This window comes from Scomber japonicus, chromosome 17 (genome assembly GCF_027409825.1).
Source record: "Scomber japonicus isolate fScoJap1 chromosome 17, fScoJap1.pri, whole genome shotgun sequence".
NCBI classification, from domain to species: domain Eukaryota; kingdom Metazoa; phylum Chordata; class Actinopteri; order Scombriformes; family Scombridae; genus Scomber; species Scomber japonicus.
Genome location: NC_070594.1, coordinates 15,534,751 through 15,665,701, shown reverse-complemented (window position 1 = coordinate 15,665,701; position 130,951 = coordinate 15,534,751). Strand labels below are relative to the sequence as shown.

The window sequence follows — 130,951 nt, the reverse complement described above, 5'->3', positions numbered from 1 at the left end:
AGTCTTGGAAGCGTGTATGCTCAGTGAGTGAGTGTGTGTATGTCCTCTTATCTGTCCGTCCTTGAGCCTAAGCCCGCCAGACAAACCCGGGTAAGCCTGCAAACAGCAAGCAGAGCCAATCATGCTTTTTCAAATAGGAAATTTGAAGCATATCCTTGATATTTCTCACACCTATATCCAGGTAAAATCCACTACTATATTATGACCTCATAACTGAGTGAAGTTGCCATGCAGTAGTTGCTTATTTGTGTTGTACACAGCAGACATTAACAACATAACTAAATGAGCCTCAAAAAGCCCCTTTTCCTTGCAACTTCATTGTTTAATCCTGAAATCATCCAGAAATCATTAAAAAAAGGTTTGCAAACCCAACACAAAAATCAGACTGTTGCTTTAATTCAATTCTCAGTGTCTAAATACACAGACATTTCAGTTATTATGTTTTGATTGTGCAATAGTTCTTCAGTTTCATGCTTGAGTCTTTTTAACTTCTCACCAACAATGAACGTCAATCAACTAATGACTAACAGGTGCACCAGTTGGCCAGAAGACGTGACTTCAGTGTTGCCTTACTGAACATTTCACAGGGCCCTTTCCCAACATAAAATCTCAACTTATCGACTGAAACAAAAATGTACATAGAGTACATTCACAAAACTACATACAGTATATATGAACACCATTGTTACTAAAGATATTCCCTCATTTGGTGTTTTGATGGTGGTGGTGGATAGCGTTGTCTAACATGTCGGTCCATAATCTCTCAAAGGTGTTTAATTTTATTGAGATCTGATGACTGTGAAGGCCGTTTTCATACTCATCAAACCATTCAGTGAACCCTCATGCCCTCATGCCCTATAGTAGGGGGCATTGTCATCCTGGATGAGGCTGGAAATGTTTCATCATAGGATTATGGTTATCATTCAAAACAACTTTGATTTGCAGTGACACTTTCTTCTAAGGGAACAAGTGGACTCAAACCATGCCAGCAAAATGCCACCCACAGCATAACAGAGCCACCGGATCCCCTCACTGTAGGGGCCAAGCATTCAGGCCTGTACCATTCTCTTGAGGTACAAAACACATGCTCTCACCCGCTTGTCAAGAATATGCTGAAGCGTGACTCATCTAACCATATCACTTTTTTCCACATGTCTGTAGAGCAGTGCCTATGGCTTTTGGCACCACTGAACTCTCAAATATGCATTCATTTTTGTAATGAGGGGTTTATACACTGCCACCCTACCATAACATCCCTCCCTATGTAATTGTCCATGGACTGTTCTTGCTGACACAGCCTTATCATGTCCTGCATTGACATTCTCAGTCACCTGAGGAAGAGTTGCTCTTCTATTTTTCCATACATATTGCACTCATGCATGAACATCACAGTCATCAATTGTGTGCTGTCAACCACAATTTCTGACCCTATTTACAGATGGATAGATAGATATAATAGATCTAAATGCAGATATCACTTTAGTCACTGTTCCTATTGAAACGCCAGCCAGTTGAGCAGTTTTTGTGACTGAATCTCCTGCCATCTGTACCCCACCAATAAACCCTCAATTAGATCTTTTCCTCTTGTCATCTTGATACAAAATCTGAATTTACTGGGCCTGCTCAGCATTTTTATACATGCCACAGAGAATGATTGGATGTTAATTGAAAAAGCTTTTTTTTTTCAAAAGTTGAACGACTTATTGGCACTAAACCACTATTTTGATGTCTTCCAGTCAGGATTTTGACCACAGTACTGAGAAAGCTGTTGTTAATGTCTTCGGTGACATACACTTAAACACAGACAGTGGCAGAATTTCACTTTTAGTATTACTGGATCTTAGTGTTGCATTCGATATGGTCGGCCACAACATATTACTAGGCTAACTGGAAAACTGGGTGGGACTTTCTGGCACAGTGCTAAACTGGTTTGAATCCTACTTAAATGACAGGGACTTCATAGTGTCTATAGGTAATTACACATCTGAGTGGACAAAAATGACAGACAGAGTTCCTCAAGGCTCCATTCAGGGGCCTCTTCTATTCAACATCGACATGCTTCCACTGGCTCGGATTATGGAAAACAACAAAATATGTTACCATAATTATGCAGAGGATACACAAATTTACATAACCATTTCAACTATGGTCCAGTATAAGCGCTGATTGAGTGCATTGAACAAATACATTTTTCTTCAGTTAGCCAAAGATAAAACTTATATTGTTATTGTTTTTGGAACCAAGGAAGAACGATTAATAGACAGTGACCAGCTTCACGTGTTAAAAAGCCAGAAATCTCAGTGTTATTTCAACAGCTACATTAAGACAATTTCAAAGTCAACCTACTGTCGTTTTAAGACTATATCAAGGATTAAAGGATTTATGTCTCAGCAGGATATGGAAAAACTTGTCCATGAATTTATCAATAGACTTGACTACTGTAATGGTGTCAGGTCTGCCTAAAAATCGATTAGATAGCTGGAGCTAATTCAGAAAGTTGATGCCCATCCTCACTAAGACCAAGAAAGTGGATCATATCACTCCAGTTCTCAGATCTTTACACTAGCTTCATGTCTGTCAAATAATTGGGTTTAAAATACTGCTGTTGGTTTATAAAGCATTGAATGGTTTAGGGTCAAATACATTTCTGATCTGCTGCTACATTTTGAACCATCTTGACCTCTCTGGTTGTCTGGGACAAGTCTGCTTTCTGTTCCCAGAATCATAACTAAACACGGAGAAGAGGCATTCAGTTTCATCTGGAACAAACTCCCAGAAAACTGTAGGTCTGCTGCAGCTCTCCTTTTTCTTTTAAATCAAGACTGAAGACATTTATGTTTCATGCTGCCTTTAATTAAATAAAATTTGAGGCTTTTGATTTATGTCTTGTGCTGCACTGCACATTTATTATTGTATTTTCTGTCTTATTCTATTTTAGTATATTTTAATTTGCTATTTTTTCATTTTCTTATTTTAATAACTGTTTGATTGTATTTAAATGCCCTTTTATAATGTGCATCTTTTGCACTTTGTCTTAATGCTTTAAATGATTTATGTAAAGAACTTTGAATTGTTGTTGAAATGTTCTATACAAATAAACTTGCCTTGCCTTAATTGCTTAATTGTACCATGCTGTGCACCTGTGTGGAAGCATCAGTATTCATTATGTTTCTCCACTTATTAAGTCAGACTTTAATTTTTCAACCGTCTGTATAGATTATACATGCAAACAGATGAATATGTTGACGTGACCCATATGGTTTCTAATTCATTTAGACAAAAATAAACAAATCAATGTCATGAACAGATTTGTCCTTGGTACACTACAATGAAAATGATGAATTTTACTGTTTAAATAAGGTCTATAAATTTGCAGGTTACCCTGGCAACAGAGCACGTGCTGCATGACAGGTATTCAGTGAACACTCTGTGGTAAAACAGACTCAGTCCAATCTGTGATGCAACAGTTCACTCTATGATGAAACATTGTTCCCATGCTGCAACTGTTTATTCAGCAACACAGCACAGCTATTTGTCCCATGATGCAGCAGTTCATACTGTGCAATCAGTTTTTGCTGTGATTGTTGCAGATTGATGTACCTTGCATTCTGACGCACTTCATATTGGAAAGCAGCAGAGGGCCTTCTGATGGAGGTGTAAGCTTACACGTTCGCACAGCTTTGATTGACAGGCGGCTAGATTTCCTCATGGATTTGGCTGCAGCTATCAATCCATGTACGTGAAAATCCTTAAACATGGCACAGTAAGAAGATTACACCTAATCCACTTAGGGTTTTAGATTATTACCCTAATGTATAGGCAATATACTGTATGATCACAACATGGAGACATAATGCGACAAGGTCACACATATGTGTGAGTCGAATTACGAAACAAGAAATCTTGTGTTCATTACACTTAGAGTGGTTTTCATCTTGTGTTTAATGCATGTTTAAGGATGCAAGCTATCACATTGCGGTCACTTTGTGTGTTCTGTGGGGACATACAAAGGGAATAAGTAACTATAACCTGAGATGCCAAACAAGGACAGTTAAATACATACATACAACATAGTGAGCATATCAACATTTCATTTCAACACTTAGGTACATGTCCAACACGTTGACAAGAAAAGACCACCAATAAAGTTTAGCACGCACATACACTTTGCTCTAGGTCATTTTCGGGGACATTACATAGACTTAATTCATTTCCTGGAACTCTACCCTAACACTAATCATAACCACTAATTTGACCCTTATCCTTACACTTACTGACCCAAAAATTTGCATTTTCCCAATTGGGGACATGGTTTTTGCCCCCAATTGCAGCCTTCCCTAGCCAATAGGTCTTGAGTCTGAAATTTGTCCCCGAATGTAGCCTATTACAGAAATACACACACACACACACACACACACACACACACACACACACACACAAACAGGCATCAAATTACTGACTATTGGGGTCACACTAAAAATATCCTCAGACCAGATGTTACATTTGGACATTAACGAGAATGCCGTATTTCATTAGACAGTGTAATCACCTCTATGAGACATTTGACCACATTCATTAAAATCCCCATTCCTCATCCCTTAACGTGCTGTTTGATAGGCTAGCACGGCTCAGAGAAGCAAAAGTAATCACATGTAAATGATTTAAGTGGTCAGAAATAGGCCGATTTCACAGAGAACATGCAGGGAATGTCTTAATCTCACCTTTTAGTGGCCCCTCAAACTGCTAATCTCTCAGAAATATCTGCTGCTCCTGGACATGGTGTCTCTGGTTACTAACAATTAGCTACGGCTAATTAGCGGCACCGCCAGCCAGCCTGAACAATAAAACATCGAGGCATGGCTTACATTGCTTCTACCTGTTGCACACATTATAATGTCTAACATTTTTAAAAGCAGCCATTAATCATGTATAACTAGCATAGCTGTACTTGTCCAAAGCTGGAGCCTGACTTTATGGCTCATATCATTTTGCAAATGCCTTTATGTGCATAGATGTGTGTATCACACAGAGCGGTAGGCTCCTCTCCATGGTGCCATGTAGGTTATATATTTCTAATCACAAGAAACGGAATACCATCATAGTAAGTTGATCAAAATAGTCCAATGCCATTCATCAAAGTCAATCATCTCACTCTGAATAAATTTAACTTAAACTAACTTAAGTTAATTTAAACTAAATGTAACTTTCTAATTTGCTAGCCCAGTGGTTCCCAACCTTTTTGTATCAGATGATACCTCATATCTGTCATGTTCTAAATGTGTTCACTGATTTCAGAGTGGATGTTGTATTATACAGAAGTGGATATGGTAAAAATCTATATTTTTATTACAATTAATGACACCTTTTGGTTTGCATTTTACTGTTAGTTTAAATGTTTAATCATCACTTTAGCTGACCTGCTTACTTTCAGCTAAGGACTTCAACACTTTATCAATTTTATTTTATTTTTTTGTCCACAACTTTAAACTAACGATTTTAACTGTTTACTATTTCAACTTTCCATCCACTTAACTTTATTTAAACTGTTACTCTGTAATTTTAAGATTTTAACTGTTAGTCCATAACTTTTACCAAGCAATTTAGATTTTTGATCAATTACTTTTAGCTAATGATTTCAACTGTTAGCTAAATATTTTGACTATTTATCCATTACTTTTTGCCATTTCAACTACTTACTCATACTTTTAGTGAACTATTACTATTATAATTACTTTTAGTTAATGATTTCAACCATTTATGCTTTACTTTTAGCTATTTCAGCTGTTAATAAGTCACTTTTAGCTAACTTATTCAACAATTTATCCATTTTTGCAAACTTTCAACTACTCTGATCGCTTGCTAACCAGGTTTTACTCTCAATGATAACAGATTAATCATCGTCATACTGTAATCACAATAATTTGTAATCTAATTTGGTTGCTTATTTTTTGGCTTACACAAATATGGGTTGTTTTTTTTATTTGTATTTCAAAGTTAGCAGAGTCACTGTACAATCTTTACTACTGAGCTGTTGCTGAAATGTTAAACAGTCAGAACAGTATGCGGTCAGATGGGCAGAGTTAGGTTCATTATGGGAAAAGTCAAGAAGACGCTGCACAGCATGTTTTATTGTCTTGGGCAGCTGATGCCAGTGAAATGTTCTGGTCAAAGTTTGTTGTGGTCATTCAGAACAGAAAAACAGGGAGTGAGGTCAGATGAGTAAGTCATAGAGGAGGGACGGAAAAAGAAAGATGTGGGGTATATAAAAAAACATATATATAAATAAAAGGAGGGAGAGGTTGACAAAGAGAAGGCATCAACTTTGACCCAACGACTCCAGATAAAAAAAAGAAAATCTCCACTCTTATGACCTAATCACAACACAACAAAACAAAAAATCTAGAAAATGTTTACCTCTTTTAAGAGTTACCTTTAGAACAGATGACAGAGTTAATAGGGATAGCATAATCTAAGTGGAAGATAAGACACACATTACATCATTTATGATTTCTATGCTTCAATAAATCACCCTGTGAAGGGGTTGAGATATAGTTCAAATGTTACAGAGGGAATATAAGATTTAGTGTAAGTGGGAGACAGAGCAAAATGTTTACACTGTGGAGGAGTCTGTACTGTAGAACTGGGGGTGTATTTATACAGGGCTGTTATGTACATTTTCTTTTTTTAAACTAAGTCAAGCAAACTGTTATTTATAGTAGAATAATCTTCATACTTCAAAAATGAGAAAACACAATGAAACAGAAGGATATATAAGTAGTTGTGGAATGTAACTAAATACATTGAGTCAACCACTGTAAGTAAGTACAATTTTGAAGTACTTAATTATTCAAGTTTTTCCATTTTATGCTATTTCGCACTTATGCTCCACTACAATTCAGAGGGAAATATTGTATTTTTTATTCCTGTATTTTTGGATTTTTTAAAAACATAAAATAATATATAATAAGCTCATGAAATACAAAAGATTGTTAAACATTAAGTTGCCAAACTTTTGGCTTGTAACCCCCGTGTTTACTTGTGGCTGTTTGTTATGTTACATGTTTTCTTTTATTTCTTTATTCTTTCATTTTTATTTTATTTTACCTAATATTGTTTTTTGTGTTGCTGTGTTGTTGTTTCTCGACACCATTGTAAATGAGGATTCCTCTTCAAATTTCTTTCAAGGTAAAATACAAGGTAAAAATTATACATGTTGTGTACCACCAAATCAAGAATTGTTTTAGGCCCATAGAGGTAAAACATTGCAATATTTGACAGAAATGCAAAGTTAAGAGAAAAATCTGATAAATGAATCAGCCACAGTCACGCAACAAGAGAACTGCTCAATTTGATTGATAATAATTAAACTATCTAGGATCTGAAATGCATTTCGTATTGTATTTTAGGACTATAACATGAATCATTCTATGACGCATCTATTACTAAACACATGGCACTGGGAGGCTGTCAATAAATGATCTTTATATGCCTCTTACAACTTCAATTATAAGAAGTCAAATAATACTTGCATGCAGGCACATGTACAGTCAGATCTCCCTTTTGGACATTAGGATTATAAGAGTCACACTTCAGGAGGAGATAATTCAAGCAGCCATCTTGAACAAAATAATCCAAATTTAGAATTGTTTCTGTCCCTTTAATTACTGATTTTCTTTTTGGTGAATGAAAGAGTAAATCAGTGTTGTTCTTAGTCTTAATCCTAAAATTTCATGCTTTTTCAAGTCAGCTTCCTTGCCTGTTTTCTGAGCGATTTGTAGTTGATCAGGAGTTGGATGGTTGAGCCAAATTTTAACACTGAGCCCTTGTGGGTTCTCTAACAAGGCTGGGCCTGTCTAATACAAGAACACAACATAAATCCAGCTCTTTCCTGCTTGATCTGCTGTAATTCCCTTAGCTCACATCACTTCCTCATTTGCAGATTCAGCAGACATACTGTACAGTGAAATTATTTTTAACTGCAGTGCCTTCAAAATATTAAAACCATTGAAAAGTGGGATTTTAGGGTGAACCCACAGTTAGATGATCTGGATACAGGCAAACTTGGCTAGCAAGCATTTGTGCTGCTGTATTCTTAAGAATGACAAATAATCCCTGTGTTGATCCTGTGTTTGAATTATTTGAACAAGAGGAAAATGAAAATAAAAATCCACAAGGAGACTGAGAAAATATCCCAATTGTTGGAGTCTCTTACTGTATGTGTTACCAAATCTTACTCGAATAGTTTGACATTTTGGGACATATGCTTATTTTGTTTCTTGCTGAGAGGATTGATACCACTGACTCTTAAAAGAAAGTGAGTTTGTGCATTGATTTAAAAAAAGGCCTAGTGCACATACATATCATAGTTTTGGTAATATTCAATCAGTAACATCATGTTTGAGAGAGAAACTTTTCAAGAGATTGTATATATGATGGAAAGACAGAGAAAGAGACAAAATTAAGGTGAAAAAGAAGATTTTCAAACTAATTACTAAACTCTACTGTACACACATTAACACATAAATGCACACACACGGAGAAAAGCACATGCAGACACACTCTCAGATATGCCTGGTGAATGGTAATGCTGTGGTAATGAGTGTAAGCTGGACTATGCCCATGTGAGGGGTGAGTGGGTGCAGCCAGAACGGCAAAGCCACAGTCACCATCTTGACCAGCTGAGAGTTTGCTACAGAAATGTTGTACAGACACAGAATGTAGAAAGTTTAAAACTTCTGTGATGTGTAAATTAAGTTTTAAAGCAGCTTTGAACATGAGTGAGAAACTGTTTAATTTTTTTTTATCACTGCTTCTATAGATAAACAGATTAAGGAGGAGATTCACCCTCAGCTCTCCACCTCTCTCCTTTCCTCCACCTTATTTCTTCTCTATCATGCTCTCCTCCATCCAATTGTTATCCTCTTTTCTCCCCTTCCCTACCCCCTTTAGCTCAATTAGTCTCTTTTCCAACCCGCTCCACTGATCCCTCTTTAAACTGATTTCACTCTTATTCCTATTCCCTCCCTCTCCAGTTCCCAGCCTCATGACTCATAGAGAGTATTTTTCAGTGTCACAATCAGTTGGAAATGTGGGTAAATATAGATCAGAAGCCTTAAAGACGTAGTACGTGTGAGTGAGCACATATCACGCCTGACTATCCTGTAGACACGCCTTGAGAGAGGGAGGGGTTTTTGCCGCGTCTTGGTTTCTTCTCCTTTTACATCAGCAGCGTCGGGTTAATTTACCTGCTTGGGAGCACGTCGCATGCCTCAGGTCTTAAAGCTGGTGGGATCTTTACTTAAACACGCCTTCATTGTTCCACATTTTCACATCATCCTTTCTTGCTCTTCAATCTGATCTCTGTCCTCTGTAACTTTGGACCTGAAGTCCATTTGTGAGTCAGAGAGACATTGTGTCAATTCTTCACATGTCAGGATATGAACATGAAGTACATTGCCTTGAATTTTGCATTGCAACTTGTGACTTGACTATAATAAAAAACACCACCTTTCCCCCATCAATTGTATGGTATTCTTTGTGTGTTTTTAAAGAAGATGTTGTACTATTTTTTATTTTAACAATGAACCAAGTAACTACATTTCATGTTTTGATTCTCTGTGTTTTTAGCTGAAAAGCTCTCTAAAAGCCTACCTTGTTTTCAGACATTAATGACCAACTGGTGACCAACGTGGAACATTTAGCAGTTAAAGAACTAAATATTTCCCTCCAGAAGCATGATGAGCAAATAAACGTTAAAGGTAGAATATGTAGAATGAGCAAAACAACGCCATCTAATGTCTCGAGATCGTAGTCGCAACAACCAAAAAGTAATTCCAGCAGTCGGGTTGCCAGGTCCGGTGCCGGATTTTATTTTAGCTCTAACTCTGTAAATATACCACTTTATCCACATGTCTAACCTTTTTAGGCGAGAAAGTAGCCCTTTAGATCCACAATGTGACGCTAATTTGTCCAAATAACATCTGCTTAAAGTTTTGTTCCTGCGAATTCGGAGCCACTCAAGTTAGCCGTAGCGAGTAACGCACTTCCGGTCATTTTCACAAAATAAAACACCCGTTGCCTTTTATTATTAAGAAAACCATAACGATAGAGTTGGTGCTTTTATTTTGAAAACAGGAAGTGAACATACCCTCGCTGTAACTGACTTGAAACCACCGAGGTACATTACATTGTAACGCCAGTGGGAGTAGCAGCAATGTCTCTGCATGTACTGCCTAATCCTAAACACCGATTGGCTTGTGTGTGGTGTCGTCAGAAGCAGAAGAGGCTCACGGTCGTAAACATCTAGTCACGTGTAGTCTGAGATGGACGCGCAGGTCAGGAAATGACGTAAACGGACCGTATATGGTTTGTTATTTGCGTTATTACATTACGAGTTGGACTAAATACATGGACATATTGAGGAAAATATTCCGGTTTTATGAAAACGGATTTCATATTTCACAAGAATGGATACTTGGCGAGCTGTACAGAAAGTCCTGAGTCATAAGATGATCGTTGTGGATAAAGGGAAGACTTTGAAGGTATGTAGGCATTATAGCTTTTCTCACTTAGCTGAGTGGCTAGCCGAGCTAATCGGTAATACTATTACGGCTGTGAGCAACCATATAAGTCGTGAGTGGTCTTGAATGAATCAGAACAATCTAAGCTTTCCAACAATGTACGGCATGAGTATATATGTTTAAGGGTTGGTGTTTAAAACATTCAGAAGACCGTGTGGCTACCTCCTAACATCCGTCCCGTCCCGTGACCGGAACAGCGTGTGTTAAGAGGTTAATGATCAAATATCAAAATCCGAATAGCGTCAGAAAGTCAACCCACTCTTCACATTTCCATTGCTACCGTTTTGATACTTCATGGTACACAAACAAATAGCATCTCATATGAAAGCTAAGACCCTGGCGAGTTCAACAGTACCACTATTATTGCGCTAAAAACTCAGTGAACCAGCAGCCAAAGAATACAAAGGTAAACAACCACTTATTTACAGTGACTAACAGATATTCTGTCTTACCTTCGAAGTTTTGTGATGAAAAGTTGTACTTGAGAGCAAAAAACGCTGGTTTTAGTGAGTCCAACACGGCCGTGTTTGTTTACAACTCCATTTCACCCAGTGCCAGCCTACAGTAGCTGCACCGGAACAACAGACAACCCTGGCAACCCGCAATTCCGGCCGTTAATTGGCTGGTACAATGTACACAGAACGTGTCAGAACGTCATTGAACCCGTCAAAAAATTTTAAAACTATTAATTCAGACTAAATTTTTTTTTTTTATGGAAAAGCAATACTTTCATTCTGTACCCCTCAAAACGCCCCGTGGCTGTATTATTTAAAAAAAAATATAGCTTTTAATAAATATTCTACATATTCAACCTTTAATGTTTTTCTGTATCTGCTCGGTGTGTAAATATGGGTGTTTGCTAAAAGGTTTGCCACGTCATCTTTGTTAGGTGGTAATATGTCAGTGTTGTTTTTGCAGTTTGTTTCTGCTTCCCTCAAGTGGCTAAAGTTAGAAATTCTTTCCAATTTTTTGTCACGAAGACGTCTCAGTAGGCTAGTGTTTAAATATGAACAATGACTAAATTGACGTCTGCATTTAGATCTATGGGAAACACATCAGTATGGTTGTGGTTGACTGTCAATTTGATGAAAGAGGCTTGTCTTTCTCAGGTGACTGAGAATGTCAATGCACGATGTGATAAGGCTGTGTCAGCCAGAAGAATATAATATAATATAATACAATATAGTATAATAGAATAGAATAGAATAGAATAGCATAATATAGCATAGCATAGCATAGAATAGAATATAGAAAGTCTTTATTGTCACTGTACAAAGCACAACAAAATTGAGATGCCGTCTTTAAAGTACAGAAACAAAAATAAATAAAGCGTAAAAGCTGTTGTGTAATCTGTTTGTGTGTACTCTCAATGTTCTGTAGTGTTTGCCTGAGGGCAATTACATAGGGAGGGATATTATAGTAGGGTTGCTGTGTATAAACCCCTCATTACAAAAATGAATGCATATTTAAGAGTTCAGTGGCGCAAAAGCCATAGGCACTGCTCTACAGACATGGAAAAAAGTGATATAGTTAGATGAGTCATCCCAGCATATTCTTGACAAGTGGGTGAGTGCACCACGAGAATGGTACAGGCCTGAATACTTGACCCTTACAGTGAGGGGATCTGATGGCTCTGTTATGCTGTGGGCGGCATTTTGCTTAGGTCCAATGGTCCCCTTTGAGGGACCAGTGGACATCCAGAAGTGTCACTGTAAGTCAATACAAAGTTGTTCTGAATGATTTATCTTATGAGGAAACATTTCTATCCTGATGGGAATGATCTCTTCCAGGAAGACAATGACCCCATCCATAGGGTGTGAGTGTTCACTCAAAGGTTTAATGAGTAAGAAAATAATGTGAATCATATAGGCTAAGATTTTGGACAGACATGTTGGACAGCGCTCTCCACCACCACCATCAAAACACCAAATAAGGGAATATCTTTTGTAAGAATGTTGTTCCTCCAGTAGAGTTCAGGCAATTTTTGAAGTGTCCTACAGTAACCATATGTATCCGGAGGTCATGTTCAAGGTGAATGTTTAAGGGTTTGCACCAAAAATAAATTATGAAGTGCTGAACTTCCTCCAGGTTCAGCTCTCTATATTGGCCTGATAACCTACTTACTCTAACTTGCACTACACTGTGTTGTTGACTTGAGATGGTACATAGCTAGTGCAACTTGAGACCTCGAATCAGCAGACAAGATAGTCTAAATAAAGCTAAGCTATATTTTATATTGAAAAAAGAAGTTGTGTCTTAGTAGCCATTATCAGCACAATGATTAATTTTTTGGAGTAACCGCTGATGAGTGAAATATTATGCTAATCTATAGATAAAATATGACCAAATCTAATAAGATCATATATTTTCCTTCAAGACAAACATGTTTGCTGTGTTGACATTATAACAAATCAAAACCAACTCCAGTGGTTTTTAACTTGTGTTGGCACTCTTTTTCAAGAAAGCAAAGTTACATTATCAGTAAACCACATTTGGTATGACTGCAGATTCAACATTTTCATTTGAACTTTTGCCAGGTAAGAACACATGTACTGATAAATACTGAATCACCTTATTTATTACCCTTTTTAACAACTGTCACATGTGACAAGAAACTGTCTAACGTCCAAATGGGAATAGGAAAGATAAGACCTCTTTATATTGGAAACGCAACAGCCACTGTTGAATCGATATTGCTGATATGAAAGATTTTCTCTCTGTACTCTCAGTGTTTATTGGGTCATAATATGTTTTAGAAGTGATATACCATTAGTTTCACAGAATAACATTCAACAGTTCTCTAGCCTTGTTGAGTTAGATTATTCATTAAGATACCAGAGAATAACAAGGGGACAAAAAACTACAGGGTACAAATTTGTAGATTATTTAAATAAAGCAGGTTGATTTGTTTTTTCCCCCTATGTGTTTATAGTAGTAGTAGTATCAAAAAAGGTATGTATACAATTTAATTAGACTTAATAATTCCTCCTCCTCTTTGCTTTGTCATTAAAATATCCTATTAAATAAACAGTCCAGGCTGACACTCAACCAGTGCAATTAAACCAATGGAAGCTTCCTTGGTTCTGGGTTCCTGGTAAATCACAGATTACGGTTTATGACATTCTTTGGAGTGTTTTGGCCAGTGGAAGGGGCCCCACAATTTACAGGGATTATATGGTGTGCTTTATATTTAGGTATGCACGTAAAGAGCATGAGTCAGGGAGAGCAGAGCTTTTGCACGACCGCATTAGTGCCATGCAGGAGCTAATCCGCAGGAAGCAGTAAGCAATGGGGCTAAGACTGAGCGAGTTTCAAAACAAACATGGCCAAAGATCCAAAAACCTCAACTTAATCTACATTCATAGGGGTTAGATTTGGTCCAGGGGCCTAGAGCTCAGCTACTGCTAAAGTGTCAATGAACAAATCACTAATCCCATGCTCCCTCGAAGCAAAAACTACTCTTTGTCCTCCCTGGTGGATTAAAGGGGGGGGGGGGAGGTGACATGATAATCTAGGAAAGACGAATGGAAAAGCCTGATTACAGATATCAGTGAGTTTGGTCAAAAGTTTGTAAAATACATGCCCAAAGTCTGAAAATGCCCACTGCATGCCCAAAAAGTGATCTGCCAAGGAAGGAACGACTGGAGGAATTACACTTATTGTAATTAAATTGAAAATACGTTCCTGAGACTATGATTTCAATTGATTATTTATGCAATCCTAGCTCCTGAAAAAGTTATTGAGGTGGAAGCAGAAGTAGCGTCATTCGAATCACACAGAGTTAGTCAAGTTGGTCAACTGCAAAATGACTCGATGATGATTTTATAGACACGTGAGATTTAACGCTTGTTCTGGAAGTATTGGTTATTGTCAGGGTTTGTTTAATTTTGTGTTATTTCTGGTACCTGTAAGACAATGAAATACGATCCGGGAAGGCTGGTTATAGTGATACACTGATAAGATTCAAGCGCGTTAGATGCAAGACACTGTACAGTGGTATGCAAAACTATGAGGGAGAATTTTACAGTAGTTCTGGAAAGTCGTCACAGCAATACTCCATTTCGACAATTGTGAGGTTGACATTAGAATAAGCCTGTTCAGGTTACAAATGAATGTGTGTTTGTATGTATTTCACTGACCAATGATCTGGATTTGACTGCATTATATCCTGCAACATGGTTGCAGAGTTTTCAGTGATACAGTTCTGTGTTCTTATGTATCCTACCACGATTCTGGGTAGAGCATTCCTCCTTACAGTTTTGCCCAATCTTTAAAGGATACGGCTAGTCTTTTTCTTACTGTCAAGTCTTATGTGCTGATCCAAACCAACAATGAATTGATCTACAAGTATTGTGTGTGTATCTAAAACCTCATATACCTTATTTCTTTCTATCTATCTTATCAATCTATTGAGGAAAAAAGCTGAATCTCTTCCTAACCTGTTGAGTGTTTCACATGATACATTCATCATTTTTTTGCACTGGAGAAATGTTGTTCACATGTATTAGTGATCCCAACCATTCTCACAAAATTTTGTGTTATTTCATTCAGCATCCCTAAATAGTTGTCTACAGTTAGATTTAACAGATGAAATTACTGCACACTGCTTCAAAGTGCCATTTTATTCGTAAGGCTGAATATCTGTCTGTCTTTCAAGAATTTCTTATTTCTCAGTTCAGTTGTCTTTCTGATTGCATTCTTCCGGGTTTAGATGTGCGAGTATCAACTTGCTGAACACAAACATCGAAAGCTCACGTGCCTAATTAAATCTCTTAAAACACAGCATTCACAACACAGCAACCTTTTCCTTATTTTATATAAAAACAATATAATTTGAAAATAAATATGCTTTACTGTTTTACATAGACAAAAAACATGTTAATAGTGAGGAAGAGACAGAGAACTAATAATGAAAGCTCTAAGACTGATGGCAGAAATTATGCAGATTGTTATCCAAATTTATAATTGTGATGGTGTTGTAGTGTACGCTCAGCTGCTAGCAGTAGTTCATTTTGTATTTGCATTTTGCAGGACCGACAATACTGATCCACTACTCACTTAAATACAACTTATTGACTAACCTACAGACAGATGCGCACATCGGCAAAATGCATGTGAACACACTCATACACACACACATACACAAACACAAACACACAGATAAACAAGTTAAAGTTCTACACAGCACCCACACTGGTACATAAGTGGGGTTGAAAAATCTGGAGGAGTTGTCATCAGTACACATGATCCATTTAAGGGAATGTTAACAAATCATTTTTGATTTTTTTGTTGTTTTTTGTTTCTTGAAAAAGCACAGAGTCTCCATGCTGAGAGTAGCCATCAGTGACGTTACACATAGGGGAGAGATAGGACAGCCACAGGTACATAACACTGCATATATAAATAGACCAAATTAAATATGGGAAGAAGACTGAATACTGAAAAATACTCTATAACATTATAAATTATCTAGGATGGACTATGGCATAAAGGGATAGTAAGTATGTACAAGTTCAGAGAAGAAGATATGCAATCAATAGATTCTGTATTGACTTTAACAGCTAACCAAACTACTTTGAATATTCTCTCTTAAAAAGGAAACAAAAAATAATTTAAAAAGCACTCGAAAGATTTCTCAGTACATGTTGTGAGGCACAGTTTTTCAAATGGAATCAAACTACAGTATAGGATGTTTTCAGTGGTTTTCATGTAGGACATAGCAAAACATTAGATGCTACTATTGATGACCAGTATCCCTTTAAAAGTATATGGCACTGTAATGTCTCTTCTCCTGTAGCTGATCACAATTGTGAAAGCATTGTCCATGTCAGTCCCGCAGCCTCCTTGGAGGAAAAGTAGCAATTTCTTGAAGATACAGAGAGATTTCCATCGGGTCTCCAGCTTCTATAGTCCAAAAGTAAAAGCCAGCCGATGAAAATTCATCCACCTTTTTTGAAAGGAGCTCTTCTGTGTCCTCTTCAGCCACACCCACTGTTTTAGCAGTTAAATATACAGTGCATCCAGAAAGTATTCACACCCCTTCACTTTCCCCACATTTTGTTATGTTACAGCCTTATTCCAAAATGGATTAAATTCCTTTTTTCCTCATCAATCTACACACAATACGCCACAATGACAAAGAGAATGTTTCTTTTAGAAATATTAGCAAATTTATTAAGAATTTAAAAACTGAAATATCGCATGTATGTAAGCATTCACACCCTTTACTCAGTACTTTGTTGAGGCACCCTTGGCAGCAATTACAGCCTCACAAATTCTTTGATATGATGCTACAAGCTTGGCACACCTGTTTTTGGGGTATTTCTTCTCTGCAGATCCTCTCAAGCTCTGTCAGGTTAGGTGGGGAGCATCGCTGCACAGCTATTTTCAGGTCTTTCCAGAGATGTTCAATCAGGTTCAAGTCTGGGCTCTGGCTGGGCCACTCAAGGACATTCACAGACTTGTCCCGAAGCCACTCCTTTGTAGTCTTGGCTGTGTGATTACGGTTGTTGTCCTGTTGGAAGGTAAACCTTTGCCCCGGTCTGAGGTCCTGAGCCCTCAGGAGCAGGTTTTCATCAAGGATCTCTCTGTACTTTGCTCTGTTCATCTTGCAAGAATTTCTAAAAAAAACTTTTTTTGCTTTGTCATTATGGGGTATTGTGTGTAGATTGATGAGAAAAAAGGAATTTAATCAATTTTGGAATAAGGCTGTAACATAACAAAATGTGGGGAAAGTGAACGGGTGTGAATACTTTCCGGATGCACTGTATCTTAGATCAAGAGGTTTTGTACTTTATGACTGACACAAAACCACAGTAGATTCATATCCAGTGAATTAATTGCATACATTGAATTGACAACACAACTACAACTGTATTGCAAGCCTGTTAGAATACAAAACCACATGGCGACTATTTTGCTTTTTCATCAAATGATGGGTTTAGTTTTTTGATTTGTAGCAGCATAACAATTCTGTACTTATTTTTTTTATCATGGTCTATATACACACAGATATACAGTGGGAGGAAACTTCAGTTCAGTTTTTCTTTTTGTTCTGTCAGTCCAAGGGGAATGCTTTCCACAGAAAAGAGCTTACGGTTTAAAGGTCAAAGTGCTGTGCTATGAAATATCTCTAGAATATTCCTTCATCTTGTACATCTGGTGCTACCACCTCTCTCATCTTCTTGGCTTGTCACATCTGAACAAGAACAAAAGAAAAAAAAGAGAGTTATGACCTTTACTATTTTGCCCAGACATGTACACACTTAAACACACAGACAGCTGACGTCACAGTATCACATAGATGACAAATAATTGCGCCTCGCTGGCTAGCTAACGCCCCTGAATGAGTCCGTATATATAATATAAAGTGAGTCAAAAGCCAGGGTTTAATCATGCCCTGAACGCTTAATTTTGAAACATAACAAACACAGATTCTACTTATATGGGCATGAGGCGGAAGTATGGGCGGAGCCAACGGCGGAGCAGGGAGGTTGCGATTGGTCTCGAGGACATTGGTCAATCAACCTGTCAATCACAACCTAGCCACGCCCCAATGCATATCCTGCTTTATCGTCAAATATAAAATCAGGGAGGCCAACATTTCACAAATGAACACCAGACTGCATTGAAGAAGGCTTTAAACTAGCGATTGAGACCATAAACACATTTTGAAAACGTTTACTGAGGTTAGAAATCAAGTGAGAAGTTGGTGAATTCTCCATTGACTTGTATAGAGACGGAAGTCCTTTTGAACACAAAACGGTCACCCCTGGTGGCCTTTTGATAGAATGCAACTCTAAGTTACTTCCGCATTGGCCTCCTTTCAGAGGACCGGAACTCCCCGCCTAGAGGTAACCAATTGGAAGAGTGGGTGGGGGGGCCTTAAAGAGATGGGAGCTAAAACGGCCTGTTTGAGACAGAGGTTGAACTGAGGGGCTGCATAAAGAGCCAGTGTCCGAATTCCAGAATAAAAATATAAGACTTCAAAATGTGCATGAAATGTCCCCTTTAAAATTACAGCCCAATGAAGCCTCGAAGTTGTGCAATATTATTTGCAATATTTAATTATTTTCACATTGTCAAGCCATTCATGAAATACTGATAAAAGGGAGTCATTATATTTACTATTATAATTGACATTATTCATTCAACTTATTGCTCAAATATCTAATATATTTGAATTTTGCAGTACCAGCAGTTTAGAAACGCTAATACAGATGAAAATACACATCTGACTATAGATAATTAGTGTGTAATACTCAATCAAGAAAACTGCTTGCTCTCTAAACCAACACTTACTTGCAGGTCCTCTCATTGAGCTCTAGTTGGCGATCTTTACAGTATTCCGTTGAGTGTTTGCAGGAGCACCGACAGGTCACAGGGTCCTGCACGAACAAACGCTTTCTCCTTTCTGAGCAGTGATCACAACATGGCTCACAAACACTGGACAGAAAGAGACACAGACAGAGATGGAGAGGAAGAGGGAGAGATGTGGATTATCACAGTGTAGTGTTACCATCCATAAAAATTGTCACCCTCAGGTCAAGTCTTTCTTATGCTCCACTTTGCTCTTCCAAGGCACAGCCCGACAAGTTGTACTGCATGTGATAGTTGGGTAGTATTGCAAACAGGTTCCCACAGAGCAGGCAAATATTCAAGCAGTAAAATTACCCGTCCTCACGCCCCCCAAACCTCCCTTGTTGATTGGACCGCTTACAAATGCCTTGTATGTGTTAGATATGCGAAAAGCAAAGCTCTGGACCAGTTCATGCAACACAAAACGACACATATCGGCTTTGAACCGCAGGTCCAAGATAGCACACTTCTCACTCTCACTCTTACAAATCATCAGCTCTTGATAAAGAAGACTCAAGGGCCTGCTTGGAGTTCCGTTAAGAAAGGTTTCATTTTATTGAATGAAAACTGAAGACTACTTTTCCCACAGAGAGACATTAGATTCAGAAGATGTAGATAACAGAGGCTGAAATAGACAGATGAAGGCTCAGATACTTCATTGATACCCTAATATACAAATTACAAATGAACAGACATGTATTAATTCATAGTAAGACCACTGAAGGAACATGAGATCACTTTTTCATGGTTTTTGAATATAATATGGGTGCTTTTGCATTGTTTCAGAGACAAAAGCATGCAAAGACACAAACAGTACTTGTAAAACAATTTACTGGTTTACAAATCGCCCCTACAGCAAAAAAAGAGAAAAAAACAACAACAAACCAATAGATAGCCATAACTCATATCTACACGTTACATAAAAAGGACCAGCATTATGCATGGCTTGGTAAAACCTGTTTGGAAAGATGAAAGGAACAGAGGAGACGGGTACGAGACACAGCAAAGCAGCACAGACTCAACACTGAACACAGGACCATGATTACAACCCTGATGATCCCAGCACAGATACCAGAACAGTACAAGCTGCTCTGTAAAGCCATGCTGGTGGATCTGTTTCAGTAGATGGTTCAAGTTACAGTTAACAGCTGATCTAAGATCTGTTTATTCCATCTTCTTTAAACATATCCTTTATCAGTCATGAAGCCGACTATCTGACAAAATGTTAGGAGCACCTTGTACCTCGTGTTTCTACTGTTTTTCATGATACACAGCTGGACCTCATCCCAACCATGGTTCCAGTCTCAGTCATAGGGAGTGAAGGTCTGGTAAGGTTGGGAGGAGATTAAATGGGATTTTGAGGGCAATGGGTTATGGTGAGCAAGCCTGCCGCACTTCCCTGGTTACCGCTGTTATGTAAAGTTTTGCTAAAGCTACGCTAGCAAAACACGTTAGCACACATGTAGCAATCTGATGATGTAGAACATGAGTGGGCGAGACAATGTTAGGACAAGAGCAACAGTAGCAACATGCTAATTGACGTAGGCAAATTAAATGGTGCAAATTAAAAGGGGCAAATGAGCTCCTCCCAAATGAGCTTAATTATGAGAAGTGCAACACTCAGGTGCAGGTAGGTGGAGAAGGCGGAGCTGACATACGCATCGTGAATTGTTTTGTCACGGTTTTTCTTTCGTTTTCTCTTTTGGCCTTTGCCCTTGCCTTTCCGGGGTTTTCTGGAAGAGAAAGAGGACAACAACGCAGAGAGATGCCTGAGTGACTGAAGAGAGAGTGAATAGACTGCTGTGTAAATTGATGGTTGCTAAAACCAACAGTGATTCATAGTTTTTTTTTAAAATTTGAGTGAATCAATTATCCAAACAATTAGTCATTCATAAAAAGTTATTATTTAACTTGATTTTTGTTACCGATTTACTTGTTTGGATGATAACTGTTATATCATAAGAAAAGTATCAGGCAGTGTTCACATGAGTGTCTGTGATATGTCTAATGTGGACCAGGTCCTATAAACATCAAGAGTGCAGGACAAAAATGCAACCATGTGTTGAAACATTACATTTTTACAAGCTGAAACAATCTGAAATGTGTCCTAAAGTTTGTGAATGTGATGAATATCAAATGCACTATGAGAAAATCACTTTATTGTCCAACTTGGGCTAGAAAGATAATCCTCTTTTTTGTAAAACAGCACAATGACGGCAGAGTGTGTAGTTTGAGGTTTGGCTCGACCGGCTGTTCTAAAATTTCCCAGATGAATTGAGCACAATAAACTTGGACTTCACCAAAACTACAGCTTTAAGCCTATCTGGGTCAACTCTTGAGGGCTGATTCAATTTGTTTCAGACCACAACACAATGAAAACAAGCTTATAAAAGCATACAGGGCTTATAAAGCATACACCTGGTGCTTCACAGGTGCAAGGCCTGTTTTAAACATGCATTAATACCCATCAAAAGGAAGCTGTGCTGACTTAGATTGCAGAAGCTTTTTAGCATGTATAAAGCTTATATCTTTTTATACATGTCAAGTTCTGAAATACTCAGTAGAAATGTGTCACAGAGCGATGTTGCAGTATCAATGCTGCTAATTTAAGAGCCTCTCTAACGATGCTTTAAAAACATTTCAAAATCTTTTTCCATAAAAAAGTTAATTTACCTCATTAATAAGTCTTAAAAATATATATCTACTCAACATTGTATATCCAAAATATATGAATATGCAAATCTTCATATTAAAAGTTTAACTACTAGGAACAAGATGGCTCCTTCACTGAAAAAATCATTCTCAGTCTTTCATCAAAGCTTCAATGATGTCCACATTGCACTTGTAATATTTGCATTTTAGACCATGACTGGCTTATAACCTAGCAGTAAGGTCACAAGATATACTTGGTAGATGCCTTTCATTGAGATTTACGGTGAGCACAGAGAAACTTAAGCAAACCCATGTGAAAACAGCCTTCTAGTGTCACAGTCTACTTCTGCAGGTCAAACATTCAAGGAAAGTATTAATAAGCAAAATGCATTGTTTTAATGGAGGGGACTTAAAAAGCTGAATAAAGCCTAGTAATCATTATATATGCACAACATATCATTTGCTCAGAGCCAGCCTGCATTAGATGACAAATATGATGACCAAATATCCATGGAACAGGCTGAAGCTGATGTGTTGTCAATTCAAAAATGTCCTCTTCTAACCATTACGAAATGACGTCCGTATTCAATCTGGACGACCAAAGTTAACTAGTTTCACAACCACAAGAGGATGAGTCATGCTAGTAGACCGCTCAGTAGCAGGGGGCCAACGCTAAAACTAACACTAAAGTATGAAAGAAGAAGAAGGAGTTGAATGACCCTAAGACCATCACTTTATAACAGCGTGCTAACAAAGTCAGACTCGTAAACAGTAAAGAGAAGGTCGAAGAGGAGGTCTCCAAATCCACTGTTATCTCTACGACATTTGACCTGACATAAAACCAAAATAAAACCAACAACCACCCTGCAATAGAAAGATATTAACAACTGTTCGAAGAAGGAGGATTAAAGAGTTTTAATGACCCTTAGTACACTGACTTCTGTTGCACGGAAAGGGAAGAAAAATTGAGCAAGGACCATAAACACAAAAGTTTAACAGATCTTCAGAAACACTTATCTATATCAGAGCAGCCAGGAACAGGAGAAACATAAGTCAATTGGGATGTAAACAGTAAAGATGAGAAGGGAGGAATGTAAAGATGAGATAGAGGAGGGAGGGAAGGTGTAAAGGACAAGTACAAAGAGGGCAATGAACTCATCAAATGTCACTCATTCACCTGCATTGATTATGCTGGTATTCCCCGTGTTTATCCCCTGAGAACTGCAGCTTGTTTTAATAAAATATTATCATTGTGTGAGGTGTTTTGTGTCTCCCAGCGAATGTTTGTTTGAAGGAGAAAACAGGAAAAAGATCAAATCTCAAGTCCCCATTGTCCCCCCCCTCACCCCTCTGAAAAACTAAATCTCCAAGCAGAAAGAGCGTTGTACTCACTTTTCTCTCTGTTCTTTCACTTCTTTCTTTAACCTGAAAGGCAGGAACAAAACAACATGATATTAGATCAGAGCATGCTGTTGTTTTCAGGTAAACAGATATATATCAAGATCAGTAGCAACAAAGGGACTCAAAGGCTTATTATCAGCATGGGTGGCTTGCATCAATCTCTTCAAATCATGTTACATCATCGTCTTTTACCAGAAACTGTGATGGATCTGCCTTTCACTTTCAAATCTGTGGCTCACTAAATGAACCAGACTTCTTGGGAAATTATTTAACGTTCACTCACGACATGCACTCTTGGACAGACATTCAAATGGGTGTGTTCATTGATGGAAACACACACATTCAAACACCACTACAATAGCAGGTTGTCAGATTTGTTTCACTTCTCTTCCGCGTGACAACTCTTGCCGATAACGGAGTGTGAAGCAACAAATGTGCTGGCACACTCCAGAGCCAACAGTTAGCCAAAAGTGTTAGGAAACAGTGTTTCATTCAAAAAGGTCATGGACAACCAGCCAAGTTTCCATCTGACAGATCGGTACCCTAACTCTACATCAGTATGCTGAATAAGGCATGTAAATGCATATGTGTATGTGTGTGCATATATACAGTAGGGTATATACCTAAAGAAGACTGAAACTTATTAGCCTGTACATATCGTGTGTACTCTTTTTATATTAACTACAACAAATTATCATTGTATATTATTCCAATATTTCAAACTTGTTAGCAGATATTACCATTCATTTGTGCACCCTGCTAATTGATGAATTCAAAGATCCCCTCCTGAAAATATTTTGCTTTGAATAATAATTTGTGTGTAATATTGTCTGCGCACACCAAAAAAAAAGAAAAAAAAAATTCATTACCATGTTAAACTCCTTACAAAATAACATCTACTCCCCCTCATCTCCCTCATTCAAAAATCCAGATTGATGAGTATGCAAATATTTTTCATTTCAAAGTTTTAACTAATGGACACAAGATGTGCCCTACTCTACTGGAGACTTCAAGTTTCCAAATCACAGTTGTGTAAGCTGCATAATGGACCACGATTGGCTAGTTGTGATGTAACAAATCCTCCTTGGTGGCCTTAAACTCAGATTTTCAGAGAGCTCAGAGAAACTTTCCACTTTCACCAAATGATTGCTAAACCAGCCTTCTAGTGTCAAATTCTGCACATCAGAAGAGAGGGGACTTTAAGCCCAATATTCAATCTCTCTTAGTTTTTGGTCTCTGCCAAACTCGTAATAAAAATCTCAGGGTCTTTATTGGCTAAATGCTCCACTCATCTAACTGTTCAGTAGCTAGTTGCATAGTTTGTGTGCTTTTCAGTTCTGGGCAGGTAGAATATAGTTGTTTTTCAGCGCTGTGAGACTGAAACCAAATGGTAAAATTGTGACCCAGAAAACCAAAACAATAAGCAAACAAGTAGTCATGACATCCATTGTTAATATGAGATGTATTTCAATTTTGTCGATGGGTGAGGTGGAACTAATTTTTACTCATTTAAATGCTGTTGAGTAGTTTAACTGAAAAATCAAAAAATAATCCTATAATGGATTGGAGGGAAAAGTATAATATTTGCATAATCTTGTGGAGTAGAAGAAATGTTAACTAGCATATGAAAACAACCTCAAAATTTACTTTTCACCACTGGTTATATGTCATGTTATATGCAATCTGTGCTGTATAGTAAAATCAAATCACAAATTTAGAACAGCACTAAATAGATTGACCACAGTGTCTAAAGGTATGGATAAACTTTATGGCTACCTATACAGTAAATAGTTTTAGAGTGACTCATCATATATACATCAGCAGAAAGCAGCACAGAAATAAGTTCAAATTGTGGTGCTAGAGACAGACTGGGGTTTCTAACATTACATTAAGTAGCTCAGAAAACAGACTAAAAATGACAACATTGCTCAGTGCTCTGCCAACAGTCCTGTCTACAATGTTTATTTGCTTGTTAGATTTTCCAAAAGCGTAGGAGGATGCGGCCTGTCCTCGTTGTGTTGCTGTGTCACAGTTTGCTATTTCATGATACACAGCTCAAAACCCAGCCACCATGATTTGACAAGAGATGACGAAAACAAGGCCCATAGGGAGCAATGGAAAGGTGACTTTAAAATAACAGGTGATTACCCCAAACAGAGATGGATTCATTTGTAGAAGATGATATTTGGAGAATATATGTTTCTATTACGCCAGTCAACCTCAAATGCCAGCAACACAACACTTATCTCTGATTTTTTTATTTACAGGATTTAACACTACCTATCAACATAACAGAAACAGTAAAAACACGTATAAATCTGAAGTCACTCCACCTCAGGCCTAATTAAAGCAAGTCCTTTAAATTACTGTGACTAGAGGGTACAGAAAGGACACACGCTGCTTATCTCGGAGATCAATAACTAAAGCTATCACACCTATGTAGTTCCAAGAATGACCTCTACATGCCACAGAGGGAAAACAAAGGATTAGGCACTTGCACAAATGTATCTCCTTTACTTGAGCAATGTGATGGAATGAGGATAAGCTAAAACAATATGGAGAACGCCGGCTGGGATCTGCTCCAGCCTGCTCAGGTCTTTTTAAGATCACTGAAGTAATAGAAACAAAGATAAGATACAGTATGAATCAACCTGATATGAATCTGTTAAGTGTGTCAGAGGCAAACTGAAAACACTAACTTTATATTACATGTTTATTGACCTCTTGTCTCAGTGGTTAACATTTCAGTGCTTTGTGTATGAGTGTGTGTGTGTTTGAGTGTGTGTTCAGGGTTTCTTACCTACACTCACATGCACTGTGCTCTGTAAAACTCATGAAAATATCATTTTGTTGCCTTTGGGGTTTTATTCTTTTAATCTGCAAAAAAAAGGAAAGAGGTTGTCAGATAATTGAATGAAATATTGAAGTAAAATAAGCAAAAGCTGACAGAAAACTCTGATGCAAGATTCTTTTTTTCATATTAATAGCAGAGGATGATGAGTTTTGGGGTGAAAGGATTACCATCTTAAAGTTTCAACTTGTACAGAATGCAATGGGTAACTTTCAACAGCTCAAAGGCAGAGCTTAATGTCTGAGTACAATCAGGGACAGCAACCAGGAAGAAGAGATGGGATGTTCAAAAATATCTTCACTCACTAGAAATGTTTATTTAAATAAAGAGCAGACAGGTCAGTATGAAGCAGGTTTCCTCTTTGATTTTTCCACCTCTCAGAGATTCAGACTGCTTAAAAATGCAGATCCAGAGGTGTGCACATACTCACTAATGGGAAAGAGTGAAAATGAATGTATGAAGGATAGGGTTCATTTTGGGCCAAAAAGTCACACCAGGGCAGCTCTTCGGCTTACTGTAACGGCACTTGCACTGACCAGAGGGACACTTAGGTGAGCCAGAAGTGCAGTTAACCAGCCTCCTCTGTTGTGACATTTGTGCATCCCAGTTGGGTTAAATTTGAAAAAGTAGGTCTCCCCCACCCCTCTGAAAACCAAGTATTTAAAAAACAATCAAAACAAAGAAAAACCACTGCTTACCTCCATAGTAATGTTATAGGTGGATGTAGGCGTGCACTGCATAATCTCGTCATTGCAGCAGCCGGCGCAGCGCGTCAACACCACGCAGGACGGGATGAATATGTGCTCCACCTCCTCCGGATACTCCTGCAGAATCTCCACCAGCAGCTCCCGAGGCTTACACAAACTCTTGTTGTACACCTCCATTAAAGGGATCACTGAGAGACACATTCACAGAGGATCGGGTTATAAAATGGCAGCAGAGCTCCAGACTAAACCGCTGTCTGTGAGGTTTGACTCTTAAGTACTACTGTGCTGCTGTAACAATAACACACACCTAAAAGGAGACATGATGCTGACATGATCACAGGAGAAGAGTGGATACATACATGCACACACACATTATACTTTCTATTTTTCCATTGAAATGCAGTTTGTAAGCTTATTCTCTGCGTCTCTGCCTTTGTATTCTCTCATCATTTAAGTTTAAAATTTAAATACCTGCAATATCAAACTCTGCTTCTTCCCCATTGTGATTCAGCTCACCTACAGCTATAAAATAATAGCCCGAGGTCTGTTTTTTCACCTTCAGTCTACTTGCCCCCTCACTTAGTCTTTGCAGGAGTTCTGTTCTTGAGAAACATATTAGGACACAGACAGACAACACCTCCAAACTATCACTCAGAGCAGTAGTGAGCCTAAAACAACCCCTGACTGAAAGCCCTCTGGGAGGCCAAACCAAACATACTGGGCCTGAACAATATCATAAAGTTCAGCTTCTGATTGTCCAAATTAGATTGGGCAACAGTAGGATTGTGCAAAATGAAATTGTGGGCCAAGAGGGTGAAATTCCTTTCTATAAATGAGTCTGGCCACCATAACATTTCCCCAGCTTAACCTCAAACAAGAAGGAATGCTGTACAGAATGAAGGCATCCAATAGTCTCAATTTAGTGGTGAAACTGCACTCATTTACTAGAAAGGAGTCTGGCAAGAGGGGGCAGGGGGGTTAAACTACAAAAATGTCCACCAGGAGGCGATAATTTCCCCCATATCATCAAGGTGAACCTCAAACCAGCAGTTTTTGTTTGGCTTTCTGCCAGCCAGGGAGCCCAGGGCAGATTGTATTCCCACGGTGCCCTGTGGGACACCTACCGTCATGTGGACCTCTTTCTGCGTCCTTCGGTATGTGGGCACTCTGCAAGGAGTAAAAAAAAAAGAAAGAAAAAACTTGTTAGTTACAGTAGATTGTGCAAGAGCTCAGAAAATGTGCCCTCTACTTATCCATAGTTGCGCAAAAAATATATATTTACATTTTGACATTTCTGTTGACCACTGCCAGAATATGAAAACCACACTATGTATGTTATCTTGGACTGGCCTATACACAGTGTATGAGGACAATGGGAGTTAAATGTGTAGGACTTCTACAGGCTTTTAAAAAGTTAAATTAAAGAGAATGATCTTTCCTATACTACATCATTTCCTGATTATGTTCATGAGTGTCATATTTTGAATCAAAGGCTAGAAATATACAGTGTGTTTTAACATTTACAGTACTTACAGTACCAGTCAAACGTTTTGAAATACCTTCTCAAATTGTGCAAAACTTTTGACTTGTACTGTATATACTCATATTAAAGGAACTGTAATTCTCATTTATTTCATTATTCATAAGGTTCCTTGTATAACAAGGTAGACTATGTGGTGAATACGTTTATGGTTATATATATATGCAGAGGTACAATGTGCCAAGCATAAAACAGCTGACAACATCAGCTGAACTGTAATGACCTGGAAATAAACGTGTAAATGAACTGGTTGATTTTGTTTCAGTTTCACCAAACATTTATTCTCTCGCCCCCAGGCAACGCGGATTAATAACTGTTGCCATTAAATCTGGCAAGAATTTCAGCCTGTTACTTTCCCTCACAGGGGGTAGTTGTCACCGCACCAGTCGGACCACAAAGAACTTTTGGCAACTTTCCATCACTGCGCGAGCGCGCATTACGCACAGCTTTCTCTCACTGTGGCACACACACACACACACACACGGGCTCAAACCCCTTTTTCTCACATACAGCGCAATATCTCGCCAATATTGCGTGAGACCCATTCCTGTGGCACCGGCTTTTCAGTGGCGTTTCCAGGAATGTGTATTCCACTCCTTAATGAAACGTAGAGAGAAAAAAAGAGACAGTGCGCGCAGCTGTCTCCACCCCTTTTTGGTGGCGTGAGGGGGTCCGACGTTGTGGGCTGAGAGACCCCGGCCCCCAAAACACGATATACTGTATTATTAATGGATGGGTGTCAAGCTGCAAACACTGGCCTTTAAACCGAGTGATGACTGATAATGAGCAGTTGGGGGGCATCCGGATACTATACGGTGTTGATTGGTTAGATTAGGCTGTCAGTAGTTAGTTAAATAAACACTTAACTAGATTCTCGGGGGGATATATCTCATCAGGTTAAAGAAGAGATGCTCGAGAAAATAACTAGTGTGTACTCTAACATATGTCCTCTTCCCTTTAGGTGGCAAACTCCTGTTAGAAGTAATCCTTCAAAGTCCAATCATGTTGCTGGAAAATATGCAACCTCCTACTAAAGTGGTTTGTGTACTAGTGCTGTATTTTTTTTCACCTTGAAACCTTTGCTCAAGCCTTCCTGGACTCACAACGCTTGATTAATGATTATATGGAAAGCGATTTACAGCGCGCTCTCAAACGGCCATTAAAATTCGGAGTCATCTTTATTCCTTTATGAAGCACTGTTGGTTTTATTCCGAAACTGAATGTTATATTTCAGCGTGAAAAGCCAGTGCTTATTCTTATGAAGTGGTAAAACTATGAGACCAGTCTCAGCGCCAGGAGTGAACCTGCTCACATGTCCTAATTCAGAATGGAGCCACTGCGCCTTTAAAGCGTAATAATATCTCCAAGGTGGTTTTAGAGCAGGCCTGAAATCACCCAGCGTCAAACTTCACAACAAACTTTAAAAATCATCACATATGCCACATTTGTTACACGAAAACGCACCACCCACGAGCGTGGGTTCGGTTTATATAGTGCCAGCCTTGCGTAATGGCTGTTTGAATCTCCCCAAAGCCACTAAATATTTCGGATTGTTTAAACACGAGCAATGACCTACCCAGAGGGAAGGCAAGGACGAGCTACACATTAATGACCAGTGACTACATTTCGCATATTGAGGTCATCAATGTTTTGTTCTTTATAGTGCAGTTTGCTCTCTGGATGACTCGACTCACCTTGACAGCTGACAGCGTCAGAAATAATAGTGTCAAACTGTCAATAAAGTTCATGGTGTTGGAAATCCAATCCAATGGCAGGCGACGTTTCAAAATCCAAGAGCCCAGTGTGGCGATTTGTCCACAAGCATGAAGTTTACAACAACAAGTACAACAACAATAACACAAGTGGACCGGCTAAAAATTCTCTAAATAAGGGGCAGGGGGTTTTAAAGGCAAATCCATGTTGGTCCCAGGGTCGGAACATACGATCCTTTGCGCATAACTTCTTCCTTCTCAACTGTTGCCAATGGTTTTCAAGATATCCAGAAAAACGAGAATCCAAGACGCATAACGTCTCACATTGTTCCGCAGCGGACCTTTATTTTCTTGCAAAGGAATAGCAATCCACATTACAAAAATAATCCCATGCTTGTTGCGCCATCCGTCTCCAAGTATCTGTCCATTGGAAACTTGTAGCCTACTCCTCTGTGCAACCTGAAGCCTTGCACCAGGATGACGCTCAGTGAAAAAGAAAACCGGGCAGAGAGATTCGCGTCCCACAAAACTTGCTGCTCTATTTGCTCTGGCTTTTCATTCCGTTTGCACTGTCAGTGCGCACTAAGCAGGTCAGCTCTCTCCGTAAAGACGACGCGTCCACCTCTGTCTCCGTCTCTCAATACTGTGGCTATGGGGTGGCGATAACTGGGAAATGATTGGTGGATTATTAGAAGACGGTAGGTGTGTCCTCTATGGGCTGACAGCATTGCGCGCTCTACTGAAGTCTTTTTAAAAAGTATCCTGATATCGTTGAGATATCTCTGTCAGTTTCTGCTTTTAATTCTTTCCCTAAGTTTCTGCATCCACTGCGTACAAAAAGCCAAAGATGAATATAATGGGGCCATTTACACATTCATTCTTCCAGGGGAAATGACTAATGAATACATTTTATAGGACACATTTTATAGACAATATGATCTGGAACAGGGCGATTTGAAGCAATATTAAATTTATCAAAAATAAAAGGTCAGACTGATTCAGACTAAGGTGAGCGCCACACTTCATTTCCAGATGCCCTGGTCATATTAGGGCAAATACTTTCCAGTCTCGTGGCTACCCGGGGCTGAGCTCAAGCTATGCTGCGTTTCCATGACAGAGAAAACCCAACTTGCCGAAGTAGGGAGAGCTGTGTCTGGACACGTAGCCTATAGCTCTGCGTGCGTGTGCGTGCGCAGTGCAACGTTTCCTCAGCAGGCTGTCGCCGCATCGTGCCGGTCACCGAACGCCAGCTGACGCACAAATAATCATTGGAAAGTCGGAGTATGCGCGTCGTGACTACTTCTCTGACCACAATGTCGGAGAATGGATTTTTTGTGTGTGATTCCGACTCGGATGTGAAGCCACCTGACCGGCCTCTTTTCCCCCCTCCGAGTAAGAGCTGAAATGACACAGCACGGAGAGGAAGAAGAGAAAATGCAGAAAAGAAAGAGGAGTCAGAGAAGATGTCGTGATGGGAAATGTTAATAGATGAAGGAAGCGACTGGTGATGATGATGATGATGATAATGATGACAATGATGGGCTCTAGAAGACTACATCTACAGTCCAGCATTTTAAGTAAAATTACAGAAATATATATATATATGTACTTCAAGTATCAAAAGTGACCTGTTTATTTTGTAGAATGGCCCGTCAGTGTTATGTTATTATAAGATTGAGTCATTATTGTTGTACTTGTATGTAACACTTTTATGTTGTTGCTGGTTGAGGTGGAACAAATTTGAACTGCTTTATAGATTGTCTGATAATGGTTTTAAAAGATGCATACAAATGAATGTACAAATATCTGAAAATTGCACTTATGTATAGTACTTGGGAAAATGTACTTGAACCTTGTGTTAATGAGAGACAAAAAACCTCATTTTATTGTGCTGCTTTTGTCGTTTAGTTGCCTAAAGTCATTTTTCAATTCAATTATTTCCAACATGATAATTAAACATCTTCTAAAGTGGAAACTGATATTCACTTAAATTAGTTTAAATGCTTCCTTTTGTCATCAGACTTAAATACAATAAAAACTGAATGAAAACCTGAATAAAGATTAAAGGCACATATGTCAAATCTGTGTAAGACCTGCATCTTATTGTACATGATGGAACTTTACTGATCCCTGATGTGAAATTCAAAATAGGTCATGTATGTTATAGTTTTAAATAAAACATTTAATTTGAATAGACTTATGTAACAACCTGCTGCTTCAAATGCTCTATTGCTATCTCTGTAATATAGAGTATACATTTATTGGTGCTGGTAAAATCTCCATATAGTGGTGACGCCCTCTGTTGGGCCAGGAAGCCACTGCAGGACAACTAATGTGTTCACATCCAGCACATTGACAGATTGATAGACACAGAGGAAGTAGAGAGAGCTGATAAGTATGCAATGACATTTGTTGGCAGCTATGTGTCTGACATCTCAGGTTTGCCTGCAACAACTCATACCTCACCGGGTATATGGAATGAGGGAAGGATGGAGAAAAAAAGAAGTGGCAGCGAGAGAGACAATGAGACTTTACAGTGGAGAGAATTGAGGCATGATGGAGCAAGAAAGCAGAGAGGCCGAGCGAGTGATACATAAGGAGAAAGGGAGCGTTTATGAAGAGAGGGATCGGGCTGTGGTGTAACTCGAGCAGCCCTGAGAGGAGTTCCTTGGCTCGATACCCATCCATAGTTTAATTGAAGAATAACACTCGGGTTCATTAGCGGTGTCACCAAGTTCCTGTTTCTGCTGACTCAGTATGTGTGTGTGGGCACAGTTACACTAGATACAGTGCATGTGTGTGTGTATTTCTGATTGTGCTGACTACTTACACGGACATACATAAACACACACTTTTAATGAAATGTCCCTTTCCTAGAAGTACAATAAACAGCCTCCTCTGCATCGATCTGCACATTTACGCACATTTGTAAGCGTCACTGTGGTACTGTTTTATCAGAATGATTCCTCCTCTGCACTGATTTCTGGACACAGTCTTGTAATCAATGAAAGCAGGACATTGATAGAGGTGTATAAGCTGGAACTAACCAGACATCTTCTTTTCAACCCCAGATTCACTTCATGTCACATGTTTTTGGTAATTTGTAGGGCTCATTGTGTCAAAATTTAGCTTTAGGATCTTAATCTTAGGGGCCCCACAGTTAATATTTGGCCATGTGCATATAAGCAAATGTTACTCCCAATCCATAATTTTTCCATTATAAATACAACCTCAAAGTCTTAGTAATCACATTTTGTCTCACACAAACACAGGCTTTCCTCTACATAAACACAAGTGAGTGGGTCTGTGTGTGAGGATGAAAGTCACATTGTTTAAATGTGTAATGTAACAGAGGCAATTCTATTACCAAAAGCCCATTGGCTGACTGCCACACTCTTTTATCACCTGGCACCAAATTACACATTCTTCCTCTCATATTACACACATATTAACACATACTCTCTCCTCCTTTCCGCCTTGTACATTCCCTTCTTGTAAGAAGTGAATCTTCCCCCTCTCGGTGCGTACGTGAGAGTGCCACCCGCTGCTGGTAAGTCTGTGGAAAGGAGTGACATGCACAGCAATGTGCTTCTGACCAGGTTATCAGAGTAAACCTCTTCACCAATCTTATATAAATTATACAGGAATTAACCTTCATGGCATGCCCTGATAATGTGTTCTGATAACATTCACTGTTGAACACCATGTGACTGAGCTGCATACGTGTGTGTGCACATTTAAACATAGGTGCATGCCCGAGAAATTAATGAAGTGTATATGTCTGTGTATGTGTGTCTGTGTGTGTGTGTGTGTGTGTGTGTGTGCGTGTGCGTGTGTGTGTGTGTGTATGCGTAAACTCAGGTGTGTGAGGCAGGTTGTTTTTGGCCTGAGCAAGTGTGTGTCATCATGTACATACAAATGTGTTGTCTTTAAGATTGGGGTTTCAGAACAAAAGAAAACATATCTACTACAACTTTCAGGAATAAGGATATGGGAGATTCATTTGACAATGAACATGCTCGGAAGTGTTGTACTCATCCCCCACAAGAATCTACTTCCTATATCTCGTAGAAAAGAAAAAGAGAGTCTGTGTCTTATCAAATCCCAGGGACAAAAACCAACTCTTTCTGTTTTAGTAACCACTTGCCAAATGTCATTCCATTCCTCACAGAAAATGTCTGATGGCTGTTTGGATGTGATGCGGCACAGATGACTTGACTCATTCCTGATAGCAGCGGTATAAATCACCAGCCAATCAGTGTTGCGACCGTCGACCTTGACCAGCTGTGAGGAGTGTGCCGCACAGAGGCAGCGTACGTCCAACCGACCTCCATTACCCTTCCTGCCTCCTCCTCCATCCTGCTCTCTTATTAGGATGAGTAGATAAGTAGAAGCTTTTAGAAGAAGTAAGAGCTAAAGTTCAAGTGCTTTAACAAGCAAGAAAAATGGCTTCCCCTGTTTCTTCTCTTGCGTATTGTTCCTTTACTTTAGAGAGCTGTATAGTCCACCCCTTCATCACTTTTCTTCCTCTCCTCTCTTAAGTTTATCTCCCTCAGGCAAGTTCCAGTAAGTGAGTTGGTTTTTGTGTACTCTCAGTCAAACGGTTCAAAGAGTTCATAAGCCTGTTTGGTCAGCAAAGAAGAAAAATTAAAGGAAAGACACAGACAGGAAAATATACTGTACTTTAACCCAACCAAAGGCTAGTCCTGTCAACATTGATCATATTCCAATATGTTGGGACTCGTAGCGTTCAGGAAGTTGCACAGCAGAAACAGACAAATATGGGAACCTCCTTAAAGGCATTTATACAAACTAGACTTGAGTGCATCAGCTTTGTTACCAGTTGTCTTACATCAGTGGAGCTAAAGAGTAGAGGGCCAGCATAGTATGGGCTAAGGTCAGTCTTCATATGTCAAAAAGTATCCGGATCTGCTTAAACCTTAAAGGCTCCATGATTTATGTGCCTTTAAGCTATGTTGAATGGAGATATGTTGTTCCTTTATTTGTAAAATGTATCCGGCGTATCTAGAGAGACCTGTTGATGCTCTGTTTGCAGTTTAATGCTGTGTATTGAAATTAGCTTATCCTAGCTCAGTCACTCATGTTAACGAACGTTTATATTTAAATTTCTCCCAAAATCCATAGTTGCACAGTGTTTCCTACTCAAATGATAAAGTTAATTTGTCAGAATGTTTTTTCTGATCTAATGGCCCAATGGATTATGTTTTTGTTATATTTTGTAAGTTTGGGCAACAAAAATACTGGGTTAATCCTGCATTTATTTCTTGGCCTGCTAAAGAAAGTGACACATAATCACTTTGTAATGTTAATATAACTTTTGGCCAACCTGGTATATACAAACACAATATTCACACTCTGTTTAGCGCTGCATGATCTCCACCTACTCATGAAGGAAATATTTGATTCTTAAGCTGCTAAATCCTCCACTATGTTTCCAGCTAGTTGCTAACTTTGTTTGTCTGCTGTGGCTAGAAATGAAGTTGATGAAAGCAGTGAGTTTCTAGCTGTAAAACCAAAACAATATGCCCCCCCCCCCACCCTTTATTAATATAAAAATACTAATTAATGCAGCTTTAAAGTTAGGGGAAATTTGCTGCCATGGATAAAGAACACCAATGTTGACTGTTGGTAAGACACAGGAAGCAAATCCTGGTCTCTGTTTGTTTAGCTAAGCCAGGCTAATCTCACTATTTAACATATCTTCAAATTGCATCCAAGAGTTTGACTCCCTCTGTCTAAATAGTACCCACAGAAGTACAATTCTCCATCCGAAAGACTAAGCCAAACCTTTATCCAAACTTAAATGTCAAGCCATTAAATGAATGATATTTGCTGAAGTTGTTTTTATAGCTTTTATCTCTTGTGAGAACATCTCCCAGGTGTGTTTGGGAACTCTCAGTTAAAGTCACTTTCCTTACGCACACACACAGTCTTATCTGTGTGTACGTTCCATTGTGTGCCTGTCACAACTCTCCTGTCCTGGTCTGTTGGTGACCACACAGGCATCTTTACAAACACAAACACACAATCACTTACCTCATTAGGATGCACTTCTCCTCGCAAACACTGGCACAAACACTGTGACCTCAGGTTAATTGGTGCATTGTGAAGCTGAGATAAATGCCAGCTGAATATACCTAAATACACATAGGCTGGTTTAAAACTCTAAATTTAGCAGCTCACAGACACCTCGTCATTTTATCTACGTTCCCTTAAAGCAGGGGTCGGGAACCTTTTTTTCCTGGAGAGCCACTTTTACCTTTTCTTTTTTTTTTAAATCTCAGAAGAGCCACATAAAGAAAAGTTTGGATATTTAACTTACAGTTACTTTTATTCAACAGTTTTTTAATACATTTTCTGCTAGTTTTAAAACTAATGTTACAAGCATACCTGGCCATGATGCTGAGCTGGGCTACGTGGCTAACATCTGTAGACTCGTCGAGGGCTAGAGAAAAATATTCACTTGTTATATTCACTTTATTTGTGTCTCCTCCACCTGATTTGCCATCAAAACCGTGCGGTCATGGACTGTTCTAGCAGAGAGTGGCATGTCTTTAATTCTTTTGATGATCTTGTCTTTGTTGGGAAAGTCATCGAACAGTTCATCAGCCTCGTGCAGAACCCTAAACCTAACCCTAGCAGAGGTCCCCTCTCCCTGGACAGCCCAAGCAGTACCTTTTTCAGAAGCTCTTGGCAGGCCTTGCTTCAACTATCTCCCGCAGGATATTTTGCTACAAATGATACATGGTGGGTGTCGAAGTGGCGTTTAATATTGCATCGTTTCATCTGCGCAATTTTGTCGTTACAACAAACAGGTCGCAGTCCCAGCTCTTTCCACGAACACAAACTCATCTGTCCATCCAGGCTGAAAGTAGCAGATTTTCTCTTTGTTTTTTTTCCTTTTCGACATTTTTCTTAACTGCAACAAGCTCACACATCAACGTTAGCAAGTGTTCTTGTTGACAGAAATGGAGTCTTGTTGACATCAGACCACTCTGTGTATTGATTGGCTGCAAGTTATCTTTCGCTGCACTTTGCCACAAAAAGTTAAACCATTCTCAACTTTTTTTTGGCCGCACTTTGCTGCAGGTTTACATAGAGATTGCATGGCAACTTGCTGCATGCTGCTTTTCGCTACTCTTCAGTGTGTTCCGTAAGCAGAAGAACTTTAAGGTGCAATGCCACAGATGGCCACTAGATGCTCCAAATGGCTCCCATTCAAAAAGCTTTGGAAGGTCCTGGCTCCAAACGGAAAAGATGGCACTGACCGTAGGCTTTAATTCTTGGCTTCAAAATGGCTCCAATGTAAACCAGTGGGTGACATCACACTTTGCCACATCCATCGTTTTATACTGTTTATTATACTTACATTAGTATTAGCTCAAAGCACTGCTTTTCTTTGGTGCAGCCTCATAAGAACTGCTGGCATGGCTGTATAGAAAAAGTTAATCTGTCATTACCACCGATAAAAATGACCACAGTAGCCCTTCATTTTGTCTTACATATAATGATTCATTTACAAAATGAGTTGAACATGAGCCATGTTCTTTAGCACAATTTAGCTATGAGCTGGGTCTGAAAATGTGCATTTTATTCAAATGGTATTTTCCTCTCAGCATGTAATGATGCCTAAAATGATACTGGTCTGTTGCAGAAACCACATGGAGAAAACTGTAAGGCATACCCTCGATGAACTCATACAGCAAGTATTTACTCCCTTGACATCAAAAGGGCCTTACCCATAAAATGCAACACGGTCGAGAATTGCATCATAAACGTCTTAAATCATAAACTGGCTCTGTAAACTTCAGTGTTATGGTGCCCCACCTAAAGCTCTTTAAAAGGCTTTGATTGTTAACCAATTGTGGGATTAATGTGGAATTTCTGTGAGGTGTAAAGCTGTGTATGTTGTTGAAACATGTTTACACTGTATTCTGCGATTTCAATAGGTGGAAGGTGGAATTCCTGATGATGAAAAGAATGGAAATTAACCCACAAGGTAAAAGAGGCGTCGTCTTTCATGTGTTTATAAGTGTAAAAGTGCAAGTAATGACTGTGTGAGTCGTTTTAGTGGTGCGAAGTGACATTCAAGCTGATTGATTGGGGCAGGTACTGACACTCACTGGTGTGGTGGCTTTGTGATCATGGGAGGATTCACATGTAGAAACACACACACACACACACACACACACACACACACACACACACACACACACACACACACACACACACACACACTGCCCTAAACAATCAGTCAGTGATGAAGAGTTACTTTCATGGCTATATGTAAACTGGAAATCCTTCAAATGTTTTTTTTTCTTTCCCATTTTTCTTTCCTACTCAGAATAAATAACCACAGTTCAAGAGTTAAGAGTCATCTACTCTTAATGGGTTGTGAAAATGGTTTTATTTCTACATTTATCTCCATCTCTAATCAGACTTTTCCATCAACACCCACACACTTCTCCAGAAGCCCGCAATTTCCATGGATGACATGTCTGACCTTGTGACCCCTGAGGGAATAATGGACCCACCCAGTAGGTGGGTCACTGATGAGAAAATGATGAAGTTGGGAAAATGGAAGCATTTCAACAGTTCAACATTAACTTTATGGTGCAACCACAGCTTTGAGGTTATGAAAAGTCCCTTTTATTGTTCAAAATCATTGTGTTGATCTCTGGGATTCGTTGCCTTCTACTACGTAATAAATATACTCAAGGCATTTGAACAGTACTGTGTTCTGTAATCTAATTAAAAAGTGATTTCATTCACCAAAATCTACTGATTTCCCCAGACATGACTGAGTAGTAAAGATAATTGACTATTTCTGGAAATAGTTTGAGCTACAAAGCCCAAATCCTGGAAGAGAATTACACCATTTTAAAAAAACACTTTGTCTGGCATAGACACCTGTATTTAGCAGTAGACAGACAACATGGGAGAGAGAGGGGTGTGTGACATGCAGCAAAGGACCTCCGACCAGGATTCGAACTGGGGTCAGCTGCGTATATGGCATGCACTCAAACCACTCGACCACCTGCATGCCATAATTGACATATTATGTCAGTGTCCTATACCTTTTAGTCTTTTATAAGCAAAATTAAGAATTATTCATATAAAGACTGAATGAAGCATTTAACTAATTACAATCATTTCCATTGTACGTGGTCCAACCAAGTAACATCAATGATTAATTCCCCCAGTGTATAAATACATGAAGTGATTTGAGGCCCCTCCTTTTGTTTCCTTAAAGCATGGCAGGTATGGTATGTAAGACAACAAGCTAATATATAACTTAAAAAATGCAGGAATTAAAACAATATGTGAACTGTCTGTCCAGAATAGGCCATTCCATGTGGTATATCAGGGATTGATTTTCACCCCTGTGCCACCTAGATACTCACTATTTTAACAATGTATGAACATTACAACACATTTATATTATCATAAACTGTATAAATATACTCAGGTATAGTTTGGTCTTAGCTGTGTTGTCTTGTTTAAAGGCTAATGTTGCTTTTTCTGATTTATTTTCTTTTTTTTTAGTTTGATCCTGTTTCTATGGGAAATGAAGAAAAGAGGTACACATGATTATTTACTTTATTTATTTACATGTGTATTTGAGTATTCAATGGCCAAACTAAACTAAACTAAACTAAACTAAACTAAACTAAACTAAACTGAACTAAACTAATATTCCATGTTTTACCAACATTTGTGCCCCTGGTATAAATTGAAATCTGTTATATGTTGGTCCAGTCAGCTACATGCTGCATGTTAAGACTTCCCTTATTAAAATCTGATAAGTTCATTGTTAAATTAATAGCAATCATGCTAAATTTACTGACCTACTTACAAGGTTTTGGAAAAAAGGGAGATAAGGAAAAACATGTCAGAAACAGCATTGCAGAGAACATCTTTATTATGCAAGTCAATATGTTTTGGCCTGTGGCCTTCATCAGGTCAGAGGTCAGGATCACCTACTGAAAAATGATGCTGGAGCTGGAAGGCATTGCTCAAGGCCACTTTGGTGGAGCAGATACCTGCTGAGAGAGAAAACTGAAGAAACATTGAGTACTCATAGGTACTGGTGCCCTGAGGACAGGACACATCGGGAGAAATATTGCTCACTTGTTTTTCCAACCTTTTGATAAAGGAGAAACATGTGAGTCAGTTTACTACTGGTGGAAAAAAAAGTAAATCTTGCATTGCTTGAACATTCATTCAACCTGACAAAATGAAACACCACCCATGTCTTTCGGTGTCTCCACTCAGAGTTTGGCAAAGTTCTTGAAATACTTCTTACATTTGTTTTTTTCACCAGAGGCAGTAACTTTGTGCAGAAAAGTGTCCTGGGACTACGGCAGTGTATTGCTTCCACGCCAGGAAAAAAAACTGGATCAGTATCATGTTATAACGTGAAACGTTTCACATTATAACATGATAGTTTCTTGTTATAACATAAAACTTAGTTATAACATGATAACATGTTCACGTTGTGGGAATGAGGAAACGCTGTGTGGAGAACAGATTAATTGAGGAATATGGCTCATTGACAGGATTTGATCAAGTCCTACTTCATGCTTGGGTTGAGACATGGCGAGATTCTGCTGCTATTGAATGCGGTGGATGATATTGTGCGATTTTGTAGACATCTCAACAGTGGGGTATCCGTGTTTTGGGCCATGGTGATTAGGGCTGGGACGATCCGCGATCAAATCGTATATTGGCTATTGGAGGATTGCCAGGTGATTTGCTGTTTATCAAGGCGATTTTTGTGCATTAAGAGATGTTTCTGAAGGAAATACATGACTGTTAGAGAAGCCCCGTTTACAAACAGACCTACAATCCACTTTCTCTCTTCTCTTCTCTTCTCTCAGCGCAGGGTAGACTGTCAGCCAGCCCTGTGCTGACAGTGACAGGGCGCAACTCTTTGATCCGAACCGACACAGCCCGTTTGCTCATGCTTCGGGGTCGTTCAATAGAGTAATTGCAAATAAATATTGTTTTAATGTGTAACTATTGAAATGTTCACACAAAGGCTTTCATAAATTCCTATAGTGTTGCAGGTTAAAATTGATGACAGTGACTTGAAGTGAGGAGGAGCAACACGTCTCTGGCTTGTCAGCGCAGCGGTGTCACTCACTTTTGCATGCATGTGATGCAAAACATTAAAATAACATCATTATAACAAGGACACGTCCCCCACCCCCCTGCCGATTTAATCGTGGATTGGCAATCTAGCGACAATCTACAATTTGAAATTTAGAGGCAATCGCACAGCCCTAATGGTGATGCCGGTTCACTGCAAAAGGCCAAGTGCCAGTTCACAACCTGATTAACCAGGGTCCACCTCCGCTTGAGACCAATTTATCACATAACGTGAAACATTTTATGTTATAACAAGAAACTATCACGTGATACTGATCCGGTTTTTTTTCTGGTGTGGCAGCAATGCACTTCCGTATGGGACAACTTGAGTGTAAACAAATGTGTGTAAATATATTTGTGTAGATATTGTTCAGTAAAAGATCAATCTAAATATGATCCTAGCCCGTATTTGTTAGCGCTGCTTGTTTCACTATGACTGAATCCATAGACTGGCAGTGAAACCCAACACTCACTTGGGGAGAAAAGCCCTTCCCAAAACTCCTGTGTGATTTCTTTACGAGGTGCAGTGTCACACTAGGTGGGCCTGCACACTGGGGAGTCTGCAAAACCTGACACTGAACACGCCAAACGAGCCCACGCCACTTAAAATTTACTCAAAGAAGTTAAGACGCTGTGTTTTTCCAGAACAGGACGCTCGGGTTTTAATTGTGTAGATGTAAATCAAAGGGAGAGAAATGAGAGACAGAGTGAAAGTGGAGTGGATAAGACGAAGTTGACCTCTGCTCTTGAGGGAGGGTTATTTATGTGAAGAAGGTGAGAGATCAAGTTGAGGTTATGGGGAGGTTGATTTCTGGTGTTGACAAGAAACTTTGACTGCATTTTGCTTGTGACTGAGAGTTGTCGTATTTCAGACAGTTGTGGATTCCCAAGTGCATTTTTTGTTGTTCTGGTGTTGTGTTCAACTGATTGACGATGTGGAAACTCTACTGCCATGCATTTTTCAACAGTAGCAACACAATAATATGACATTTTTAAGACATAACATCTCCTTGAATAAAATATACAGTCCTAACTTTTCAATCTACACCTCCTCCACTCCATCCATCTTCTTTACCAGCCTCCCTTTCACCTCTAGCTTTTCACTCTCTTTTTCACCAACCAGTATCAGTGTCTTCCTTGCAAAGCTGCTGGATTTGCAAAATCACAACGTCACATGATAACCGTGAATCCATCTTGTCAGACTTCAAGTTATGCGCTTGTGTAACCGGCTGCCTCACGAGGTGAGACAGCTCAACCAATCACTTGCCAAGTATGTTTTTAAAAGTGCCTGCCCTTTTCCAAACAGTTTCCAAGGACAACTTCACAGATGGTTCTGCGTAACAAATCATCAGGCGCATCAGGTTATATCAGTGCTGCCTATCAACAAAACTTCCTTTTCTCAATATCCTCCTCCTTCCCCTTTATCTACACACCAATTATTTCTCTCTATCCCCTTTAAATCACAATTGTTCTCAGTCTGTTCATGTGTTTGCCAGACATTAAATAATATATGAACTAATGTTCTCTCTCACCCCTCGTCCTCTCACTCCCAGAGGCGGTGGCTATAAATCTGAGCGCACTGCTAACTGTCTTATCTGCTGTGTATATTGGCAGACTCTGGTTTGCCCAGGCAGAGTTTTAATGAGGACACAGACACCCTCACTGGCCCTGTGTGGTCTGCTCACAGACTTAACGATATAACGCTACACACTATAAACCTCAGGAGGCCATGTGAACAGCTATCTGCAGCGTCAGGGAGACAGTTTGGAAGGGATGCTAACAGAGTTTGTGTTATAACACGATGTCAGATACAGCAGCAGAAACAAGTGAATGCATTGGAGTTGGTCCCACTCTTATTACAAAACTGGAGAGAGGGGAAAGCTTTTTTTTTTTTTTTTTTTTTTTTTTTTTTTTACAGGTATGTAACAGTCAGTGTTTCAACCTCACATGTTGAAAGAAACTTGAGGAATTAAGGTTTGCAAGTAAACACCTTTTTCTCTTTCTTAACTGACAACTTTGACAAGCTCTAGAGGCATTTCTAGGAAATGTGGAGTAAAGCGTCCGCGCTTGTGTATGTAAGACCCAAACTGTGGTTTTATTAAAGGATATCATTATGCATGACATCACTTCAGAAACAGAGAAACTGGGAACTGTTGCCTGTCTGCCCATTAAAGACTGTGTAAAGTGAATTCAGACAGTTTCTTCTAAACACATTAAATAGGTCATAAATATATTTCTAAAAAAGGTGTACAAAGCATTTCAACCTTTCAACCAGTTTGTTTGCAAGTGGGCAAATAGACAAACAGTCTGAGATATGCAAACTTGGCCCTCCTACACTTGGAGAAAGAGGAGGAATACACATTTCTAGTCACTCCAAAAGCTATCTTATTTACATGTTGTGTCTTTTTAGCTGATAGCTAAGTATAAGCATTCAGGAATAAGGAGGGCTTTGCTTGGAGTAGGAGGGTGTGTGACTCCTGCACCTATATTGAGGACAAGACTTGTGGATGCTGCATGCAGTTATTTGGGCTAAACTAGCTGATGGTCAGTACGAACCATAGGCTAACTGCTTGATCAAAAGGCTGTTTTTATTTCAACAAGTTAAATAAAGATGCTTGGTGAGTGTGTGTGTGGAGGCAATGGAGTTGTTTAAAGACATTATTTAGCTAGGCTGAGTAACAGACAGTAATTTTGATAATCAATAATAGCTTTCAGTGAGTAATATGTAATGGGTCACTTGCCAACTAATAAGCGACTTACTCAACACTGCATGTATGATGTGATTTTGATGTAATTCAGCTCACACATCCACCCATTACTGCTAACAGTTTCACATATTCAGCATTCCCTCACAAGCAGTAAGAATTGCAACCAACACCATTTTCTGGCTGCACCTGGTGTTGACACTAAATCACATCAAAATAGAGAAAAAGTCACTGTAGCTAATAATGGTAGAAGTCCACATTTTCTTTCCCATAAGCAATAAGTAAAAGTGTTTGTAAGCAAACTTACAGCACCATCCTCCATTTTTAGGGTAGAATGCATGTATAAGATTTGGACTGGGAAGAGATTCTAAACACCTGCAACTTCCTACACATATGGCCATCATGTGCTACAGGGCAATGAAAATTTTATTTAACTGCTCTATTAAATGCATTCATACATTTAGATGATGGGAAAATGTACAGTAAAGTACTTACAGGCAAGAATCAATGGTTTTGTAGTTGATTCCCAGGCTGAAAATAGGTACTGAATGATGGTTAAAAGGAAAAAAACCATGCACAGAATTCATAGTCATAACACAAGATAAGCGTTAGGTATAATAAAACACATATCACTGTGTACTTCACATAAAAGTCTGCTTTTGACTGGTTTTAAGAGAATATGCTTGCATTTAGAAGTTGTCGTGATAAACCACTGACTGTTTTCAGTCCCAGCTTCCCACGTTACTTTTCCAATTGAAGTTTTGAGTTCACCCTACCATGGAAGTTGCTAGTGTTTCATGTCGAAGGCTAATACTTGAACTTCTTTGAAGATGACCCACATTCTACACATGGCTGAGGACACAGCAGGAGAAAGGACCACTTTCTGACCCCACACTACTCTGACCTCTGGGTGACCTCTGCTGAAATAAGGAAGGGATCCCTTCAGTGAACAGCATCAACCAAAACACTGACCATTAAGATGTCAGTCAGTGCTCACTAATCAAAAAGGTGGCTCATGAACAAAGCAAGTGTCAAACAAAGGTAGAACACATATGTTTTAGGTTTGAAATGTTTTTTAATTAAAAGCCAGGTCAAACAACATCATCTGACCTCGATTCCAACTGATATCCTCTCTCTCTTTTATCGAAGAAGCATCCGTGTTAACAAAACATCCTCTGGCTTGGCTATTTCCACCAACGATACTTTAAAAAATGCCCCACTTGTTGCCATGATTAGATCTTCCTGTTTGGGAAAGAAAACATCTTTTGGGCAGGTAAACAATGTGGAAGGAAACAGCGGTCACCTTAACCTCAGACCTCAAATATTCCAGCAAACCACCAGTGGTCTAGGAAGTACCCAAACACAACCAAACCTACAGGCAACCCAGGCAGCTTGATGGATGCCTGTTTTTCTTCTCCTGAGGTAGTTCAGTTAACTCCACCACCAACAGCACACACACGCTTAGAAAAACACGTCACTTCATACCATCATGGTAGACGTCTGAGGTAAACCACAGAAGTTCCTCTCTTCTTGACCCGTTTAAGCTTAACTATGCGAGTGTGTGTGAAATGCCAGGCAGTGTTTAAGTTTGGTTTCTTGTAAAATGCTACGTAAACCATAACTACCACAGAGAGATAATCAATGTTATCCACAAGAAAAAAAACAACAAATAGCCGCTGATAGCAACCAAAAATGTACTTGATTGTTTATTTTGCTAAAATAGCAACCTTTGAAACTCACAATAGCTGCATCATGTGGCATAATAACAAAAAAATGTTAAAATTCCTATTCGGCGTGTCACTGCTCATGCTTCAATAAAAAGCTATGCTATAATCAACAACTAAATTTATTCAGCACACACACTGCATTTGCAACTGCACTGCCTGAGAGACATAAGGCAGGACAAGAATTTCCTTTTAAACCAGGGTTTAGGGACAAAGAAAAATAATCAGCACAAATAATTTTTCAAAGTTTAATTCATAAGTCAATATATTTTATGTAAAATTTGTGCAATATGTGCTATACACATGACAATTTGATTACTAACATCCTACAGTCACTGTGAATTATATTCCAAGGAGGATTTGAATGTTTTCTATAGAGAAATGTCTGACTAATCATGACAGAGGAATAAAATACAATTAAAATATAAGAGTAAAAGGAGGAAAATGTGAATGAAAAGAACAGTCATGGGAAAACCTACAAAAGTGTGTGTGTGTGCGCATGTATGTGTGGATTTGCTTGCCTGCACTTCTAAACAGGTCTGCTGGGGCCAGGTAGGGATGTGAGGAATAGTTGTTGACACTCCCAAGACTGTGCTTTTTGTCACCAAGAGGAAGGCTGCATGCCAAAACTCGTATGCGTTGTAGACAGACCACAGACTTGACAACATCAAGAGCATAAGGCCTGTGTGTATGTGTGTGTGTGTCTGTGTCTGTGTGTGTATTTGTGCGTGTGATTTGTACAATGCACCAGGCCTTAGGAGACAGATTTCTCAGTTTGATTAGTTCTCTTTCTCAGACCTTAGCTCCCCTTCTCTTGCTGTTTGTTACTGTCCTGTTTCTAGTTTACATTACCCATCTATCAGTTTGCAATATGTGCCATATGTAGTTAGATATTTGAATATTTCATAAGATAAGAAGACATCACAGTAAACTTTCATGACGTGCTGGTTGAGAAGCAAAGAACCTGCAACTTCACTCATTCATCCTCAGATATTCTCCAGACTAATGGGAGCTCTCTGAACTTGTACGCTTACGTGAGGCCTTAATGTTTAGGCTTCATGGTTCATGTAATGGATGATCTAGTTGGGGAAGTTGTCAGATCAGTTTTTTTCTGTATGTAAACAAATGGCAAAAAAAATCTTCTGACAGAAGGAAAATCTTTAACAGTGTTGACTTTGTGCAGATGCCAGCAATGTTAAGGCGAGGGGCAACAAAACGAAAAATCAAGCAGAAAGCCCTTTGAGACAACGACATCTCTCTCTCTCTCTCTGGCTGTAGTTTTGTAGAAAGTCAATATTGACTTTCAGTCAGGAGGCATGGTCTTAGATCTAATGTAATTTACTGCATTACAGTAAAACCCTGAGATGTAAGGGAGAGAGCAACCCACCACACACAGACACAGGGTTAGCATGCTCGTAAGGATGATTACATTGAATCTCTGCTATGTTATCTTACGACAAATGTGAAATGGACTTGAGGTAAGGGAGGAGGGAGTTAAGTTTCTAGAGAGATGAGAAGAAGGCTAGGAGAGGCCTGGAGGAGGTGTTAAAGGCTGTGGCCAGAAGGTGAGAGCGTTTAGTGGGGGACAGACAAAAGAAAGGCAAAAAGCTTGAGAGGGCAGTGAAGGGGAAGAAAAAGGGGAGACAGGAGGGGTGAGAGGAGTTTCAGGGTGGCAGTGAAGGCTACTGAAGCTCTGCAGGAGTTTGGGAACCAGTGAACCTTACTCTACCCCTCTACCCCTCCTTTTCTCATCCCCCTCTCCATCAATGTGAGGAAAGCCTCCTGGCGTGCTGGCGATACGTTTCCCATGAGCTTTAACATGCGGCCCATTAACCCTTCTCTGTAACAGCGCTGTTATTATTCTGTGTTCTGAGGAATCTTTATGAAAAACAAAATAATATTTTGCTGAGCACAGAATAACATTTTAGTGATGGTGAGGGTGATCTAGATAAAATGATAGAAGAGGCATTCATAGCTGTGGGTATGATGATGATGATGATTAATACAATAATGATGACATTGGTACATTTTTAGGGTTGGCAATGTTGCTCTGTTGGACTGTCCATCACTTTGGTCCAGGGTAAATCATCTCCATTTGATGGAGGCTAATTTGCACGTCTGCGAATGTTACAGCAACATAACAGACAATGATGGACAATGACCAGAGCTGAGGCTTGTTCTATGAAGCTGGATCAACATACCCGGGATATCTCTCCGTTACCTTGGTTGATTTACCCAGACATTTGCAATCATGATAAGCAGTACTACGAAACTGGTTATCAACTCTGTAATTTAACCCAGGGTTTTCCAATTTGGATCACTGTGCGCTCACATAAAAGGGTTGTTGTTTGCAGCGTCTGACCAATCGCAAACGAGAAACCCTGCAGAGCAGCCTACTTTACCATGGAGGAGCAGACAATTATTCTTCAAAAATATGAAGAATTCAATCACATCATCCAGGCCAAAAGCAACACTGTTGCTGCAACAAAAGCCAGGAAGGAATGCTGGCAGAAAATTGCTGGCATTAAGTTAGTTTAATATTCAACATTAATTTGATTCAAAATACAAACCTATTATGCGCCTCAACTAAAAGTCTTCTTGCTGCTTATCCGGGGTCGGGTCACGGGGGCAGCAATGAAGCCCAGACTTCCCTCTCCCCAGCCACTTCATCCAGCTCTTCCCAGGGGATCCCGAGGCGTTCCCAGGACAGCCGAGAGACATAGTCTCTCCAGCGTATCCTGGGTCTTCCACGGGGTCTCCTACCGGTGGGACGTGCCCTGAACACCTCACCAGGGAGGCGTCCGGGAGGCATTCTAACTAGATGCCCGAGCCAACTCATCATCATGGACCGTAGTCACAAACAACAGTCAGGATCCGTCCCCCCACCCGAAGGCGGAGGGAGGCTACCCTCTCGTCTACCGGGGTGAACTCCAACATACAGGCACCAAACCGGGGGGCAACAAGTATTGCCACCCCTGCCCGACGCCTCTCAGCAGTGGCAACTTCAGAGTGGAAGAGAGTCCAACCCCTCTCGAGGAGACTGGTTCCTTTACAAGGTATAATGTATTTTTAAAATCAGTTAAGACTTTATGGTTGTCACTGGTTACCATGGTTACATGTCTCCAACAGCCAAGAAGGCTCTCAGAATGTAATGTGGTCATTACAGCTCAGTGCACCTGAAAAGATACATACTTATTGTTTATTCACACAAAACTAAAACTATGTTAAATGATAATGAATATGTATGTATAGTGTGTGATTTTGGATGCAGTGGCTGCCATTTTGAGCATGAAAACCTGTCGCCACTACATGTCAGAAATATACTCCATAGCAGCATTACAGCCTACAGACCAAAGTCTGTATAAAAAGATGAATATAGCAAGGTGTGTGACATCACCCATTGGCCTGCATTTGAGCTCATGCGTAGCCCAGAGTTGTTGCTTACGGTCAGCAGTTTGGAGCCAGGCCCTTCCAAAAAAGTGTGGGTTATTGCCTTTCACATCCCATGATCTCATTTTTAAGAGAACACTAGGTTACCGGAAACACTGAGCATTGCGCAATTGAGCTGAAAGTAGCTGCTTAAACTAAATTGTGCTGACTGGGCGAATACCGTAATCAAGTAACACTGAAATTACCAAAATACTGTGACCAATTTAGTGCAAGACCTATAGCCAGGGAGAGATCTTATTAATGGAGAAATAATTTCCAAAATGACCACCAGCACATCTAGGGTTTTTTTCCGGTGATGTCACTTCCATATTGATTTCAGTTTCAAGCCATGGTATATAATGTATTAATCTAGATCATTATACTGCTCATTATACATTTAACTATATATATTTATATATACATATATATATGATATATAATTTTTTTATATATATAAATTGTCTCATAACTCATGTGAAAAACTAAAAATGCTCTTCGTCTGCTAATCTGTCCTTCAGAGAGGTATAGGAAAGTGATGACTATAGTGCAGTCCGTGCACAAAATCACATGGGCAGTGACGAGATTCAGTGGAAAGCCCCTCTATCAGACACACCCAAACACCCAGACAGACAGCTCGGAGCTAATCCTGCAGAATATCAAAGAAAGCCCAGACTCCTGAGAGAGATGGAGGGAGTGACCGGAGGAAAAAAAGACAGACATATGAGGGAGAGGTCAGGAAATAGGCAGGGGAGTTCAAAGAGGTACTGGAAGAGAGAGAAAAGAAGAGATGGAGAAAAAGAGAAGGGTTGAGGGAGGGTATAGGAGAGAGTTAAGAGAGTTCAAGTGTAAAATTAAAGATAATAAAACCCTTGGTAATCTGCTGCTCACTCAGTGACCAACCACTGGTTTGCCATTGTTTGCTAGATCTCTTAAATAAGATAATGCTGCATAAACCTCAGATTTATGGTGCTTCTCTTAGTCTTAAAGGCCATTATTCAACCTGCCTCTTTGATTTGTTGCATTTCCAAAGAACAAAACTATTTCCCTTAATTTAAACTGGTGTTTTTTCTAGCTTCTCCAGTCACACACAAACACACACACACACACACACACAATAAGAGCTGTACAGTAAGGAGGCCAGTGTGGAGTGTGTTTTGTCTGAGCAGCCCCAAAGCCCGGAGCTGGCCTGCCTTATCAGCCTCCTCTTGTCCTGTTGCCCCTGGCGACACATCCCACCTGGAGCAAAGCCAGCACCCCATTAAGGAGATCAAAGCTGAGCAAAGTGGATGAAGCTCTCTCTTTCTCTCTCTCTTTCTGTCTGTTTCTCTTATTCTTGTGTGTTTATACCTGGCTTGCTTTTTTTCTCTCTCTCTCTTTTTGCATTTTGTCTGCCTCTCATCTCAAAGAGGACATAACATGCACATTTACGGGTCTATATTTAGATTCTGGGGCTTTTTACATGATTTACAGTTCAAAGAAATCCTTATTTATCTTATATTGGACCTTTATCCGTTCAGCCTCTGTTTGAAACAAGCTGTTTTATCTCTTTAAGCCCCCCTCCTGATGACCACACTCTGTTCTTATTGGCCCTCTTGCAGCAGTTCTCAAGGCTATATAAACAAACATTTGTTGATCCTATGGTAGGATTTAGATTGTTTTTCTTGTTCTGTACTCAAAATGTAAACTTCTCAAATACATCAACACATGTTAGAGCTGGAATCTGATCTGAAGTGTGGACACTGTGAACGACCCCAGAAACGGCCGTAGCAACTAACCTGCTACAAAGACTACAAGACTACAATGGATGAGTGTTTGTGGACATGTGCGAACAATGACTTCACAATGAGAAAGTTGAGGTAACTTTGCAAATGGAGCGTTCAGAGCAGGGCTTTTGACTTGACCTCAAGTTTTAGAATTTTTAATATTTTTAACATGGACATTCAACATTATAACAATATATACTTATACATAACTGAAAATCACAAAAAGCATTTCTTTCTTTGTTTACCGCTGAGGAAGCAATATGGGTGCTAATATACGTGGCAGTTAAAGACAAACAGATTGGTTTCTGAATGATTACCAGTGACACATATAGATGTGGTTGTTAGATTAGCAATGGGGCCTCTCAAACAATGAATTAGGCATATTTTCTTCTCATTTCCTCTTCATTGCAGAGGCTAATTATTCCTAACTGTCAGCACCTCTCTGACTGGGCAGAACTTTAAAGTCATGTTTCTACATACCCAGGAACACCCACCGACCCAAAAATCCACCCAGCCGCCTCAGCCCCTCATATTTAGAAATGTTTGGTTACACTGACCACAAAGTACCATCACTCATGTTTGTATAGGTTTTAAATATAAGACATAAATAATACAGCAATGACAAGTTAATCCGCAAAAACAGCTGGAGAGGGACGATGGCCTGGTAACACAAACAGAGTGCTGGTGTTACTCCCGTGCGTCTCCTTGCTCCATTTTCTGCGTTTTAAGGAACAGTAGCGAAAGCCTGAGGTTGTCTTGGACTCCCGCCTCTTCTATTCACTCACAGTGAGTGGAAAGTTGAAACTATGCAAAAGCAAGCCAACTTGCAAGTGTGAAAACTTTTCCAAAAATAATTCCATTACCGTAAACGTTGTATAGTAAAATAAATTAGAAGAGACTTGTAATTCTAGCTGTTGCCTCATAGCAACAGCCGACTGACAGGGGAAGCCAGCCCTGTGTAAATTTCATCATCTTTTCCTTCCAGTTTCCTCTGCAAAAACAAACTATCAGTGAACAAATACATCTGTAAATTTTATCCAGGAGACAGCAGGGTTATTTGACACATGTTTCCTGCGAGATGTTTTAAAGCAATACATGTTATAGTTATGCATATGTTACATACAGTCCATGCATAATGCCTGCATGTCTCCGACAACTTTGTGCAACAATACAATACAATATTGATGACTGGCCACCTGTTAGAGCCATTAAACACTCACAGACGCACGGCAAGTGTCGCAATCCATAAACACTTTTCATGTGATAAGGGCACTTGATCCCTCCTTGCACCTGAAACCTCTTATATTAGAAACTCATGTGATTAACGTCAGTATACAGTGGGGGTGGAGCAGTAATGATGTCAAATGTGATTGATGCTGTTGCTCACCTTCTGTGTTAAGAGTCTTTTTGTCCTCTGGAAGTTTTATAGTACACAAGGGGCTGAAAACAGTGTTGAACTCACTTTTCTTTTAATACCGAGTCTTCAGAGCCAATAAAATAATTATTTAGCTTCTTCCTTGGAGGATATATTTAAAGGTTTCAGAGGCTTTTTTCAGGTCTGGCCACATGTGTGTACTGGTGTAAGACTTTATGTGAAAGAAAGGAGACTAGAAGACATTTTTGGGAAAGGACCAAAGAAAACTATACATTACTATTACTATACATATGAGAGAACAGAAACAGTTTGCAAGTCATTATTTCTTCCTTCAAAAAGATGAGAGAAGTAAAGCCATACGCAGATAGACGTTCAAGAAGAGATTTTGATATGTCACTGTAGGAAAAACATGAAATTAATGATGTCTGGATTCCATTTAGCTGCTTCAGTTTCAGGATCCTTGTATGGTACATGCTGACTCACTGTCACACTGTCATGGTTTAATGGGACACTTGGATAGAAGAGAGCCATTGCTAATGTTATTAGTAACACCTGTGCTTTTTCTACCATGACAAGCTCCTATGGGGCAGGCTGAACTGTAGCTCTGCAGAGACTGCTCTTGAGAAGAACAGAAGAAATATGCAGGAAATGCTAAATGTGCAAATTCACAGGGCTGGCTTAATCTTAATCTACCCAATTTAAATTAATCAGTAACAACTTGGAGGAAGACAATGTAAATATTTACATTTCTGCATTTGTTTCAGTCTGCACATATTTGATATAATAAAGTTCAAACTGAAATAGGGAATTGAATCTTAACACACTCAACCTTCTTTCTTTTCATTAAACGTGTTAATGTGGATTAAAGCCATTTAGTAGTACCAGAAAAAAAGCCAAAAATATCAGCTGTCATGGGCAAGGCTCATGTGGCAGTCATGTGGCAGCTAACACTGCTGTGGTTAAATGTCTGATACATATGAGCCAAAAGTGAATGTCTCCAACATGAGATATACACTGAACAGGATAAACTTCCTCAACGTGTTTGAGGCACGAGTCTGAGCCGAGTCTCACATGGATAAACCAGGTGTTCATTTGTAAATCATTTACAACCAGATGAGTACACTGTGCTTATTTAGCTGTTTGCATAGCAACTACCAGTCAAATCAATAACAACTTTATACATTATACTTTCTGGAGTAGAAATTCTAAAAAAGAAAATTCAATAAATGCATTTCAAGTCTATTTAACCAAATGCTTGTACAGGGGCTGCAGCTGAAGGGTATCAAACTGACAATTTGATGTCATGTGTTAACTAAAAGTGTTTATAGAGTATAACACTGCTACTCCTTTACAGATAATACATGCTCATATGTCTAGACTCACAGTCAAGTCAGTCTGTATGTGAACTCCCCGCTGTTTTATTGTACAGTAGCATCATGCTCAGATTTCCCATTAGAGCACTGAACAGGTGCAGTCTAGTTTAGGAAGAGGAATATCCAGATGTATCTGTGTGTGTGTGTGTGTGTGTGTGTATTCTTCAGTATCAACAGGGATGCTTGGCAGAGGATGCTTGACTAACAGGTGAAGAAAGTATAAAGTAGCAATATCTTGTTACTGAGCCTAAGTATGGACTTTACTTTACACATTTTACATATATACATTCAAACTATTTCGTCCCTGTGCTCCATCTAGGAACCAAGTGGCAAATCCCCTTATTAAACTGATCCAAGCAAGCTATGCAGTTCTCAGAAGAAATTATGGCTAAATATGAAAATTATTAAGATGCAAACACTGATAAGAAATATGGAGGCTGATGGACATGGGCTGACGACAAAATGTTCTTGGCTGATGCAGAAAGTTTCATCAGTTTAGCAAAATAAATGAAGATTAACTAAAAAAACAAAACAAGACACAATCTAATTTATTTCACATGAGAAGCTGTGTTCAGAGCAACAATTCAGAATTTGACTTCCAAATATTGAATTGAGCTGGATTTAATTGGGCAATTTGCTTAAATCGTTGCTGTTCCAAAGCAAAGTTCTCAATAAAATGAACAAAGAGGCTGTGATGTGAACACAGCCAGAGAATCCCCCTTCCCTCCAGCAAAATGTTCTCTCTCCAAGTATGGGCTTGATATTTAAGTCCATTTAAAATCAGATAAGAATTATTTAAACCTTTTTTTTTTTTTGGGGGGGGGGGGGGGGGGGGGGGGGGGGTGTTACTTTTATGGCATTTGGAAACTTTTTCCGCTACAGTGTAGTGGGCGTTTTTGGACAATCTTCTCGCTTGCTTTAGCCTGGCTGCAGATCTGAGGACTGTAGCTTGTGAGACCCAGGTCAGTAGGGATCACTAAAGGCAGTTCAAAGACACCGCCTGCTTCAGTAGTCTGCAGGAGGCAATGCAAAATGGTTTATATACAGTTGTAGTGTGAGGGGGAGGCAATGAACCTAAACTCAGAACAAGTTGAAAATTGCACACACAAACACAGAAAAAGACACACACAAAAAAATGACTTCATCAAAGAATCTTGCTCTTCACCCTTCCTATCAAACCTACATGTGAACTTCCTGCTCCTTTTTGGATCACCGTCCTCTGTGTTGGGCAGTAGCAGTACCAGAAACCACAAGTCAAATAAGGAAAGGTGTCAGATTAAGGATTTTTGACAAGTCAAGTTTCCATGGTAAACTTCCAAACAGTCATTGTAGAGGGAAGTACTCGAATGGCAGCAGATACTGGCAGGTCTTCAGGAAATACCGGCAAAAGCCATTTTCCAATCACAGTAAGTCTTGTCATCACTCTTCTCAAGTACCCATGTGGCACCAGCTAAGCCACCTCTGTTTCTTGGATCGAAGTCAACCACAGAGAGACAGAAGGTAATTTTGGGCCCGTCTTGGTATTTGAGGATACAGTTATTTATACAGACAAAGCTGTTACAGAGTCAGACTAAATACTTATTAGCCTGGAATAGAATTCAATGGAGAGTGTGGGCCTTTTAGCCACAGAGGTATAATTTCTTCATTTAAACAGTATTTCTAGTACTCCGATGAAATGATGCAGGCTTAAACTGCTGGGAGAAAATCCTGTGACCCGAGTCATAAGAGTTCTGTTTACATGCACTTCAGAGAAGCCAGGTGGTCTAGTGGACACTTACCATGTAATCTTAACTTCCCTATTGCAACTGACCATGGACCATTGTTGCACCTCTACTGTTTCATAATGGCAGAAATGCCACATGAATGTCTCCACCAATCCATCCTACAATTGAAGAGACATTTCTCAGTGAACCAAAAACGTTGGCATTGGATGAAAAGTCACAAGATCAAGTCAGTCAGATACATCATCAGACAACCATGAGTTTCAATAACAAATTTCATGGATGTCGATCAAATAGATGTTTAATCATGCAGTCTGGATGGACCAACCAGCATTGGAGCGATACTGCTAGCATGAATAAAAAAAGAATGACAGCCAAAGGTGATACTTCAACATACAGTTCATATTACTCTTATTGAGCATACAAGGAAATTATCTGGCATTAGAATTTGTAACACTCAGCTGAGACATCACTCATTCAGCACAGACAGCTGCTAAAATTTCCTGATGTTGGTATACCCGAGCCTCATGCTCAAGTCCAAGAACAATCTCACTACTCCATGAAGACAGTACATTTTCCACTATTGACTGTATTTTCCACAGGAGGGCTGCCCACAGCGTCTCTGTAGGCATTTTTTAACCTTCAGTCATCCGGGAAAGTAACTGATACATGCTCATTATCAGCATCGCAGAGCTTCATATTACGAGTATTACTCATTTTTAGTGGGCAGGAGCTTCTATGAAACAGCTGTGCTGGTGCAATGCATCCAGCTTTTTGTTCAAGGACAAGTTAGTAGTAGTTTTTGAGAGAGTGTTTCTTATTAAATCCCTGGCTTTACCGGCCTCGTCTAGGAATTTTAAATAAATCCTCTAAGAGTCCTATAGCCTTCGAGGTTTTAGCCCTCATTTTTGTATTCTGTCTTCTGAACATAACTATTGGTTATATTAATCATTCTCTAGTCAAAAGGAGAGATTTGAACAATCTGATCACCATCACAATAATGTATTTTAATGTCCATTCATCAGTGTATGTACACAAAGTACTACACTCTACTGTACTTAAAGGATATATTTATGTAGCTTTGGCTATTGTTTCGATCCTCTCCTAAGTTTGGCTATACTGAGAGTTTTTTTAACAACTGTATTTCCCCCCCCCCTCCCCCTATCGTTTTCTTTGTTGTTATGATGTTATCATGTTCCCAAATCCCAGCATTGATAGAAACAAACATCCTTTAAACCTGTATTAACATTCAACCTTTTTTGCCATTTGGGGCACTGTGAACAAAGTAGTAACACATCACTGACATAATAGCGCCTTTGAAGTTGATATGGTGAGCAGACTTGGAGCATACAATCATTTAGAGTTGGCCACGTGGCAAATCTAATCACCTCTACCAACTGTCTCTTTAGCTGCTAAATGCTCCACTATTTTCCACCAGCTAATCACTAGCTACTATATCTGTCTGTTGTTCTGCGGTGAGCAGTTAGCTAACAACAATGGACTGCTGTGGCTCAAAATGAGGCTGATAAGAGCAGTAAAACAGAACCAAACAGTTCCCTGACCCTAACACCAAAACAAAGAATGTAAAATGCTAATGCTAAAATGTTATCTGACCATTACTGGGGAGAGTCGCATCTGTCAGCTATAGTCACTAATGCTGATCCCTTTCACATATGGTTGATCCTATGCTAATGTGAAATGAATGATTATAGAAGCTTGAAATGGTAATTTTGAATTAGCCGTCATTGTTAACATATTGAATTTTTTTCCTGTCCTTTTCTAAATAAGTTCAAAACCTGTGTTATTGCCAGCTCATTCTCGCTCTGGTGGACTTTGTAGTAATGAGGTAATTGTGTTCGCAAGCCAAAAACTAAGATTAAAGTCGTAATAAACCACAATTATTCTTTATGAGATTAGTTGTGAAGTTAACTATGACCAGAGACAAGTTAAACAGTATGAAACAGCTTTTTGTGTCAAACTGTTTTCTTCTCAGTGCAATAATGTAAAACAAGAGGCCTCGTGTTACACTTGCACTTGAAGACATCCCGGCCCCTCACAATGAGCAAATGAGCGACCTCATCCTGCCACTGAGTGAGGGGGAGTAGGCGCGAGAGGCAGAGGCAGAGGGAGGAGGAGAGGAATGTTAGATGGAGTGGGGCAGTTCAGTAGTCATGCTTACTTTACTCTGTAGGTTAATTACCATACTGACAGATTGATTACTGAGAGTGACAGAAGAGGGGGGTCTGGCAGCAGCTCCCAGCTGTACTCCTTAACCTTCAAACAGTGTGTGTGTGTGTGTGTGTGTGTGAGTTGTTATTTGTGAGAGGAAGTGTGGCTGCAAAATGGATTTAGAGAGTTTATGAAAGAGTGTATGTGTGCATAATAAATGGTTAAAAAAGAAAGGGCAGAGTATTCTCCTGGTTGACTGCAAAATGTGTGTCTCTCTCTCTCTCTCTCTCTCGCTGTGTATGTTTGTGTGTGTGTTGAACACCTGGAGCTTGAATAGAGTGTTTAGGATGTCTGTATCTGTATACTTTTCAGTTCAAGGGTCACTGCAGAGGTCCCTCATGTCACCGCAGTTGGAAAACAAACACATCAACAGACGCACACCATCATTTTCTTGTCAGCAGGCTCTGGCACTGGTCACCTGATTACGTTAATTATCATGTGGCAGATACAACATAGTTAAATGATGACACAGACTCTGCCTGACCCACGTAGATTCAAACAGGAATACACGCTAATGACCAAAGTAATAACACACTTAACATTCAACCGTTGCTATTTATCGCACAAAACATGAGAAAACTCGCCTGACCACACACACCAAACATCAGACAGATGCATCTGATGACATCAGTTTCAGCACAGCTGGCTTTTATTTAGTGTTAAGCTTCATTTGGTACACGAACACCACAAACACATTAACCAATGCAAAAGATACAAAATGGTCTGCATATGTCAGTATTCTTAGATATGCATAATGTTCATTGCCATATTATAATAAATTAATAAATAAGAGTAAGCCAACAATGTGGGCACAAGTGTGTTAAACCTGACTTCTGCAGAAGTCAGGTTTAATATGTGGTGGCCACTGCCCTCCACAACCTCACTGACCTCACCGTCCGACATTACAGATCTTCAGGGCAGTGAGGCGAGGGATGAGCCGAGAGACGAAGAAGGAAGTGAAAGAAAAAGGAGGCTGTCTAAGTAGCTTAAGTGTTTTTTTGTCTTCATCTGTTGGGGATCAAAGCTGGCTCCCGTTATAAGAGCTGTCTCTCTCATAAGGAGGATTTGTAAGAAACGAAGGCAGCACCGACTGGGCCTCGCTGTCTCTCACTTACGACAGGAGGAGGAGGAGGTGGAGGGGTGTATTCCCATGCCAGCACAGGTGGGTAGCTTACAAGCACAGGGAAGCTAAATGACACCTCATTTGGAAAATATTTTGTAAAGCATTGCACTTACAATCATAATATTCCCCACACAATATCTTGCACATAGTAACCATCCTTTTAATGCTGTGATGTGTCCGCATGTTGGGGGAAGCCCTTGTTCAGCCCAAGCTCAACTCCCTTCTGTCAGACAGATAACCCATCAGGTGCGAGATGAAACACTGGAGAGTTGAACAAGTACACCATGACCACCCTGCTGCAGTATGTGTATCATCTTCTTGCACAGTATCTCAGTCAATGATAATTTGAGATAATTTGTCAACACATGTACTCTTCTCTTTGACTAATAATGAGAAATCTTCTCCCTTATTTAAATTCAGAGACACACATATAGTGGCAGGGGCAAACACTGTCTCCATGCCTATATTAGGTCATCCTGCTTGATATGAAACTAAAATAGTCGTGCAGCTGTCCGCCCCACCTGGCAGCACCCCCACCACACAGGTGACTCTTCCATCAACGCCAGAACACAAACTGTAACAGAGGACGGCTCCTGTACAGTCTTTCTATGAGTGTGTGTGCACAGCGTGTACCATGAAGTATGAGGGGCAGGAATGGGAGATAGATGCCAGAAGTAGTTTTCATTAATAGGTCTGTTCAGGCATTGTGACATTTCCGTGCCCTATGCCTCTCGACATATCGTCTCTGCAAAAACCTATGTGGTCACACAGTCCTAACCTTGTCTGACCAGGCAAACACGAAGCACACCATGCTGACAATCATTGTAATAAACACTGTATGCATGGTCCAAATATGTGTCATGTGACTGATATTGCAGGGTAACATGGTGATTCCAACTGGTGCCAAGATGATTACATGTTTATGCGTTTATGGTACCATGAGGTGACTGGGACGAAGTTTGATACAGTAACTGGCAAAACACACCACAGGAAATTTTGCAGGCATTGATAACAGATTAAGAGTGTATATATACTGTGAGGTTGCACATGAACACAGAGTAGATCTGATTTTAGCAGCATGGATCCCCAGATGGGTTGGGACAGACCTAAATACATTATATTATTATTAAACACAGGAAAAGTATACCTTGACTCATGACTGCTCGGATTTTGCTCTATTGTTGTATTTAACTAATTAGTAAATAATGATAATAAACTGAAAGGGACAGTTTTTTGAGAGTATTTTCAGAAATACGCTTATTGTTTTTTTCCCCCTGTTGGTCAGAAATTGTTACCACTGTCAAAATGTGAAGCTAGAGCCAGGAGACAGTTAGCTTAGCTTAGCATAAACACTGGAAACAGCTACCTTCTTTGCTGAAAATGTGACAAAATGTGCCTACCAGCACAACTAAGTCTCACTTGCATCTTGTTTCTTTGATTCACATGAAAACAAATACCAAAGAGTCCATGCTGGGCAAATTCTTGGCTAGTTTTTAGTACTCATGATGACAACAAGACTCCAGTTTTTTACTTTTTTAATTCATACAGATCAAGCAAATGAGATGTCAATAAGGCAGATTTTTTTTCATTTTCAACAGAGCCAGACTAGCTGTTTCCTCTTCTTCATCTTTATTCAAAATTAAACTAATTGTCTGCTGGCTGTAGCTTTATATTAAGCACATGTGAGTGATACTGATGTTCTCATCTAGCTCTCTTCAAGAGAGTAAATACAAATATTTCCCAAATTGTCAAACTATTTCTTAAACAGGCTTTCAAATTGTTACAAAAATAAAATGTAGCAGAAATAACATTATCATTAAAACAGCAAGTGCAAATAAAGAAAATGAAACAAAGGCTGAAATGAAAAACATTAAGTTGAAGTATATTAAGATGATAAATTACTATTATAAAACATATTTAAAATTAGTTATTTAGCCAGTTGATTTAAGCTAATGTAGGTTTTTAGATTTAATTTGAACTCTGACTACAATAAATCTAACTATTCAAAGGTGAAATACATTTAAGCAAACAAACCCTAGACTGAAGGCTGCAAAGTAACCCCACCAGTGCACACACAAATCTTAGCACACTACAACAGTGTTGTTTTGGGGGCTATCAAGCTTGTAGTTGTGCCGGGTCAACACACATTTCTTTCTGAAGTGACAAGCAGTGGGGCTGACATGTTCAGAGCTGCTTCACTTTGTTTCCTTTTTATACACAAACAAGGTCCCACTGTCATCACTCCATCCTTCAAATACCAAAGGGCCCCCTTAAGAGTATAGTCTCAGTGCTGGCCTCTAGTCAGGCCCCATGATTTCTCCTGGAAAGTAGTCCCCAAGGAGGGGACTTTAACTCAATGCAAGCTCAGAGATTTTCTTCTCTCTGTTTCCTGAAAGCAGTCTTACATCCAGGATATATTGCCGACACTGTTAGATGGAAATGATGATAGTCTGCTGATTTTGCTGTGATTACCAGATTCTCACACAAAAAGTTCCCCTTTATTAAAAGGTGCCATCAAGAGGACAATGCCCATTTTCCCCCTCATGCCTTGTGACATTAGGATTACATTACACTCTGACTGACAGAGCAACACACCCTCTCTGATTATATTTTACAACTGGTAGTTAATCTCTCACCCTGTAAACCTGCTGGCCTGTGTCAATGTGCGTTAGTGGGAGTTTTCTCACAGGTTATCACTCTCGCAGCTGTTTTTTCTTGTTCTATGGCTGTAATTTAAGCTACTCTGCGATGATAATGGATTTAACAGGTTTCTTTTCACAACACTCTGACCAGATGTGCTGAGCAGCCTCAGGATAGACTGCTAAGTATCATATCTTGATTTCGTCTAAGGTGGTCTTCAATTTTCAACCTGGTGAGGCTCACCTGGAGGTCCTCACCACGCCTCTCCATTACCCTTAACTTTCCTGTCATATACCTCACCTGACAGTTCTTATCCCACCATTGTATACTGCATGGTAGCACCCACCGATGTGCTGATTACCTTGTTTTCAAATACCTTACATTCCTCATGCCTATAACAAAAAAGCCTTCTTTACAACTAAAATGAATTACTTTTTTTGTATATTCCACCAGAGGCTACCGGTCTGAAAGGAATAGTTTGACATATTACAAGCCAGTTTCATAGCAGTTTGTGATATAGTCATGAAATATAATCTGTAGATTTGTCGATAGAAACCAGTAGAAAGTGGACTACTGTTCGCCTCCTTTGTCCACCAATGAGCATCATGTTTCAAACCACAAGTCAGGACATTTTTTTGTTGAGATGTTTATGTTACCATGATGACAAAGATTGCCTAACTTTAAAGAAGTAATGTTAGTAACTTTATCATTTAAATGATCATTTTAACCCAAACCATGATCTTTCCCTAACCCTACTGAGTAGTTGTTGTGCCTAAACCTAACCAGACCTTAACCACGACATTGTCACACCATAAAACATCATTATCTTTTAACAGTGATTAGTAACGGTTTCCTAATCCTGACCATCAGAAAAACTGTAATGCAGGTATCAAAGATATTTCTAATTGAAACATATTTATTTGAAAGTCATGCTGAACGTCTCAAAAAAATGGAAAATTGCATTGTATCTACACTTTTGTATATTCAGGATCACATTAGGAAAAGTCCACCTAAAAGAAGTGTGTATGTGTATAGGGTATTTTCACAGCTCTCAAATGTAAAAACAGGTCAAATATGACCCTGAACAGTATGGAAGGGTTCAATTTCAGGACTATTTCACAAACTTCCGCGACACTCTGTTGCATATGAGGAAAAAGGCTAGTTTTCTTGATGAAACAATCAATACTACTCTCACATGCAGCATGCAACTGCCGTTAGTATAGCTTAGCACAAAAGATGGAAACTGGGGGAAACTAGCCAAACACTGTCCAAAAGTTAACAGAGGTCTGCCTACCAACTCTCAATTCTTATATTTTCTTTTTAAATCCATACAAAAGCCAAAATGCAAAAGCAATCTTTTAATCTAATTTTCTTTCAAGAGAGTTAATAAGTGTATTTTTTTAAATGTTAAATTTCTAAATGCATCAGTAGTATTTGCTTGTTGGAGCGTTAAACACCTTTCATGTTTGGTCTTTAGGGCCTGCTTTTGATATATCCTCATAAATTCCTTAAAGGGAAAGTAGGAGGCTATGATGGCAGGCTTTTTGTCTCACCTTCAACAGTAGCTGTATTAACATTTTTTCCTTTGGACATTTTCAGACGACACATAACATGAGCCAATTTGTTTCAAGTACACAGAAACCTTTAAAATGAAATGCTCCTCTCATCTGGGGCCTGGTTGTGACTACAATTTCATCCAAATTCCTGACCTGATGGTCACACTTCATACAAATACTTTAATTTAAGAGGATTAATGGTGGAGATTATTTGACAAATTGACCCCGACACCATCCCTGAAATATGATCACCAGTGGAGTTGCAGCTACTCTGGAGCCTGAAGTGACATTTGTGAGAGGTAATATTTTGCAGATTAGTAAGTCCTCCTATATCATATGAACAAGGACAAGATTGGACTTCTTGCAGCTTGCTTTTAACCTTTCCCAGATGTGCGAGTCAATAGAGAGAAGAGGGTGTGGACGATGTAGGTGCAGCAACAAGATGGGAAAACTAAGAATAAGTGGAGCAGTGGGAGAAGGAGAATATAGTGGGGTGAGAGAGTAGGGGAAAGAGGCTGTCACTGCCTCCAGGGGTGAAACGGGGGGCCAGAGGTGAGAGAGATGGGGGTCTCTGCTGTCTGGGTGGTGGGACCACAGGGAATGACATAATTATTAGGACGAACATCTGACAGGAAATAAATACAGTGTGGGCAGAATTGCCAAGAGGCAGCCAGCTAGACATTGTTGAAAACTACAATAAAAAGTGTACTTAATGGGTTAAGAAAACTTCTCATAATTTGCTGCCCTTTGCTTCCGAGACTAAAAGTAAATTATTTGTTACTTCCAGAGGGCACTTTACAAATACTCTCATACACGTTTGAGATGTTCCAGTTTATTCATGAATTGTTGACTCAATCAAATATAATCAAAAGTGTTTACTAAGCTAAATTGAGTGAGACCCAGAGCATGTTTAGTCTGTTTTTAGAGACGACTTCTTTTCTCATTGTTCGGGCCTTGTTTGTTAGGGTTGTTGGGATGTCAATGTGTGGGTTATGTTCTGTCCGGTTGTGGCTGGATTTGTTATGGTGTGTTGATTAACAGATGGAGCGGGAAGACAACTGGATATCCCAGTAGCTCCTCTGGTTAAGGGTCATCTATCCTGTCTGTCATTCGTTCATGGATATCTGAGAGGAAAAGAATGAATGGCATGGAGAGCACAAAGAGAGACGAGAGCGTTGACTTTGAAGATTCCTCTTCGTATATGTCATTGTCAAGGATTTTCAGCCAAAGCAGACTCTGGACCCCTGAGCAACACAAACAAACAGCTGAAACACTCAATAGTATTGCTTCTGACACAGTCAAGGAACGACATGAAAGAACATTTTTCTCATTCTGCTGAAGACATGACTTATGTGGCATCCTTTTTAGGTTATGTTGTTCAGAGACAGTGTTAGGCATGGTTTCCAACAGTTCCCAGTGTAATAGCTTGTAATGTCAATGGAAAGCAGGGAAAATTACAACAAAAATCACAGAAAAATTAGCCTCTGACAGGACAACTGAGACATTATCTGGTTTAATTGGTCTTTAACTGGCTTGAATGTCTGGACATAAAAACTGAAAACTCTGTATAGCTCCAGGATAACTAGATGTGGTTGCATTGATGTGGTTTCAACATCTCCGAATGACTCCATAATGATGAAAGCAAATTACTCTGCTAATGCTTCCTGGCCAGGAGATCAGGATATCACTCATACAATTTGTAATGCTTCCTGCACACTAAACGCTTAACAGGAGAAGCCTTCCAAGAGCTGTGTATGAACAGTAAATAAAAATGATATGTACGTAAGAGAGAAAGAGTTAAATCAAGGGTCACTTTTAAGTCTAATGCAGTTTAGCTGTGTGTTGGATTAATGAGACAAATTGAGTTACTTTATTGAAGTAGGTGTCCAGTGTTTTGTTTGGAAAGCCAATCCTAGAAGGTATCGCTGGACAGTGTTGTGCCTGAACGCGTTCAATACACAATCGTTCATGAACTCATTCATATTTTGGGTGAACGTGAACTGAACGTACTGTATTTCTGCCTGATGAACGTTATTGTGAACATGTTCATTCTGGCATTTGTGAATGGCGCTGTCTCACAGTTTAACTTCATTCATGAGAGTGCCAGATTTCCATAGAGCCTTCCAGGCGAAAACCTGGCTAAAACACACTGTAAACAGGCCTTAATATGTAGTGGAAAAACCATTATGAACTATAAACTGAACTAGTTCATTTTAAAATTTGTGAACAGAACTTTGAACTAGTTCATGTAGAAAGTGAACTTTCCCAAACACTGTCGCTGGAATGGTTGAATTTCTGGAGTAAATTGATGCAGTGACTGCACTTTTGTTGTAATTGAAGAGGTTTCACCATTTATCCAAATGTTAGTCTGGATCCATATCCCAGATCTCAGTTTTTTTCTTTCAGCAATTGAAATAGGTCATTATTGTGCTCATTGATGGCTGTTTCCCAATTTGGGACACCAACAGAGCAAATTAGAAGTTTGTAGGAAAGTTTAAGACTGAGCACATCATCTTTCTATGCCAGCTGGAGACAGAAAAACTGCAATATGACCAAAATCTTATACCCCGATATAGGCCATTTCATATCCCAATAACGATATATATCCTGAAGGTACATTTTAATTGAATAAATAGTTGGTCTGTGGTCTGCACCCCAACCCCCACCCGTTGTCTGTCAAATCAGATTACTCTTCTTGGTTTTGTACTCTGGTAGCTTTAATTGCACTTACAGTAACATAACAAGTTGAAACAATCATAATATAATGTTTTATTGATCTGATTCACTGGCTTTCTTGTTGCCAACACTCTCTCTCTTCATTCACTTTCTAACTTGCTTGACCATTGCTGCTAACAACAGTGTCAGTCATCTGGCTCTGTGACCTCCCGCCCATTCAGTGTCCAGACCTTTTATACAGAACAGCGAAGCTGAAAAAAGACACAGCATTGCTGCGTTCGATTTACCTTGGACGTTGGAGGTGGAAATGATGTCACTGAATCTTTCCAAAAAAAAGAAAGTCAGGTTGTAACCTAAGTCTTTACGATATATTCTCTGGAAATCATGAATGTCTCCAAAAAACTGTACTGAATAAGAGAAAATTTGTTAAAATTGTATTTTACATTGTAGCATTTTGTATTATATTTATAATAACTACAGATACGGTACATTCAATCAGCTCATCCAGTAGTTATTAAAATATTTCACACTGAACCCCAAGTGTAAAACGTCATGATGGTACTGGAGACAAAGAAAGGGGGATCACCAAAGTTATTATAATTCATCCTCTGAGGACCATGAATGTCTGTACCGAATATAATGACAATCTAGTAGTTGTCGAGAAGTTGCCATCTCTAGAAACATGCCACTAGTGTGACTGAAAACATGTGCTGGCTCCTCAGCAAAACAATCAATTTATGGTAAAATAACAAAAAATAATTTTGATGATGCAAATTAAGATACAACATAGAAACCTTAGGCACATTTAATTCATAGTACACGTGTTTTGTGGAAAGAGTTGCACGATTTAAAAAGGTCAAGCACTCATGACTGCATGTGAAACAGGCATGAAGTTAGAGCAACATCCATGAAAACTTTATTTTCCGTTCTATGCCACACAGACAAAATATTTTCTTCGTACGTTTCAGTGAGCATGTAATGCAAACTGGTGTTTCACTAAACACACAGCTACAACAGCCAAAGGGAGCGTGTCTATTCATCAACATTATCTTTGGCTATCTCAACATTAATATTATTCTTTCTGGGTTTTTTAAAATGTGAGCACCTTGTCACTATGAAAAAGAGGTAATTTAATTTCCAGCAGGGCCCCAGTCCAGAGAGGCATACTTTGCTTGGAGCAGATTCACAAGGATCCCCTGCCAGGATGCAAAGATCACAGACCAACACTGGCTCTCTGTCGGGACAACAGTAAAGATCTTGCTCTATATTCATGTCTTTAATAATGCAATTTATTGTACCTGTAGAGGATGACAAAGACAATTTTGCTTCCATGTTTAAAAGCTGGTTTTGGAAGTGTGGTCCCTGGATATGGACCCTGAGGTCCCTCTAAACTTTTACTAGGTCCCAAACCTATTTAATATAGATACAACCTAAACATTCCTGCGTGTATGTCTTAATAAGTCAGTTGGGATATAGGTTATTGTGATTTTCATTATCCTTCAGTTCACTGCTGGGATTAAGCCATATCCCAAGAATGAGGTAAGAAAATCATACCCGTGTGTGGGACAGTATGTTGTGCTTCAAACAGGCCATTGTATGAGCTATATAAACATATTACAAGGATTTTGGCCATTGTAAAACTTCAGACTGATAAAACAAGCTGTTCTGTTTCAGTGTGTCTAAAGAAAATGTATTTGAAGATAACACAAACACTCCTTTCAAAATGCAGACCCCTGGGGTCTTTGGTTTGATTGGCAGTCAATGTGATTGCAATCTGGCAAAAGTCCCAGAGAAATGTTTAGGGACCATTTTCATATACTGTATATGGTCAGGTTAGAGGTTGCCTGTGTCTTGTTGAGCAGAATTAGTGCCCAGATAGACAGCTTTCTGTTGAATTCTCTGCAGAAACACATTAAGACGTCGAACACGGCCTGTCAGATATTGGAGTGAGACTGAGTATGACCAAAAGCAGAGTGACTGAGGCAGATGTTTTACATCTGAACGCATATTCATTAAAATTGCTAAGAGTAGGAGGAAGTCAGGTCATTTCAAGTGTTATTAATAGTAATTTATGGACCAATATGATGATGCCTGCCTCAAAGGGCTTCATGGAAGAAAAAGATTAAAGAGTGTTCATATTTATCTGTGACTACAAACAAAAACAATAAAAAAAACACAATCTGCTCAATCTATTTGATACAGTATATCCAGTCTTTAATTAAAATTAAAATATAAAATACAAGCTCTCTTGATACTCTTGATAAAAAAATACTGATATGCACAATGAAGGTGGTGACAGTCTTATATACAGTATTATAAATATATTATGGTTTAGCTGCTTTTTTATTGCACAGGAGAACTTTTGGAAAGTAAAACTACTTTTCACACATGATCAAGCGCCCAAACTGATCAAATGTTTGTAGTTAAAAACAGTAAAACCCACCAAGGTTACTGCAGAACCTTCACTTACTTGTAACAGAGTTGCAAATATTTTGACAGTGCATGAGTTTAATGATGTTGGACTATCCTATTACTAGTGGCATGCAAACTCTATACCTCCTGTCATTGAATGCTCTGCTGCCTCGGGCTAAGTAGATATTACTTCAGGGAAAAGGATCCCATTCTGCAGGCAGCAGGTAATGCTGTCTGTGTCCTCCGAGACTGTTGTCTGCTATCTGGATTTGAACAGCGGTGTTTGCCGCCCAGAGCAGAGAGTTTAACATGATTTTCTGGATGATGACAAAGGTATGTCTTCTTTGTAAGTGTGGCCTATTGTGTTATAGATATAGAATATCTGTTTCACATTACTGTGCCTCCCAAGGTTTACCCTGCAACTCGTTCAACATACAGCTTCAGTAATCAGAGCCACATTTCTGCTGCAGGGATGGAGCTTTTTGGACCGGGACACATGAGGACCAGGTAGTGATCATACTGTCAAATTTAGGTTGATGATTATTCAGTGCTGTTTGAAGAGTCTGCTGGACTGAGCATATGCAATAAGTGCAAAGCAGGGTTATGCTCAAGTCCTTTGAGAACTCGGATTTAGGTAATTCATACATATGTAATTGAATGGTTTAACCAACTTATTCTGATATTTTTGCCAAGGAAACTGTATATATGCACTTCGGAAATCAGAGGTTTTAGATGACCATACAACCACAAACAGCAACAGTGTGTGGTTACTATCACTAATGTCCATTAGAGACATTGCCTTTGTGCATCTTTCATTTAATTTTTGGCTCTGCATGGAGCCGAGACACAAGTTCTTTTTGAACTTTCAAAGAGATCCTCCTCAGATCAAATATCTTCAGATTTCCTGAGGATCAGTAAGTCAATAAGCTCCAGTGGTGATTGAATTCTACAGAAAACTTACACAAACAACAGATTGATCTCCTTAACATCTAACATGTGGAGTGGTCAATGCAAAAACAGTTCCTCAATCAGTATCATGGAAAGCATACTGTACTTTTCATATAATATGCTGATAAACTATTAGCATGTGGTGCAGGAGGATAAAAACAAGTTCAACCCCATTGCTGACCATTATTTACTACAGGGAAATATTAGTAACAAAATGTTTTTGTGCTGTACAATAAGCTTTGGGTTAAGATATATGAATCTGTCAAAATACAGTTCTCTCTGGAGATGGGTGTAAGATACTCTAAAGAGCTATCTCATTTTAAAAATGGAAACACTTATCTTTGTCTGTGTAGGGAGTGAAACACTGACATGATCCAGATGAACCACAAAAGCGATTTTTGGTAAACAGAACATGAAGTCAGACTAAGATGAAATGTCAGTCATCGTCCAAACCCAGAAACACATTTCCACTGACAAAAATCACAGTGAGAGCTATGATGATTATTTCTACAGTGCAAGTTATGATTTATTTAGCATATTTATTTTAATTGCTTTATTTGCTCTGAGGTTGGTTTTACAAAAGTTTTGAAAAAATTACCCTGGTTATCCTTACTGGAAAAACCCAGGTAGAAGGTTTTCCATCTTTCAAACAGCTGTGAGGTCAAAAACATGAAAGAGCACATAACACACTGATCAAATGTGGGGAACATGAGGGACCAGGGTCTTTGATGCTTTTGTGGTTATTTTTTTCCCCATATGGGGAGACCTTCACAACAGGGTGTTTATCAGGCATAAAGAGGCTTAAATCAGCTGAGAGGACTTTCTATGTTTTATTCTTCCCTGTACTTCACTGTGTTTCTGTGTCTCCTTGCTGTTCACTGTCCGCTTTAATCCTTTTCTTTCTTTCCGCCATCACAGCCCATGAAGGTCCCTTGTGAGCTCCCGGAGCTTGGGATCATTGTGCTTACCACAACAAAGAGAAAACATCCCACATTTGTAAGTGGGCTCCTGCCAGTTGGACAGGTTTTTTAAACAAGCATTTCAGCAGGGGGAAAGGAAGTCTACTCTTCTGGGTCCCTTCAGCCAAACAGTGTGGGTTGAGGGCAAGATGTGTGATCCAATCAAATCTAAATTAGACTTTAACAATATTTTAAAGAGTCGACATTGTTCTTTAAGCTCTCTGATAAGTGTACTGTGTATATATTTACAAATCTTCAGCAAGTGAGATCCTGAAGATTTCTTTCATCATCAACTGTTGTGAGCTGTTGGGGATTTATTAATAATAACATTGACTTGTTTCCCCTCCAAGCTTTCCTTGGTGGGTCTTTCTTGCTTGTCTTTCCTTTATGGGAATTAATTTCTCAGTCTGCCAGATGTTTAACGCTTTTTAGTACAACCATATAAATCCAACTACCATACTCTTTGGTTTATCTCTCAATTCTCCAGGAAGTAGAGGATGATCAATAATAAAACATACTATATAGTAATGTTATAAAAAGTACTCAAACCTAAAATAGAACCATCTCTGACATGTTTGCTATGTCTCAAATGGATTAATGTTATATTATGTTGACAAAAGAGGAGCCAAGGTGGCAACACGCCGAGGTGTTGAGGACGATTTGGTCTGCAGAACCAGCGCCAGTAGAAAAACCCACAGAACAATCCAACACCAAAACCAAATATACAATATTCACAGATTTATTTCAATAATATGAAACATCTGGTGGAAAGTTTTGACATTTTTAAGACAAACGCCTCCACCCAAAGATCATCCATGACACCTACGAAAATTTGGGTGTTGTGGCTGGAAGTGAAAAATAAAGGATCTTGATTGACCCTTCTGCATAACAAAGGGATAAAAAATAGCAAGCTTTGTCTAATATCAATTAACTGCATGCAGTATTATTCAAATAGGACACACACAGAGTTTGTTTAGACACAGGTTACATTGAGCATAGTGTTTTATCAAAGCAAACGCGAAGTGAGAGACTATGTAACTATGTACTGCTAACCCAATTTAATAGCCTACGCTGGTAATTTGATGCTTTGGCCTTACTTGGCCTTGTAGCACATGATGGCTAATGTTAGCTAACTTAGCTCCAGGTATCACTTGACAAGATTTTTGATATCCTTGTTAGCTTGTTCACTTGTAGACTACTCTAGAGGAAAGTGACAAATAAAGAACTGCAAAAAACAACCTTTCAAATTAATTTCTAAAACTAACAAAAGGAAAGACTAGCCAAACCGTTTTTAAATGTAGAAACAAACTTAAGACCTATCTTCTCTCAACTGTAGGTCCACTGTAAATATTCAGTAGTTATTCCACTCAAATGTTTCTTCTTTTTCCTCATGTTTCTGTATGAAGCAGATTCATAAAACTCCAGGATACACATTAATATTGTTGCTCAAGTTATAGAATTTGTATTGTGTATTTCCTTTTTATGCAGTAACCTCTAAAATTTGCTTCACGTCCAAACAGTTAGTGAGCATTTCCTGAAAGCTGAAACATGGCACTTGTTGAGAACATTTGTCCATAAACCATGCTGGTTAATGAACACATGTGCATAAAGTGGGTGCATGAAAGCATGTAGTTTAAAGGTAGAATATGTAGAATGAGCAGAACAACGCCATCTAATGTCTCGAGATCGTAGTCGCAACAACCAAAAAATAATTCCAGCAGTCGGGTTGCCAGGTCCGGTGCCGGATTTTATTCTAGCTCTAACTCTGTAAATATACCACTTTATCCACATGTCTAACCTTTTTAGGCAAGAAAGTAACCCTTTAGATCCACAATGTGACGCTAATTTGTCCAAATAACATCTGCTTAAAGTTTTGTTCCTGCGAATTCGGAGCCACTCAAGTTAGCCGTAGCGAGTAACGCACTTCCGGTCATTTTCACAAAATAAAACACCCGTTGCCTTTTATTATTAAGAAAACCATAACGATAGAGTTGGTGCTTTTATTTTGAAAACAGGAAGCGAACATACCCTCGCTGTAACTGACTTGAAACCACCGAGGTACATTACACTGTAACGCCAGTGGGAGTAGCAGCAATGTCTCTGCATGTACTGCCTAATCCTAAACACCGATTGGCTTGTGTGTGGTGTCGTCAGAAGCAGAAGAGGCTCACGGTCGTAAACATCTAGTCACGTGTAGTCTGAGATGGACGCGCAGGTCAGGAAATGACGTAAACGGACCGTATATGGTTTGTTATTTGTGTTATTACATTACGAGTTGGACTAAATACATGGACATATTGAGGAAAATATTCCGGTTTTATGAAAACGGATTTCATATTTCACAAGAATGGATACTTGGCGAGCTGTACAGAAAGTCCTGAGTCATAAGATGATCGTTGTGGATAAAGGGAAGACTTTGAAGGTATGTAGGCATTATAGCTTTTCTCACTTAGCTGAGTGGCTAGCCGAGCTAATCGGTAATACTATTACGGCTGTGAGCAACCATATAAGTCGTGAGTGGTCTTGAATGAATCAGAACAATCTAAGCTTTCCAACAATGTACGGCAGTATATATGTTTAAGGGTTGGTGTTTAAAACATTCAGAAGACCGTGTGGCTACCTCCTAACATCCGTCCCGTCCCGTGAACGGAACAGCGTGCGTTAAGAGGTTAATGATCAAATATCAAAATCCGAATAGCGTCAGAAAGTCAACCCACTCTCCACATTTCCATTGCTACCGTTTTGATACTTCATGGTACACAAACAAATAGCATCTCATATGAAAGCTAAGACCCTGGCGAGTTCAACAGTACCACTATTATTGCGCTGAAAACTCAGTGAACCAGCAGCCAAAGAATACAAAGGTAAACAACCACTTATTTACAGTGACTAACAGATATTCTGTCTTACCTTCGAAGTTTTGTGATGAAAAGTTGTACTTGAGAGCAAAAAACGCTGGTTTTAGTGAGTCCAACGGCCGTGTTTGTTTACAACTCCATTTCACCCAGTAGCTGCGCTGGAACAACAGACAACCCTGGCAACCCGCAATTCCGGCCGTTAATTGGCTGGTACAATGTACACAGAACGTGTCAGAACGTCATTTTAAAAATATTAATTCAGACTAAATATTTTTTTTTATGGAAAAGCAATACTTTCATTCTGTACCCCTCAAAACGCCCCGTGGCTGTATTATTTAAAAAAAATATATAGCTTTTAATAAATATTCTACATATTCAACCTTTAACCTTTAAATGTTATTATTTGGTGTGAATGGAAAAAAATAAACATGTGAGAGTGCTTTGACTTGATGATAAAGCACTTCTAGGAAAAAATAGGTCTTCCTTCATTACTGTTCCTGGTTCTGTGTTTGTCAGCAATGGAATTTTACTGAAGAGTTTGCCTTGTGTTTGACCGACCGGTCCTTATACACACGAGTGAATGGGAAATGGAAGGACTTCAGGTTTGCTTCTTTTCAGCGTCCACTCTTTTGTTGCATCATGTCTCTTTGTGCGAGTGAAAGTCTATTAATTAAGCCTGATGCATAAAGACTCTTGACTGATTGCCGTTCACTGTACTACTCACAGCACATTTCTGGAGTTGTGTATTCCGGAGTTAGCCAAAAAAGTGTGAAAGTGTCCGATTTTGGGAGTTTATTCCATGCCATAGACTGCAGCTGGTGTTCAGGACTACTCTTTGGCGGAGTAATATTTGGGTGTTAATTTACTGAGTTGAGTATTGTCATTTAACTCTGCTCCGGTGGCCCGCCCAGGAGCAGTTTTCTTCACTCGGAGGTAGTCGTAAAACAGGTAAAAGAAACGTTATACTTCAGGGTGAGGGATTTTCTATCATTAATTTATTTGTATTTTTTGTTTAGATGAATTTGCAAGTTGACTTGGCTGCTGAACTTAACAGTAACGTTAGTGTTGTGCTTGCCTCAAACCAACCGATAATGCTAGCTTCTGGTATTTTACTCCTCGATTTAATATATAAAATTACTATTCCTACTTCTGTTCTTGTGTATATTGCAAGTTAACGTTAGCTTACTCTGTGTATGAGTTAGTTACAGTATATTGACATATTTACTGAACATGCTGCTGTCTACATTAGCAGTGTGCAGGAGAAGATTGGAGAAATGCCCCCTTCAGGAAAAGCCCCCTTTTTTAGCCTTGCTGGCAGACATACTTCAAATGTTTCCTTGTGTCTTGGACACTAAGGGACTGGTAGGTAGCACATAAGAATATGAAGAACATACTCAAACATACTTGATTACATTAAATGATTGTAATGATAGTCCTTCACTTTTTTAGATTTTGCAAGACTTCTTGTTGATATTTGGAGAAGAGACTGCATCCAGGTTCCAGGAAAAATGGAACACCAGCTTTAAAGACAGGTCATCTGAGAGGCCAGGGCCCTGAAAGAGACTCATCTCTTGAAGAAGTTGCTGAAATCAGCCCTGAATGAACAATCTGATATAGAAGATGATGATGACTCAGGCAGTATTAAAATAATCTTACGGCATTTGTTTTTCATAATTCCTCACTTTGAAGACACTGGCTGTGATTTCTTGTATCAACACAGTCCACAGTTTTTGACAAAATTATTTTTGACTCCTCCAATGTGAAAATTGTGCTGTTCACATCATGCATGATATTTTAGAAGGGGTTGGTCAATATGAGGTCAGATTGTTATTTCAGTATTTGAGTACACATTATATCTGTAAAGAAAGCTTGATGAATAGGATATATGCTTTCAACTATGGCTATTTGGAAAAGAAAAACAAGCCAACAAATATACTTGACTGCGGTGGACATGGAATAGGCTTAAATGCATCACAAACACTATGCTTGATCACAAACATACCGTTGATATTTGCTGACCTGGTACCAGAGGATGACTTACACTGGCACTTGTTGCTCTTGTTGCTGAACATTATAAACATTGTGTTCTCATACTGTATCACAGAAGGGATGACTGTGTATTTAAAGCACCTTATTATTGAACATCACAGACTCTTTAAAGAACTGTACCCATCGAACAACTTGATTCCAAAACATCATTTCGTGGTTCACTATCATTCGAAAAATTGGACCACTCATTAATATTTTGACTATGAGATTTGAAGCAAAAGACACATTTTTCAAAGATTGTGTGAAGAACTTCAAGAACTTGACAGTATCACTTGCAAAAAAGCACCAGTTTGCAGTAGCTTATCATTGACTGCTGCATGCTTGACTTTTAAAGCAGTTGAATCTGGTCCAGTCAAAATGTGTTTACTTGAAACACTGAAATATGCAGAAGATATAGCTGCTTTTCTTCATATTAATCCAAAAATCACTGTCAACCGCACAAACTGGGTGAAGTGTGATGGAGTTGAATATCATGTTGGCCTGTTTGTTTGTACTGGCACAAATGAAGACATGCCAGTGTTCAGCAAAATCATTCATATCATTTTGCACAATAATAAAGTTGTTTTTGTTTTGGTTGAGCATGAAACTTCTGAAAGAGTTACACATTACCATAAACTCTGAGTGAGAGTTGCCTTTACTCTAAATGCCATGGAGTCTTTTCGATGGCCACGCATGTACACTCAAATTTTGATGAATTTAACTCTGAGAGAGTTTATTCCAAAGAGCAGAATTTCTCACCATGGCAAGCCAACTGTGCTCACAGACACACATGCATTGACACATCAAGTACATTTTTTTACATTCTCAAGATGGATTGAACATGTTAAAAATACAACAAAAAAGGAGGTAGTAAAAATGAGAAAAAAAGACCGTCTGAAGTTGTTACCATGAATGACCCCCAACTGGGAAAGGAAGAGAACAAGAGACAAAGATAATGTTCCCCATTGGGGAGCCCACGTAACATGTCTTGATGGTGGAAGAGGGGGTTCACATCACTCAGCTGCAGAAGTTACTTACTTTCTCTGTTTTTATTTAAGTAGTTTGCAGTTGCAGTCCTTCATCTTGCCATAAAGCATGCTTGTTTTAAATCTCTTAAACATGAATCAGCCTATTAAAGGATTATTTTAATGAGTGCTACTTTTTCTGCCCTATTAAATAGAATAATTGGCCTAGCAGGAGTGAAATATATGTCTATGTGTTTTAATATTTAATCCTCAAGGTCCTGCTGACTGACTAACTGCTGCAGGGTGACAGACTACTAAAGTAGGGAGGTAGTCAAACAGTATCAGTAGAGTGAAGCTGCACCTGACAATCACCGCTGCCCCCTGCTGGGCTCCACCAGCTTGCTTTCTGTACATTCTATACTATTCAATACATTTCATTCAGTTTCAGTCAGAGAAAAGGGTACAGACTAATGAGGGTGAAGAAAATGCTGTTTTGACCTTATGTGACACCAGGTTTCTTTACCAGCCAGGTGTGGTTCCCATAAAAAAGGGGCCAGAAATCTGGTGTTCTCACTTTCTTCTGTAGGAGAAAACATCCTAGTACGTGTAACTTGAATGTATATAAAAAGTTGTAACAGCTAACAGCAAATATGAAAAAAGGTGTTTCTATTCACAGGTTAAGTCAGCATCAAAAGTTAAACTTCAGTTCAGAATTTGCTCATGTTAGATAATGTTACCTGGGAATGTTCTGATAAGCAAGGAAACTGTACAGTAGTGTGACCTTGTTAGGTGAAGTTCTGCCAGAGCGCTGCCTTGACTCCAGTTCATTACACAAAAGACAATTACTTCTAAAACTGTCTTTTTCTCTCTTCAACAGACGGTTCAACACAGCTATTGTGAATGCAGTGTGGTAAATACAAATAAGTCGCCACAGGGGCATGTTCACTATCGTGGTTCCTTGGGTTCATGGCCAAAAATGTGAACAATCCCTCAAATGCCATCTTAACTGTGGAGCCTAAATGAGCTGCACACTGAGATGCAAATGGCCTTGTGTGATTGTCTCATCCATGGAGCAGAGAGTAGATAGAGATTACCGTCACCCTGCCTCCACAAAGGAAGCATTGTCTCGGTGATCAGGTCCCTTCGTCAAGGACACTTAAGCAGTCACATTCCTTGAGACGAGCCCAAAAAATGGCATTTAAAGTGTCTCTCCTCCTCATAGGCTTTGATATTTAAATGAAACATGGCCCTGTACAAACAGGCGCCTCAGCTGAGGAAGAAGGGGGAGAGTAAATCAGATAGGATTTCCCTCAGATGAAAAGAGCTTGTCTGACATTTTCACAGCGAGCGCCGAGGGACGCTGAGGCAATGTTGGTTCGATGTCATGGTGGGGAGTTATTGCTGTGTGGAAAAGGTTACCGTTTTCACCCCGCTTCCCTGGACAAACTGTTAGAACGCAGCAGGGAATGAGCAGATGAGCTGAGACTGTAGCGGGCACGGTCACATCACACAAAAACAAATCCATCCCACCCCGCTGCATTCCCCTCTTTATTGTCACACTGGTCAGTTTGTTTTGCCTTTAATGTTTTGGTGAACACTGAAGGGCCCCTGGTGATAGCTTCTGCTCAAGAGCCTAAACACAAAAAGACCTGCAACAGGGTTGTAATAGCTAAACCATGGGATCTGAATAGTTGAATTTGGGGTGGTACCTCTAATCAAAATCACTGAATTACACAATCTGACCGTTGTGGCGTAGCTTTCATACTTCCTTAGATCAAGATTTCTCCCATTGAGAATGTTTTCGACAGAATATCTCATTCCCATGCAGATGGAATGTGTGGATTTGCTGCCATCCAGATTGATGGGCACAGTCTGGTATGCAATTAAGGCATAGCTGTCACTAAGAGGCTTTCCTGGATGATTAACTTGTAAGGGCTGTTGCATCCAAGGAAGTCAACTGAACACAATTAGCCTATTTCGAGGGAATAAGGTTTGGTTGAAGGCCCCCACTGCTTGCAGAGTGAGGTGAGAGGGAAGAAGCTTCCCAAAGCAGACAACTGGAAACAGAGGCACTGGTTTCATTGACCAGGGAGCGGAGATCAAGGTCCACAGTGACGATCAATGTCAATACGCGTCCATCGACTCCTCTGCTTATTTGATGTTGGGTAAAGCTTCTGTGCAAGTGACAGAAATCTTTATTTATTCAAGTACCAACAAGCCCTCCTTCCCCCCACCTTCCCTTACGTATTTGGGTGTACGTGCTAAATGGCACTGGCTTCTTCAACGAATTTGCTGCTCTTTGAAGAGGCTCTTATCCCTGTTTTCCCTTCACTTGGCCTTCTGTGAATGCCAGGTTCTGTCCTCTTTCTCACACATACACACACTCATTCAGTCATACCAGTAAATACGCACACAAACACATGCTCCCCTGCATCTGTCTCCCTCAAATGCACTTTATGTATGACAGGAGAGCCTCTGAATCCATTTTTCATGCAGATGGCATTCCCTGTGATAGCTCCTTGGCTCCTGAGTTGTACTCTTCAAATGTTTGAAAACATTTTTTACTCTCTTTGCAGTTTTCTTCCCGCCAGGATGCTGTTTTTGTTTTTCTTTGGTGCTGAGGTCCAGTCTCCTTGTTTGAGTCGTGTTTGTCTGACCTTTTAAAGGGTCACTCCTGGTGGCTGGCAACAAGTAAGTCAATTAAAACAGGGGGGAAGTTCTGAGGAGAATGAGGAGACAGTTGACTTGTTTCCATCAGAATCACTGCTCTGCATAAAAATCAGTCCCCTGACTGAATCCAAGCTACTCCATCTGTTTTAAATGAAAGAATCCTGCTTCACCTGCAGGAGCGACTACACAAAACGTAACAGATGACTAATATAGGCTCTGAGGGATCTTTTTATGTGGCACAGGGGTATCTCATGCTGTGCTGATTTGTGCAGCAGTGCCCACATTAGTTTCCCACCATGGCTGCCCCTGTTCTTAACTTCCTCCCTGTGCATGTTGCCATGACGCCTGCAGCGGCATTCTCACAACCACATGGTTCTCAGTCAACTGCAGTCCTTTTTACTAAAAGGCTGTCTTCAGATGGTCATGTGACTTATGTAGTGACCATTGGTATTAAAAGGAGCTGCCACAGTCTGACTTTGTTCCAATTACTATCACTTTAATCATTTTTTTATACCTGGCTCACAATACATGCATGAATTTTAATCTTAGAGTTGATGTATTAAATTCAGACCTGCTTTAATGAATTATTTTGACAGCTGGAGCAGTCCAAGTTAAGTCAAATATTCACTCTCCGTTTAGCCCAGTTTTTGCTCTACTAACTGTTGAGACATATCTGGCTCTTTAGTGGCACAATACTCCACGTTGTATGCCAGCTGTCAGCCAGATATACAATAGGTTTGTCTGTGCTTTAATAGTGCTGGCTACTGCAGCTAAGGACAATGTTGATGAGAGTAATGAGACTGAGCCACAATACAAAAGTACAGTATGTCTATAAAACCAAAACAATGAGTAAAAAGACCCTACAATGCTCTGTAGAGCTGAGGGGAGTTGAGAGATAATTATCTATGGGTTTTTCACTACCGGCTACCTCTTTCACATATCGTTTCATCGATTGTCATTATTAAAAATATTATTAAAAGCAGTTTTAATACCATTGTATATTATTCATGTGTTTTACCAAAATATATGATGTTTAACTTTGTAGGTTTTCACATTTTTTATTTGTGCTTTTGAGTAAACTCTTGGTAGCTAGTTAGTGGATGACTTAGCTGTCAACATTCTTTCATTATAAATCTAAACATGAGACATTTGTATCTAAAATGTTAGTTCAAGTTTGGGGATCACCCTAAAACATCTCAGTCATGATTTAGCCAACTATCAATATCAATTGTAATGACAACGGTTCCAGATTAATTTTAAGCCAGCCTCAAAGTATCCAAAAAAATCCAGACTATTGATAGATACCAGACCTCCCTGAAATGACTTTTTGCAGGTTGGGATGTCTATTTAAAGTGTTTTCAGTTTCATCCATTTTTTGGAGGGTGTGAAGTGCATTTCCCATTTTAGCTACCAAAGCTCCGCTGCCTTATAGCCTCTCTAACTCTGGTCCTGTGCTGTACTCAGTGTGCTGTGGGGGAGTGGCCAGTGGCTAGAGCGGCAACAGCAAATGTGTGCTAACCCGTCTACCGATATATTTAGCTATTTTACATTCCTTATCCAAACAACGTCAAACTTGGCACTGCACTTACTCGTGCCCGTAGCAAGACACCTGTCACGTTTGAAATCAATTGGATGCACGGTTCAAGAGATATGCGAATAACAGACAGACAGACGTTCCTGTCATTTATAGACAGACAGATAGATAGATAGATAGATAGATAGATAGATCTGAGAAATCATAACATCCTTTATCAGACTAATTTGTCCAATATCTTAAAATAAATTTCTAAGATGTCTACTGTCTACAATTTGCAGTATTCTCTGCATTTTTTGAAGTATTTGTTTTTTTAAAAGAAATTCATAACCAGCTTTCTGTCATAAATTAGTTTATTGTTGTGCTATTTTCACCACTCTAAGAAGAACTCACATGTTCGTGAAAACAATGACGTATATCAACAGAGAAAGTGCTACACGCTCACTGAAGCTCAAGGCCAAACAAATGTAACTTTCAGATGATACTTTTTCCTTGAGACTTACCCTGTGAACAAAAGGAAACTTGTTTGCAAAAAACATCTAGTATAACCACACAAGGGGGCAATAATCCACACCATAAAATTTTGCAATTGTAGGCGATCCTGCAAAAGAAGGTTATGTTTCATGAAGGCTGCGCCCAGATTTATCATACAGCCCATATTGGCACAAGACTAAGTTCAGCAAGTTTACTCAGTAAGGGCTTCTGTAAGTGCAATGTGGCCTGCTTTGCTTCCTTTAGGCAAGCAGATGAAGCCATGAGATAAATCCTGAAAAACAGCAAACAAAAACATAGCAATTGGGACAATGGCATAGTGTTCTTCATGATAACACTATCAAACATCAAACTCTTTATCTTCTCCAAGTTGCTTTATCTGCCCCTGAAGAATCTACCTGTACCCTCTGCTTTCTGCAACAAAAAAGTTTGGCATGTTCCTACACCGCTTTGCTCAGTGCCTCTCAGCATGAATAGAGACGACTGACATCTGTGACCCCCTCTCTTTTATGAACTTTGAGCATCTAAACAAAAGCAACAGGAAAATGAAAATACAGGTAAAGGTACATGCTGGAGTTTTTTATACACATCAGTTATACATGTAATCTTGCTTGCAGACAATAACATGGACATGCGCTATGATCATTGATAGTGGTTTTATATTGAATCTCTTGTGGCCTTCAAAAAAAATCTATCTCTAGGTCTGTCTGGATGCCACTGTCACTAGATCCTAAATGTCCCTTGGATCCACATTTTTTCCCCCTCTTGTGTTTAATTTTGTGAGATATTGTGCTTTAACACTTTTTTGTTGGTGATTGTAGATTAATCAGATTTAGATCTTGACTCTGGGTGTCAACCATTTATGTGTAGCTATAAATAAACTCATCTGGTGTTGATAAGGAATTTCCTCTTGGCCATGCAATAGTTTTTGATTTTTAAAGCCAGAATACATAAATTTAATAAAACATAAAGTTCATCCACAGGCACGCTGGTAATTTAAATGGATCTGTGTACTTGTGTAGTCCAGGGTTATTATTAGTTAACTGAAATGAAAATAAAAATGAAACAACAAAACAAATACAAATTACAATGAACAATGAAAAAGTATCATTAATGGTTAAAGAATAAAATAATAAAATGACTTTACACAATATGGTGCCTTTAATAAACAATGAATTGGTAAACCATATTTGGTGTCATGTATTGTATCCTTTTCAGCTTCTACAAATCAAGGCTTTCCTTGTACCTGCAAAACTAAAACTTGAGACTAAAACTAAATAAAAACTAAACTAAACTAGTTAATTCCTCAAAATAAAAATAAAAATAAAAATAAAAACAATTTAATCACTTTAAACTAACTAAAACTAAACTGGGGAAAAAAAACACACATTGAAAAACTGAGTAAAAAAATAATAGGGTCGGCTCGGTCCCTAATAAAAACAAATTCAAATTTCATACTATAATAACCCTGATGTAGTCTACTTTATTGTGTCTTCACCTTCTTCTTACAGTCTATGGTCTTCACCATAGACTGGATAAAAGAAGGTTCACCGAGGGTGTCACTGGCTTTCACTCTCGCGAGATTATCAAACAGGAAGAGACGAAGGTCAAGGAGTAAACATGGCAGCCAGCGGTGTGTTGAGGTCTGTCTGGACCTCTTTTGCAGGTTTAAAACTTGGTGTCACCGGCAGCAACGTGAGCGCTCTGCAGAGGATAAACGTCCCCCAGTTGTCAGCATTTGCCATTCAGAGCAGAGGAATCCGCCAAGGTGACACTTTTATTCAAACGATGCCATATTAGCCCGGTTGAGCTAACTAGCTAACGTCATCACGTTAACATCACGTTACTCCATTGATTGAAGCATGTCAGTGTAAATATTTTATGTCATAGAATATCTTGAGGTTTGCGTACTTTTATTAGTCCATCTCAGTGCACACTTGTTCTGAAAATGTTGCTTGAGCACAAACATGTTACTTTCTGAATGAGGTCAGAGTGATTCACTTTCCAATATTACAAAACGCCTCCCCTTACAGCTACTTTTTGCAGCAAACTATCATTTTCATTATGGATTAACGGTAACCTGTCTAATACTTGATTTGTTGTTTGTTTGGATTCCCATTAGTTGGGACAACACGATAAGATCATTAACGTATACAGTAAAAACAAATACAATCCGAACAAAACCATGTGTACTAACAAGCAGTATGACCATGTTTACAAATGCTTTGAGCTACAAATTGTTGTTTATTTTAGAAAATGTCAAAAGTTATTGCAAAAGCTATCGTGAACATCAAGGCTGCGTCTGTCTAGGAGTACAGTGAGATTCTAGTTCAAATGTTGTATAAATTCAGCTCTTGTAAGTCAATTTTGTCAAAATCTGTGTCACATCTTTAAATGTGTGATACATGTAGGTTGGTATCTGTAATATTGTGCACACAGTGCGCCATTTTAATTCTATTTTTGTCAAACAAAATGTATACATGTGACATTTCACAAGTCAGTAATGCTTACATGTCCCCTCTAGACATGTTTTTAAGATGTATATAAAACACTCAACGTGATATTTTACAAAACAAGTTCAGTTATCTCATTACAATTGGGCAGCTGTGGGTCAGATTATCAGCGGTTGGATTCCTGGCTCCTCCAGACCACATGTCAAAGTGTCCTTGGGCAAGATACTGAACCCCAAATTGCTCCCCAAGACTGTTCATTCAGTTTGTGAATGTGTGTGTGAATGTTAAGCTCCTCCTGAAGAGCAGGTTGGCACTTTGCACAACAGCCATCACCCTATGAATATGTGTCTGTGTGTGTGTCAGGTGAATGTAGTATTAAAGCACTGTCAAATCCTTAATATAACATCTTTTCCTTTTCCCTCATTACTTATATTTCACTGTAAAGTACATTCTGATTGTATGTGCACTAAATGTTTCTACATCTCACTTTAATGTGAATTGAATGCTGTGATGTCACAAATGATGCTCGCAGGGTCCCTTAAACTAAAACTTTCCACTGTCAGCAGATGGATGTGAAAACAGCTTTCAAGTGTCAAACTCTGCACAGTGATATTAAACATTCAACTGAATTAACAGGAAGAAAAATGCATTTTGAATGGAAAGACACTTTAAAAAAGGAAGCAGTTGTCACCTAAGCACATGGTGTGTCTTGATTGCTGTATGTAGGCCCTGTTTGTTATAAATTATGATTTAGCTTGACAGGAGATCACATGGTTACTGTCAAATCAAAGCACTACCACTGATTGTATTTACTGCCACCACCATCTCTGGACATATCTTTCAAAGATTGTGGTGGCCGTTTCAAAGGTCAGGAATGCAGTATTAAATAAGTAACTGCAATATTTGTGTTCATGATTAAGACCTAATGTTTTGCAACATCTGTTTTACAGTTGTGGAGAATCAAAAGGGGAAAACAATGACTGTAAGTACAACCAGACTGATGTGAAACTGATAATGACATGATGAGTTGTTTTCATTATTAGACATTTAGTTCCTATCAGTTTGATTAGTTTTAAGTAGCCTGTGATTTGTTCTGTTGTCTAATAGACACAGACTCACAAGTCTGTCTCTAAACACCTCACTCATAGAGACTGAGGAAGATCTCCAGAGTTTTGTTGGTAAAAGCCGGCATAAACAATTAGAAAGTTAAATGCATTTAAAAATCCCCAGACTAGGTAGTATCATGAAGTATCATGAAATCTAGTCTAAAGCTTTGACTGAAGTTAACTACTTTGCAGTACTACTAACATGCTAATTTCTGAAGAAAAGCTCATTTGTTGTAGATGCTGTTCATATAAGATCAATAATTTGTAGTTGCTGATGCCTTACAGTTGGTATTGTGTTTGAGTGATTACAGTAGACAAACAACTGTCCTGAGATGTTTAAGGACCATATAAGAGGATGCAAACGCCACTTTATATGACAAAAACATGGTTTGCACTGTTTACACAATGTATCTTAACTGTAGCTTTACAGCAGGGCCTCTCAGGTTGGAAAAATGCAATGATGTTGACCATATATTCAAATGTTGTGCAACTTAACAGATTGATTATATTTTAAAAGTGTCAGCTTTGGGTTAAGATTACGTCATTAAAGTCACAAGAGAAACAAAGAGCCTAGAAGTGTAAGATCCACTTTGTTTCCACAAGGAGAGGCTTTCTCAAATGTGAGGAGATGCAACAAAGAGCAATTCCTTTGACCTGCAGTGGCACGCCTCTACAAACAACAGTTATATAGCAAAGTGGGGGTGAAGGTCTTATAATTCAAATATAGGAGTCACTACACTAAGGGCCTGATTTACTAAGATCCCAAATAGTGGGTACTAAATTGCATGCACAGTGCAATAGATTGCCCGTTTCGTTTGCGTGCGTTTTGCGGGTGATCTACTAAGAATAACTGCGTAAATGAAAACAGGTGTAACAGGGTGGAGACAGCAGTATTTAAATGAGGATTTTGCATGTCTGAATGGAGAGTTTGGACAAGCAGAAAGCTACAAGCGCAAAATGAAATATGATCAGGTTCTAGTGGAAGAGGTTAACTAATATATTGAGTTATAACAAAAACAAATATTACCAGAAAAACCGACACATGGGAGAGTATTTGTGACAAAGTTAACTCTTCTAGTAAAACTTGAACTTTATTTATATAGCACTTTAAAACAACCACAGCTGAAACAAAGTGCTGTACATAAATAGATAAAACAACACATGAACATAAAACAATTAACAGGAAATAAATACTAAAATAATTGTTTATTGTTTTTAAAACAAATTAAAAACAATAAAACAATAACTAAAAAAAAACAAACAAACCATAAAACACTAAAACAGGAGCAGAGTCTCCTGGATTAGCCAACCAAAAATAACCAAAAATATTCCACTCCAAAATTATTAATAGAGGTGGAAAAACTCTGTCCTGTGCATATTCTGTCATTGTGCCTCCGTCTCCTCCTCTCCATAGTGACAGCAGTCATCTGAGCGCAGTGTGCAGCCAGTTAATACCTGTCCTTCAAAAGTATTATTTATAGACACAGTTAGCGTCAGTAAAATTACCTTCAGGTCTGGTAAATCACAATGTGTGTGCTCAATAACATATTTGCATTTTCTCCTCCCTGTATTTTGCACACTAGGGTTGAAACGTCCCATATTACATATTGATTATGGCAAACGTACTAAATGGACAGCGCGTACTATCTTACACAGTTGAAAGATGCAAACCTCAGTGCGCAGCGTTAGTAGACGTTTTTTGCGGGTGATGTCAAGTTTGCACACGTTTTTACACACGCAGACCTTTAGTAAATCAGGCCCTTAGCCTTTATAAGGAAGCTACCATAGTGTATTGTGGACTAACTGTAGTAATGTAACCTATCAGATCGAAGGACAAATATTGGAAATACCAGCAGGTCCACAGCCGCCAAACCCTGCAGCCAAGTGCCCCATTTACAGATGGAACCTGCAGCACAAATACAACTACACGGTAAATGCATCTCATAGCTTGTAATGATCAAATAAGACATTTTGATAAGTGTGTCAGCCGTTAAAAGTGCCTGATGTTCATTCTTTGTTTTTCCCCTCCAGGATGTCTTACTGCTCAGTCAGTTCATCAAGTCAGATGGAGGGATGTTGCCCAGGAGAATAACTGGTCTCTGTCTAGAGGAGCATCGCAAGATTGCCATATGTGTGCAGATGGCTCACAGAGCAGGTCAGTATTACTGCCTGCTCCATTTCTGTGTTGTATTGTTCTCTCCAAACTCAAATTTCCCTCACATTTTTGTCTGTTCTTATACGTTAAAATTACAACTTTAAAATTATTCAAATGCAGTTCATTGTTAACAAAAAGGCACATACAGACTTAAAGGCATTGAATCCAACACTGTTGAGATGGTGAGAAGTTGTGACAGCTGGGCCAACACATGAACAAATGATCCATTCTCATCTGCTTGGAGACTTCTCTGCAGACCACATATTTATTGCAAGTTAGAGCACTGAAGCAGAGTTTTGTCTGTCTATCATGAATTCAGTTACATTGATTTCAGACACTGTCAGCTGTCAAACTGATAAAAACATAACGTGGAAATGAAACAAAGGCTTAAAAGATTAGTTCAGCATTTTGGGAAATACTTTTCTTTCTTGCAGGAGAAAAAAAAGGTTTCAGCATGTAACTCGTCATAAAAGCACAACTTGCTGTGTTTACGTTGATTTTTGTTTACATTCAGTTCGGTCAGAGCCAGGCTAGCTGTTTCCCCCTGCTCTTAATCTTTATGCTAAGTGAAGAATTGCGTCCTAGTTGAGGATAATACTGAATGTATAGACATGGGATTGGTATCAATCTCATCATCTCAGCGAGAAATCAAATAAAAGTACTTCCAAAATGCTTATACATTTAACATGTAGCATTAATAGAACCCAACATTAATTATTATTTTGTTCCTTTACCAGCTTTACTGAGTAATGGGTTCTTACATTATTAGAAATTACTTTTGTTTTCCTGCTTGTTCAAGGTCTGCTTCCTGACCACAAACCCAAACTTCCAGAGGGCCACGTCCCAAAAAAGCCTAAGCAACAACTCAACAGGTGGTGTACATGTCTATGTGTGTTTCTCAACATTATCTATAAATGTTCTGGATGAGTAGGTCCCAGTGCAACTCAAACTTAAAATTGTATCTGCTGTTTACTGTACAGATACCTGACCCGCTGGTCCATTGACTCGGTAAAACCCATCTATAAAAAAGGACTGAAGTGGTGTAAGAATCGCATGCCCGTTGGCCACCCAGCACTCAAGGACAATGTACGTTACAGCATTAAACCAGTTTACACAAAACACTGAAGGACAGAAAACCACACGAATCAGCAGTGAAACTGGAGGAAGGTTGGTGGGACCACAAGGAAGCAGATTCTGGTGGATTTTCACTCAACCCGGTCTTTCAACCACATCTGCAATCTACACTGACTTTTGACATGCTGCCCTGGGAAAAGATTTATCCATCTGTATTTATTGTACCTTTTGTTTATTAAGCTGCGTCATACTTTCAATGAATCATGCTCTGCCCCACCCAGAGCCATCTATTCTGTCTCTGTTGGTATTCAAAAAGCCCTTGAAGTGACAACTTAACATAAAGAGAGCAACAAGTGGGTCAGTGTCACGTTTTCAAAGTAGGTGGTATGTTGACTGTGTATAATCAAAGCAACACAGATGTGCAAATAAAATCTGTCTGTTTACCCAACCTCTCAACATGTGTTTACTGTATAGGAAAAGCTTTTCGCACGACAACTAAATGGAACAAAAAGCTTGTAGTTGCAAACTGTATCACTCTACCTCTTTTATTAGTTTTTTTTGGATCAGACAAAAACAATTCTGCTATATGTTGCATTTTGGTTTTGAGGGTTGATGAGAAGTCGCTTGAAATAAGTTTAAGATGTCTGTTTATAGCATGAAGGGAAGGTCCAAATTCTTGGTCCCATCACCAATGTAGATGTATCCATGCTGCGGTGTCATTGGCACGTGGTAGAAAGTCAGGCCAGGCCACAGCAGGCTGCGAATCACACACACTTTGCTGGCACATTCAAACTGAAGACTCCACGACCCTACAAAAAAACAAAAAACGATTATATAAAAATTCTAGGCTCCGTTTATTAAAGTTAAAAGCAGACTAGTAATTCATGGACCGGTTTAATTGTCTGCATTATGACCTTTTTATAAACAGCTGCCTGTGGAGAACATTGATGTTTATTGCAGGATGCTGCCACATCATGTTCACAGACTACGATGAATTGAAACGGAGACAACAGTAATCTTTGGAAATCATTCCAAGAAGATTATACTCTTCACATGCTTAGGCAGCCAAGGAACACTCCAATAAATCAACCCTTTGTGTTTTTGATATCTGTAGTCAGTCTAAACCTGTTTCTTAATATTTTAGGGTGTGACCATGATCCCAAGACCCCGAGACTAAAAAACAAGAACTGGACCTGCTGGTACAAAAACAAAAAAGCCATTTGATTGCTTTACACAAAAGGGAGGTAGTTATAGTAGATTAGATTGTGGCGTGACCGCTTTTATGCATTTGGACTCATCCGGCAAAGTATGATTCAAGTAAAAGTGATTTTGAATTTAGGCACAGTATGTGTAATGCTACACATAATGTCCAGGTTGTAACTGCAGGGAAGGGAAACCTGAAGCCATAATTCTTGAGCTGCAAACTGTTTCCTGGATTGTTGTGGAAAATAGGGGGAGCCCAACTTAGGCTCTCAGAGGAAAACACCTGCCTTCTCGTGGAGATACAACATACCGCATTTTCCCCGGTGTCCCGTTTTTTAAAATGTTAACTCTCCCATTTCAGCAAAAGGAAGTGGCCCTGCTGTTACGAGAGCTGCTGCAAGTGTGGCATGATTACAGCTGTGTAATGTCTGCTGCAGTGATGACACTGCTGACGTCCGTATCAACTCAAAGAACACACACAAGCACAGTATACACGTGTAAACCCTCTTAAATCAGACATCTGTTGCATGTCAGGTCACGGGCACTAAATATTTTCCTCTTTCTTTCACACACTTAAACTTGTAGATCCAGAGCTTCACTTTATCAAGATTCACTGTGGTCTGGATTACATCCAGCTAAACAACAAACTTAACACACTCTAAATTCATTTTATGGTTTTCAGTGTCCTATCATATGTAATACTGTAGAAGGAGCTTCCCAACAGCATCTGAACACACAAAACGACTCATCCTTTAATCTTTTCAACAATGACAAACTAGTAAATTACCTACATCAAGCACATGAGGTGAAATTGAAACACTTCCTGCCTGTAAAGTGCTAATTTTACTTACATTTCATTACACTGATGCACTCTGGGAAATATGTGGCAATCATGGAAGTTTTCCATTGTTTGTTATTAATAGTTTTAATCTTGCAAAAACCCTGCTATGATTATTTGAGCTATTTCAGTTTCATCTCCTACGAACCTGAGCAATCCCAGGGATCATTTCACATTAATTTGGCTGCTGGTAGACTATATCCTGGTAGTTTTTGGTAACAGAGCTGTTACTAATTTTCCAATGAAGAACTTAAAAGTCTGTACATGGGTGCATCTGTCAGGCTACGAGACCCCTGCACATGAATCTGGATGAGAACATATTCCCAGAAAACCTATCCCATCTGGAAGGTCTGTTGACATCTCAAGGATTGGGAATTTATTTCAAAAGTTTATCTGGTTGCTTAACCCGTTTTACTGTTACATGATTGCTTGGATGAAATACCGTTTGACTTTGTCAGATAAATCAACATAATGATTAATGCTGAATCACAGCTCATTCGATCATGATGTAGCACAGCAGTTGGAACCCACCTGGCTCAAAATATGTGTGTGTTATAATCGGATGACCTTTTCTCTACTGGTTTGACTTGCCATAGTGTCCTTACAAAACCTCTTAGAGCTCAATGATTACAAGACACACCAAAAACAGTGTGTTTGTGTGCTGAAATACTGGCAACAAATCTTGAAAAATGTGATATTTGGTTGCATGGTTACACGTTACTGACTTCTATCGTTTCACCTTTGGGAATGTCATCGCTCAGTACATCCAGGAAGTCGATGGCTGGGTTCAAATCAGCCATCTCCAGGATGGATTTCTTCTTTAGATTCTTTGATTCAGAGAGGTGAAGGAAACTGTCAAGCTTTCTTGCCTCTGAGTGAGAGAGACCTGAGGAAACAATTCACAATTCACTGACATGAAATATATATATTACATAAAATAAATACCATTGTAGCCGTTCTTAATGAAACACTTCAGGGTCAGTTGCATGCCGCTGCAAATGTTCACACTCTGTAATGAGACACAACATGTGGCAGAGTAATCTATATTACCACCAAAGCTGCGGTTCATCTGGACCAGGCCGTGTGCACTCTTGATGAAGGCGCTGCGTGGTACCACAGACACTTCCTCATCAATCTGATGAACTGTCACTGCCAGCCTCTTTTCCTCATTCACTTTGGTCTGAAATTAAAAATGGTCAGGAATTTCATAACGGTACAGATAGCGTTCATTTCAGCCAGGAAATTGAAGAACCTCATTACCTCATATACTGTCATTCATCATCCATAGCAGCAGCCACTCATTTGTTTCGTTGCAACAGTGCAACCCGTGAGACTGAATAGAGCTGTATCTGTTGGCCTGTTGCTGTGTTTTTAGCAGTTTCTTCTTTATAGAACTGTGTATTTATTTTGGTCCCACATGTGCACTTGTTTTGGCTGTCATTACTGCTCAACGGAATAAATTATGTGCTCACAGTAGACAGATGGATTCATAATAATCAAGCTGTGAGTAATTTAACACTGTTTATTGTTGATCATACTTACCACTACCTCCTCCTCTACAGCCTCCTCCCCCTCTCCTTGCCTTTGGATCTCAATGAGCTCATACACGTATGAGGGGTCACCCATGAAGCGACCCCTTGCCGCTTTGGACACTTCCTCAATCATCGTGTGTGTGGCAGGGGGAAGCAGGAACCAGTCCATGCAGTTGAAGCTGAAGATAACAAACAGGCAGACAGATTTCACACACGTTAGTGGAAGAAATACACTCAGTGCAATGATTTGAAATCACAGGTGAAATCATCTTACCTGTACAGATTCTTTTTATCCTTCATCTCATCTTCTCCTCTCCCTTGAGCAATATAGTAATCCTCCTTTAATCCCAGAATTTTGCCCCAAAACAAGACTCTCTGGAACTTGTAGTTTTTCGTCAAGATCACCAGGGAAGTTTGCAGGGCGGTTCTTTGCTCAGTGTTTAAAGTACATCCGGTACCCGCAACGAGCTCCAAAGAATAATATAACGAATTTGAGTCCATTGTTTGTGTTCTTATACTGTAGATATCGATACTGATTAGCGTTATCTGGTTTGCTTGTTTGCTAACAGCTAATGCATCTGGGTCGTTCCGAACGCCAGCTGGGTAGCTAATGACAACAGAAGTTGCTGGGGTGGTTGTCTTGGCAACGCCCGAGCCTTTGAAAAGAGCCCCCCCCCCTCCCTTTTTTTGTAAAAGAAAAAACTTTATGGCGTGTGTGTTTCCACCCACAACACATCCCTGTCAAAAAGAAAATCAAACAAAATTTGATAACACATTGTTTTTTTGTGATGTGTTTTTAAAAAGATAAAAACCTGTTTGATTGGAACAAGGGCGACTCGGGTCTGACGTCACGCGGCAGCTCTTCAAAATTTCTGATATAAATTATAATAAATTTAGTTTCATTTGCTGATAGGAGAGAAAATAATATACTCTGTGATTTATAGTGTTAGAATCCTGAGAATGGACTTTACAGTGAAGTAGTAGACCAGGAGATAACTTTGTGGAAAAAGACAAATTATATTCAAAGTAGAGTACAATATACATTTTAAGACATGCCTGTAGTAACACAGAACACACCACATAAAGATAATAATAATAATAATAATAATAATAGTTCAATTGAAAATGTTTTCCTGTTTTTTAAGAGTCTAGGGTCTGTGCTGCTCTCAGATTGTTAAGATGGCTGTTCTACAGGCATTGTGCAGCAGAGCAGAAGGCTTGATCCCCCATGCACTTTTAAAAAAGCCAACATATATTTTTTGGCCTAAAACAGTAGTTTGTCAGTAGTAGTTGTAGTAGTAGTAAGTAGTTGTTAAGACTGACATTTGAGGCAATGTTAGTTAGCGTAACAAAGCAGCAGTTGTTTGCTTCAAAACAATTTGGTGAATTATTAATGCAGTAAGTTAGGGTTAGAGACAACAATTTTGTTCATTCTTGTGTCTGTGTTGTGAAATGCAGGAAAGCCAACTTTCCGATTTGGCACTTCTCACTTGAAGTCTCGGTCTGGTTGTGCTGCCTGATACGTTTTTAACTGACCTTTAATTTAATTAAGTTGAAATGATAAGGGAATTTTATTCAGAGTTGTGTTGTGCAGTATGTTGTAAATTAATGGAGAGGGCAACCTACACATTTTCAACATTTAAACACCAACAGCTTAACAGTCATTAGCAAAAGCTAGCGACCAACTGATGCTCACGATGCTGCATCAGGCTAAAAGCAAGGCTGACCTAGACTGTTGTAGGTGTTATTTGTTGAGTTGCATGTCCTTAATTTATATAAATTAATTGTAATTCATCCTTACTGTAGCAAAATGTAATGTAACAGGACACAATATTATATTGTCAGTCTTGTCAACTCAAGTGTCCAGCAGTGTTTACATTGTCATTAAATTAATACACTGTTTAAGATTTCTACTGACTGTTTTGCTTATTCCCAGCAAATTGTCACCTTTGTTTTTCAGATTGAAATGAATGCATTGCAAGTTCTACAAGTTCACCCATGCTGTTAAAGCTGTTCTGCTGAAACACTATTGACTTGGCCTTGCATCCACACAGACTGCTGTTGCACTTTTAGGACCATTAATGCTTTGAAATATACTTAACTTTCAAGATTACACAACACAGGACTGTCCCAAGGCAAGAGAACTTAACATTTCAGAGCTGGTTGTGTGAAGTCAAGGACATTTGCTGTAAAAAGACAATATTAATTCATTTGCATCATCACTTTAGACGTAGAGAGATAGTGTTGCCCATTCGTAGGGTGCAGCTTTGAAACCAGTCGCCTTAGCAGCCTTACTGTTCATACATTACAGAATCATAAAAACCCTAAGCTAAGAGATTTACTGACACCAGTCAGGGGAAATAAGTGATTTTCAGTCTAGTGACACAGACCAGCCACGTAATGTTAATCCTGAAGCTGGATTTTCATTGACAAGTAGTCCTAGATTGGATTTCACAGAAAAAGGTGAACCTGATTGTGTACAGAATGTAGATTCCGAAATTCTCAAGCACAGGTTAGTTTCCCTTTTTCTTCATATGCAATAACTGCAACATGTGCCGAAACATGCAATACAGACAGTTTGGTCCCTTTCCAAGTTTCATACAACTGCAATTCTCAAAGAGGTCTTTGCAAAACATAATATTGAAGTTGGGGAAGAAATTGTTCAAGAGTTATGTAACATTGTGTTTGAAAAAAATCCAATACGTGTTACTACATCAGAAAAAGTTACGTTATCAACGGATTATAGGAGAAATAGATATTGCAGGGAACATTTCTCCATCATTGAACCAACTGAGTTGTTGTACGACTGGACTTCAAGAAAAGCCTTCTTTTATGTTTCTGTGAATCTGGTTATTGAGCTTGTAATGAATAGAGTAGAGTTTCTGGAAAAGCTTGTTTTCAGCCAAGCGTGTACTCCAGGGTATTACAAAACTTTTCAAGATGGTAACTACTTTATGCAAAATTAACTTTTTGGAGAACAGGAGGTGTTTATTGCATTATTATAGATGGTTTTGAATTGTGTAACCAGTTAGGCACATGAAAGACAGATTACTGCTGTTTATTGGGTGATTCTTAATTTACCCTCAAAGTTTTGTTCCACTTTACTCTCAATTAATTTAGCTATCCTTGGAAAGACTTGTGATGTTAAGCAGTTTGGTTATGAGAAGTCTCTCAGTCATTTAATTTCAGGGGAGTTTCAATGTAAACAATTTCTGTGGATTTTGTTTGACAAATCGAGGTGAAATAGCAACCACTGCAATTTCTGATTTTCAGCTATGCTCCAGAGAATATCACAATACATTTCTGGTACAACTTGATAATGAAAATGTTCCACGTGTAAATGGTGTTAAAAGTGAATGTGTACTAAGTAAGCATCTGTCTTATTTTCACCCCGTCCCTGGTTTTACATATTGCACAACTTTTATGCAGGTGTTATTCCGGTTGAACTGTCTTTGTGTCTAAGAAGTTGATTTCAAAAGGCTATATTACTTCAGACAGAATGAATAGCCTAATCACTTCATTTCCTTACAAATATTCAGACAGGGTGAATAAACCAAAGACAATTTATAAAGCAAATGTTGAAAAGGGCAGTATAGGTGGCAATGGCCAAGAAAATTGGACTCTGTTACGATTTCTCCCTCTTCTCATTGGGAAGAGCAAAAACCTGCATGGGAGATATTGATGGACCTCAAAGAAATTGTTGAAATTGTTCTCTCACCTATTTTTTCAGAGGAAGTATTGCACTACTTACTACAAGTTGTCTGATCACAGAAGGCTGCTCACAGACACTTTTCCTGATTTTAGCTTGTACCCAAAGCAAGCTTCTACGCTGCTTTGGTCAATTGGTGGAATTATGGACAATGAGACATGGGACCCGATATGTGGAGGGTATGATTCTGTCATCTGGACACTGCAGTGGACTGCCAGAATTCTATAAAATAGTGAAAGTGGCCTTTATTGGCAAAAAGCTCACATCTTGGTACCTTGAACTGTGGGTCTTAAGATTGTGGAGAGCATTTATGCATACACTGAGTTTTTTGATCCTGAGGCCCTCAACAACCATTGTCCATTGGTTGTATACACACTAGGAGGGAAGGTGCTGGTGACTCCAAAAGTGGCCTGCTCCATTGAAGTGACACACAATGGTAAGTGAACTCTAATTACACTTTATAGACAAAACTCTGTTGCTCTCACTCTTATTTTCACTCTTTCTCCCATTCAAACACGATGCTGACATTCAAGGTTCATCCATAGTGATTCAATCATAATATTACTGCTTTACCTGATATGGTTGAGTCTAGGAGATGAATGTGAGGTTGTAGGGTTGTCAGCTCATATGGCTCACCTGTGCAGACCATAAAGGCACATACATGGCTGCATCAGCTTGCTCTGTCTGTGGAAACATCTGCTTTTCTTGTTATTTATATTTGATGTACTTGTGAGAAGCACATTTCTCCTGTATTATAATGATGCTTTGCAAGTAGAACTAACACCGTCTAAGACCTTGCTACAGTACATTGTTTATTATTTATTTTCAGGAAATTGTCTTGTTTTTCACCTTCTGCAACCTAACTCTTGTGTCTTTTTTTATCCTTTCTTGTGACACAGGCTGGATTATTGCTGCTGGTGAAAATCTCCCCAAGAATGTCCCATAAAGTAGTGCTTTCTGAAGTACCTGAATCAGTTGAACAGTTGCAAAACTTCAGGAAAATATTCAACTTCAAGACAGCTTCACACTACAATATGAGGACCCAGACTCTATTAATTCTCTATGTAATTTGATTTATATCCATGAGTTGTCAACTGAACTTGCAGATTCTTTGAGACTCCACCTCTTGCTCATCAAGAGTCAGACTCCATTGATTAACAGTTTATCCAGCAGAGAGTCACCCCAGAGTCCCTCCTATCTGCCAAGTGTCTCAGAGTGGCCTTCATCTTTTCCCATTCCATCCTTGTCCTATGACGTGGAGTTGCGCAAAGGCAATGAGGCAAATGAAGAGACCAAAAAACTTATCACCATAACAAGAGACATGAAGATAGACATTTTGGACAAGATTCCTCAGGCAGGTTTCAGGAGAGATTGTCCTTCAAGATCTCCCTGACCTGCCAACTGCTTTTGCTTTGGGCTGATCTATGCTTTAAGATATCAGGTATACATTGGAAACTATTCAGAAGGTTTTCATGGAACTTGGAACAGACCTCTCTGCAAGGGTCAGATCCCTCAAAAACAAACTCCTTCAGTGAAGTTAACTGATAATGTTGCATCTGGAATTGTTCCCGTCTAAAAGTCTCCTTCTGTCCAGCCAACACCATGATAATTTACTTATCCTGTTACGTACTCTCAACTCTTATCTACCTCAAACTCCCACTCCCTCACATTTATCTTCTACATAATTGGGTTTTTCTTAAACACATTATATGTTAAGATTCAGTGTAAGATGATGACATATAGTATTGAGCAGTATTACAAAAGCATTTGCTGATCATTTTGAGACTGAAAGTGATTTTATCTTACATCTTTTATCTTAGAGTAGATTACTCAACATCAAAGAGAATTCAAAGTTATTACAATGTAAAATTATAAATTGCAACTTGTGGTTGAGTTAACAAAAATCAGAATTCAAAGTTGAGCAAACTCAAAACAACAAAAACATTTAGTTTAATTGCCCAACTTAAACTTGAAGTTTGTTGCATGGAACTTTTTTTATTTTTTTGCAGTGTGGTTATTATAGTATGATTGTTACTGAGAATTCGGAGTAGCCAGCTTCTGGCAGGTCTGAGGGTGTGGGTGGAGGTTTATGGTGTGATCAGTTCCTGTAGATAGTGAGGCGTATATCTGTTGATGGATTTGTATGTGAACAGCAGGATTTTGTAGTCAACCCTGAAGGAGACAGGGAGCCAGTACAATGTAAACAGAATTGGTATAATACGTTTGTGTTTTTGCATTTTCATCAGGATCCTGGCAGCACTGTTCTGAATGTACTAGAGCTTGTGGATGCTCCTGGCAGGGATCCCTGGGTAGAGGGGATACATGCGTGAACAAGTTTGACCTCTCAACAGCAGTGAACTCTGCTATAAAGTTATCTTGGGTGCACCTGAGCAGGTACTGTACAAACACACACCTGTGTAATAAGAGATGAGATAGAGGTCAATTTAAGTGTTTCCATGACCATCATTTAAGTTAACTTACCGACTCATGACATGAACTTGCAGCACACAGCATTTTGTCTTCCTTTGGGCTTACTGCAATTCCATGAATAGGATTTAAGGCCGGAAAGAGAGCAACCACAATGTGTGTGTATGTGTGTGTGTGCTTTAGGGTTCAGCCTATAGAAATGATTTGTCCACATCTGAAATAGCTTAAACATAAACTAGCAGGGAGGAAAGGAAGTGAAGGAGAGGAAGTGTAGGAGAGGTGTCATTGTATACTGTGTGATTTTGTCATTGTGTTGAGTATTTGTGCAGTCCATTGCTTTCTGAATCACTTAAATCATGACCTGATTAAGCGTTATTATATTAAGATATGAAGCTTTTGCTAAACTTCAATTAGGGAACTTCAGTCCTTCTCCTGCTAGTGAGTTAATCTTCCTGCTCAAATCTTCATTCATTTTAATACATTTCCAATTTTTAACTAATTTCCTCTTTTCTGTGATGTCAAAAGCTCTTCTCATTCACAAATATTATTCATATCTGATCGATCAGATGTCCTCCAATCTGATTTTATACCTCATGTTTTTCAGAGTGAGTGCTAAACCATCTACCATTATGATCATCCGACTGTCAAGTGACATTTAACTATGCTCATCTTCCAGCCGCTCCACTGTCTTGACTCCAAGGTACAATCCTCTCCTATCTCCATCAACCTGCGTTTGATTAGGATGCTTTAACCGTGTCTAATTCATGAAAAGTCTAATCTCAAAAACCTTACTCCATTGTTAGCTCAGTTCTTACAAAATATTGTTATAAACTGCTAGTGGTATTTCTCATAATGACGTATCCTGAACGCAGTGGATGTCTATTTACAGAAAGAAAGAGAAAGAGTAATGCTGAAGTCAGTCTGGCTCTTCTTAGCAGCATATGAGCCAAATCATGTTTTAAGCACTAAATGAACATCGGTTGTTAGGTTTATCTTGGCTCACATCCAGCAGTCTCAGCCAGTATAAGCAGTGTGAAGCGGGCTTAAATTACACTTGGAAAAACATGATTGGCTTCTGTCCAGCAAATGACTTTTGACAGGTCTCATAGTGCGTGGCTGATCTTGTGCTTGGCAATCCTATTTAGGTCTCTGTTTTATCACCCTTGTCAACATTTTTAACCTCATGTCAGAACCATCTAAAGACTTTCGTTTTCATGATTTGCACTATTTATAGTTGGCATTGAATATTCTGCAATCGCTAGGCAAGGACAACTACACTTGTTTTAGATACAAGCCCATTTAACCTTAACCCTTCTGCATATACCATGACCTGAATGACTGATTATCTTCACATCCAGCCATTGAATGTATTTACATTCTGAAATGAATTCTCTATGAAGTACTTTTAATTGTTAATGACGGGGGCTGCAATTTCCATGCTTCTAATTGCTTTGAAATGCACAAGGGGAAATGATGCAACACATAATCCAGTGTAATGTTATCTCAATGTTATCAGCCTCACTGTTTACTGTTAACACTGCCACTACTGTGTTCAGAGAATGTAACGTGAAGCAGCATGATAGGGACATTTAGATTATATGCATGCATCGGTTCCTTTGAATCCCTTGTGTGCGTGTGAAGGCCATTTGAACATGAGCTGACTTTATCATTAGGCAAGGCAGGTCCCTGGGGCCCCCAACTAAAAGGGCCCCAAACAGCTTTAGATTTATTTATTATTTATTATGATGTTTAGACATGAAAAATATTGAATTATGTTCCTATACTAACTCATTGTTCCCAAAATAACTTACAAAAGGTCCCTAAAGCACTTAAAAAAGGATAAAATACTTATGCTTCAGAAGAAAACATTGTACTACATTTATCTGACAGATAAAAGTTACTGGTTACGTTACAGATTCAGATTTTACTCAGAAAAAAGAATAGAACATTTAAAAGATGATGCATTCATATTGATTAAACTATCCATGTATGCACTATATAAGAATTAAAAACTCTTTCTTCTACAGATGTTAATTTAAGTATATTATGCTAAAACTACCTCTCTCTTCACTTTTAAATAAACATTTGAATGCATTAGGAGTCCCCACTTGATAACAGTTTTGAGTACTTTTTTACCTCTGCCAATACCAACATTCCCAGTCAGAGAAAGTGTAAACATAATACAAGACAGAGTTTGACTGGGCCCCCCAAACCACTAAATCCATCCCTGAATTTAAGCAAAAACTACAATGTAGACTGGTGGTAACTGCAGGATAAAAATACTTTGAATATAAATTGCAGATCAAATGCTGACCATTAATAATATCAAAAATCGTCTTTGATTTCATGAGTGTAGGGTTAGAACTTCAACTTACAATCCTCCACTCTGCTGGCTGATGCAGTCCACCAACAGAAAAAGGAGGGAGAGTGGGGTGACTTTTCTACAGAGTACCCCACACAGAAGAGAATACACACATGGGACAGCCCACTCACACACACACAGACAAACGCACTTTCCACTTGTTGCTCAGGATGGCACTTCATTAGAGTTGGCAGTCTAGGTGGAAGTTTTGGGTCTGGAAGCAGTAGTTATAACAGAGCGACACACACACACATACACATATACACACACGCACCGCTCCAACTCTGTTTCCCAATTGGCCCGAAAGGAAGTGAGTCTTGGAATTTTACCATCAGTGGTCTGTTTCTGTCCTGGTCCCGCTGCTCTGGGAAACTCACCTCCCGGGCGACCAGCGTTGCCACGGCACTAATCCTGACAGACAAAAGATGGGAGTGCCACAGAGCACGATGCTGCCAGAGGCTCTCATTGGTTGGCACAAACCCACGCGATGCCCTGATTGGTCAGTGCCATGTTTATATACAAATTGGAGCAGTCAGAGGTCACATCCATCGATCTTAGTGGTGACATGAAGGAAACCTGACCCCAAAACCTCAGAACTCTAAATGGGTTTAATTCCTATTTCACACACACACACACACACACGCACGCATGCATCCATGCACACACACACAGTGGCTCTTTTTTAAAGTTCATTGGCCTGGGAGTGCAGAATTAAGTGAATAGGTGTCTGTGGTATACAAAAGCACAGACAACAACAATACCAAGTATGCACTGAGGGCACTGGGTTCAGTGGGCTGCACACCTACACTCAACACACAGAGGTTTTGGATTAACATTGGGTGAATATTTTGATCCAGAGAGGGGGTGTGCTGTTTAAACAAGTAATACCATACAGTTTCATTTCACCTGGGGTGGCAACAAACAATAATTATTATAATTTTATTGGTATTCCTCAAATTTCAAACTTTGTACTTTCACTTTTAACCCCTCTTCTCTTTATATATTCTTTTAGTATCACTTTCTCCATTTCTATTTCTGCTTGTCATTACTTTTTCACCAACTGTGCTCTAGATTAGAAATAGACGGGTATATCAATCGGGCCAATATTTTGGGTGATATTAGTTTACCATATACTAGCTGACAAGTAACAAGAAATTCCAGTGCAGAAATTCCAAAGACATGTTTTAGATAATTAATAAACAGTGTCTACCTTGTGTTTTTCCCCACAGAGCAATATCATTTATTTTTCGACTGTAAAATGTCCTGGTTAGTATATCCCGATGACAATAAAACAAAACCATGGGAATGCCTTATTTTGTGGAATTTCCACATAATTTTCTATCAATGTCCAAGATATTTCCTGGAAATAATGATGTCATCTGATACTAATTATAGAGAAACAAGACATTTGGTACATTTTAAATTCATTTAAAATGATCTTTAGTCAGTGCACAGCAGATTAGCTAAACATGCAAAAATATAAAATGTGTCTGCGGGCAAGAATTTCAACATATCAACACATATGTAGAATAGTGTTCAATAATAAATGAAGATTGAATGATGTTCTCCTGGGATTAAATGAAGCTATTCTTTCAAAGTCACTTCTACATTCCCTATAATTTGTACCAAATTACAGAGTTTAATTCCAGGAAACTTCTTGGAAATGGTTAGAAATGTATTAGCAAATTACAGACCCATAAAATAGTTTCAAAAGAACTTAAGGGATCCCAAGGGATCAAACATGTTTGACAGTTATGTTTTTATGTGGAAAAATTTAGATATCATTGTGATATTTCAGACCATCACTGGTCGGGCTCTACACTAGATAAATAATCGAGGCAGAGACTAAGGATGGAAAATTATATTTTGCAGTGTACTAAGAATGAGTGCAGTAGTTTATAGTATCTTACTCAGCCCATGGAAACTATTATATAATGTATTCTGTGGCTTTTCTATCTAAAATTTCAACAGCCTGCATAACAAACTGGGGGCATAGTGTTTGAAAGACATGCACATTTACAAGCAGTGAGGGTATAACAAAGGATTGTTGACATGTACTAGGGACAAAGATCCAACATATACAGTAACCCTCCCGGTGCTTCTATTTTAAAGGGGACATAATATGCTTTTTGTGATTTTCTGTTATCTTTATACTGTTGTGGTATCAGATGTCCAACAAGTTCCATAACTTGTGGTGAACATGTAACAATGCTCCCTTAAAGTCAGAAACCCAGGCTTCATTGAATGCATGGTTTACAAAGTTACCTCTTCTTCCTGCTCGTGATGATGGCATATTGTTCGCAGATGCCCACAAACAGCCGTCCGTTGGTAGCCTTTGTTGGTGAGATTGTTCAGTGGGTTGTTTGTGTTGCCCACTTGCATTTTTCGGATAGGACTTGGGTTCGAACATGTACAAATGTATTTGAGAAGTTGAAATTTTGAGTAAAGAACGACAAAAAGAAGCAAAATACTATGACTGTAAATGCTATGACTTACGGGATCACCGCAAGTCTGCCAATGGCCAGTTACTGGAAGCTGGCCAATCAGAACAGAGTGGGTTCATTGAGAGGATTTTTTTATTTTAACTGTAAGCATTGCAGTAAAATCCCATTTTTTTCACGTCTCTCACAAGTGAATTGGAAGAATTAGGTTGAATGAGAGGCATAGCACCTTTGTGCAAAACTAAACATGAGTAATATAAATCCATGTGAACATTTGAACAAGCTGTTTGAACATGAGATGCTACAAACCACACCCAGTTTGCATGTAACTGGACAAAACTTTAGACTTTCACACACTCATTACAAGAAGCCCAGAACCATGTGACTCAAAAACTGAGCCAGTGAATTAATAGTGTTTAACATTGGGTCAAAGTTTGGTGTGTGGTTTTGGAAAGCTTTACACTGTAGTTCTGGCGGGAGCTGGACAGAGCTTCCCAGGCTCCTACAGCCATAATGAAAAAAGAAGCCAGCAGAAGTTCTCCAAGGTAAAGTGTGCATTAAACACACATTACATGCACACAACTCACAGACGATATATCAGGTGTCTGATATCAAACATCTCTTTCTCAGCTCATCGTTGGAGTCGCAGGAGAATGTCTGTAAGTTATTAGTGCCCCCGCATCCTGACCCTGCACAGTTTTCTCATGCGACTTTGTTGAGTCTTTTCAAATCTGTCTCCAACTCTTTTTTGCATGAAAGTCATGCAGCATAGGTTTGTTATTATTAGATTTTTATTAAAAAACAGGCTATAGTGTGGGTTATATGATCAATTTCAGCATACTGGCGATCATTTACTTAGAACAATAATCTTTATTGCTTAATCACACACACAATGTAATAATACTTGTGAAAGAGTAAACAAGTGAGAGATTGTTTTGTAATACTTAATCTTTGTCCAACATTAGGGGCAAAGCACAGTCAATAACCCTTGTGCACTCAGCTCCAAATTCATCTCACTCTGGAAAAGTGTTTTTCAGAGTCTCTATACAGTCTTTAAACTTTGCATACAATAACTCCTCACAATAGTTATTTGGAGTAGCTAGTTGTGATGAAAGGTGAAGCTGGGTTTTCTTTAATACATGTTCATTTTTATGTATGTAGGTGGTGTCTGTGCGTGTGTGTGTATAAGGCTGGTAAATGAACGCAAGATGATGAAAAATTGCTGAAAATAACAAAAAGCAGGACTGTTACACTGCACATCTGAATCCCTTCATAAAAAAGCTTCAGGGATAAATCAACAAGTCTTACGCACTCAAAATGGACTTTAGAGAACCTCAGAGGCCAAAGACAAATTCGAACGCTAAATTAATATGTGCACATCCATATAGATGAAAAAGTGTGTCTATCATTATTTGTTATTTCAGGGACAACTCCGTAGCAACAGTTCCTTATTTTTGTTATTCATTTCAGGAACTATGTTGAGGTTTCATTAAAGCACACTGATCCTCGCCAATAGCTTAACCTTCTTTTCATCACAGCTAATAACCTAGATATTTCGTTAGCTTAGCACTTCATTACCCACATTTAACAAATGTGCTAATCGCTATAGCCCCTTAAAAACCCTTAAATGACAACAGAGGTTTTTCTCAGCTGAGGCAGGTACCGTGGTGAGAAAGGGGAAAAGGGCAAGGAGAAGAGGAAGCAAAGGGAATGGGAACAGAAAGAGAGACAATAGTGAAAGATCAGGTGAGGAGGTGGAGCTACTGGAACTGTCAGTAAACTGGCTCATACCAATGTCAGAAGATGTTAGAAATCCTTTATGAAACACTGTGCATTTGTCCTTTTTTCACTGCTTTATGAATATTTCAGAGGTTAAGCTACCCCACCACAGCTCAACAGTGCCCCCCGCTGACAAACAACACTTACAACTGTAAAGTTGTTCCCATTTTTTTGGAATTAAAAACTGCATGTCAGAATGTTTAATATTGAAATTTGTGAAACCACATACAATGACATACATACACATTATCCACATATGTAAGTGAAGACATTTTATCAGTGTAACTTTGAAAAATCTTACCAACCACTAAGCAGTTTCAAGTTTGCTTTAAAAGGACATAGTACCTTGATTAAAATGCACATTTTAAAAGGCTGCAAAAACAGAACTTAAGAAGTACATAAATACAAATAAACTTTGACCTACTAAACATTCATTCGGTGATGGTAGAACATTATTGTTTTACTCCGAACAATCATGGAAATGATGGCTTGAACCATTATAATATATTAATTAAACAAAATATTAAATATGCAACACTGATAAACATAGGTTATTTTGTCTAATTACAAAAGTAAAAACATTAAACTGTTGTTAGTACACAAAACAGTCATCTTGTCATACAAAAAGTGCAACATTTATAATGGGCAGTAGGCTCTTCCCTTGGCAGGTGGCATATGGGAAACCTCTGAACTAGATAAAACTTGCATAAGTATTGAATAAAAAGCTCTTCTTTGTCCACATCTTTGGCATCAGTGGCACTGGCTTGATTATTTTGTTCTAGTCATATTTACATAATTAGTGTCACTAATGTGCACAAAATTCCTTCCAGCATTTGTTTTACAACATGGCTTCTTCTTAATGGCAAGGCATTCTTTGGTGAATTGTTCCTTATCAAAGAGGTTGTATACAGCAAAAATACAAAATGTACGGCTTTAAAATCTTTATAATAGACACAACTGAGAGAGAAGACTTTGCAGGTTTCTTATGGATGTGCTACTCTGGTCAAGTGCAAATAATGGTTCAAATATTCATTAAAATGTACTTTTTTTTCTCCTGTAGGGTAACTGATCTTGGAGTGTCTTACATGATACTTTACCCTCCTATCCTTACAACAGTAGATAGATATACTTTGGAATCTACTGCATGGTCTTCTCTCTTCCAACCTGGAGATTTTAGGACAGGCCTAACTGAGCAGTAGGGTGGAGGTGAAATCAGACTCTGACATCAATATTGAAATTATTTTTAAGTACGCAGGTTTACAATCAGGAATCCAGGGCATTACACATTAAGCTTAAACATTAAACTTTGACTCAGTGTTGAAATACACTGACTCAGCTATCTGACATGCTGCCCTCCATTGGGCTGGAGACGTACTCTGTGCTGTTCCCTGCAGAGCCATAAGACTGCTGGAGTGTACTCGCCTGTGCGGTGCTGGCAGGTGATTTGGGATTAAGTACCCTGGGAAGGTAGATCTGTAAATATCACATAGTAGACAGATGAGTATGCAAAACAAACAAAAGCGCTATAAAGGTGATTCTTAGTATTCATTTTTGTGCATTCTTTTATCTTTGCTGATATGTTTGACGCAATACTGCATGTAACCAAAGTATGACTTTGATACAAAAAAATGCAGAGGATTAAGCTCCGGAAAGTTTATGAGGCAAATCAGGATGCATCAGATGCTGAACTTGGCATCATGATCTATCAAGACGTCAGCATAGTTAAGATGAGTTAAGTTAATTTATCAGACCGACTCTAAATACATCTAATCTAATAAATAAAGAGCAGATGTATTAAGAACTGGACTGGAAAATGTAATAAATATTAATATGGAATTTGTTATGCAACAAGTACAAACACAGTACCGTGGTATTTTCTTCCGATTCCTCAGCTTTATCCTCATCATCTTTCACCTGCAAAAACACACAAGAAATATGAATGCTCAGTGTGCAGGATGACAAATATGGGTACAGCATTTGCAAACTCAAGTAAACGCTCACCTCATAGTTGTGTGGACTGAGGTACTTGAAATGGCCAAAGCAGGTGTAGCTGAGGCAGATGAAGACAGTGATGTTCAGGACAACCAGGGTGAACAGAGATGTGGCAGCCCAGAAACCTGAAAAACCACATATGCATCCAGACACATCATTTATTTCACTTGCTATGATTAAGTACTACGAATAATTGAATCTCAGGTCAATTTACTGATAATAACTTTTTCCACTTTCAACACATGCATGTATCTAACCTGTTCTGAGGACAGAAAAGAAATAAAGCCATATCAGGCAGATGATTGGTGCTGACAGAGCTTGATTGACAGCTCCCAGATGGACTTGGCGGTCTAGGCGGGCAGGAAGGTAGGCAAAGTACAGGTTGTGTTTGTCCACCAGGTGCTTCAACAACATGTATAAGAGACCTGATGGGGTCAGATACACACAACACAACCATTAAGAACCCCATCAAGGGAGTGACATTTAGGTATAGCAATGAATTTCAGACATTGAGGAAGAAATAAAATAAACCAGAGAATGATGAGTGTGTTAAAGTGATAATTACTCACCAAAAGGCACAATAATAGGACAAATTATGCTGTATGCCATAATGACAGTAAACACACATAAAGTCCATCCATACATGGCTCCATATTCAAACTCATAGGCCTGGTTCTGTAAATAAAAGTACAAAAAAGTCAGGTGAGGATGAGAATTACGCAAATTTAAAAAAAACTAATATTCTATTTTCCTTCGATATTTGACTTGAGTTTACCAGAAAATTCAGTACCTGCATAGTCTAAGAAAGGATTTGATCATTCTTTGGCCTCTAACCCTAACGCTAACTGTTTACATATTCTGCATAGCCTGGACCACCTAACCAAAGATTTCCCAGACCTATGACTGTGGAGAGAGGACATTATAAAAGTGGTCTACACTTACTGTAAAATAGTGTTGTGAAAAGACCCATAAAATCAGAAAAACGGTATCAAAATCTCCCAATTTTTCGCAAGTGAACACATCCACATTATTTATTTGCGCTATAACGTTACTAAATAAACCTTTTATGAATGAGCAGGTCTCCTAGCCAATGAACAAGGACTAGGCCATGGTACTCGGGTGCAGCACTCCTATAATGCACAAACCTGTTTAACATATTTTCTTTCTGCGGCAGATCGAGCAAGCGCCAGACGAATGGTGTAGAGCAGCAAACCTGGCAACCGCAGCAACTCCATCCCAGAACCCACCAGTGCAGCCGCAATCACGTAATTGACAAAAAATGCACCTTGGTCAGGTAAGAACACACACCTGGTGTAAGATAAAGAAACACACAATAAAGTCATGCTGCAAATAAATTTTCCTTTTATTATCTTGTGTTTTTCAGACATTTTCAATCATAAATGTAGAAAAACTCAACCAGAAGTGACTGACTGCACCAGTAGTGTGTCAAACATCCCAGCTAAGAGGTCTTATGAATAGTATGAATAGAGTAACTTGAATACAGCTAAATATGCTGTATGATGTGAGTTACTATATGACTAAAACAATGAAATCCTCAATAAAAAAAAATATTTGTACATTTTTTATTAGAAGCAAACAGAAGAAAAAAGTAAAAAGCCAATAAAGAGGGGTTACTTACTCAAATCGTAGCTTTCCACCTGAGAGGAACCCTTTATCAAAGAGCCAGCGGAAAAACACAGCAAGACTAATGAGGAGAAACCAAAAAGAAAAGATTAGGCGTGGTTCTTCATAAATCACCCAGATAGGAAATAGCTAACTGACACTCACTTTTTCATTTATTATTATTATTATGATCCAGGACTCAAAGTGTTTGCTTTTGGAGAATCAACAGTGAATCAAAGGTGAAATGATTGTGCCTCCCCTTTTTCTTTTTTCTTTTTACAGTGTGTACATTTACAGCTAAATTATTGCTACATTAAAACAATGACAATGAATCTAAATTCTGGCAAAACTGCTGAAAAAAAACTTAAAATAACACAAATTACCTGGTGAGTCCGAGAGAGGGGAGGATGAGCACCATGAAGAGCAGGAAGAAGTACAGCTTACGCATCATGCTCAGCTGCTCGCTGGACCTGAGACACAGACGGCACTGGATCAAAATATTTTCCTCTGATCACAGAAACCATTCACTACACTACCAATATGTATGTGTTTGTGTGTGTGTGTGTGTGTGTGTCTGTGTGTGTGTGTGTCTGTGTGTGTTTTTGTCATACCGGGTCCAGTGTGCCTCTCCTAGAGTAGAATAGTAGACTATGGTTGGCAGCAATGCAGAAAAGATCCACAGCATGAGAGTGGGGAAGAACTGACTGATGATAGGACTCTAGGATGGAAAAATACAATTACTCTGTAGGTGGATAGCCCTGAAAATAAAATTGTGACATGTCTGCATGTATTATTCTTACATTGAGATAGTGGATGGGCTTGGTAACGTTGAACTTGTCAATGGTGCTGAGAAGGATGGTAGGAGTAGTGAGGAAGGTGAGCAGGAAGAAAAGAAGGAAGTTGAGCATGATGTAGCGCATGTACCAAGGAAACCCCTGCACTGACAGATTGTCCCTGCAGGATGCGGAAAACAGAAGAAAAAGAAGCAAATGGGAAGTTACACACAAAGCAAAGATTTTCATTCCAACTTTTTGTTTTTCTTAAGGTTAAACCTTTGACATTATCTGCAGTAACTTACAGTAAGTAAGCAGAATACATACATTTTCTTATTCAAGGACACTATGCAAGGTTCACACTAGGGGTCGGACAAATAATCAATTTTGCTGTGTGTATTGAAGTATGACCTCTTGTGATTTCTTGTCAATACTTTGAGTCATATGGTTTAAATCAGTGTCATAATATGACTAAGAATAGTTTCATGGTTTAAATACATATAACAATATGGTAAATGTATGCAAAATCACATAAAATCATCAAACTGGCACTCAATAGAAAATAAATGTATTTCACTGTTCTGTATTTCATCAGACACATACAAAATTTAAATAACTCAATTTCTTCAATTTCATTTTTATTAGAATCATTCATTTTTCATTTAGAAAAAACACCATATGATTCCACTAAAAGTCAATTAATGATGATATTGAATTATTCGCCAGACATTCTGGCACCAGTATTATTAATACAAAACGATCTACATGGAGCACATACGATTCCTTATTGATGAATACCCTTACCAGAACACATTTTTGGGATGTGGTGCAAAGCCGACTGTCCACTTCTTCACTTTCAGAGCTTGACTATTGGAGGAAGGCTGCGGCTCCCTCCCACAGCAGCAGCTCCTGCCACCACACTGGAGTGCATTGAAGTCTTTCAAAATGCTGACGTGAGTAAAAAAATAAAAATACTGTTAGTGATGCATATTAACAAGCTTTCAACAACAACAACAACAGCTGCCCAAATTTCATCTCCCTGTAAAAAGTAATGTGGTGACTACAAACTCAAGAGATCACTGTTCTGATCAGGCTGAAAAACAGAAATGAGCATCGTCAGCATACTTAATGCTGCTTCTAGGCTGCCAGACACGTCCCACATAACTTCTCATGGCAGGGAACACTGGCAGACACTGAATGCAAAACAATCACTTCTTGTTGATAGGATGAGCACATTTCCACATTAAAAAACATAAATCAGGCACAGCGAAAACTGTCACAAGAACTGGTTACATTGCTATTGGACTATAATGTATCATATGTCTTCATATTAGTACTCACTATTTGGCCATTGCCTCTGTCTGCAAGGTGACGAAGGCGATCCCCAGGGGGCGCTGTGGCACCAATTCTACCTGCTGCCTCACCTCTTCCAGCAAGTTTTTCTCTTTGTTGCTGTAGTGCTCTATGGCATCAACCTGGAAATATATTGGGGTAGAACCTTATTTATACTGCAGTTGAGTGATTCAAAATAAATAAAACATCCAAGGAGCGCCTTGGTAGTTCAGTGGTTACAACGCATGCCACGTAATGACGGTGTCCCTGGTTCGATTCCGGCCAGGGACCTATGCTGCAGGTCATTCCATTCTCTCTCTCCCTGTTTCCTGTCAGCCTCTCCACCACCTACTAGCTAAAATAAAAGGCAAAAATCCTAAAAACAAAATGAAATAAAAAAGAAAAGATCCTAGACAATACAATGATAAAACTAAAACAAGAACAACTGGAAGTAAAATAGGATTAAACTAAAAATGTAAAATGTCCTAACGATGAAAATGAAGTAAGCTTTAAATTGTTCTGCATATTATTTTAGATTGTTGGTGCACAATAAGAAAAACTGGATTTTCCAAACAAACGGCACCTGCAACATAATCAAGTCATTTCAATCTGTTTAATAAGGCCAATGAGTTGATATAAGAGGATAAAAAAACAGTAAGGGCATAATAAATAATAAATAAATAACACTCTGTGTCTATCGTTCCTTACAGAGAGGGAGAGTATACAGATACTGATAGGGGGAGCTGATAGGGAGCATCTAAAGACTCTCTCTAAGGAGTTGCAGCTAAAGCACGCATGTATAAAATGTCACCTTGATTCAGGACTAATAAAAAACACATTTAAAACACTAGTATAAAACTGAATTGTGTACCACTGAACTTAGAGAGTTAAACTGTTTTTCACTATTTCCGTGTTGAGGGTTCTTTGAGTGGGCCTAAAACTGCTGCACCATGATGTATAGCGGTTACTATCATTTATTGTGTGTTTTATACAGGAGTTTAATATGAACCTTGTTAACTCAGAGGCTGTTCAGTTGGGCAGTGCATTCAGCGCTTTCAGTGGACATGCTCCTAGTTTTTCCGAGCAGAGAATACTGCTTATTTTTCCATGATTTTGAAACCTAACTTTATATACTTGCTGATCATTCAAATGTAGTTAGTAATACAAATAAATACATAATTGGAGTGGTTAATAATGCATTTTTTCTGTGGTGTGACAAACTAAGAACATATTTATTATCGCTTTACACAGACTTAAAAGATGAAAACCACAAACATCCAGACACCTTACATGAAACTGTCAAATCATCTGCTCCATCTCACCTTCTCACAGTTGGCGCAGCAACAGAGATGGCTGCACAGCTGGAGGTTAATCATTTCACGCTGACCTGTTTTCTCAAAGACACGTTCATAGTAGCGCAGGTTCTTACCAGCTCGTATCCTGGGGTGAAACACACAAGATGCTTTAAATTATAGGGTGAAGTGTTCGTGTAATGTATTTTAAGAAAAACTTTAATTCAGTGTATACACTATCTGTGGCGTCTTTTGAGTATTACATAGTGTACATCAAATATCAGATATCAACAATGAACTGTGCTCAACTGGTGGCTCCACAGGACGTGAACTGTAGATATGACATTGTAGCGATGCCCTCTTGCATTACTGTCACAGCGGGCAACTATCACATGATTAGATTTTTTATTTACAGTTACTGATTTCTTACCTTTCCTTATCAAGGTGCATGAGCTTGGCCACGTCATAGCTCAGGGTGACAGCACACACTTGGCAGGAAGGGTAAGCCTCTCTGTTTAAAACAAGATTTGACATTGAAGAACGGAAATATTATAATAGAGCCATTTAAAGTGCAGTGCATCATGACCAAAATTCAGCTTTACAAGTTCTAAACAACAATTCAGTCTTCTTACGTAAAATGGGTCTTTACATCCTCCTCTGATGCTGTTTTGGGGACTGAACATACAAACAAGGTGGTTCTTGCCTACAAACAGAAAACCAGAATGATAGATTAGAGTCAGGTCCCAGCACAAGTACCACTCAGCATCTAGTTAATGTTGTTAAGCTTTGTAACCTGGTTCGTCGTCATATGTTTAGCTCCTATTAGACAGGTGCAACCCAGTGGGACAAACAGAAATAGTTTAAGTAATAAGAACTAATAAGAACTATCTATCTATCTATCTATCTATCTATCTATCTATCTATCTATCTATCTATGGGTCTAGTCTCATATAGTAAGTGACTTACTGTCTCTCTGCGCACGCCTTTCATTTGTGATGTGTGACGTCTCAGCAGAACAATTGTCAGGGTCAGGTAAACGACTGCGAGCACTGTGTGCAGCCACAACAGGCTGTTTCTAGAACCCAAAATGATAGACATCAGTGAGCATTTTATCATTTTAAACCACAATAATCAGGAAAACTAATTTCTGTTTATACATCTAAGCATTTTATATTTTATAATCCTATATAGTAGTTACCCATTTTGAAGATTCCCAACAGTTGTCCTTCCGAAGCTCCACGGATCATTGTCTGATGGAGATAAACAGAATTTAAATTGAAAATAAAGACAAATCGGTAGATACAAAAACGTGAACAGAACAGAAATGGTTTAAATGACCAATTGCACAAAATCACTCATGAAAAAAAAAAAAGTCACTGATTATGAAGTGGACAGTGCAGCTCCTCAGGTGATTGCTTGATTGATATTTGAAGCAGTCATAAAATACACATTAAATGAAAACCTGACCAATAATCTGTACATGAAATAGTCCTGAAAAAGGTGCAGGGTAGCTGTAATTTTACACAATGGATCGACTGCTTAGCCTGTGTTATGGTTAACTGTAATCACTGTAAAGGCACTATCTCTTGTAGAATAATACAAAACCCACTCAGCAGGTCTCCTGTTAGGTTGACAGGCAGTATGATTGAAAGGGAGCAGATGGTAATGACCAACAGCAGGACGATGAGATGACGCTGGAAGGACAGGTAGTGAACGGCGTCCATTCCACATTTAGCTTTTATTTTTTCATCACTGCAACACACACACACACATACATTAAAAGAAACATCATGTACCTTTTATGACAAAAGATGGCTGAGACACAAGCTGAGAAATGTTTGACCAATACAGGGCAACAACACAAATAAACAAACTAGGATTGAGTCACTTACTCCATTCTGAGGATGTACGGCAGCCAAGAACAGAAGCCCTACACAAAAAGAGACATTTTGAGCACTATGACATACAAATATTTTGCTAAGTTCTTGATGGTGCATGGCTGGCCTCCCAAAATCCTCTTTAGATTAAGCACATTAGTATAATATGTCAAATCAGTGAGACAAAAGTTATTTTAAAGCCCAGTCAAGTATTCAATTATTAAGCCGAAGTCCAATTAATAGCCAAAGTCTCCTCCTTCTCCCTATTAAAAATAGCCGATACTTGTGAAATATCTTTGAATATGAGATATGAAAAAGTCAGTATGTGCACAGGAGGCTTCAAGTCTGCATATCACATTTGTGTAAATTAAATGCTGAACCAGGATTGGCTCCAAACTAGTTGTGTCACAAGTCATGCTCATACAACCACCCATTAAATTCAGATTTCAGATGAACACAGAGAAACACTTTTCAACTACAGCAGATCAATGTAAAAGCAGACTTCTAATGTCAAACATCCAACTAAAGTAACAGGATGATAAACATTTTTGACCATTTTTGAACTTTAAATATAAAGCAAATTTAAAAACAATTGTGATGGGATATATGCAGTATAACTGTACAGTGCTGCTATTCTTTTTTGCTTTGCTTACTGATACTTCAGTTTCAGCAGCATCAATAATTTTAGTGCTGAAACCAAAGACAAACATTTTATTTTACATACCATTTCATACTCAGGGTCATCCACGTTGGATTTGACTGATGACATGTGTCCATAGCGACGGTGCGTTGACTCAGTGAACCTAAAACACAAAGGCCAGTGTCAAGGACTCAATCAAAATGATTAAACAATTAATTGGGAAAACAAGGAATAATCAATAAATGAACTACTCCATTAGGTTTATTTATTCTGGTAGGTGGCCTAAGGTAATGCCACCGTCACTGAAGAACTGACCCTTCTTTGTCTGCAAACAGTGCTAGACGTCCATAGTCCCAGAACTTCCTCCTTATAATAGAGAAGAGAAGCACCAACACCTGTAACAAGACACGCAGATAAATAAGTCACAAGAGTTTAACTTTTCATCTTTACTTTGATCAGAATCACATCATGTGCCACATACCAGAAAGACGCAGAAGTTGATCAATAGCACAACTGGCACTCCTCCAAAAGCGACTCCGTTTAGCACAGTGCTCTGTGTGGAGCTGAAGCAGCTACTGTTGTCAATGAAGCCACTGGGAGAGCTACCATTACTGAACAGCAGGCGCCACTGCTCCCACCACGTAGACGACATCACTGGAGAGGAGCCAGCGGTTTGTCTGCAGACATTACCACCAGGAAGTTAAACCAGGAAGTCATTCCAAGCATGGCTCCTACAGCTACACTGATTAAGCTTGTGTGTGTCTAAACAAATATGTAAGTTCAACAACAGTACATTCGTCTTCCAGTTTACCTGATAGCTGGCTTAGTTAACAGTCCCTGTACATCACGTTTGTATCACAGCTAAGCTCTGAAAAATAGTAGAACTGCAACTAATAATCATTTTCATTATCAATTAATCTGTTGATTATTTTTTAATTAATCGATTTAATATGAAGGTGATAAAATGGCTGAAATTATTAAAAAATGTGGATCACAGTTTCTCAGAGTCCAAAACAAAATTCAAAATGCTCATTTTGTCCAACCAACCAACCAAAATCCTAAAATATTACGGATGAATAAGATTAGGGCTGCACCTAACAGTTATTTCAATTATTGATGAATATATCATTTTCTTTATCAGTCATTTAATCTGTAAAATATCTGAAAATAGCGAAAAACGTCGGTCACAGCTTTCCAGAGTCCAAGGTGACATGTTCAGATGTTTTGTTTGGTCAGACCAACACAAGGTTTTGCACTTAATGACACAAAACAGAGCTGGGCAGAAATTTCTCACATTTAGGACGCTTGAACCAGGGAATGATTGGAGCTTTTGCTTAAGAAAATGACTTTTATTTCATGAATCATTTAATCAAAATAGGTGCAGATGAATTTTCTGTCCTTGAATTAACTGATTATTCAATTAGTTGTCACGCCTTTATATAAGATGGAGAGAATCACACTGTATATGACAACAAAAACAAAAAACCCTCATATTTGAGAGGCTTGGACCATCAAATATTTGACACTTTTGCTCGACAAATGATTTGATTATTCAAGTCAGAAATACAAGGTAACGCCTACATCAGGGGTATCTGGCCATGTGCCATGGAGTGCAGCATGACAGCAAACTTATGATCCAGTAAAGCATGACCACAACACATGACAACATTTAACCCTTGGGTGAAGTGTTTTGTTTTTAATGAAAACTTGCAAGATTTTAGAGCTTCATGGCACTCATTAATTGGAGTGCAACTAATGACTAATTTCATTTTCTGTTAAGCTATGGTATCAATTACCGGTCTCGTTTGTAAAAATGCTGCCTGTCACAATTTCCCTCTTTTTCTTAAAACTGCCTGTCTGACCAACAGTCCAAAACCAGACATTTAATTTCCTATCATGTATGACAAAGAAAAGAAGCAAGACCTAATGTTTGAGAAGCTGGAACCAGAATTAGTTTTCACTTTTGCTTGAAAAATGAAACAAAGACAAACAACAAAAAAACAAACAAAGGACAGTTCACCCTAAAATCAAAAGTACACATTTTCCCTCTTACTTGTAGTGCTGTTTATCCATGTAGATCATTTTTGCATGACTTGCAAAGTTTTGGAGATATTGACCTTATCTCGAACACATTAGGACAGGATAGCACTCGGCTTATGGTGCTCAAAGCAACAATAAAAAAAACCCCCAAAAAAAACAACATTTGAAAAACTCAACAGTTTCTCTTCCTGGAAAGCATGATGTGGTTTATTTAAGATAACCAATAGAACTTCTTGTGAGTAGTTTCATTGAGGAAGGAACTGTTCTCTTTCTACCAAACCACACCCATCAACTGTCTCACTGTGCAGAATAAAGCATGCATCTACTCATGGTTGGCTATGAATTATGTTGAGTGACCAGGTCATGACTTCTGTAAAGAGGCATTGCTGGTGAGTTTTTAAAATCCACTTGTTGGCACTGTGAGCACCACAAGCAGAGTGCCATCTAGCTCCACAGTATTTGAAGGCAGACATCTTCAAAATGTGTCAATTTACACCAAAATTATATAGATAGATAAATAGCACAACGGGTAATATATGTATTTTTTTAAATTTAAGGTGAAGTGTCCTTTTAGCGCATTGGTTGCATGCTGAAAAACAGGCAGCTGCATCATAATTACGCATGTGGATTTTTTTCTTCATTTTTCTAAGATTGCTCACAGTATTAGTGGATTATAGTCATGCTGAACCGTGACCGAGCAGGAGGCAAAACTGGTGTCACCGGTCTCAGCATTAAAGTCCATGTCAAATCTCCCACGTCACAGCTCGTTAACAGTGCCCTCGCGCCCCCACCTTGCTTGAAATAGATGAAGCACGCTCTTGACAGTCACGCGGGCGCATCATTTTTTATGATATCACTACCTTAACAAGTTGACCAAGACATTAAAGTTAATGAGAAACAAAAATCAGCAGACAGGTTTGTTTTTGTAGTTTAACTGCAGCCATTTCTCAAAGTGGAACTTCAGCAGCTGTTTGCTCTTTTGACACTTGCTGACAAGTAGCTGAGTCACTATGTTATTGAACTCAGACTAAAATTAAATACGTGACTTACAGGTTATGGAAGTTCACCATCTCTTACGCCAAACTTGCACTATTAAGTTTCCGAATAACAATGAGGTAAGCAGAAATTTGGCTACAAGTGAAGGTATGTCAACATCCGCCAAAATAACTTTATCTACTGCTCTGAAACACAACATAAATAGCGCTACCATGTAGCTTACAATAATGTGTGGCGTGTAGAGGGTCCTACCTGTATGTCCGCTTTTTATCCTGCCGAAAAAGACACTTCTTTTTCACTGTAAATACTCAAAATATGAGTCGTCTCCACTCCCGTTTCCTTTCTATTTCGCGCATGCGCAGACGCTACAGTAGTGAAGTCTCACAGGAGGAACCTCCCAACTGCAGTCATGTGGCATGATTGCTTTATAGTTGCTCAATAAATAATGATGCTATTTCTTTTTCTTAAAGCCCAAAGAAAATTAACTGACTTTATGGGATATAGCATGTCCTATAAAAACTATTCAAGTCAAAGTCCGGGATTCAAAGTCTTAACAGCAAAGTTTAGCTAAGTAGCCTTTCACAAGTAAAAATCACTCCTTGTGCAAAAAGACGCCTGTTAGAGTATTAGATTGTTAAAGTTATATAAAAGGCGATTATATTGGATTAAACATCAGGCCTATTTTTGTATGCGTGTTCACAAATAGAAAAAGCAGTGGAAATCTCAATCTGCCTTTGCATGTAGAAAAGTGAAAAAAAATGTGACATGCTAAATATGTGAACAAAAACAAGTGCTTAATGGCATTAAGTAAAACAGAAAGATGTATTTCTATTTTTCTGCATTCAGTGGGCCCCCTCTTTTCCTTTGTATTATTAATGTGTCAGCAGAACTTTAATATTGCAGCATTACATCATTTATTTAATAAGGAAATTTAATATTTTTGCATATGAATTAAGAATCTGCAAAATAAAGTGGATTGGATAGTTTGGAAATTGTATGCAAGAACAATACTTGAACTATTACTTTCTATTACTCTTTTTGTGGGGTTTGAAGGCTATTCATTTTTAATTATTTTAATCAGTTTGGATCTATAATCAGTGTACTATATAGCATTTGTTGCTCTGTTGTTTTGAAATAGAATACTTTCTAAAGTTAGAGCTCTAATTGTGTTTTGATAGGGTGAGACAGTCATTGGAGATGAGCCAAAAGGGACAAACTAACATATTTCCTGATTTGATTAAATCATGCAGACAAATAGAAAGTAACGCCAGAGTTTGTTTATAAATTAGGTAGACTTCTTTACTTCCTTTAGCTCGTATGTATTTTTAGCTCCTTGAGGAAACTCTTGCTTTGTGTTCCTGGGAACTGGGGGAGATGTTTCCATGCTGATTCTTTGATACCATTGATCACATCTGCACTAAATGGTCATCAAAGTTTTATCTCCACAAAGTCAACTTGCAGCATTTTCTACATTCCTCATGGCTTACACTAAGTGACACCTCATAAAAAGATGAGGAAAGAGACGAGTTGTATTTCAAGAAAGTCTCAGACAGCTTTGTCGTCTATAAATACACCGGAGAGACAATTCTGCAGGCATTTACAACTGGTGTTTGAGAGGAGACTTGGAAATCAGAGATACTTTGAAACAGATGTTTGCTGAGTAAATGAGCAAATGGAGAACATTAAACATTTCTTTAGTTTCTACTTCTTTGCCTCAGTTTTTCTGGCCCAGTTTTTTAGTACCACAGGTGTCAATAATGTCACAATTCCAGGTGACATTATTATCGGTGGATTGTTCCCGATACATGAAAGCGTGAATGTGAGCATTGGAGAAGATGGCAGTGATACAAGGACCTGTGACAGGTATGTTTTTATCCTGATGGGTGTTTTATGTGAAGCACACTGAGCAGTAAATGTATAAATGTGTGAGTTAAATTAGGCTGTGTATGTATAAAATATGTGCGATTTGATCCCACAGGTTCAGTGACGCTCGACTGGTCCAATCTCTGATAATGGTGCACGCAGTGGAGGAGATAAATAAGAGAAATGAATTGGGGAACCTCACTCTTGGATTAATGATATTGGACTCCTGCTCGGATGTTACTACTGCCTTGAGACAAACCCTGTTCTTCATGAAGAGAAACTGTGAGTAGAAATGAATTCAAGAATCAGTCATGATAAACATCCATCAATAACTGTACTTCAAGAACTTTGGGATTACTGGGATACATAGCACATCAATTTGTTGTCTTTACACATAGTTATCATCTCTCTCTGATCATAATTGTCCTAATCATGGCCCCTTCTCCTCCAAAAACAATTTTAACACATTATTGAAGACCCTGTGTTGTCACCTTTTGAGGAAAAAAGTTTTTAAAAATTAGCCACGGTTCTCAAAAAATGTTTCAATGTTAGCTGACATGTCTAAGTTCACTAACACACTAACACCAACATACATCTCTAACATATACATATAAAAGTTATTTTTACAATATGCTCCTCCATTCTCAAAAACAAAGAAGGTGCACCACATTAATAGTTTTGTAGATATTTGTTGTGCAGTTTTAAATGAAGTGTTAAGTAAATATTGAAGTCTTTTCCATTTACAAAGTCTCACAACCTGCCAAGATAACATTCTTTTGTTGATTATGACTACATTTGAATCTTGATGGGACATGCTTTAATACTATAATGTAAAATGGCAAAATAATGAAGAGAATATATTATTATTTATATTTATTACATTTTTATATATTCTGTATAGTTTTTATATAATGTATATTTAAATACAAAGTAATGCATTGATTACTGTCACAGTGGTGATAATAATTATTTGGGTAAATCCAAATCTTGAAAATAAAGAACATAACAATATATCTATTAAAATCCAGGTGCAGATGGACGGTGGGGAACCGAGGAGCCCTCTCCACCTGTGTTGGCTGTTGTCGGTGATTACTACTCAGAGATATCCATAGCAGTTACTAGGCAACTCAACCTGGAGTATATCCCTCAGGTAAGACTAAGGTGATTTGATCATGTCTTGACAAGCTGCTAAATGTTAAATGAAAGATTGTGTGCTCATTTTTTTGTTCAGAGTGAGATCGCTACCACTCTTCACCACTTCAAGTATCTATCAACTAAATATGTAGCTACTGCTAGCACACAGTTTCTGTAGCTGAGCATGAAGATTCAAAGAAGGTGGCAACAGCTAATCTGACTCTATCCAAAAAACAAACATACAAAAAACATGTTACAGCATATTACACTATTTCTTGGCCAGGTGCAGGAACTTACTTCTTAACTTCCAGGAAATTACTTTGCCCAGTCAAGAAATGAAAGCCACCATGAGTTGTTTTTACACATACGTTTTTGTGTGGGTTAAACAAAATCGATATAGCAAGTTAGAGATGCTGATAGAATTTGGACATTCAGACAGAGTCAGGTCGGCTGCTTCCCCCTGCCTCTAGACTTTATACCAAGCAAAGCTAAAGATGCCCGCACATGAAACCGCTTTGCGCTGGCTATGCCATTGTTTTCCTATGGGGAGAGCGGTGTTGCCCAACTATACAGAAGTGCTACCCTTGGTGTTCAAAACTGCAACAAAAGTTCAAATTATTTCAACTTCAATCACAGTTGACCTTTCAAAGGGCAACCAATGAGATAACAATGGTCTGTGACGTAGCATGAAGCAACACATTTAATCAGGTGAGGGGGGCACTCTAACCCACAATGAACGGGGGGCAAATTTTTGATCATCTAAAGGCAGCTTAACTGACTGCTGAGAGTGGTATCGATTTTCTCATCTAATTCTCAGCAGGGAAGTGAATAATCTTATTTTCCAAATTGTCAAACTATACGTTTAAAAGATATCAAGTACATATATTAATACTGAACAAAATGTTTCATGTAGCACTTTCTCTTATGTTACTGGTATTTTGTAACATTTCTGCAGATAAGTTATGGTTCAACCGCTGGTCTCCTGAGTGATAAGAACCGTTTTCCAAGCTTTATGAGGACGGTGCCAGAGGACGATCATCAAGCACGCGCCATCATCGAGATTCTCAAAAACCACCAATGGACCTGGGTTGGCATAGTGACAACTGATGGTGACTACGGCCGCTATGCACTTGAACGCCTCAAGTACTATGCAGCAGAAAACAACATCTGCTTTGCCTTCACCTCTATCATCCCAGATGTTCTGGGTGACAGCAAAGTCAGGGACCGCATCGAAGCTACAGTTAAAAGCATTACTGAAAATGAAAAAGTCAAGGTCATCGTGTCCTTTGCCAAACCTCACCATATGATGTATCTTTTTGCCAGTCTTCTCAAAGATCCTCGAGGCAGGGAGAAAGTTTGGGTTGCCAGTGATAATTGGTCACAATCACAATTTGTATTGGGAAATTGGACTTTAAATCATGTGGGAACAGTCATTGGGATTACATTAAAAACTGGAAACACAACCAATTTTAACCAATACCTTAGTCATCTCGATATGAACCCTGACCATCACAAGAACAACTCATTCTTGTATAAGTTTCTTAAGGAACAACAGCAAGAAAATGAAACTAGTTCTAATCGTAACCGTGCTCTCAGAATGGTGAAACGCTCGTACAATATATATGCTGATGACACAGCCAATGAGGTACTAATAAAGAGGATATATCCATATGCTGTGTTCAGTGTTGAGTTGGCAGTCAGAGCTATTGCTCAGGCTGTTGCGGACCTTTGCGTCAACAGGGACTGTAAGACGGAGGAAAGATTACAGCCCTTGGAGGTGAATACACGCACACACACACACACACACATATATGACTAAATGTAAAGTAATATGACTTAAAATGAAAGTAATGTCAAAATGGAATTCTTTTTGATCACAAATTCACAACGTTTTCAACATTTTAATCTTCCAGGTACGAGGAGCCTTAAGGAAGGCAACGTTCCACATGGATGGGCAAAACTATAAATTCGACGACAGGGGTGACATCAACTCAGGATATGATGTCATCCTGTGGAGGCAAGATGCATCAACCTTCGTGGACGTGCACTACATTGTGGCTAATTATGACATAGGAAACAAGACGCTCAATTTCACTTCAACACAAGCATATCAAGATGTCAATAATGTCACAGTAAGTATTGACCTTCTTCTAATGACTCTACTGACTCTTTTATCATTTATTTATCACTATTAAATTTCTATTCTATGTATCCTTACTCTCAATAGTCATTTTTCACACAGTTATAGCCATGTAGCCATGTTAACAATGTGAATCCATGCATATGTTACTTGGACGGTCCACCACTTTAGTCCAAATGAAAATGCCTCAGACACTGTTGGATGGATTGGATGAAATTCTGTACAGACATTAATAGTTGCTGGAGGATAAATGCTAGTTACATTAGCAACCCCCTGACTTTTACTCTATGGCCACCACAAGGTCGACTGTGCCTAGTTATGGTATAGCCCAAAGAACCACTGGCATGGCTGTTGACCCTTAGTTGTGTTTTCAAAAGTTAAGTATTTCTACCATTATCATCATCATCATCATCATCATCTAAGCTTTCTTTCTCAAAGATTGTATCTTACTTATTAACTCTATTAAGAAAGTGCATAATGAGGATTCTTTCTTTTCTCAGGGAAAAGTGACTTCCAGATGCTCTAACACCTGTAAACCAGGTTATAGGAAGCAGTCATCTGAGGTTTCGCCAGTTTGCTGCTATGAATGCCACCCCTGCCCTGTGAACCACTTTTCCAACACAACGGGTGTGTATCTGACTTAAGTAAATACCACTGACATTGATGACCTGTATTATGCAATAAAAAAAACAATGATGACTGCCAAACAAACATATCACTTTGCCAACTATGAGGAATTGTATATCCAACTTTAAGATTATAATGAGCATTCTTTCTCTGTTTGCAGATGCCACACAGTGTCAAATGTGTAATACTGATACTCATTACTCCTCCAACTCAAGTGAAATCTGTCACCGCAAGCAAACTGTTTTCCTGAGTTGGCGTGATAGGTATCATATCGCGCTGCTGGCATTTACTGCTCTGGGAGCACTGCTTACCCTTACTGTTGGGATCATCTTCTTAGCACGTTGGAATACCCCTGTTGTGCGTGCAAGTGTCGGCCCTATCTGCATCATCCTCCTCTTCTCTCTCCTCAGCACATTTGTGAGTGTGATATTATTTGGTGGTAAACCCACTGACTGGCAGTGCCAAGCTCGACAGGTAATGTTTGGCTTGAGCTTCACCCTATGTGTCTCCTGCATCATGGTCAAGTCCTTGAAGATCATCTTGGCCTTTGAGTTTGACCCCAGCACTCAGAGAGTCCTGAAAAAGCTCTACCAGCCCTTTATCATTATTGCACTGTGCATGGTAGGTCAAGTTCTCATTTGTGCCTTGTGGCTTGCATTTAAGCCTCCAAAATCCAAATGGGAGTCAACGGAAGACAAAATGTTCCGTCTGCGTTCTTGCAATGAAAAGTCATTTGCTGCATTTGGTGCCATGTTAGGCTATAATGGCATTTTAGCTTTAATCTGTTTTGGCCTTGCTTTCAAGGGCAGAAATCTACCTCGTTGTTATAATGATGCAAAGTTCATCACCTTTAGTATGCTGATTTATTTCATTTGCTGGATCATCTTTGGCCCAGTGTATGTCACTGTCACAGGCAAATACCTTCCAGCAGTAGAGATGGTCGTCATCCTCCTCTCAGCCTACGGCATCCTGTTTTGTTTGTTCTTCACAAAGTGTTACGTTATTCTGTTTAAGCAGGAAGCAAATACAGAGAGTGCGTTCCGCCAGGAAGTCAGGAACCATTCCTTGGGTGAAGGTTTGAGTGCTCTGAATTTGGTCTCATCTTCATCTAGCTCTGAAGGACTCCAAAACCGTGCTTTAGATGTGGAGTCATCAGCGTCCAAGCCACTGTCATCAGATCCACCGAACCCAACCATAAGCTCTAGCCCACGGTCATTCTCTATTTGTCCAGACTCAAACCTACTGCCTACTAGGCTGCAGAATGACCACAATGCCAATAAAAGAGATTTAAGGAGATATTTAAGCATGCCATCATAATACCAAAGTGATTCACAATAGTAAAACAAAACAAATCATTACAGTTGATGCTTAAAAATTACTGAAACAAATAACTGATTTTCAAAATTGTTTTTGATTAATTGTTACTAATGGATTAATTTATTTTTCAATGAATTGTGGCAGCTCTTAATGTCATATTGGAGGTATTTAATGACAAAACACCATATATTGCAAAACTACCTCCATCAAATACACAGTGATGGAGGTGTGTCAAAGGTTGTTTTCACAAGAATCAGTACTTCACTCTCTAATCATTCTGGTACAATTATGGATTATTATGGATTTGGATATGATTATCTGTTTCTCCATGGTTATGTATCAATTTAGATATATGTGTGTCTAGGGACTGAAATCATATCACACAAACCTTAGTCAGGGAAAGGCAAATATAATCTAAACTTCTCTTAAAGTCTGACAATTGCTAATCGTCTTTACACCTTCAAGTAAACTGTGAAATGATTATTATACTGCTCTGAGATTTCCTGTTTTATACTGTAATACTTGATGAAGGTGAAAAACGTGAAGAGAAGATTTTGACTGAACTAACTTGTCACTAGTGTTCAAAATGGGCATTGTGTCATTCTGTAAAAATGTAGGGCAAGTGATGATGACTCAAAGGTGCCGTACAATCAGTTGTAAGATCATTTTCTTCCTTGTTTTGTTTTTCTGAGTAATACAAAAAAGTACCTGTTCTTGCTTGGCATCTTGTCATTGTGTAAACATGAAAATCATGATTAATGGTGCAAGATAACCCAATAAAATGCCTTCTTCCTTATTTTGTCTTACTGCCTAATAATAAGGAAGTACCAACTTTTCTGCACCCACATACATTTATTATCAACATGTGACTACAATGGAATAATCTTTTTTTATTTGTTTTTGGTTGGGAGCTGGTGGCACTCACATTTTTGGACACAGAGCCTTTGTGTCAAGCATGTCTCATTGTTGGGTTTGATCCCAGATGAATCCATTGAAGGACAAAAAAACACACACTATCTTCCTCCTATTGCTCTGGTAGCCCTCAAGACATTCCTCTCAATGCTCCCTCCCACTACGAAAGAAGCCAGTAACACTGGCAGTCACAAATATAAACCAGAGCAGATCAGTGTGTCTTCTCCACTTGTAACTCACTGGAGAAGAGCAATAATACACTCTTTGTGACTTCTCTCATCTGATCACTGGTTGCTGTACACTGTGCTTTACTGAGATTTGAACAAGAATTAGCATAACTCAGACATAGCGGAGAGAATCTGGATTGTTCCACATTTGAGACATCACAGGAGTTGTGTTGTTGTGGCTTGTAGGACAGAGCATCGCTAACCAATGTCACAGGCCTCTATCAGATCTGCCAGTGGTCAAATTAACGAATCCAATGCAATTAGTCATTCAATTTATTGGGAGATTCTGCAGTTGTTCTGAATATGTCTCTCTCTCTCTCTCTCTCTCTCTCTCTCTCTCTCTCTCTCTCTCTTCTCTGGTTTTTCCATTATGGGGATTTCAGTTTATCTGTTGCGGTCTTGACTGTTCATTTCTGCTTCCCATGTCTTGCTGTGTGTATTTGTGTGTTTCTTGTCTCTGTGTGAATGTGTACACACAGTGACATCCGTGTTGTCAGTGTGTAGGTGTACACAAACATCAATCTATTTGTGTGTGTGTGTGTGTGTGAGTGTGTGTGTGTGTCGTGACTGTTCATGCCTCACTGTGGGACGCGTTGATTAGCGCTCACTGCGGCTCAGCTCCCAGCTGTCCTTGCGGCTGGCCGCTGATTGAAACCAATCAGGCTGGCGATGGCCCCATCGCGGTGACCCCCTCACCCCTCCCACCCCCGGCCTAATCACCTGCTGATTGGCCCACGCAGGGCCCCCTCCCGTTGGCACGGAAGGTTAATTTGACCGGCGGATGAAGGCTCCAGGAGGGAATAGGAACGTGCGCTGGGTGATATTGCATGGATATAGCCCACCTGTCAATCACAGCCACTTAAAGGGAAGAAGCGAGGGAAACAGTGACAACCAGGGAGGGGGGAGAGGAAATAAGGGATGGTGATGTCTGTGTAACTGTGTGGTAAAGTTTAGTTATTTCCCCACAAAAACAAAACAAAAACTCAAGGTCCACCTAGTAGCTTTTTCCGGGGCCTCAACAGATTAAGTTTGTTAAATTGTCATGTAGTCTGCACAATATGTGTATAGCAATATTTTGAAAAAATTGGGTAACGTGCTTTAGGTAGCGATGCGTTTTTTGTGACTAATGATAATGCTCAACTTTGTTTTTGGTTACATGTCTGTTTTTATATTTCTCTCACCTACATTACTCATTCGTTTCACATAAATGATCAACTGAATGATGTATACCCTACCTGATTATTTAAACAATTTGTTTTAAAATAGTTAGCCTACATTAAAAATAACTAGTTTAATTCTGCAGTAAATCAAAGACAAACGCAAAACTAAATTATTGTGAACATATTCCCTGCCACATTATTAATTAGGTTTTTTTTGTTTTTTTTTAAAAAAAACAACTAAATACTGCTGTATGTTTTATAGGCATCTTATTGGCACTATTGACAAAGTCACATGATCTGAATTCCTAAACAACAAAACGTAACTTCTATTTAAGTTACAATCATTTCTCCTTTTTTGTACAATCACTATATTAGTTATACTGTAAGCTGTAAGTAGTGTAGTATAGAGGTTTATCCAGAGGGTGGCAGTGTTGGATTCAATGTTGGGTCCAGACCATCCAGTGCTTTTCACTCAACTTTTTTTTAAATTTAAAGCCTCAGATTTGTCTTTGTTTATTGAACACCTCTCCTGCAATGTATGTACAGTATGTTTATAATTGTGCATACGTGTGAAGCTTCATTCTTGATCTTTGAAATAGTTTTTCTTTCTTTCCACTTATTTGATTTCTTTCAGACAATTTCATCGCCCTCATTAGCAGATGGACTTTGCTCAGCTGTCATCACAGATCATGAGACTGAAAAGCTCCAGATGAAATCTAGTAAGTAGGCCTTGAGTTAATACGTGTGTGTGTGTGTGTGTGTGTGTGTGTGTGTGTGTGTGTGTGTGTGTGTATGTAGATTTTAAGAAGAATTTTGCAGTGTGTTACATTACGCTTTTCTGCAGAAATTGTATGCGTAATCAACAAAGTACTTTGGCAGTCAATAACAAATACTTCCTCAGACCATCAACATTTTGACAACTGTGCACCCCTTCCCCCACACAGGCCTAACTCTCCTTTGCCATGTCAGTCCATAGCTTGCACCTTATCCCTGTGCATTGCTCTGTGTGTGTGTGTGTGTCTGCGTGTGTCTGCGTGTGTGTGCGAGCAGTTTGTGGCAGGTTCTTCTCCCTCCTAGTCTCTGGTGGGCAGAATAATGTTGCCAGATTACCATATCATTACCATATCATTTCCATGTCATTATCATACTGCTGTCTGTGATATGTGTCTGTGTGTGTGCACATGTGTGCGCGTATCTGAACTTTGTATCAGATCTTCAACTGTTTCCCTTTCTGTGTCTCTCTCTCTCTCTCTCACTCTCACACACACATACACACACACACACACACACACACACACACACACACACACACACACACACACACACACACACAATCCCAGTAGGAATACACACATCCCTCTGACATGCTTCCTCTGTTTTTCACTGTCATAAACTCTATCTCTCTATCTTTGTCTCACACTAATACATCCTAATTCTCAATAATCTGCCATTTGTAATCCTTGTCTGTATATTTATTTGTGTTAATCTAAATACCAATTAAAGTTGAATACTTAGAAGAATGGCCACAGTAGCAAAGCTTTATTTTAAATAAATATGTGGACTATACTCATAATGAAACTATTTTGTAGGTGTAATCTTTATAACCGTGCATCACTACTCTATCTTCTACCCACTACTACTTTACTCACTAAATGGAAAGAAATGGATCTTGTTGCCATGTTATTAGATTTTGGATGTAGACACACAAAAATGTAATACAAGCATATTCATTGTCATGATTATTAGGTCCATACAAATAAATGTCTCAATAGTTTTATATTTAAAAATCACCATCATTGAGTTCTCTTGATAATCTGGCACAATTTTCATATCTTGTTTATCTGTCCTCAAACTGGCGTAAATTTAAAAATTAAACAGTGAAGTATAAATTATTATATATGATTGAATCCTTTCTTCTGAGTCATCCATTCTGGATCTTGGAGTGCTGCATGCAGCGTTAATATAGTCTGGATAAATGACAACAAACATCTTTTGTACACAGTCAGAAATGCTGCAGTAATGAAGAACAGAACACCCTCCTCTGTAACGCTGTCAGTCAGCCATTCTGGCTCCAATTCTCACCCCACAATGTCAGCCATTTTGGGGTCTGCAGCTGCCAGAAAGAGCCCATTTAGTGAGGGGAGCATGTTTGGGGTCGCGCCCTTGTTTACATGGGGAGCCAGAGCTGATGGTTTTAAAATGGCGTCCAGATGGTGACAGAGGCTTGATTGCAGCAGAGGGGGCTTCTGTGTCCCGCCCACTCCTGCTGTCCAGCTACTTTAGCTTAAGCTGCATCTCTCTATCTGCTCTGTCTACTTTCTATTATCCAGCTACCACTCCTGTTATATCACTCCCTCCTCTGTCCAACACTGCTCAAAGATATAATTATGTGTTTCCTCTGTGGATGTGACTCCAGACTTGTCTTTGTATCACTCACTGTGTTATCTCCTCCATCGTTTCCTTCCCTTCCTCACTGTCCTCCATCCTTTGCCTCCTTTTGCTTCTTACTGATTTACTCTTTTGCTGTCTCTTACTCAAACACACCAACTGCTCCTCACATCCACACACACACACACACACACACACACACACACACACACACACACACACATAGACACACAGACATGAATGCACACACTCGCCCGCAGACTCAGGTGCACGGCAGCACTGAGTGTACATTGTCTGTGTGATGGATTGGACGACCTGTTGTTAAATTACAGTGTCACCGCTACCCCCTCAAAGCACATGTTTAAATAAGAGTGGGCTGTATTAAGATGGAAAGGAGGGAAAGAGAAGAAAATATAAATAGTTTGATGAAGGGAGACAGAGGAAGAGATAATAGAAAGGAGAGTAGGGGGACATACACTTCATATCAAGCTTCTATCTCTGTGTATTCAACGGATGTCTGCTTGATCACCCCATAGAGGGGAAAAGAGAAAGAGGGCAAGGGAGAGAGATGAGAGAAAAAGAAGTGATAGGAGGCTGGAAACTGAGGAATTATGAGGGGAAGCAGGGCATTGAGGGGAAAGTTGTGAGGAGGGAGGGATGCTACTGTGCATTCGAGGGAAGGGGGAGAGGAATGAGAGGGCGGGCCGTAGCTGATACAGATGTTGTGATTGTGTTTGTGTCAGTGTGAAATATGATTAGTGTTCTCTCTCATTAGGGAGCTGATCACCCTGCCTGTCACACACACACACACAAACACACACACACACACACACACAAAGTTACACTGTGAAAGCAAAGCTGCTAAATGGAATGGTGAATCAGCACAAGCGTGTCAGGATGTCTCTGAGTGTGACCTGTGCCAGTCTGCATTTTTCACATTTTCACTTGTGAATGAGTTTGTCCACGCGCACAAAAGTGCTTCTTTACGCATGCGGTTTCTCGGATTTGTATGTTTGTGTGCGTACACGCGGACAAGTGTGCGCGCCGCTCTCCCCCATTGTGGTAGCTGGTAAGTGATTCCACAGGCTGTTGGCGGAGCTCCAGCCCAGCTCAAAGTATGGAAGAGACAGAGAGAGAAGTGAAGGGAGAGGAGAGGAGAGGAGAGGAGAAACGAGAGGGAGAGAGAGAGAGAGAGACGCAGTGGCTGTGTAATTAGTAGCAGGTTTTTGCAGCCCTCTGCTTCTGTTTAATTAAAAACTGAAAGAGGGAAAGAGGAAACAAGGAAGGAGAGGCAGCCTGCACGAGTGAAAGAGAGTTTTGCATAGTTATTCTGTTTTTGCCAGGGGCAGGTGCAAGGCTGGCGCTGGGAAAGATGCCCAATAGCTCCAGGCTTCTCCCACAAGGCTTTAGGAAGAAGAGTTAAAGGGATGAACTCCACCAACAGTTTGACTCATTTAGAAAGTGAATTAAAAGTGAATATGTCTGTGCTCCCTCATATTGAATGATACACACGATAGCTTTTATCTTGTGTTGTGGTAATGACAAGGCTGATGAGTGATAATGAAAGTGATGATGATGTTGGTGGTGATGAAGAGGAAGGCGTTTTTTTTTCTTCTTTTATCCTGCAGCTTTGTATTGGGGCGATGATGACTCAGCGATATCGGCAGCAGTCGAGGTGCTGATGAAGAGTTCTCTCTGTCTTCACTAACCTAAGGCTATGGATCCATATTGCTGAGTGTGCTCTTTCTCTTCCACCACAAACTCCTTTCTTCTCTCTTTACTCCACCTCAACCTTACTGCCAACTTTTGTTCCTACTGTCCATCACAGCTATTGGGGATCACGCCCCTGTTTTTCTGTTTCCCGATGTCTGTTTGTCCTCTCTTTGCTTTCTGTCCTTCCTTTATCTTTCTCCTTTATGTAATACAGTAGGATCCAAAAGTCTGAGACAAGTGGTCTCTTTTGGCCTCTACTGTATAAGCTTCTTTTTTCTGGATTGTTTTGTCAATCACTGTGGAGCACTGGTGAGCAGTGAGACTGAGTGTTAAATTTGTGGGCTGTTATAACCAAAACAATGGGCTGAAAGATGCTAAAATGCTTAGCGAATAATTGTCTTTGGGTGAAACGACACCTTTTCACATTGCATATTGTTCAGTCAGCAAACTCACATGGATTAGATTGCAGCAGAGAAGTTTTTTTTTCATTGCACTCTATGGTAAGTAGCCATGAAGATAGTTTAGGTTCTGCTAGCCAAGATTTTGACATATCTGTTTCTGTAATATATATTCTGCCACCACCCCAATACAATGGAAATTAATAGAGTTTGATTCATGGTGTTCACACTGGATAAATCAAAGCCCTTATAATCAATAGTTTTTACTGGCACTACATTCTACTAAATAGTCCCAATAAAACTGTTCTCTGGTAATGGTGACACACCATTTCTAAAATTGCTGTCAATTTTTGTGTGCAACCACCATAAACAAATATATCTATGTCTTAAAATCTGGTAAATGAAAGAAAAACCATCTTCATGGTTAGATATTGAAGATTTAAGTTTGAAAAAAACGTTTTTTGTAGTTGTAGTGAAGCTATCCTTTAATTAATTGCATTGTTAGTTTATGATCAGGGAGTGGAAGTATGGAGGTGAATGCTGTAGAAATTTAAACACCAGGAGCTGCACAGCATGATTATTCCTGAGCTACTGGTTGCGGCGTACTGTATGTTAGCTGCACTGCACTGATATAGCCCAGACAAACTAAAAACTGCAGTTATGAGCACCACCGTTTTATGTGCTCTTCCTCACTGTCGATACCTCTTCTCCACTCAGTTTCTCTTTTGGTGCAATCCATATGTTTCTCAACAAACCATGTTTTTTCTCTGTTTCATATAGAGCTCTTTTTTTGTATGTGTGTGTATGCTTTTGCAGACTGTCTCTGACATGCTCTCTCTCTGTTTCTTTCTCTCTCATCTTTTACTAAGTCTTCCTGTCTTGAGAAGTAAATGAGAGAGAGAGATGAACTGACATTCGGTCAGGTAGGAAAATAAAGGCAGGAGGAAATAGAGATGGGGTGGGGGTCGGGGGGAGAGAAAGAGATGGGAATAGAGGAAAAGGAAAGGGGAGGGGAGCTGGGGAGTGAGGAGCAGCTGCCAAAGCCAGTCAGTTAGAGGAGAGTGAGGAGTAGGGAGATAAGAAGACAGCCAGAGAGCGGCAGCTAGCAGGCACCCGAAAGAAAGACATTGATACCCTCTCTCTCTCTACCACCTCCACCACCCCTCTCCACTGCTTCTTCCCCCTTCTCCCTTCCTCCCTCCACTCCCAGCCTCCTCTCCTCCTTTGTGCAGTGTCTCAACGGAGCTGTGTTTGAGTGGCAGGCCGTCACAGATC

At 39.1% G+C, this 130,951-nt stretch overlaps 5 protein-coding genes across 6 annotated transcripts; 2 read left to right on the top strand and 3 right to left on the bottom strand.

Annotated features, from left to right (window-relative positions):
• Positions 1–17,217: 17,217 nt before the first annotated feature.
• Positions 17,218–30,428, bottom strand: vegfab (vascular endothelial growth factor Ab). 2 transcript variants are annotated; one of them, XM_053336567.1, is made up of 8 exons: positions 29,784–30,428; positions 27,674–27,716; positions 26,541–26,737; positions 25,792–25,868; positions 22,983–23,015; positions 20,597–20,671; positions 18,882–19,025; positions 17,218–17,778 (listed from the first exon to the last, which is right to left on the bottom strand). In XM_053336567.1, exons 1-8 carry the CDS (start codon positions 29,835–29,837, stop codon positions 17,757–17,759), a joined length of 645 nt encoding a protein of 214 aa, XP_053192542.1. In that variant the 5' UTR covers positions 29,838–30,428; the 3' UTR covers positions 17,218–17,756. The 2 variants fall into 2 exon arrangements, with proteins under 2 accessions (XP_053192542.1, XP_053192543.1); XM_053336568.1 differs by lacking the exon at positions 20,597–20,671.
• A 51,332-nt stretch (positions 30,429–81,760) lies between these two features.
• mrps18a (mitochondrial ribosomal protein S18A) lies at positions 81,761–87,382 on the top strand. Its single transcript, XM_053337526.1, has 6 exons — positions 81,761–81,921; positions 83,557–83,588; positions 85,538–85,642; positions 85,744–85,867; positions 86,667–86,739; positions 86,848–87,382. Exons 1-6 carry the CDS (start codon positions 81,774–81,776, stop codon positions 86,990–86,992), a joined length of 627 nt encoding a protein of 208 aa, XP_053193501.1. The 5' UTR covers positions 81,761–81,773; the 3' UTR covers positions 86,993–87,382.
• Positions 87,383–87,589: 207 nt separating this feature from the next.
• Positions 87,590–91,067, bottom strand: rsph9 (radial spoke head component 9). The gene is made up of 5 exons (XM_053337517.1): positions 90,789–91,067; positions 90,525–90,693; positions 90,033–90,162; positions 89,722–89,868; positions 87,590–87,750 (listed from the first exon to the last, which is right to left on the bottom strand). The coding sequence occupies exons 1-5, from the start codon at positions 91,013–91,015 to the stop codon at positions 87,590–87,592; spliced, it is 834 nt and encodes a 277-aa protein (XP_053193492.1). The 5' UTR covers positions 91,016–91,067.
• An 11,706-nt stretch (positions 91,068–102,773) lies between these two features.
• tmem63a (transmembrane protein 63A) lies at positions 102,774–116,149 on the bottom strand. Its single transcript, XM_053337496.1, has 23 exons — positions 116,050–116,149; positions 113,243–113,438; positions 113,077–113,156; positions 112,846–112,924; positions 112,137–112,174; positions 111,854–111,996; positions 111,443–111,494; positions 111,211–111,319; positions 110,877–110,947; positions 110,675–110,755; positions 110,275–110,392; positions 108,962–109,095; positions 108,425–108,568; positions 107,648–107,801; positions 107,459–107,565; positions 107,231–107,317; positions 106,864–106,929; positions 106,370–106,532; positions 105,794–105,899; positions 105,482–105,649; positions 105,234–105,349; positions 105,099–105,146; positions 102,774–104,705 (listed from the first exon to the last, which is right to left on the bottom strand). Exons 2-23 carry the CDS (start codon positions 113,411–113,413, stop codon positions 104,565–104,567), a joined length of 2,376 nt encoding a protein of 791 aa, XP_053193471.1. The 5' UTR covers positions 113,414–113,438; positions 116,050–116,149; the 3' UTR covers positions 102,774–104,564.
• Positions 116,150–117,632: 1,483 nt separating this feature from the next.
• On the top strand, positions 117,633–122,878 carry LOC128376825 (G-protein coupled receptor family C group 6 member A-like). The gene is made up of 7 exons (XM_053336679.1): positions 117,633–117,660; positions 118,689–118,810; positions 119,750–120,374; positions 120,432–120,571; positions 120,708–120,926; positions 121,435–121,561; positions 121,722–122,878. The coding sequence occupies exons 1-7, from the start codon at positions 117,633–117,635 to the stop codon at positions 122,876–122,878; spliced, it is 2,418 nt and encodes an 805-aa protein (XP_053192654.1).
• Positions 122,879–130,951: the final 8,073 nt, after the last annotated feature.

What these genes read in the sequence shown, in the direction of transcription:
- vegfab (XM_053336567.1), bottom strand. Translation starts at nt 29,837, where the DNA reads ATGAACTTTATTGACAGTTTGACACTATTATTTCTGACGCTGTCAGCT. An exon ending in AGAAAGAGGTCCACATGACG is followed by an intron (nt 26,738 to 27,673) that starts GTAGGTGTCCCA and finishes TGTGTCTCTCAG; the next exon opens with TGATCCCTTTAATGGAGGTG. An exon ending in GTGAAAGAACAGAGAGAAAA is followed by an intron (nt 20,672 to 22,982) that starts GTGAGTACAACG and finishes TTTCTCTTCCAG; the next exon opens with AAAACCCCGGAAAGGCAAGG.
- mrps18a (XM_053337526.1), top strand. Translation starts at nt 81,774, where the DNA reads ATGGCAGCCAGCGGTGTGTTGAGGTCTGTCTGGACCTCTTTTGCAGGT. An exon ending in AAAAGGGGAAAACAATGACT is followed by an intron (nt 83,589 to 85,537) that starts GTAAGTACAACC and finishes GTAACCTATCAG; the next exon opens with ATCGAAGGACAAATATTGGA. An exon ending in CCTAAGCAACAACTCAACAG is followed by an intron (nt 86,740 to 86,847) that starts GTGGTGTACATG and finishes TTTACTGTACAG; the next exon opens with ATACCTGACCCGCTGGTCCA.
- rsph9 (XM_053337517.1), bottom strand. Translation starts at nt 91,015, where the DNA reads ATGGACTCAAATTCGTTATATTATTCTTTGGAGCTCGTTGCGGGTACC. An exon ending in GATGAACCGCAGCTTTGGTG is followed by an intron (nt 89,869 to 90,032) that starts GTAATATAGATT and finishes TTGTTTCCTCAG; the next exon opens with GTCTCTCTCACTCAGAGGCA. An exon ending in GAGCGATGACATTCCCAAAG is followed by an intron (nt 87,751 to 89,721) that starts GTGAAACGATAG and finishes GTTTTTTTGTAG; the next exon opens with GGTCGTGGAGTCTTCAGTTT.
- tmem63a (XM_053337496.1), bottom strand. Translation starts at nt 113,413, where the DNA reads ATGTCGTCTACGTGGTGGGAGCAGTGGCGCCTGCTGTTCAGTAATGGT. An exon ending in CTGTTTGCAGACAAAGAAGG is followed by an intron (nt 112,925 to 113,076) that starts GTCAGTTCTTCA and finishes TTTGTGTTTTAG; the next exon opens with GTTCACTGAGTCAACGCACC. An exon ending in AAAGAAAATATGTTAAACAG is followed by an intron (nt 105,900 to 106,369) that starts GTTTGTGCATTA and finishes TTTTATTTACAG; the next exon opens with AACCAGGCCTATGAGTTTGA.
- LOC128376825 (XM_053336679.1), top strand. Translation starts at nt 117,633, where the DNA reads ATGGCAGTGATACAAGGACCTGTGACAG. An exon ending in ACCTGGAGTATATCCCTCAG is followed by an intron (nt 118,811 to 119,749) that starts GTAAGACTAAGG and finishes ACATTTCTGCAG; the next exon opens with ATAAGTTATGGTTCAACCGC. An exon ending in CCACTTTTCCAACACAACGG is followed by an intron (nt 121,562 to 121,721) that starts GTGTGTATCTGA and finishes CTCTGTTTGCAG; the next exon opens with ATGCCACACAGTGTCAAATG.